We start from the raw sequence: 144,179 nt of genomic DNA on the forward strand, positions 1-144,179 counted from the left end.
CTTATTATCTATCCCTTTCTTAATGATTCCCAACATTGTTTGCTTTTGTGACTGTTGCTGCACATGGAGTGGATGTTTTCAGAGATCTATCCACAATGACTCCAAGATCTCTTCCTTGAGTGTTAACAGCTAATTCAGATGCCATCATTTTGTATGTATAGTTGAGATTGCTTTCCAATGTGCATTACTTTGCATTTATCAACATTGACTTTAATTTGTCATTTTGTTGCCCAGTCACCCAGTTTTGTGAGATCCCTTCGTAGATCTTTGCAGTCTGCCTGGGACTTAACTATCTTGAGCAATTTTGTATCATCTGCAAATTTTGCCACCTCACTGTTTACCCATTTTTCCAGATGAATATGTTGAATAGGACTGGTCCCAGTACTGACCCCTCAAGAATACCACTATTTATCTCTCTCCATTCTGAAAACTGATAATTTATTCCTACCCTTTGTTTCCCATCTTTTAACCAGTTACTGATCCATGAGAGGATCTTCCCTCTTACCCCATGATGGCTTACTTTTCAAAAGTCAATTTAAATTAAATACATTTTTTTTAATTTTTTTTTTTTTAGAAATCTAGATCTGTTATGTGTTTTGGTGTAACTTGCATTTTCCTTAGGTTAAATTTGGATTATCCTAACAAAACCTTTACTTTCTTCACATCAGTCAAGATTTTATAGACCTTTAGCATATCCCCCCTTAGTCGTCTCTTTTCTAAGCTGAAAATTCCCAGTCATTTTAATTTCTTCTCCTGTTTCATGCCCCTAATCATTTTAGTTGCCCATCTCTGTACTTTTTGCATTTCCAGTATGTCTTTTTTGGGATAGGGTAACCAGATCTGCACACAGTATTCAAGGTGTACATGTGCCATGGATTTATATAGAGGCAATATGATATTTTCTGTCTTATTATCTATCCCTTTCTTAAAAAAGCAAAGGTTTCAGAGGAGCACCCGTGTTAGTCTGTATTGCAAAAAGAACATAAGCTTTTGTGGGCTACATCCGTTGAAGTGGACTGTAGCCCACGAAAGCTTATGCTCAAATAAATTTGTTAGTCTCTAAGGTGCCACAAGTGCTCCTGTTCTTTTTAAAAAAGCAAACAGAATGTTGGGAATCACTGACTGCCGCTGCACACTGAGTGGATGTTTTCAGAGAACTATCCACAATGACTGCAAGATCTTTCTTGAGTGTTAACAGCTAATTCAGACTCCTTCATTTTGTATGTATAGTTGAGATTGTTTTCCAATGTACATTACTTTGCATTTATCAACATAAAATTTCATCTGCCATTTTTGTTGCCCAGTCACCCAGTTTTATGAGATCCCTTTGTAATTCTTCGCAGTCTGCCTGGGACTTACCTGTCTTGAATAGTTTTGTATCATCTGCAAATTTTGCCACCTCACTGTTTATCCATTTTTCCAGATCATTTATGAATATGTTGAACAGCACTGGTCCCAGTACCGACCCCTCAGGGATACCACTATTTATCTCTCTCCATTCTGAAAACTGATAATTTATTCCTACCCTTTGTTTCCCATCTTTTAACCAGTTACTGATCCATGAGAGGATCTTCCCTCTTACCCTATGATGGCTTACTTTTCAAAAGTCAATTTAAATTAAATACTTTTTTTAAATGTATTTTTTTTTAGAAATCTAGACCTGTTATGTGTTTTGGTGTAACTTGCATTATTCTTATGTTAAATTTGCATAATCCTAACAAAACATTTACTTTATTCATATCTCTTTTATATATCTCATTGGTCCTGACACCCCCCCTGTAAATTCGAACACCCCCCCTAATTTCAATTCCTGGGGAAATCACTGACTGCAGCCACATCGCCCAGCTGGAACTGGGACACGCTGCCGCCGCCGCCGCCACCACGCAGCACAGAGACTGGGTCAGGCTGGGCTCTGCAGCTGCGCTGCCCCAAAAGCTCGCAGCCCAGATGCCCAGAGCATTGCGCCGGCGGCAGAGCGAGTGAGTTGATGCTGAGGGGGAGGGGGAGGGGGAGGGGGAGGGGGATGGGCTGGGGCTAGCCTCCCAGGCCAGGAGCTCGGGGGCCGGGCAGGACAGTCCCACAGGCCATAGTTTGCCCACCCCTGAGTTAGCATATAAAGCGTAGACACTTTACTTTGACAGAATGGGCAAGAAAAATATTGGCCCAGCCAAAGCATAGAAGCAATTTGATGTAACCTCTCTTCAAGCAGGCCATTTTAACGCTTCACTTTTACATACTATCTTCAGAGGCTTTATATAAACTCCCCATCAGTAATGATTAACCTGGGAAAAGAGTAGGATAGAAAAAGCAGATGTAGATCATTCAAATAGACTGTTGCCAAGTCTGTTGGCATCTATAGGAAACCAAGAAAGTCAGCAACTCCAGTGCTGGCACCGACTCTTATCAGAAAAAAAAATCCCATTTTTAGACCCGCTCATGAGATTTTGGCTACCTAATAACTGGACCTGGAAGAAGCACACCTACTGATTTTTGGATCTGTTTTCTATTCTTAAACTTGGAGCAAATTCATATCCCACCTGTCAAAAAACACAGAAAGCGAGATACATATTTTTTTGTGGTGGTTTCTTTTCATAATTTTTAGTGTCTTTTTTCTTCATGTTCATCCCTGTGTATTTATTCAAGGCACCCATTTTTGTTTTGGGGAGGATGTTTTCTCCATTCTACTAGACACTGTTATGTTTATTGTCCTGCCACCATCATGAAAACTGTTTCACAAAGCTAGAGGTTTTATAAAATGTCAAAAACTGTTGGGCTGTCCAGTCCATAAATATTTTTTAGAAAATAACAGATCTTCCAACTAGGTCTCAATAATTATCTTCTATATTTCCCCTACTCCTACTGTTCATCTAACAATTACGGCACCACAACAAAATTCATGGCATATTTCCCACATCATTTCTCTTTCTTATCCTCTCTTTTGGTCTGTGTCAAGCTTGCCTGTACTTTTCCTTTTATGGGCAGCTTCATCTCCATGTTAGACCAAAACTGTGCTAGATAACCAGTAAGGGCCATCAACTAAACCCTCTTAATCCTAATTTCCCTTGAGGGGCTTTCTCACCTTGGGGACCTTTTTGGGTAAAAGACAAGCTCTTCTTGCCCTATATTCGTCTGACCTTCCGACAACATGGCAACCCTTCAGCATAACTCCTTTCACAAAAGAACAATTTCAGATCTAGTGGGGTGATTGTTTTCAATTACTTAACTGTGTATTCATGCTGGTGATGATCAAATGCACAGATAAATGCAGCATGTATGCAACTGACATTTGCAAAATAATACAATGTGAAACTATCTTCTATGTTGACATTTTATGACTTTCAAAAAAAACCCTAAATATGCAAGTCAGAATGCATCAATTCTCCGCATGTATAAATCTGTGTGGTATAAATCTGCTCCTTGAACATCTGTCAGATACTTCTTTGTATAATGTATGAGAACATGTAAGTGCACTGATATGACACACAGGATCACAACACAGACTGACATACAAGCAGAAGGACATAAATAGACAAGACATAGGTGCTCTAGTTGTTATCTCACACTGAGTAATACCTCTCTCTTCTAACCCTGAGTTCAATGGGACTTGCTTGTGGGGTAATGTATAGTCAACATAAGGGTGACAAAATCTGGCCCAACATGAGAACAACAGGCCAGATCCTCAGCTCATGGAATGCAGCATGGCACCATTGGCTGGCCCAATATCATTAAAAGAAAACAGATACACAAATCACTGTAACTGACTTCTACTCTGGGTTAAGAGGGTCAGAGCCAAAGCCTGATAATAAAATTCATATCTATCTATCTCTCTAGATAGATATATAGAGATAGATAGATATGGAGAGAAAAAGGGAGATCAACTCTCAGAGATCATCCAGAGCTCTCAGATGACAATAGAGAGCCCCTGAGGAAGCCAGCCCTGATTACAGAATGGGCCCCACCTGAGAGAAATTAGGTGATTTCAGGTTAACTACTGAGTGGGCCCAGCTGAGGAAGGGCTGGAGGAAAGAGAATGCAGGGAGTCAAAAGGTGCCTGCAGGGTGTTGAGTGAGCACCCAGGGGACAGATTGGGAGACCTAGAAGGGAAGGAAAGAGGTGAGGAAGGAAATGGCACAGGGAAAATTGCAATATGGGTAGAGGATTTGACTTAGCTGGGCAGTACAGAGCCCTGGGCTGTAACCTGAAAGTGAGGTTGGGACTGGATTCCCCTACCAGCCCCAAGGAAGTGGTGTACAAAGGTAGCTGAGCCCAGAAAGGGGGCTGCAGTCTGAATGTGACCTCGCTGAAGAAGAGCTGTGGAGAGGCTGGAAGCTTTTTATTTCTGTTAAGATAATTTTGAACTTTAGTATGGATAGCTGACCCTGGAAGGAACAGGCTAAAGACTGTACCCTGGCTAGAGGGGTGAGTTATCAGCCCCAGAGTGACTGTTGACAAGGGCTGCTACCCCCCAAGGACACTGTGATCCTATGCCTGGCCTTGAGGAAATGCATAGTGGTGAGTAAACCCTGTTACAATGCTTTTTCTTACATTCCCTTAACTGCAGCATGTCTGAAACAACTACACTTTTGTAGTTTTCCTTGTCCACTTTCTCTTTTCCTACACCTCATGGCAAGCACTGTATCTCAGCCCAGGTGTACAACCAGCTGATGATAGCACCTTTGGCGAACAGTAAATGACTTACTGTTCTTGGCCACTTTTATATTGTGTGACTACATGTGCTGCTAGACCCCTATCTGCAGAAGGGATTCTTTCAGCAGCAAATTAACATGAAGTGATTTACTTTGTCCACGTTGGATACAAAGTTAAGGAGGTGGGGAGACTCACTCCAGGGTGCACTTGCTTTTTATTTCCATATTCCATAGGTCCTTTGGAAGAAATTTCATACAAAATGAAATCAAAGATTGCCTACCTGGAACTTCTTTTTTGGATGGGATAAGTACTGCTGGTAAGTCATATAAATATTTGTGCTGCTAAGATTTGAATTTACTTAGCTCCTGGCCTTGCCCAAATTTGGTTATGTGTTTATTTATTTATTTTGTTTGTTTGTTCTTATTTTAGATTGTGCTGCCTTGGAATAATAAATAAACTCCAAACTAGAAAAGGCCCAATCTGTGCATTAAGGGCAGACTTCCTCTCTCCTTTACTTTCACTGAGCAGTACTTTCATTCCACGAGTCATCCCCCTGACTTCAGTGGGAAACTTTTACTAATAAGACACTAGAAGTGTGTGCTGTAGCAGAATTGATCCCTTGTTGCCACATTTTCAAGAGCTCAGTTCCCATTTGGGTGCTTTAGTGAAGTGGCCAGACTTTTAAAAGTGCTCCACACCTGCCAGCTCCCACCATTCTAGCCTTCTGAAAATCTGATGCTAAATGTTTGTCAGTACCCTAATTATGTTCTTTAAAGGCAGAAGGAATGTGGGATCTTTTATGGTAGAGTAGTTCTGAGACATTGTAGCTCAGGATAATAGAACAGACTTGATTCTGCAATTCAGCTAATTCAAATGATTGTGGTCCCTTGCTGAACTATATTTCCCAGGATTATTTCAACCTAAGATCAGAACTCTTCCTCTTCCCAGGTATGAATTGCAAGCCCTGGAAAGTCTTGATAGAGCGTCTTAAACAGCATAGTGTAGAGCCCATCCAACCAGGTATGCATGGATGTCTAAATGACTCAGTTTCATTAGCCCCGATTTAGCTTCTCCCTCCAAAAACTGTGTAACTTAAATTTTCCTGTAACTATGTTTTCTTAAATACTCCTTTTTCATCAGCTCACTACCTGTCTGAGGGCATGAACTGCATGGTTCAGGATTGCTTGTGTGTGTGTGTGTCACTCTCAAGATGCTGGACAGCAAAAAGAAGTAGGGAGGTGGGCTGAAGCAGAACATATTCATGCAGACATTAGTTCATTTGTATACATGCATGTGCCTATTCCATATGCACACAGGAACCTGAGATCACCTGACTCGTTTGTTCACTGGAATAGCAAGCAGCGATTCCCCAAACAAGAATAAAGGATCACATCCCCCGCAGTGTAATTCACAAAACAGAAGCACTAGGTAACTGTGAAGCTGGTATTATGTCCAACTGCTGCAGAGTATGTATCTACCCTAGCCAAGAGTAAAACAACCATCATCATAGTACTTTATATAGGTGGCTAAAACCATTATTAAAAAAAATTGTTCATTAATAAATAATAATAATTGGAGATATACCAATCTCCTAGAACTGGAAGGGACCTTGAAAGGTCATTGAGTCCAGCCCCCTGCCTTCACTAGCAGGACCAATTTTTGCCCCAGATCCCTAAGTAGCCTCCTCAAGGACTGAACTCACAACCCTGGGTTTAGCAGGCCAATGCTCAAACCACTGAGCTATCCCTCCCCCCTATTAATAAATATTAATATTAATATTAGAAGAAGAAGAAGAAAGATTGGGCTGATTGAGGCAGTAGAGTGGAAGGTAAAGGCGTGTATTGGTGCAGCCAGGGCTTTGTCTGAGATGGCCAGGGAGGTTGTTTCCTGCTTCTGTTGTGCATACCTGGAAATATAAAACAAAAAGCTGTTTCTTTACCAATTGTTTTCCCCTCAGTGTAACATACACATGATAACCTGTTGTAGGGAGTTAGGACAACTCACCTTGATGGTGTCCCTTCTTGGCATGCAAATATTTTATTTATAAAAGTGGATATTATTGTTACTGACCTTATTACTGAACTTCTGGGAAGGACTAATGGACAAGCAGTAGATACTGAAGAGGTGGTGCCAATATTTCAAAGTCAATGAATAAATTACCTATCTGCTTTAGAAGTAGGTTTTAATTTCCTGTCTGACTGCTAGCTAACAGATCTTTTAGGACTAAACCTCGGCATTTGCACAAAGTCTTATGGAAATCCAGAAACTACATGTAACTGACCGATTTGCCCTGCAAACAAATCTGCCTACAAATGTTGAGGAAGCCTTTAAGGATGTCTGTTAAACATTTGGCCCAGAGAGTCACACCAGAAAGGTAGAAATGTAAAAGTTGTTCCACTTATTTGTAGCAGATTGCTTCTCTAACATCCATGTCCAGCATATGTGCGTGTCCAGCATGTGTCTTTATGATGCCAGTTAAGGGACTGGGTTAATCTGCTTTAAATTGAAAAATCTGTTGGAAAGTGGGATGGTGTCCCTAGCCTCGGTTTGCCCAAAGCTGGAAATGGGCAATGGGGTGGATCACATGATGATGACCTGTTCTGTTCATTCCCTCTGAAGCACCTGGCATTGGCCACAGTTGGAAGACGGGGTACTGGGCTAGATAGACCTTTGGTCTGACCCTCTATAGGCTCCTCTGCCTCCTGCAGTCGCACCTTTCAGAGACTTAAACATGCCTGTCTCTCGCTAATCCCCCTTTGTTTTATTGCTCCCCAGTCACTTACTGCAGGATGCTCTGTCCATGGGGTGCAGTTTGATCCTGCCTCTACCACCAGTTGTCACAGACTCGCCGGGCACTGCTGTGGAACTATTCCATTTGAAGCCTGTTGGGACTCTGGAGGAGTATGCCTCCTCTCCTTGAGCATATAGTCTCCAGGGCAAGAAGCTTACACAATTTCAACTTTCCTGGGTCTGAGATGTGACGAAGTCGGACTTTATTCATCATCTTATGATGCATGTGAGTGTTACTGTCCAACAGAGGGGGGCCGCAAGGCCAGCGGGGGGCCCGGCCCGCCGCTGGCCTGTTTCATAAAGATGTGATAAATTGCTTTACTTCTAAAGGGTTAAATAGTCTCACTGCATTTCATAGGTAAAAGGAAGTGAGTGTGTATGGGGCTTGAACTTTGTAAAACTGAGGAAACGTCTCCCTTTGTCTGTCTTTCTGTCTGTTCTCCCAACTGGAGAGACAGACAGCGTAGATACCATTGGCTCGCTGACCCAGCCGGAGGTGGTGGAACCATACCCCAGACCAGAATCCATGACAGTGGTTATAGATCCAGTTCCTGGGACCCAGCCAGAACCCATGTAAGGATTGTATCAGGCGGAGCAGTCAGCATCACAGCCTGTGCTTACAACCCCACCAGAGTCAGGAGCCAGCACCAACGAGCTCCATGGAGCCTGCACCTGCAGCAGCAGCTAAACCGGTGCAAGGTCAACTGGAGCCTGAAATACCACCTAGCGCACCAGCGGAGAGCAGTTCACAGTCAATGGAGACACCCGCATCATCTGCATCGCTTCGTGTGACCCAGCCGAAGTTCACAACATAACGAGGAACTAATGTCTTATGGAGCAGTTCCAGGTAGAGCAGGAAGCGGATGAGAGCCTCAAGGGAGCTTGGACGGCAGCCCAGAGTAACCCACCACCTCTCAGCTTTTCTAATAGGTCCAGGTTTGTTGTAGAAGGAGGACTCTTACACAAGGAGACCCTTTTTGGTGGGCACAAGGAGGACTGGCATCCTCAGAGACAGTAGTTCCAACTAAGTATAGGGAAAAATTCTTGAGCTTAGCCCACGATCACCCTAGTGGCCATGCTGGGGTGAACAGGACCAAAGACCATTTGGGGAAGTCATTCCAACTGGGAGGGAATCAGCAAGGACATTTCTACCTATCTCTGGTGTCATGAGGTGTGCCAGAGAGTGGGAAAGCCCAAGACTAGGTCAAGGCCCATGATTGAGGTTCCATTTCAGCATGTAGCTGTAGATATTCTGGGTCCTTTCTCTAAGAAGACATCCAGAGGAAAGCTGTACATACTGACTTTCATGGCCACAATGCCAGGGCCGGTGCCTGAACCATCTGAACTGAGGAGTCTGCTACAACTTTGACTTAAGGGGCATGTGGCTTTCAGCTCATACAGGCAAGGCTCTTACACTAAGATTCAAATGTCCAAGGTTCAATCCTGCCCACTGAAAACTAGGGCCTGTCAGCGTTACAAGTGGGGGCTCATCCGAGATGTCAACTGGGAAGTTTTTGAAGCTCAGAATGTCCTTCAACATGTCCTCTCCCAGAAGTACACCCATAGGTGTTTTACCTCTTCCAGGGGCCGTGTAGATCAGGGGTGGCCAACCTGTGGCTCTGGACCCACATGCGGCTCTTCAGAAGTTAATATGCAGCTCCTTGTATAGGCACCGACTCCGGGGCTGGAGCTACAGGCGCCAACTTTCCAATATCTTGGGGGGTGCTCACTGCTCAACCCCTGGCTCTGCCACAGGCCTTGCTCCCACTTCACCCCTTCCTGTCCCATCCCCTGAGCCTGCCATACCCTCGATCCTCCCCCCTCTCACCCAGAGCCTCCTGCATGCCACAAAACAGCTGATTGGGAGATGAGGGGAAGGAGAGGGAGACGCTGATCAACAGGGCTGCCGGTGGGTGGGAGATGCTGGGAGCAGGGTGGGGGAGCTGATGGGAGGCTGCTGAGTATAACTGTGGCTCTTTGGCAATGTATATTGGTACACTCTGGCTCCTTCTCAGGCTCACGTTGTCCATCTTTGTGTAGATTTTAACATGCAAACACTTTGCACGGGATTCTAACATCCTAGTGCTATTTACTTAAACACACAGAAAATACACAGATTGGAACAAAAATTGTAAACCCTATATGCAATTCCCTGTCTCAGTTTCCTCAACACACCAAACCATTCTATGGGCCTGGATTAGGGTCACTTGGTGTCATCCAACATCCTTCTGTTGCAATGCATCACTTATATGCACAAAAACACAGCCTTCTCCCCCAGCTCAGATAACCTTACCTTGGCCAGTTTATCCCCTTCCTTCCTCTTCCCCAACTGTCCTGTGCGTCTTCCCGCGGTGATTTCTTTTAGAACCTTTTGTTCTCTTTGTCAGCCTTCAGTAACTTTCCACTCCTAACCCCCATTCTCCTTAACATCAACTTGGCCAAACTGCTTCCCTACTTAGCATAAGTATGTTTCCCATTGTCCTCAGCCTAGTGAGTACCTGCTGTAGGTCCTGTCCATCAGGATGGATACACATAGAAAGAGGTTTCCTATGATTAGGAAATTTCATGACAACAACTTCATAATATCAACTAGGATTCACAAGTCTTACAAACAGACCCCCCTCCCCCACCTGACATGCACACAAACAAATCAAGACATACAAATCAGGCTTCTGTACACTCAAGTCAGCAATTCTATCCCTCAGTTTTCTGACCAACTGGTGTCACCCCTCCACATCCTCCAAATCAGGCTTGTATGCTCCTTGCCACCAACAACCAATTTGGTGTACAGAATGTATTAAACTTTCAGAATTAACATAAACAATGCCTACAAATTACCTAAAGCCAACATTTAAAATGATAGTAATAAACCTGCTGGTCGCATCAGATCTAGTGAGGATCTACCTCTCTACCAAGTTTTATGCAAGTGGATAGTAATTCTGAAAATATTACTTGGCACTGAAAGGACGGGGGCAGGGAATCTAACACGACCAGAACTGAGACAGATGCAAGGCCATGCAAGTTCATAATTATATAGCCCGAAAATAACACTATGGTTTAATAATGCTTAAGGATACTCACATTTTGGATTTATAATGCTGAAAGATGTTATTCTTTATTCTTTGGCACCAAGAAATGCATTTTTCCACAGTATTTGCTCAATTCTTAACCATCTACCTGTGACGTGTGTTAAAATGACTGTTTGCCATGTAGCAACTCGCGATAGCTCCACTCTACATGAATTTCTGCTTATGTGACCTTGATGTATATTACAGTTAGGTGTCACTAGCATTGCAGCTCTTGCCGCTGGCGGGCGTGTTTCATTGTGGCTGAGTTATTGCATATCAAAATTGTGGAGTGGGTCATCTTGACTCTACCTTGCAAATTGAAAAAAAAATTCACTAAAATATTTATTTTTGCAGCAAATTAAAGATTTGACATATTAATAAATTCTCAGAAGTGTAGAGAAATGAATTGTAATTCATATTCCCTCCGTACGCACACGGGAATTGAAATAATGACATCATTATTTTATTTGTATTTTTTTCATTTTTTCATTTTTTTTTCATTTTTTTTTAAAATTTTATTTTTTTCCCTCAAATTTGGAACCCCATTTAACTTGGCATCCTAGGTGACCGCCTAGTTCGCCTATATGAACGGGCCACCCCTACTCTCTCTCTCTCATTCCTTCCTGTGATGGGGTGTTTACCCCACTGTTGCCTGGAAAGGGTTGATGCAGACTGAGAAGGGGGCTAATTAACCCAACAAGCCACAGCTGAGGAGAATCAGGTGGCCAAGTAATCCCCTGGCTGAATGAGAGAGCCCACCTGAGGAGGAACAAGCTGGACTGGGACTATAAAGACACGAGATTGGAAGCAAAAGGGACTGGTAGGAAACTCTGTAGTTAAAGCCTTGGAGAAGGGAGGTATGGTTGGGCTAGCAAACCTGGACTCAGGGGAAGCTAGGGCTCAGAAAAAGGCAATAAGGTTATAGAAGAGAGCAGACCTTGACTGTTGACTAGTGGGTCCCTGAGCTGGAACCTAGAGGAGGGTGGACCCAAGGTTTCCCTGCCAGCCACTGAGAGAGTGGCATGATGAAGCAGTGAATGGGAAGACTGCCTAGGGCTGCTGGTAAAGACAGACTTTCCCACCCCAGGAGGGGAAAATGCATACAGTGATCTGGCTGGAGGGCTGAGTCACAAAGAGGCAGTAGCAGCTTGTGGAGTGAGAGAGTTGTGTGCAACTGTGGGAAAGGGTGTTGACCTGGTGAGCTATTCCCCACCATGACCAGGAGGAAGTGCCAGTCTAGTGGTGAATAGAGCACCCTGTTACACTCCCCGCTTGGTTCCTTAGTTCACTGTTGCCTGCTGTGCTGTGAAGTCAAGACATCATCAGCGTTATGAGGCGCTAAGTCTGTATGAACCACATAAAGACGTGATTCCCTCCATAGCCCTGATACATAGGAAGGAACCTTTTATGTAGCCCCACTATTCACTAACTTCCCCACTCTACCTTTCATGGCCTGACAGATCTTCAGTCTATCCCCTATGCTTCCCAAATACCTGTTGCTGCCTGTTTTTCTTTTTTGGCTCCTCAGGGTCTCTGTACTGAGTGGAGACAGAGGGAGTCAGGCTAGCAGCATCAGAGGACAGAAGTAGCTAGTAGAACTCAAAATGTCTATTGGCTTTTCATCCCAGAGATAAAGCAGGTTATAATGAGGAAAGGGAATAAGTCTATTTGTGTTTATAGTTAACATTTTCAGAAATGGGGTGTGTGTGCGTGTGTGTTGAAATTGCTGTGGCTCTTAAGCTAGAGGAGGGGGGACATTTTGTAAGTGTAGGGGAAAAAATAAAAAAGCGTTCATTCAGAAATGTTTCCTCTGCTGAAGTTAGTAAATCTTTGAACAAAAATATTATAGAAAATTCAGTTGACCCACAAAGAGCATATATTAAATTTGGAGACTAAATTCAATTGTTAAATATAAAAAAGGCTTTAAATGCAAAATTTGAATGCAACCTCAACTCTGGAGTTACTGCTAATGCGTCCATAATAACTATAGCACTCCTGTCATAAACTTCAAAGTGCCCTGGTCCCACAGGGTAGTGTTACAAGGAAGGGGCCAGGTATTGCCTCATGGCACGTAGATCAAGTTATTATATTGAAGGTTTTATTGTATTCATTTATACTTTTTCAGTCTAGTGCAAAGGCAATCTCTTCCCTACCAGATCCATTCCTGCAGCAGTTGTTTGCTTGAGTATTCAAACCCCAATGAGAAACATGGCAAACATTACAAAATGTACCAGTATATTGAAGTCCATCCAAGTGCTCTGCTGGGGAACTCAATAGCAAGTTCACAGTAGATATGAACAACTAAGTGGCACATTTGACAAGTAACTCATGTTCTGTGCACAGATACATGTGAAAGGGAAATTACTTAACTGGTTTGATGTTTTTTCCCCTTCAAACTAACTTCACTGACAATGTTTCCACATACACATTGTGCCATTAATCTTCATCCTGTAGCTTCAGCAGAGAACCCTTTTTTCTTTCCCCTATGGCTTCCAGGCTCCAGCCCTGTAAGGGGGCACAGGTTGCAGAGAAATTCACAGAAACAGGAAATTGAGCTTCCTCAGTCAGTTTTGAAACACTAAAAACCTGTTTCCTCTTCTACAGAAACAAAACTGGCAGAGCACTGTCTGTGCAGGTTCACTCTGAGCTGCACCTCAGGAGGAGGAGAAGGCGGCTGCAGGATCCTCACACAAGGAATACATGCGAGACATCTCGTGGATCTTACTAAACAACACAGGATGAAGGAGATAATCTTCTTATTGCTTCTATCGCACTTGCAGAGTGGCAGCCTGGGATCTGCTACCACTGGCAAGCCCTGGCCCACGACTAGGGATGGTGAAACCCAACCAAGCCACGCAGACTTGACTTCACCTCCTACTGCAACGCACAGCCTCAGAAACCTAGTGGCAACCCCCGTATCCACCCCTTCTGAGATCCAAACAGCTGCAGCAAGTACATCATGGGAACATGCTGTGAAAATCACCCCTGCATTCACAGAAAAGGCTCAGGGATTGAAAACCCTGCCAGGGACCCAGGAGAAGAAAACCTCCACCCCTACAACACAGTCCAGTGGAAACAGCAATCGTGATGGTGCTAATGCTAAGCAAGGAGCCCTATCCAACAGCACGGGGAGCTTTCCACAGAGCACTCCTAGAAAGATGCCTCCCCAACAAGGGGCTGTTAAAAGCCAGCAAAGAACAGGGAACAGATCTCCCAGGCTGTCGTACTACAGCACCAGCACTAAGAAGGATGCTGACTTCAAAAAATCCAGTTTTGAAACTACCCGGGGAAAGTAAGGAAAGCTACGTATTTTATTCTTATCTTATGAACTGCTTATAAAGGCCATGGGCCATATCCTGGTCCTACTGAAATCCAAGGCAAAGTTCCCATTGATTTCAATAGGACTTGGATTTGAGAGGGGAGGGAGCGGGGGGAAGCCAGGGCCAACATCTGTAGTCCTTACTCAGTGTATCCAAGTCCATGCACCCACACCTGCAAACTCATGATTGCCAAGTTCCCATGGCCCCATACCATCATCAAAACTCCCATTGTAGTGGCTAAGTAAAGACTGCAGTGTTTAGCCTGTCATGCTTATTATTTTAAAGCCAATGTGCAAGTCCTCACTCTCATGTATAACTAGAATGGAAGATGGAATAACTTAATTATCTGTGGTCAATATTCTTCAGGGTTTTAAGGAGCTGGCCACAACACACATTTTATTGTAGATTGTCTATGCCTCCTGTTTGAGGCACTCACTGAGCAGTGTGGTGTCTAAATTCTCCCTCTTGAAAATTTTCATTTTTGTGGGTTCAAGAGATTGCACACCCACTTGTTTGGCCTTTTAAAAAATGTTTGGCTTTGTGTTCCTGAACTGCCCCTGTTAAAGGGTATGCAGTGGTGGTGAAGCTGCGCTGGTCCCAGGATAGCAGAGACAAAGTGAGTGAGGTCATATCTTCTATTGGACCAACTGCTGTTGGTGAGAGAGACAAACAGAAGTGGGTCCAATAAAAGAGATTACCTCGCCCACCTGGTCTCTTTGTTAAAGGAATCACGAACTATTAAAATACAATGATGCCTAATAAAAACATTTAATTGCAAGCCAAACCAAGTGGCCCTGCAGCACAGTTAATAGTCATGACTGGCTACTTTAGACCAACTGTCTTCAGTGAATAATCTCACCACTGGGTGGAGTAGCTTGGGTGAGTCACATACCTTGTTTGTAAAATTCCTTACACTTTAAATGGGGACAATAATCCTTACTGCCCTCAACGAGGGGTTGAGGCTTCCCTAATCGTTGATAAAAGTGTGGATATTTGGCGGAATGGTGCAACATATTGCTATTTTTCAGTAATATCTATCACTATGTGGCTATACAATAGACGTTTCCTCTTCTACAGTGCTCATTTACATCTTAATACTAAAAATGTAGACTTGTTTTTTCTCTAATTTAAGCAAAAGGTAACTGACAAACTCCTAGAAACATCTCCATGCATGGTATGCAGGGACCTGATCTAAAGCCTTTGGGTAATGAAAAGATTCCCATTGACCTTGCTGGGCTTTGGAGCAGGTTCTGTGTGCAAGTGATAACAGACACAAATGACCAAAGTCCATTTGGTCTAACCTAGGAAGAGATTACAGTGAGGAGAGCCCTTCCATAGAAGCAGTATTCCATTGAAATTCTTGAAGATGAATATAGTGTGTTATAACAAACTCCTTGTCACAGTGGTCTGGGTAAACTGAAGTCAAACTGGATCACTTTATTGGTGAGAGATCATGCAACTATCACCAATTTCATATGTGTTTGAATGAATCAATAGGTGAAAGCTTTCACACTTGATAAAACTGAAGTCCCTAGGCTTTCCCACATTGATTCAGCTTCCAACTGGTGTAACTACTGACTAGGAAATGGAATTTCTCAGCCTTTCTAAACCCCTCAAAAATAGCCATAGCCAACTCTGGCAGACCTCCCTTTGCACTATTCAACAAATTACAATTAATGTTAACAAGACCACCATGGAGTAGGTGCGTATTGTCCCTATTTTCTAGATGGAGGGCGGGGGGAGAGAAATGGATATAGAAGGCCAAATTCAGCCCTGGAGTAAGTGAGCTCACTGGAGTCAGACCCATCAGGGCTGGATGTGTCTCAGAGGTAGAAATAACCATACCTTATGTTAAATAGTGCCTTTTTCCATGAGTGCTCCCATGGAAGTTAGTGGGGTTACTTGAGGACTACGTTACTACTCAACACAAATCTAATTTTGCTCAAACCCCATATAGCAGGTTAAGTTGCAAAGCAAGAATTAGATATTGCTAACTCCTACAGTACAAGATTAGATTTGATCCTGATGGTCTTTCAGGTAGAACGGTTAATATTCTGCTTCTCATTCCAAGATACTAATTCTTTATAGTCCTATAATATAGTCATAACTATATGTGAGTATGTTTACAACAATTTAAGGAGACTTGGGTTCTATTCCTGGCTCTGTTACTGGCTTGCTGGGTGACTCTGAGCAAGTCACTGCACCTCTCTGCCTCAGTTTCCCCATCTGTAAAATCGGGGTTCTGATACTGACCACCTTTGTTAAGCACTTTGAGATCTACTGTGAGATGAAAGTGCTATTTAAGAGCTAAATATTAACTATTTTTTAATAAATGTGGGGTTTCTAACGTCCCCACAAAGTACTTAAACATGCTTACGGCTAACCCTTTTTTGCAGTATGGTGTTAAATAAAAATAGAATGGCACACTGTAAAACTTGATGTCAACACATATGGCTTTCTTTGAGTTTCCTTCATTGTGTAATGAGCATAGCACAAATACATCAATAGCTTTACAGTGCATTATCTTAAGCTATTAAAAACTGCTAACTTAGAAATCCAACTTGCCGTTTACTTTATTTTGAATGGGCACATCCATCTTTTGTTAAATTCAGTTTGAAACAGACTCTTCCAGTGACCTTGTATAAGCTATCTGACATCATACCTTTCACAGCGACCCATTGTGTTAGCATATGTACAGACACACCGATGTCAAAAGGTCCCATATACAAAGTACAATGGGAAGAGATAATAGGGGAAAAAACATAACATCACTTATTATGTGATAAATAAAGTTATTTTGTGGAGGGAGGAAATCAGCACCTTTCCCAAGATCTACAATATGTAACTTTAATTATCCAACTACTCTGCCTTTCGAAAAAGGGTCATGTGCCCTGCTGACTATTAATTACAACGGAAATTCCCTCAGTAATGCTTAACCTTAATTAGCTGAACCTAATCATTGTCCCAGAAGACATTTGGATAATAAAGTTGTTTTACATGTACATTAGAGCAGGTGAAAAATGAGCATTTTGGGGCAAACATTTTCATGAAAAATTCATTCCTTTTGGTCAATATTGAAAATTTCATCAAAAAAAGGTCAAAATCAAATTTTGGAAAAATGCCACCAGTTCATTGTGTGCTTCTGTGTTTGTGTATATGTGTGTGTGTGTGTGTGTGTGCATATGCTTAAGAAATAAAAAATATTCCTCATAAGTTTATCATAGTTTTAAATAATTTGGTACTAACTAATCATTATTAGTGATCACTTTATTTAGAGAATACTCCCACCACCAGGCCACTCCATGCTGTGCAGACATTCAAAACAATAAAATTCACTATAAAAATCCATTAAAAAATAGCAAAAGTCAAACAATGTGGCAACCCAAAAACAAGGGGATCCTACACAGAAATAGAATTCAAAACTGGATTAGCCACTTTAAAATTTTATTTTCTATCCTAATGTAGTTACATAAATATGGCAAGTGGTCCTTTAATTGGGGCATTAATTATAATATCCAATTGCAGGGTTATAGCTGTTAACTAACAGTAATGTGCTCAGCACTACATGATGCACAATGAAGATGGTGCTTGTCCCAAAGAGCTTCAACTCTAGTAGACAGAAATACCAAACATAGGCACTAACGTACTGGATCAGAGTAGTGCTCCACATAGTTCAGTATCCTGCCTCCGGCGGTGGCCAGGACCAGATACTCCAGAGGAAGATGCAAAAAATGTTGTGGTAGACAGTTATGGGATAACCTGCTTCAAAAAAGAATTTTCTCCTAGCCCCCAATAAGCGCTAATACATGAGGTGTTTTATCCCTTCATAACCTTTTTTTAAAGCAGTTTTTTTTATATTTCTGGATTTTCATGTTATCCATATAAATGTCTAAAGCACTTCTGAATCCTGCCAAGCTCTAGGCCTCAGTGAGTTCCATAGTCTAATCATACGTCATGTGAAAAAATATTTCCTTGTGTTTTTTTTGAATGGCCACCTTCACTGAATGACCCTTTGAAGATGGGACTCGCAGAGAAACTCAGAGGGGAAAAACTAATTAGAGAATTGGTTGGTTTTGTATTATGTTCAGTGTAGTTCTTTTCCTGTAGGGCATGCAGAAGCAATGAGTCTCAAAGAGGGACATAATGTATCCATTGAACAGTATTAATACTTTTCACCATCTCTCATCACTATACCAAAGGTTACCAACCACTCAAACTAGTTTGAGTGACAGAGTAGGGTTTAGTCCTTTAAGTTAGTGGGTATTCCACACCACAGGGCTGCCACAATTGAACACTAAATGAGTGCAGGGTAATCAGAGGTGAGCCTGAGCAGGTAAAAATGGAGCCTGACCTACAAAGTTGAACATTGCTCAGATTTGGGGTTCTAGGCAGAGACCCTGTCTCTGTCTCCTTGTTATCTACTAAGTTAGTTAATTAGTGAAGCACATTGCTACTGATGACTCCACCTAAGACAAATATTAGTTGACTGGACAATTGGACAACCTGGATCAAAGCTAATTTTCCAGCTCAAATTGACTTGCTGGATGATATATGTGATCATTTAGGGCACAATTCTGTTCTCAGTTAGGGTAAATTCAGAGTAACTCATTGACTTTATGTGGGCAGAGCAGCATGACTGAAGCTAAACAGCTCTTGTTATCCTTTTCCCATATCCAAACTGATCATGGCTATTCTGACTGGCCACTGGTCTCAGGAATTGGACTTAATTATGTTCCTAAAATGGAAAGTGCTATAGAAGTGCAAAGCCTTATAATTGACTTTCAGTGAGCCTTAGAGAGAGCGAGAGAGCTGCAGTTTAATATTAACAACACTTTATTGGCAACTATTACAGGGCTTTGTTATAGGACTGTAAGTGTTGTAAAAACCCAACCCTGCATTGATAGCAATTTAGTATTTTAGGACTAGTTGTCATTTAAATACTTAAAATGCCATAAGCAAGAAAGTTACAATAAAAATTAAATGAAGAGTTGTTTTGGAACTACACCATTGGGTCCAATATGACTCAAGGGTATTATCTTACAACAAAGGCTAGATTGCCGCAATATTTCACTGCAAGTGGTAGTGTAATGATTTTATTATGTTGGGGGTACAGAGGCAGTCACAGGCTAATCCATACAGCGTCTCAGAGACATCTATAAACCTATCTTTCCACCCCGAATATGCTGCTATTCATTGCTATTATTACATCCCTTAAGCAGAGAAAGATTTAATAAACCCAACAGCCATGACGGATTTGCTCAGTTGTCATAGCTGATGTGTGTGTTGCAACAATTCCTAGACATAACCAGTGCTCTGAAATTCTCAGCTGTTCCCTGTATATTTTTTGTGATGTTTTTGACATGGAGGAATGTGTAGTGAACATAGAAATAAAAGCTGATGCAGTGTTCACCGTACATTCTGTCTGCATCGATGACTGAGAACAGCTGTAAACCCGGTTTAACCTATTGGTTAAGCCACGTTTTTGCATCACCAGAGTTGCACATGGTGGTGAATCTGGCCTTTTGGAGTTTTAAATTCAGTGGAGAGAGATTCTCGAGTGGATTTCAGAAGACCTTGGATATCCCTGTATTTTAAAGACACGCCATCTTAAGCCCTGCTTTTTATCTTACCCACGGGCTGTGATTACTGCACTTTCACAATGGTCTGTATGGAGAGAGGCCTCCTGTGTAAGGTTGTTCTAGTAACTAGCAGGAAATACTTGAAGAGTGAGTGGTCCTCCACCTTCCTTCCCAAGCCTAAGTCGAGTATTTCTGCAACGTGCCATTCCTCTCCAGTACTGTAAGGAGCATGATGGTATTCCTGAACCTTACCTCTAATCCCCCAGTCTAGCAGCTTTTAATTTTCCTATCTGTGTATTCTGAGCACATTTATTACCATTATGATCCTAGTGCTCAAAGCATATTGCTAAACCAGGTACTGGCATTATTTCACCAACTCATTGCTATGTTATATACTAGGTATTAGGGTTAATAATGTACCTCCATGGCTGGTCCATGTAAGCCTCATGGCAAGGAAATGCCAATGTCCCAATAGAACTTTAACAGGGAGGACTTCAAGAATTTCACTGCTGAATGCAGAAGTGAAAGGTTTAGTATGGTTAAGTACTGATGGATCACTAAACATGCTTCTGTAAGGTGACAAGGGCAAACCTGCACACTGCATGGACTTTCATTTAGCTAGGTTGAACAGGGCTGATACAGTTCAGGGAGATGGTGGGAGACCAATTTATTTGCATCAGTACTGCAACGATGTTATGTTACGGATGATCATTCCCGTGCATGGAATGAATGGACAGGCAATGTAGTTCAGCTGTGAGATTAACATTACAAATAGCTACAATATACAGTGTTGGATCAGTCGCTTTTGGGACTTGGCACACAACGTGACAGTAAAGGCTACTTGGGGTTGTTGGAGGAGTTCTGCTCTGCAGTGTTTACAGGTGCCAACACACTAAAAACTATCACTTGTCTTTTCCCGCAACCACTCAGGAAGGAAGGAAGGCGCTGTTATGTGAGCTGCCCCTGTAATTATGAAACTTAAGTGAAAATGCTAATTGCTGAAAACAAACAATGTGGTTTAGAAAAACAGCAACATGTAAAATTCAGGTTTTCTAAGCCTCAGGCTGGTGGTTAAGATTACAAGGTATTAGAGAGGAAGGCTCTGTTTTGAAATGCAGTACTAAATACAGCACTAAAGGAATCCAGCCCATTTCTCCAAGTGGCATTTTTGCAACATGAACTAGGAATTTCTTACAGGGGAACACTCTCAGTATAGCTCTTCCCTTAGCTCCTTCAGTAAGAGGCTAAATTGGGGTACTTAGTTTCCTCTTCAGATCAGATTGCGATGAAGTGATGCTCTAAATGCCGATGGTTTTGCTTTCTAAAGTCTGCAATATTTTTAAGGTGGTAATAACTGCTCCTGCTCTCCCCGTTATACTAATTACTTTAATGTTATAGATGTTTATTTACTCTCTATATAAAGGTAACACATAAGAACATATATATTTAGTGGTTCGGTCTTAGTAACAATAAAATCGTGAGATAGGAGTAGTCAAGCTTGATTGCCTTTATTAATAAAGTCGCCTATATTATTAAGAATAACTCATCATAAGAAGAGGTGTATGATACCTAATCTTTATGGAACTGAAGCTTGCAACCACTGACACAAATGACAGGCTGGTCCCAGTACTGGCTATTGCATCAGTAACTCAAACTTAATCTTTTATAGACAGATTGTTGTCAAGCCATAACTTCCCTTTTTACACATGACACTTATGTATATCTCCTTTTCTCTGGTACATGTTGCAAACTTCCAAGTACATATTGCAATAGCCAGACTTTCCATAGCAATGTGGTTAGTACATTTTGCAGTTAAAAACACTTCTTCTGATACACAGGATATTATACGAAACATCCTACTCTTACTAAACTAAATTTTCCACTCTTAGTAAAGGTTGCACTAGTTAACATTATTATTGCAAATTATTCTTAAAGTTTGATAGGGGTTTAGTTCACTTAACAATAGGCCTTTTCTTAGCAACAGGCCCTTTGGCTTAATGGTCAACATATGCATTGTTTTACATTCCATGTGAGCAGCATGTTTCTCACATTATTGTCACTCCTTCCCATTATACAGATTAAGATTACACTAACAAATTTGCCAGTTAGTGGTAGGATTTAGTTCCAAACCATTCACACAGGTCTGACATTCAGTTCTTTGCTGTATTTCTTACCAGGTGCACCTGTAACATCTATTTAAATTTGCACAGAAAATACGAACTCTCACAGATATGAACGCAATTAACACTTTAGAAAATTAATGCACTAATGCCTAGAAATAAATGTGTCAAGAAAAAGAACAGCAGCTAGGTGTCCCCGTATGTTCTCAAAAGGTCTTTCTTCTGCCACCTGTTTCTTTTGTGCTGAAAGTGGTTTAAAAGGCAAATTTCATACTGAAAATGAAGGAAGGGAAGATTCTGCTGCCTGTGCTCCTAAGTAAGTACTAAGGGCCTGATCCAAAATCCACTGAAGTCCCTGGAAAAACTCCCATTGACTTCTATGGGTTTTGCATCAGGGCCTTATCCTGAAAGGAGTCCCACTGAAATAAATCAAACCACTTGAAGAGAAAGGTACTTCTCAGTGGCAGAATCAGCAAGTGATGGGTAAGTCAATTTACAACATTTCCTGCAACTAAATACAAAAAGTGTGTCCTTGGCTCCATGCAGTCTCACTGAACTGCTAACTAAGGATTAGTAAGGATAGCCTATTATTTTCAGATTAGAGGATGACTAAGCGGACTGTGAAAATCAGTACTGTTGAATGTCAGGTGAGATGCAATGATATAAGTAGGCAGTAAGTCAAAAGGATGATTGCATATGGTGTTATACCAATATAATAAAAACCAGAAGGATCTTATTAAGAGGGATAAGGCAAAGATGCCACATTTATTGTAAATACCATAACAAAACAAAAGACAGCAAAAGACAAAAGCAAACAACGTTGTTTTACTACTTATTTTTATCACTACTTATTCCTTATACACACACACACATATTCATTTACACAATCATTTATTCAGATTCTGTATAGATGTTATAGTTACCAGCCTAGATGTTGCTCATGCCAAGTTACTGGCCAGGTATCTTGGTCATGAGGATGGAGCCGAGTCTGTCACAGATGCATCTGATGCTCCTGGAGGCTGGCAGCAGAACCATAGACTCAAAGTCCTCAGTCTTTAGAGTCCAGTTTTATAGGAATTTATTCCTATGTCAGTTCATGAGAGTTGCTTTATTTTGCTGTTGCTAAATCAATCAGCAGGTGGCTGGCTCCATGTTGTCAGATGCTTGTTTTTCCTTCCTTTGAGAGGGTGGGGGTCATCTGGTTGATCCCACTTGACACCTTCTTCAGCCGACACTGAATTCTTCAGGCTGGTAACTCCCTAACCATTCATTCACATACATTCTCTATCTTAATTACATTTAGTTCACTGTCTCTTTACCTTTTGGGGGTGTTACCAATTTATGTGAGACTCCCTGTCTTTTAACAAGCAAAGATAAAGTGAGATGAAAACTTACAGAGGGTGGGGGTCTCTATCTATACACTATAACAGCTACTGTATTGGCTTACTTAGAGTTAATTAATGTTTAGCAAGTTTTATACAAAGTATTTCTTTGAGCTTAACAAGTTTTATACCAAGTATCTCTTTGAGCAGGCTTCACACAGACACAGCTGGTGGCTTGCAGGTTAGAGGCTAAATGTTGGGAATCACAAATTTACTTCTAACATAAACCTTAAGTTATAAAGTTTTAATTAACAATAAATCAATAAATTATTTCTCATATAAACCATGTTTAATATAAACCTTCTTTAATATCCCTACAATGGGACTTCATGCTTGTGGCTGATTAGATTATGGGAGATAATATTCAAGAAAAAGATCTCAAATTTAACTGTATCTAGGAGCATTTTAAAGACTGGCTATAGGTTGGTTTCTCAGCTGTATTTTGAGGGCTTACTTTCAAACTAGTCTAGTGGAAGTGGTTTTGAATGGTTAGTTTACACTTTGACTGCAGGAGATGTTGGTTATTTTGGCTGGGCTAAGAAAGGTCAGGTGTACCTGTCAGTTGGACTTTGAAATAGTGGAGTAAAGGTCTCAAATCCTACCCCAGTTTACTTGACATGTCAGTCACAGGATAGTCCTTATTTAATCTGAGCCAGTTTACTGACCCCTAGAAATGATGATCAGCTAATAGGTGAGTGGAAGCTGTGGATTGACACTGCAGCACTGGAAAGAAGATTTAATGGCTCATGATATTAAATCAAAATTCGCATAACACAAAGGGACTGTTCGCTGTCCAAGATTTCAACATGCTATGTGCGACAAAGGAAATGAACAATGACAGAAAAACATCTGTTTTGGAGAATGCAGGACAAAATGTCAGGGCCTTGAATCCTGAGAAAACAAATTGTACCCCTTTATTTTCCCCTATTCTTTTATATCAACAAGAGTGCGCTCTCTTTCAATAAAAACTACATATTTAAAAGACAGCCTCCATTGCATGTGATACCATTACATGCAAACTGATTTGAGCTGAGGGAATTTACTTTAAATTTGCAGATTTTTTTTTTTTGCATTCCATTTAGCATGGACAAAGAAAATAGACTAGTCAATTTCACTTTTTATAGTCAATTTCTAGCCAGGATAAGCAATTTTTTATCTTTTAATTAGGATTAATAAAATCAGAGATTTTAAGGCCAGAAGGGACTATTACAGGTATCTACTCTGATCTGCATGATACAGGCCACAGAACCTCATCCAATAATTTCCCCATCAAGTCCAAAACTTTTGCTTGAGTTACAGCATATCTTTTAACAAGATATCCAGTCTTAGCTCAGGTGGCATCTACACTTGTGAGCTAGGGGTGTGGTTCCCAGATCATGTACACATATTTCTGCTAGCTCAATGAGAGCTAGCGTGAGTGTAGGTGGGAGCCTAGCCCCAGTAGCCTAGCTGTGCTGAATACAAAGTCACCTGAACCCTGTGGAGGCATATTTGGCATAGGGAAGCCGCACCACTGCTGCCTGTGCGACTATGCTAGTGCTACTAGCTCTCATTGTGTACATCAGCTGAGAATCACATCCCTAGCTCATAGTACAGACATAGCCTCAGAGAGTGCAAGTGATCGAGAATCCATCATGTCTTTAGGTACTGAACAGGTGAAGAGCCTCTTATTTTGTCACCCACTGGGTACCAAGAAAATCATTGGCGGGGGGGGGGGAATAATTGATCCTGTTGTTTTGGGGCTCTTGAGCAGTAGCAAAACACTGTGATGTTTCTTTCTGTTCTTAGTATGCTGATTTGCATTATATAAATGTGCACTCTCAGTACAAATACTTGGCAGGCTGTTTAAATCAAGCTAAGCAATATTCTCATTGGAATCTTTTATAAAAAAATGTATGGATATATTTCTATGAATCATAGGTTTTGTAACATCTTGTTTCTACATAATCTAAATTCAAGGCCTGACTCAACCTAACAGTGTTCCTTGAATAGTACTATTTTCAGATGGGGAAAACTACTTATGAGGTTAATTTTTTTAAATAAAAGACATAATCATTGCAACCCTTACTCACATGAGCAGTCCCACTGAAGTCAGATTCTACCCTGACTTGCATCTTGATTAGCATTTATGCTACCGGAACATAATTCTTCTCTCAAAGCTTTTCTGAATTAAAACGTGCACCAGTTTAAGAAAAATTGTTTTAAAATGAAATAATTAAAGAGGTGCAAATCTAGGTATGGACTCCTTTAAATATCTAAATAACTATACATCAATCAATAAGTCAATCAATTTAAAATTAGCCACAGAAGGGTTTGCACTTTTTTAACTTTTGATTTAAAAATACATCTTTGGTTAAAGTGGGACCACTTCTAATACATGCAGAAATTCACTTATACCAGGGTGGGCGTATTACACTTACTCTATGCTTCTTTTGAACAGGTTCAAGTAACTATAAAAAGTGTAAGGCAGTAGAAAATTAGCCCAATTGATCTACCTGCATGAATGTGGAGTAGCTAAATGTGGTAAAGGCTGCAAGATGAGACACAAAGAAAGGAAAATCATCCTTTTTTTAAAAAAGTAGTATTTCTTTGCACACCATACGGCTACACAATACTATAGGACCATGCTTTAACGAAGCACTATAAGCATGCGCTTAACTTGAAGTCAATAGGAAGGTTCACATGCTTAAAGTTAACTATGTGCTTATGTCTTTTGCTGCACTGGAGCCTTAGAAAGAAAGTGAAGAATCTCATATCCAGTTTAAATTGTATGGGGAATTTACATAGATGCAATGAGGTTTCAGAAGTTGGAATATGGTAAGAATGCTGGACTCAGCACCCCTATTCCTCCATTTTACTTTATTATTCTATGAGCCTGATTCTCCACAGCTCTGTACCTTGGGGAGACGTACATGTCAGTGCACAGCACGTGTAACATGCTACCATTCCCATATGGTAGAATTTTACAACCATTTTGCACTGATGGAAATGATGACACAAAGTGCAAAGTGGGGAGAATCAGGCTCTGTATCTCCTACACTATTCCATGCAATGTATATAGTGAATATCATCTGAATCAATCACAGAGCCATGTGTTGCCTTTAATTAATGCTCCAGATCTAGGTCCTTTTTGTATTTCTTCAGCTACACAGTAATCCCATGGTTCAATGCAGTTCAACTGTGCAGATTCAATATTGCATCAGTTAAAAGCTAAGTAATCTAATTTACTTGTGGATAAAAATAAACCCCTTTTCAGCAGCAGTACAAAACGAGTAAGGGAGCAGAACTAAGTCCATGCCCTTTGGGCTTTTAGCTAACGGTAGTGTGCATTTTGCCGGGGTTTAGGAACAGTTGCAAGGATTGTTCAGAAGCATCATCTGTGTTTCTAAGCAAATGGAAGCAACTGCTCTAAGTTACATAGCTGGCAGTGGATGTTCTTATTTGCTTTGTAATGTATTTACAGTGGCGACATGATAGGAAAGTGGTTATTACAGCCTTGTAAACGTCCACTCTCCCAGTCGCCCCAGGGAAATAAACATTTTTTGATGGCTGAATAAATTACATTTCACTTTAGATTTGCATCAGTCATCCTAATCATAAGGGGCCTGATCCAAAGCCCATAGAAATACTACCTCCATTCACTTCAGTGGCCTTTGGTACAAGTCCCCAAGGAACAAGCTGATTTTGTCAGCGGGCTGGTAAATTTTCATGACAATTTTGCAAGGCTAGCCTTCTTTATAGAAAGGGGGCTGACTGAACTGCTCCAAAGCAGGATACACATGTCCCTGCTTAAAAATGCCCCTTTTTTCCTTGCAGTTGTTGGAATTAAATGGAATATTTTTGTCTTGTTTTTTTTAATTACAGTTCAGCAATCTCTATCGTTCCTACAATACTGGCTTGGTGGTGCGATGAGTATAAGATTTCTAGCCTCATTCTGCTTGCTCAAGGCAATGTATTATATTAACTGATGTGTTTAGGAGCATCCTTATGGCTATGTGTGAACTTAACACAACCATGTAGTGCAGCTAAACAATTCTGGCTCACAAGGAGACAAGATCCTCAGCTGGTTAAACTGGTGACCCTATATTTACTTCAGTGGATTTTGCTGCTCTATTCCTCTGGAGGATCTGGCACTTGGAGTGGAAAGCTATTTCTCTGAATGCCATGAACCTAACAAATATTTTTTCTAATGTGGTTTAGAATGCAAAATTGTTTTAAATTGTTTTTTAAAAAAAACAATTATTATTCATATGGGAAGCTCTCTTAGCAAAATCTAAGATTCTCATGTGCACACGCCACACTACACAGTGAGAAACAGGAGAAAAACCACAGTGGGGGGAGCAAGGTGAATCGTTCTGATGTATTTAATTGTATGGATATAGTGAGTGAAATGTTGTGTATGGTTCTTTCAGCTGCGTATGTTAGGAAAGGTTGCCACCTGCTGGCTTTTACTGTTAGTGAGTGAAATAGATATACTGAGACGGAAGATTTTAATACAGAAATTGAAAGAAATTCAGCAACCCGGAAAAGGATGGTTTCAGCACCTAGAAAAAGACACAGACATTAAACCAAAGAAATTAGAACAGACCTTCACCAATGAACCCTGTGCTTGAGCAAAGTTTATGATTTACTAGCCTTTTGCTAGCTTTTAACTGGATTTGGGGCCGTGGAAAGAACATCATTTGCTCCAACCACATTACAAAGGGGAGTTGGTATTATTGCTAAACCCCAGTTCAGCAAAGGACTTAATCATTTGCAGATCCCAGCCTGCCCAAGAATGAGCAACATACATTTGACTTTCAAGATGAACATTCTGTCCCTGCAATCTTTTTAACCCAATCATCTCTTTCTTCAACATATACAATCCATAATCCATGACAACTTCAGAAGCTCAGACAATCAGTGTATTATGTCTGCTCATTATCATGAATGTTATCACAAAATCATGAATGGTGTGGAGAAAGTAAATAAGGAAATGTTATTTACCTCTTCACATAACACAAGAGCCAGGGATCACCCAATTAAGCTAATAGGGAGAAGGTCTAAAATAAACAAAAAGAAGTACTACTTCATACAATGCACAGTCAACCCTTGTTGCAAGGGGATGTTGTAAAAGCCAAAAGGATAACTGGGCTCGAAGAAGAATTAGATAAGTTCACAGAGCACAGGTCCCTCAACAGCTATTAGCCAAGATCAGGGATGCAACTCCATGCTCTGGGTGTTCCAACTGCCAGAAGCTGGGGCTGGACAACAGGGGATGAATCATGTGTTAATTGCCCTGTTCTCTTCATTCCCTCTGAAGCATTTGGCACTGGCCATTGTTGGAAGACAGGATACTGGGCTAGATGGACCATTGGTCTGACACAGTATGACCATTCTTTTGTTCTTATCAAAGGTTAAACAAAAGTATAGTAAATAATGTGTGCAGTGATGTTAGCTATTTTTCATCTGCTAAGGCTGCACCACAGCTCAGGGTTTGTATGCTACTTGTTCTTACTCCACAAAGAGAGAGCATTTTTCTGGGGATTAGATCATTTTGAAGCTCAAAAATGTTGCTCATACTCCTGCTCCATCCATACCCTGATATCATGAGCTTATTACAATTCACTCCGAGATGGCTCAGTCCAGCTACAAATGGGAAAGCATCCCTACCCTGCAGTTAGCTTAATACTTTCTGCCTATTGAGGAGGAAAATGCATTATTAGTGAATATATGCTAGAGCATGGCAATGTGCATGGTGCATGAGAGGTGGGGACTGGACGCTTCATAGGCCTGATTAGTCCTGCTCCCAAGACCTACAACATGAGAATTATTTACATTGGCTTCTTATCTTGCATTGGCAGGAGAATTGGACCCTGAGTCTCCATAATGCTTGCATTGGTGCCGGTGGGAGTGATACTTGTTAACCTTTCCTGTATGTGCAGCATGGATTCCCTCAACAACCCCAAACTCTCCTTGCATGTACCTGCGGGGCATGGGACCAGCCCCGCCACCAGCATGGCTGCTTTTTATATTGGAGCATTGGGGAGAGAGGAGAAGGCTTCCTGCATTCTTTCATCTGCAGTGCACCATAATTTGATCCTTTATCGCTATCCAGGCAAATGTCCTTGTCACTACTTAATACAGCTCCGATTCTCAGATCTAGCCGTGAGGCACTTGGTGCAGAACTCAATGGCTGTGGAGCAAAGGTGGCTTTACACCCAAAAACTATCCTAAATTTGGCCCTGCCAAAAGGATTTTCTCTAGCAGCCAGGAACAGTGGGAGAGTAGAGGTATTCTTACCGCAGCCTCTTTCCAGCAATCACTTCCCCGTGCCACCCCCACCCCACTCCCCATGCTGGGAGCTGCAAGAGGATTGTCAAAAGCTGCTACGCAGGCTTTATGCCACCCAGGGATCTTCCACTCTTACTCCTAATGTGGTTGTTTCTGTTTTTTTAAATACGTTTCACAAATCAAATCTAAGTCAGCAGGGGTGGCTCCAGGCCCCAGCACGCCAAGCGCGTGCTTGGGGCTGCATGTGGGGAGGGGGGCGCTCTGCTGGTCGCCGGGGGCGCTCTGCCTGCGGTGGGTCCGCTGGTCCCCCGCGGTATGCCGCCGCGCTTGGGGCGGCGAAATGTCTAGAGCCGCCCCTGTAAGTCAGTGCAAAAGGAGCGCAATAGCAACTGCAGGTCGTGACAAAGCCCACAAATTTAGAAGTCAGTATTTCCAATCTGGAATAAATTATTCCGTGAAAGGTAAAGAGGATTTTCAGGTTTAAATTCCCTTTATGCAAAACAGTTGTTTTGAGTGGCTGCCTTTGCCTTTACACACCCTGTCATCATCCTTCCGTCATGCTTCGTTTTCTATTTTTAAACCTACATTTTTTTCAGACTATTTGGTTTCAAAATTATATTTACATTTTCAACATCACTTAATGAGCTCATTTCATTGGTAGCACAAATCTAATTATGAGTCTCACCAGGGGCTCTTTTACCATCCATCTTTCCTCCAATTTAGGCTGATCAAAGACTGCTAGGCTATGAGAGAAGAGAACCACTTCAGCCCTTGCCCTGATGCAGCTTGAAATCAGTTTAACCATTTTAAATACAAATACTCTTTGCAGGTAACACGAGAGTTAATTTTTTACAGAGATCAGAGATTTACGTTGACTTTTTTTTTTAAACAAAACAAGGCTTAGCCAATATTTTGGAGTGGGCTTGGCTGCTTCCTTTCCCATCCCCCATTGAACGCATCTAGCAACAACTATGTGTGCAAGTTCCACTAACTCGTCCACTCTCTATAATTATGATAATTAGTGGATTTGCACTATGAATCTTAAAAAGTAGGCTGCGTTTCTGAAAAGTAAACGCTCTCTGTGTTTCAGGCCTTTAATGTATTTTAAAATTGGTTCTTGGGGCTGCTTTTTTTTTTTCTTTTTTCCCTTTTTCCATTTTGTCCTTTGTTCAAGTGTAAAGCAATATCTAATTTTAAAAGAGTGCTACCAGGTTTATCTTAGTTAAGGTATTTCTGTGGGGAGAAGTGTGATCTAGCGGTTAGAGCACAGGTGTGGGAGCCAGGAATTCTTAAATTCTAACCTTGCCACTGGCTCCCGGTAGTTTTGAGTGAGTTATTTCAGGCCCCATTTTAAATTTTTGCCTCTAATTCTGAGTGCCTCAGTTGCTGGGTGGTCTGCTTTAGAAATTCAGAGGCATGATTTTTGTGACATTCCTGAATATCTGCAACAGTTGAAATTGAGGATACTCAGCACTACTGCAAAGCAAGCTCTCCATGTCCTAGATGAGGCACCTAAAATTATAAGCCACGCACCAAATTCAGTTTGAGCATAAACAACTGGCTTCAGTAGGAACTCCACCTCTGTATACCATGGCTCACTTTGGTCTAGTCTTGTATTCCATATCTATAAAAGGGAGAGAATACTCACCCCACATCTATGATGGGAGACTTAGTCCCTATCTTTGACACACAGTACGAAGGTGGAACTATCTCTGATCTCATTGTTATCCATGCAGAATCCTCACCTGAGCTATACCGGGTGCAAGGGTTGGGGTTCAGATGCTGGAGGGGTGCTCGCTGAGGATTGATGGTCTAAATGGGTGTAACCTGCAACACATTAGCATGTGTTGCCAACCACACCATATGCACAGGAGGGCAAGAGGCATGGCCATGAACATGCACAAAAGGCTGTGTTCCCTTAGGATTACAGAGCACTAGCAGGTGCTATAGCCAGAACGTATTCCTACTACTCAATAGCAAAAGGCTGCTAGGAGCATATCTTTTCCTACTGCTGCATAAGTGTCCTGGGGTAGAAGGGGCTACCTGTGCCTTTTCCCTCCCCTTACCTAACTCACCTGTATAACACAGGATAGGGAGTTAGCAAACGTGTCATTTTTATTCTGAATAACGATGATAATTTTTGAAGTGTCCTTGTTTCCTCACCCCATTGGTGGACTTTCATGTCCCATATGATCACGTGGTGGTTGTAAGTGATTTTATGATCTCTCCTCTATAACTATAGTGTTTGATTCTCCATTTACTTACACCAATTTTGCATGAGTGTAACTCCATACACGTCGAAAGAATTACTCCTGACTTACACCCTCTATGTGAGAGAAGAATCTGATCCTTATGTTTACTGCTGGAGGCTGCATTTATGTTTTCCAAATATTTATTGATGCAGTTTGCAAACAGACACAAAAGAATGAAGCTATGAGCCCAGCCATAGGAAAGAGAATATAAACAGAGCCTCATACAACAGCACAGAGTTTTTACACTCCCAGTTAAAAAGACATGTTTTTCCTGAGGTAATCCCCCAAGGAAACATACAATGAGTAAGAGAAACAAGATCAAAGAAAATACACAACAGCTCTTATATGGAGCACATTCTTCAATAATGATATAATATGGGCTGTGTGGGAGCGCCCCAGAATGTGGTGTACATGAGTGCTGCTGAGTGTGGAGTACCTCTCAAAATGGAGAGCAGTTTCTGTGGATGTAAAATCTCTGTAGTCCAACAGTCACAAGTGCAGCTGGGCTCAGCGGCACCCACCATATGCTTGGTGCTCATAGCACCTTTTCCTGTAAGGCTCTCAAAACACTACACAAAGTGGCTAAATATTAGGAGTGGTTAAAAATGTGAGGCATGAAAACCTATCAGTGAAATAGAAATACTGATAGATGTGTGGATGCTGAAACTCTAGAACCCACTTCTGTGAATCCTAGAGAACGAGTTTCTATGGCCTCAAAGCTAGAAAATGCCTGCTGAAGTATACTGTTAGTGTTAGTTGTTTGTGTTCCTGTAGTACCTAAAGGCCTCAACTGATATTAGGATCCCTTTATACTAGATGCTCTACAAGCATTTAGAAAACAACAGTGCATGTCCTAACATTTACAGAGGGGCAGTATAGTGGGGTGGTTACCCCGCTCCTGCCCTGAAGGGCTTAAAACAGCCCTGGGAGAGGGCTGTGGTAGGGGAAAAGCTGAGCTGATTGGGGAAGTGGCCGCAGCTGGGCTACGCCTCAATCAGGCCACAGCTGGCCTGTATAAAAAGGCTGTGAGCCAGTGGTCCAAGGGAGGTCTCTCCCCAGGCTGGGAGAGAGCAGGGCCTGCCTGCAGACTGCCTGGAAGTGAAGCAGGGCTGGGGAAAGCCAGGGAAGTAGGGGAGCTTGAGGCTGGCAACTCCCCAGGCTGCAGGGCCTGGTGCAAGGCCCATTGAGGTACTGGGTGGCAGAGGAAGGCAGCAGGTCCAAGCCCCCTTGCTATGATGAGTGGCTTTTACACTGCAGTCTGCCCCAGGGAGTGGGGGCTAGATGGTGACTGGCAGTAGCCCATGACTGAGGCAAGGTGGGGATAAAGGGTTGGGAGTTCCTCTGGGTGGGGAGACCCTGAGACTGGGGGGGGGTATTGCCAGGGGCCAGCACCTTAAAGACAAGGGGTACCAGGTCCTGGGAGGGACACAGGGGCCAGTGGTAGCATGACACTGGCCTGCTCTGGAGGCTGGAGAGCTAATTCCCTGAGATGACCAACAGGAGGTGCCACAGGGTGAGTCCTGCATTGCTACAGGCAGAAAGGAATTATTATCCCCATTTTACTGATGGATAGTTAAGGCACTGAGGGATGAAATGAGCCACCCAAGATTGCATGGAAATCTATGACAGAGCTTGATGCTGTACCCAGATCTCCTGTATCCCAGTCACCTGCCTTAATCACAAGGCCATCCTTCATCTTGAAGGCTCATGTTCCCATTATATTGGGGGAAATGTTTGGATTTTAGTTTTGATTTAAAAATCAATTCAGCTTGTTCCTTCTTTCTTATACAGGAACTGGTGTGCTTATGTCCACACCAGACTCGCACCTACTGTCGTAGTGGACAACATGGAAACCTTGACATCAGGCAAAGCAAAGCCGTGTTCCTGGGCTACTGGAGCCTGTACTGTGAGGTGCGTAATTCTTTGCAGAAATATCATTTGCATGCACTTTAATTATGAACGAGCAGGTAACCTGCTATTACTTTGAATGAAAAATAGCAATTCAATCCATCCTGCTTATAGCCCTAAGCCAAATATGGTGGGACCATATTGTATCTTGTATGATTCTTTGATCATATCAATGTAAAATTCTGAAGCAAAACATAGTAGGTAACTCGGTGCAAATTGCTATTCAGCTACTGTACCAAGGACCAAATACTGGCCCTACACTAGTCAGGGTAAACAGGTTTTGTGTTGAAGCTCTAAGAGGTCCCATGGAGGAAAGGAATCCCTGCCAGAGAATGACTGACTTGATGCAGACACTCATACTAGCAGCAGCTGAGGCACTTGCAGTCCCTCAATGTGGTGCTCCTTCTGCCAGTACAGAGCCTTCTATAGATGACTGGAAGTAGGGCTGCTGTCTGATCCCCCCTGCCTCCCCCCAGGTTTATTTGAAGAAAGGCACGTGAGAGCAGAGCTCTAAAGCACCCAGGCTATTTTGGTGCCCACAGGGCAGGGGCTGTGTGGGGCCCCAGGCCTCTGTGTTGGGGGAGGGCTGTGTGGGGCCCTGCCCCAGGCCTCCATGGGAGTGGGGGAGCTGGCCCCAGGCCTCTGAGAGGGGGGCTGGCCACTTCCTGCAGGAAGTGGAGTGACCTGGCTCCAGCCTGCTTTGCTCCCCTGGCTCCCAGGCTTGGGGGGAGGGGGAACTTGCCGGTGGCATGGCTGGGAGCCGGGGAGGGGAGCAGGATGGGGCTGGGTCTCTCTACTTGTCAGTAAATGCAGGCCCGATGGCTTCTGGAGTCCTCAGAGCAGTGGGGGCAGGAAGGGGCAGGGGCCTTGGGGAAGAGCTGGAGCAGGGGCTGAAGCAGCACACAGCTGCATGGTGCACCAGAAAATTTGATGCCCCAAATTTCCTGGTGCTGTATGCAGCTGTGTACTTTGAGTATGGGTAAGGATGGCCCTGCAAGCAGCTATGTGGTCAGAGCCTCCCACACACAGCTTCCTTTCAAGCTCCCCACACCCACAGCTTCCCCCCACACATGGTGCGGTCAGGGTGTGATCTGAAGGCAGTGGGTGTGGGGAGCTTGAAAGATTGAGCTGTAACATTGCCAGAAAACAGGTGTACGTAGGTTTAACAAAGCAGTGCTACCAGAACGGAGTTGGTATTTGGTGGATGTGCAAAACTTGTGTAACTTAAACCTGTTCTGTAGGGATCAAATTCAAATGTGAAGTGAGAAATTATAACTCCTACTGAAGGCAACAGAAGTTGCATTGTCTTACACAAGCGGGGGGAGTTGATATATGTGGCATATCGCCTTTTGAGAATCATGGTGATTGTGCACCTTTAAGGTCTGGAACATTCTATGAAAAAGCAGCAAAGAATCCTGTGGCACCTTATAGACTAACAGACGTTTTGCAACAGGATTCTTTGCTGCTTCTACAGAACCAGACTAACACGGCTACCCCTCTGATACTTGACTCTATGAAAAAGAGAATTCAAAAAAACATCTCAGTCACAGATGTTGCAACTGGAGTTGGCTGAAGACTGGAGCCCTGGGTGTAGTCTACTGATTAGGACCCAGTCACTGTACTAAGCATATTCATATTGTGTATTCCAACTGATGTGGCTGTAGCTGGATTCCCTCACTGGATTCAACAAACATTAGTTTTCAATACTCTGCTAGTAGAGCTTGGACCAGGTTGCGTGGCGGGGGGGGCTGGGATGAAATTTTTGCAAAAAAAGTTTGTGAAACATTTGTCTTTTGTTCACAATTTGATATTTTTTTTGACCAACTTTATCTTCCAGTCCCTCCTTTTGGCCTAGACTTTTTCATGCATTGTCCACTTGGTGGCAGGATTGTGTACAGAGGACAGGATTCACGTTTAGATTAGGAATAGATTGAAGTTTAGCACTGCTGTCCTTCAGCTCCTTTCCTCGTCTGTGATAACCTCCATCCAAGGCTAACTGCCTGTGCTTAAGTTTTATTTCCAGAGTCATCTGAATTTGGCCTGGGGGTGTTTTGATGGTTTCCCTAGTACACCTCCATTGTTTCTTGTAATGTGCCAAGGGAGAAATCTCCTAAGTGTCTGAGTTGTTCTAATCCAGAAGGTAGGATTTATTGGCTCTCAGTCTGTGGCTCTGACCACTAGGCTATAGCATTCTCTTGTACTGGAGTCTGCCTGTGGTTTTGCTACTGCCTACCTGTAGAGCAGGTAAACTACTCTCTGCATTTTGGGAATGCTGTAAGTGGCTGGGGAAGGCCATAACATGTGTTACTAATACACTGTGCATGAGATGAATCTTGCAGTTGTAACATTCTCTTCTAAGGTTTTTTAATTAATTCAAAATTTTCAGGATGCAAAAATCTGACTCTGTAGGAAAATAAGCTCTTTCGGCGGGTTGTGCAAGTATTGCACACAGTCTTACTCTTCTAGTCAGATCTCAGCCACTTGGGGGACAAAGGGAGAGCTTCTGGCAGCTGCAGAAAAGTAGATGATATAAGACTATCCCTTGTGAGATGGTGTTGAGATTAACTGTAGAGTAAAACAAAATAGCATTTTAGAGTTCACTGGGAGGATGTTTTCTGACACAAACCTGGTGGATTTAATCTCCAAGTTTGCCCTCTTCCAGCAGCCCTTTAGATTGGGATTGTGCTGCTATAAAAGGACTGAAGAATTCTGTGGCAGCATCTTCAGAGCTGCTGAACTTTGTCCCTGTCATTGGGGACAGTGTCTAGTAGCCAGTAGCATTTTTATCACTGCTTGTATTTGGGGTTTATATTTAGAAAGTTAAAAGGGGCAGAGGAGATTTTTATATATATATATAATAAACATACACATAAGCTTCCAGACTAGACTCATTCTTGTATGAAATTAAGGGAGAAAGAAACAAGAGAGACCAAATGCCCAAGAGCAATTGTGGCATGTATGTGCTGTCTCTCCGATGGGCCAAGCAACTTTAAGAACAAAATGGCTACTTTCTCTGCACTCAGGTGAAGTTCTTCATTATAAAGGTGCAGTACATTGCAAATGGAGGCAGCAGTTACACAGCTATATTTACCTTCATTTGACTTTCCAATTGGCTCTTGGGTTCTCACTTCCCATCCTCCCTCAGTTGTTCACCAAGAGCCCTCTGAAGTGTCGGTCTGTGCCCCACTCCACAAGGTTTTCCACCTTAAGTCAATTCCTTGAGGGACCAGAGCTCACCTCCCTATTAAAATCTTGTACAATCTCCACTGGAAAATAAACTGAGATACTCCACCTAGGAGAAGGCACTAAGAACATGAGATCTGGATGGAGCACCAGTGGGGAGTAGAATAGACTCTCAGCTGTTTTGCTGTTAACAACATCCTGCCCCATAGTTTCATGTTGTAGGAGGAGAAAGATGTTTTAGGATATACAGGGAAGAGAGAGGAATCTAGAAGTCAAGTTGCAAGGTGATCACTGGAGCCTGAAAGAGCCATGTGTGGCTACAACCTAATGAGGATCCTGGGAATCCGAGGACAGGAAGTGGATGGCTATGAATATTTGGAACCAGAATTAATGTTCCAAACTCCACATTTGATTATTCATAGTCACAGCCATCTTTTAGGACTATGCATAATTTTACCTCTTAAAGATGAGTCCTTACTCAATTTGCACTCTGCCCTCATGCACAACAGCAGCTGGCTTTTGCATGCAGGAAGAGGGACCATGCAAACACCAGCTCTTTACTGTGGTGCAATTGCATCAGTAGAGTGGCTTTTTTCAATGCACTGAAATGCCCTCATGAAACTTTTTTTTCTGAACAGGAGAGAAGGCTTAAGCTTTTAGTGGTGGTTTTCACTATGTCTGAGAGAGAGCATTTATTTATGAAATTCAGAGAAATGTTACCATCAGTACAAAGTCTGGTTCAAGATAACACTGGACCTAATTCTGAAGTTCTTAGTCAATTTATACACTTTCTCTATCATAGGTTTGCATGAACAAGGACTGAATAAAGACTTTGGGTGAAATCCCAATCCAGTTGAAGTCAACAGCAAAACTCCCACTGACTTCAATGAGGCCAGGAATTCACCCTTCAGATTTTCTTGCTATATACAACAGAGCATACACTATGACCCAGGGCCTTCCAATGCCACTAGATATTTTGGATTCCTGAATGTTTAGGTGCCCAATCTAAGATACCATAAAGGGGCCTGATTTTTTTTTCTTTTTAAGAAAGCACTGAGTTAATCATCTGAAAATCAGGCCCCTTTAAGATGTCTGAAGTTGGGCACCCAGAATCAGTAGTTAGTATTGAAAATATATGAAGGGGTTTTTTGGTTTTCCTTTTTGTTGGAATGAAAGGAATTAAAATCCCAAAGTAGTTGTAAAAAAAAATTCATAGGTGAAATGTGCAGTGTAATGTGCTGATTACAGATTTATCTATTTATTTATGATGATCAATCTTCTGAGACAGACTCATAACATTTGATTTCCAACATCTTCTTCATCTCCAGATCCCAGATGATGACCCGCCAAGCCTACAGAATCAAACATAAAATTGTGACATCACTGGAGTGGAAGTGCTGCCCTGGGTACAGTGGAGAAAAGTGTCAACCCAAAGGTGTGTGAGAGTTGTATTGATATGAATCCAATTCTTTTTAAAGAAAGAAAAGGCAATCTGATTCAAGAGCAAAAGTCTCAGATGAAAATCAGTCTAGTTCAGATCTTTTCCTCACAAAATGAAATCCATTAAAATCAGAAAAGTGCAGATTGGCCCAAAAATATTGGCAACATTTATTTACTGTCCCTGCCTTCAGTTTTTACTGTTCATGCCACATTATGCAGAGAGAAATTGCCCCCCGCACCTCATCCGTGTTGATTGGGCAACAAAATGGCAAATGAAATTTAATGTGGATAAATGTAAAGTAATGCACATTGGAAAAAATAACCCCAACTATACATACAACATGATGGGGGCTAATTTAGCTACAACGAGTCAGGAAAAAGATCTTGGCGTCATCGTGGATAGTTCTCTGAAGATGTCCACGCAGTGTGCAGAGGCGGTCAAAAAAGCAAACAGGATGTTAGGAATCATTAAAAAGGGGATAGAGAATAAGACTGAGAATATATTATTCCCCTTATATAAATCCATGGTACGCCCACATCTCAAATACTGTGTACAGATGTGGTCTCCTCACCTCAAAAAAGATATTCTAGCACTAGAAAAGGTTCAGAAAAGGGCAACTAAAATGATTAGGGGTTTAGAGAGGGTCCCATACGAGGAAAGATTAAAGAGGCTAGGACTCTTCAGCTTGGAAAAGAGAAGACTAAGGGGGGACATGATAGAGGTATATAAAATCATGAGTGATGTTGAGAAAGTGGATAAGGAAAAGTTATTTACTTATTCCCATAATACAAGAACTAGGGGTCACCAAATGAAATTAATAGGCAGCAGGTTTAAAACAAATAAAAGGAAGTTCTTCACGCAGCGCGCAGTCAACTTGTGGAACTCCTTACCTGAGGAGGTTGTGAAGGCTAGGACTATAACAATGTTTAAAAGGGGACTGGATAAATTCATGGTGGCTAAGTCCATAAATGGCTATTAGCCAGGATGGGTAAGAATGGTGTCCCTAGCCTCTGTTGGTCAGAGGATGGAGATGGATGGCAGGAGAGAGATCACTTGATCATTGCCTGTTAGGTTCACTCCCTCTGGGGCACCTGGCATTGGCCACTGTCGGTAGACAGATACTGGGCTAGATGGACCTTTGGTCTGACCCGGTACGGCCTTTCTTATGTTCTTATCCCTAAATAAACAAAACTCATGAACTCTTAATTCTGATTCTATTGTGCAGAATCTGTATTAAATGTTTCACTACTCCTGTCTGACCTTTTTGGGGGGCAGAGAGGGTGTACAGAATTGCAGTCCTGGGGATATTAAATCAAGGTCTTCCACTGAGTACCTACTGTAAAATTAATCGACCTATAGTAGGCTGACCCTTTTGCCTTTTCAGATTCAGCCACTTGGAATATATTTCAGCCAGTAGATAAGATAATGTGCCTGATCCATTTTACCACTGAAGTCAATAGAAAAATTGTTGTTGATTTCAGTGGTAGCAGGATTGGACCTGCTGACTTTTTTACAAAAAGCCACACCGGATATTATACATGGCCTACGTATAACTGTGCCTTTTTAATACAAAGCATGTAGCGTTTACCATTGCCCTGGTGATCAAACACATGGCAATGTGCTGTCATTTAACATCTGTATAACTGCTGCTACTTTGCTCCTGGCCTTAAACTGCTCTTGAAAAATAAGATGTGGCATTAGCATACATATTTTAAATGAATGACTATTAAGAGAGGCTATTAGATGTGGTAGGGAATTCCATCAACAGTGGTAAAATAGAGGCTGCGATTAAAAATTAATGTAGAGGAATGTAAAGAAGCCACAGCCATTCCCACTTAGGAGAGGGAAATATTGAAGAGTTAAGACCCCAGCAGTCAGGGAAGTCTCTTACCGTATTGAAAGCTAGTGAGCATTGGATCAGGCTCTAATGTGGCACGATCTGTCACCATGATTTATATCCAAAACCCTGTTTGACATTTCCAGGGTTGACTTTAAAAAAAAAAAATTACAAACAGATTTTAAAAAATCAAGGCTTAAGGAGGCAAAGTAACTGGTCCAGCATCAAGGAAATATGGGAAATGAGGTTTATACCCCAAGTTATTATATATTCGTGTAGAAAAATAGAAAGGGGAGTTGTCCAGTTACAACTGGTGACCTAGAGTCAGAAATCCTGGCTTCTACTCTCAAATCTTCTAACTCACTCTGACCTGGGAAAGTCACTTAACCACTCCATGTCTCAGTTTGCCCAGCTAGAAAAATGGGATGAGACATCTCACCAAGGCATAGAGAAGCTTAATGAATGAATGCTTGTAAAGCACCTGAAGGGCTGGCCTTGGATTAAGTGTTCTGTAAGGACAAAGTGTTCCTCTTTTCTGTCTCCAGAATCCTGCCCAACCACTCCAAAGCCACTGACACCCACCTCACAAGCAGGGCTTTCAGCAAGTGAATCTGCAGAGTGGTGAGCCAGTGGCCATGTCCCCAGGCCTCCCTTTCACACAGCTGCAGAGAGAACCAGTATGTACACACTGTTCTGTCTCACACAGAGCTGAGTGGTCTGTGGCCTCTCCTGACCTTGCCCTCTCTACACAGTAGAACTGTGGCTGCCTGATGCATTTATGGGACTCCCGTGACTGAGTGCATCATGGGAGATGCAGTCCAGTCACAGAGCCTGACCCATAAGGAAGAATGAACGAGGTCATAAGGTTTTGGAATTATAACTCTAATGAAGCAATGTAGCACTGTAGGAAAGCTTAGTTTCATTTCAAGTCAATTCAGCATTAAACATTTTGGGTCAGTTCAAAAGAATGTTTTGGTAGGGGAATATTAAAGTTTTTTCATCAAGAATGCCAAAACACGTTTCACCATGTCCAAATCAAAATGTTTTGTAACGTTTTGTTCTGTTAAATAAAATAAAATTGGGACATTTTTGTCCCAATATGTGATGAAAACAAATGCTGAAATATTGGAATTTCTTCACAGGATAGAAGTTCTGACTCTTGCTCTGCTCTGCTTGCATAGAGTGCATTATGCACCATCATTTTTGCACCCTCATGAATCTAGGTCAGGGTGCATCCAAATGCAGTATTGCAAGGAAAGGCAGTAAGTTGATTTTAAGTGCATGGATTCAATTCTCTCTTCTCCCCCACCCCCCAATTATTTCATCTATGCTGGCTGCGGCTTAGAGCACACAATATTCTCAGAATTGGGGAGAGTACAATAACTCTAAATATGGCTGCAGTAATACACTTTTTCCAGCAGATGGTTCTAAAATGTTCTGAACAGAAGCAAGCCACAGCATAGTGTAAAAGACACAAAGAAATTTAAGCACAGAACTGTCAGAAGGATTATAATAGGGATGGGGAGAATTCTTGTAATGAAACTCAAACTCCCCACAGTGATTCCCCTTTAGCTGCTCCTGCTGCATCAAAAATATATTCAGAGAAAAAGATCTAATTTCCATATTTTAATATTTCCTGAAAATCATTTCATGCATATATGTATTTAAAAATACATGGGGCAATATATTACATATCCAGCCCAAGATTTGCAAAGACAAGAGTCTGATGTTGGGCTCCTGAATAAGTGACCTAATTTTTCAGAAGTGCTGAGTGCCCAACAGGTGCTGCTGGTTGCTCAGCCCTTTTAAATAATGTGCAGTTTAATTTATTATGCCTAAGAGTTGACTTAATAGGGTGACCAGATGTCCTGATTTTATAGGGACAGTCCTGATTTTTGGAGGCTTTTTCTTATATAGACATCTATCACAACCCCACCCCCTGTCCTGACTTTTTTTACACTTGCTGTCCGGTCACCCTAGGGTTTAAGAACCTAACTTCAGTCTTGTACTTTTTTGAAAATCTTGGCCTAAATTTAACATTGTGGGTGACACTTTTAAAAGGCAGTCTCAAATTCCATATGTGCAATTTCTTCATTTAGATCTCTACACTTCCTGTGCACAAAATTAAAGGCCAGACTGGCTGAGAAATCTAGCCTTAGACTTGTGGCCAATTCTCCCAATTACATGGGAAGCAAAAGAGGTGGGTAGAAAGCAAAAGTTTTTGCCATTTGGTGATTGTTTGCTGACCTATGGGGAAACAAATTTAATGATGTCAGTCCAGTGCTCACATTACAACTGGCACTACGGATATCCTTGTGTCCAATGAATAGATAAGCATAGGGATTCAACTACCATCTTATCCCTCCAGATGGTTCTTCCAGAACAGGACTGAGGCATGTTAGGGGGATGCGGGGAGACAAGTCGCGTTGCTGCTGGCTGTTTAGGACCTGTTTTGTGGATAAAGGATCTGAATTTCTAAAATTGTCCATCACGTACCTTTCCCATATGGCCAGGTTATTCTATAACTGGTCACTCAGAGGAAAGCACAAGAAAACCCAGAAGCAGTTGGTCCTGGCTACAGTAAGAGACAGGATAGGGGACTAGAGGGGCCACTAGTCTGATGCAGTATGGCAGTTCCCATTCTCATAGACATTAACTAGACAATTTAAAATGCTGGTGAAATAAACATGAAAGGAGAAATATAATTCCCTCAAAATATAAAAGTGAATAGAAAGGATAAGGATCAGAAATGTGCAACCTGTCTGAAGCAGTGAACAAGCTGCTTGATTTGCATTTTTTTTGAGTGGGGGAGATGAAAGATAAGATTGATTGGAAAAATCTGGTGTCTTTAGCAGTAAGGGTGCTGGTAAATACATTTGGAAAGACAGAAAAATTGGTTAATGAAAGAATAAAAGGATGTGGATCAGCTGGGCCTTTATCACAGGCAAGTAACTGACTCCATCTCATAGCTGATATCACATCCCCACCTGATAAACACTATATAAAGAATTGGGATGAATGTAAGAGTTTAACTGCTATCAACAACCATGGTCAGAAGAAGAAAACAGAAGCTCTTGAAGTCATAAACAGACCTTTCAATGTCTTACCCAGCATGACTGCAGTTCCAATGGGTTACAGGGAACAGTCCAGGTGATAATTTGATGGCATCCTGTTCAGTAGCTAATTGATATTTCCCATATTCACTTACCCCATAATCAGCTCCTTGTATCTTTCTTAAATGTCATTGATTACCATAACTATTATTATGAGGTTGATGGAATGTAGGGAAATTTATTTATATATATACTTCATTCCATTCAATTACCTTGGAAAGTCAGGTTAGGACCAAATTAGATGTTAGTTCTTAACTAAAAATAGTCTCCCTAAATGTAGCCTTTTCAATGTGTACTGTATTGGGGGTCAGAAATCCTGTCAACCAAATTATCACTCTTGCTCCTGTCCATAACCTTCCAACTAGAGCCAAGTTCTTTATGAAATATTTTGCACATTTACTAACTCTGTAGTGTCTATTTTGGCCACCCCTACTCAGTGTAAGTAGTACTTTACACTGCAAACCGTCCTATTGATTTCAATAGTAAGATGGGCATAAGAGACAACCTTGTCTAGTGGTTAGAGCAGAGGCCTGGGTGGGAGGAAACGTTGGTTGCAGTCTTGACTCTGCCAGTGGCTCCCTGTTTGACACAGGCAAGACAATTACCTTTTCTGAGACTTTATTTCCCATCCTGTAAAATGAGAATAATACAGTTTGCCTACTTGTGTAAAATGCTTTGAGAGCCTCATGTGAAAAGTGCCACAAACGTGCATAAACGGATGGAGTTCCCACCCAGCTGCCAATATAGATGGTGGATGTTTTCCAAACTTACAACCTTTCTTGGATTTGCCTTTATTGTTAATTTAAATACCAATCAATATCAACTTTGGTCTAAGCTTCCTCCTCTGCATGGCTGTTCTGAGTTTTTCCTTGCAGAACCTCACTGTCCCTACCACTAGTTCTCTTTACATTACAGACACACTCAAATACCTTAATAGTCTAAGTTTGGAACTTATAGGACCCATCTGGTCTGGTTGCCAAAGAGAGTCACCAGGATAGCTCTGCATCTTCATGAAAGTCCATACAGGACACCTTGTTATGAAGTGCAAAGCATGTATCAATTATATGAATAATGGACAGGCTTCAAAAGGTTCAGACAGTTCCTACAAAATTTGGATATTTGAATTTATCTGAACCTTTTCAGGTCTCCGTCTCTGCTCTTTTCCATCTTGCCTTTGCCTTTCTTCTCACTCCAAATAGATCCTTCTCCCTTTCCCTGTCCTCACCTTCCCTTTAGCCTGACTCTCAACTCCTCCTCCCTGAGCCAAAGGAGTTTGAATGCTATTCTAGGGTGTAGAGATCTCTAGTCTAAATATTCCTTTGCATTCTGGCCAAATACTACCCTCATATAGAGCAATCTCCATGTCTTGCCTGAGTCAGATGAGCCCCTGAATGAATTGGGCTAGATTCATCCTTATTCAGTTTGGGTTCACAGCTGAGGAGATTAGAGTGTGTTTGCTTTGGCAAGTTGCATTAGGGGTTCCAGAGGCAGAGAGGAGCTTTAAATGACAGTTGGGGTCATTAGGAATTGTACCAGCAAATGTTGCCCATTGTATGTGCTGAATCAGCACATTCTAAGATCATTCTCCTCCACCCCAGTAGTGCTTCACACTTTGAATTTCCATTGGTGATAGGGCCCTCTGCCAGAGGGAGAGTTGCAGGTATCTTGCACTGCTGTGACCCCTCATTATTAGACTTCCTGCTGCTAAGGGCACCTGCTTCTCAGGTTTCTCTTACCCATCCTGTGGCCCTCAAGAAGTCTCATAGCCCCAGAGATCTAAAGAAAGCAGCCAGCCCAACAGATATACTGATACAAAGAGAAGAAAAACAGGGGGAGGGAACTACTTATCTGAATCTTTTCTTAATCTTAAAGTTTCTGTTTTAGTTTCCATTCACTTGAAGATTTGAGTGACCCTAGACATTGGAAAATCCTACCATAAATACTGCTTGTTCTAAGGAAGCTACTATAACAGCAACTGTGTCTTAAATACATGATTACATAACTGTTTTCCTTCTTTTAGAAAATATCCTCTTTATATAGATAGGAAGTTATTCTTTTATTAAATGTTGTGGTTGATTTATAGAAAAATGCCCTGCAATACTTTAATATCGCCATTCTCTTCACACACAAAAGTTGTTTCCATTTAGAGAGGAGCTGCAGTACATAAAAGCCCTCATCTCAAATCTCCCTCCTCTTGTCCTGCTGTTGAGGGAAAGTTCAGATCCAAACATGAATCTTTACTTTGCAGCTCAGGCAAATCTCTTATATCTATTGTAGCTTAACTCTTGGTAAAAGTGTATCCAATTAGCTCTGTTGTTAACTGACAGGCATTATTATTAATTATAAGTGATGTGGCACTTTTTAATCTGCTGCTCTCAAAATACTTGTAATGGTAAAGCACAGATAACCCCCAATTGTATCTAGGGAAACTGAGGCACAGAGCAGCCACTTGAAGGTCACCGAGCAAGTCAGATGTGAGAACCGAATCCCTATCACTAAACTATGCTGCTTTCAGTATTCAATTAAGGTGACTTTCATTACCTTTCTGTACTTGGTTTGATGCTCAGCTCACAACATGTATTGTTTATACAGTTCTGGTTTTTTAATGTTTGATTTTCAATAAGCAAAAAGCCATTCTCTAGTCTTTGTTAGACACCAGCTGAAAATGTTGTTAGTTAGCCATCAGGCAAAGACATAAGATATTTTTATGTATTAGTTTTGTTTTATATCTGTCTTTAAGCCTCTACTCTAAATTTAATCCAGATTTCTGAATCTTCCTAATTATAGGGGAGGTTTAAACTTGTATTAGCACCAACTTCTACAAATCACAATAAATTGCAACATCATTGAGACATTTATAATCTTCTCGGTTCAGAATTAAATCCGGTCAGTGTTTTCACCAATGGTCCACATGCGTTACAGATGGGCTAAGCTGCTAACTCAGGAATCACCACAGACAATTAGGTTTTGGAAGAGAGAGAATGGAGAAATGAAGAGCAGTACCAGTATTGCCGAGTACTGGATAAAGTAGTCATGCTGAATGTTTTGCTTACCTCCTTCCCCCCCCCCCTTCTTAGATCAACATCAATTGCTTATACATAGCAACCAAGCTGAGAGCAACACCGCTGTCAATGCAGAGACATGGGGAAACCAGCAGGACCCCAATGATCCAGGTCAGTAGTTGTGATTACTGTCATCTCTAACACAATCATTGTCAACACTATTTACTAAGTCTACTACAAAAGACTTTCCCAGCTGCCAAAAAACTCTGGGATGAAGCATCAGATTCTCTTGCAGACCCGTTCCACTGGTGGTGCTACTCTGAGAAGGGTGAGGGGAGAGAACTGAATCTGCTGGATCAGTAAAAAGAACAGGAGTACTTGTGGCACCTTAAAGCAGGGCCGCCCAGAGGATTCTGGGGGCCCGGGGTCTTCGGCGGCGGGGGGCCCTTCCGTTCTGGGACCCGCCGCCGAAGTGCCCCGAAGACCCGCGGCGGGGACCCCCCACCGCCGAATTACCGCCGAAGCGGGACCCGCGCGGTAATTCGGCGGCGGGGGGCTCCCGCCGCGGGTCTTCGGGGCACTTCAGCAGTGGGTCCCGGAACGGAAGGGCCCCCCGCCGCCGAATTACCGCCGAAGACCGAGCTGAACTTCGGCGGCGGGTCCCGCTCCGTCTTCGGCGGTAATTCGCCGGCGGGGGGTCCTTCCGCCCCGGAGCGGAAGAACCCCCCACTGGCAAAGACCGGGAGCGGCAGAAGCTCCTGCGGCCGGCCCCGCAAGAGTTTCCCGGGCCCCCTGGAGCGAGTGAGGGACCCCGCTCCAGGGGCCCCGAAAAACTCTAATGGGGGCCCCTGTGGGGCTCGGGGCCTGGGGCAAATTGCCCCTCTTGCCCCCCCCTCTGGGCAGCCCTGCCTTAAAAACTAACAAATTTATTTTAGCATGAGCTTTTGTGAGCTGCAGCTCACTTCTTCGGATGCATAGAATGGAACACACAGACAGGAGATATTTATACATACAGAGAACATGGATCAGTGAGTCTCAGAGCATGCAACTAAGAGAGTCAGCCTCCAAAATAAAAACACAACCCACTGTGTTACTGGCCACAATGCCTCTGTTTAAAAAGATACATATCTAGTCCAGATCCACAGGCAGCATAGCTTAGCACTGCATTGCAGAAGAAAGGAGAGTTATGCTGATTTACACCAGCTGAGGATTTAACCCTCTGTTGCGTATATTCTTATTGGACTGATGTTTTTATTCTAAACCAGTTCAGTAGCGTTTCTGCCAGAGTGCTCAATGTTTGGCGAGAGGAGTTTGGTGTAACTTGAATGTCATCGTCCCAAATGGAATCAAAAGCAAGCTATCCGATAATACTTTACAGCTCTGTTCTGAATAGTGTGATATGACCCCAGCTTATTGTGCTAATCATAATTGTCTCTCTGTTACTCTGTTCTTCCCTTCTCCTAGTTGCAACCACCTGTTGATCACTTCATAGTTAGATTGTGAGGACTTTGGGGCAGGGATTGGCTCTTTTATTATGCACATTTAGGCAGAGTTTAGCCAAGTCAGACCCCAACCAGTAACACAAGTAATTTTATTCAATCAGTAAGCTAAAGTCAGAGAGGACCTAATATTGGTAAAGCTAGATACCGTAAGAGAGGCCCCCTCACATATTGTATTCTCTTACAGTGTTGAATGCATATGCTTTGGCCATGCTCACTTCCCTTTTGTATTCATTTTCCACTACTATTTCATGTTGGAGTTTTATTAGCGTAAATGTTCCAGACAATGGATTCTATTGTAGCCTGTGGTGACAAAGTCAGTCTGGGCAGCTGCAAGAATGTGAGGGAAGGCAGGTATGTTTACCCTGGCCTACAATGATAAAGGCCCCTTTTCCTATACACTGAGAAGGGTTACCTCAGGTCAGTTAGGGACACCTGAGTCCAATTAGGCTGTCTGAGACCTTTTAAAAGCCCCCTCCTCTGCTTAGCCAGGGGAAGGAGAGATGAGTGGCTACAGGGCTAGTGGCAGCAGAGAGGCAGGCTTCTCTAAGGTGAGCAGCTGCAATCCTCCCTATGGTGGGAACTCCCAAAGCCAAGTGCCTGTTCAGGAGAAGGATTGACACCCTGGGGCCTGCAGCAGGACAACCCCCCCTGAAAGGGGTGGGGGGAAAAGGGGTTTCCCTTTTGTTTTATGTTTGTAAAATGATTTATTTTTGCTTGCTGGAGGAACCCTCCTTGGGCCTTTCCTGATCGGGCCTACCTTGAAAGTATTGATAAGAGAATACAGAGGGGGAAGACTTAACCCAGGCCTTGCCACTGGCAGAGGGGGAAGTGCAAAATCGGGTGAGACAGAGAAGGTACCTTGCCACACTGTACAAATAGTCAAGGAAACCAAATTTTATTCATGCCAGTGAGTGAATTACAAACACATCCAATAAAATGTGACTTATCAGACCTCTCCAATTAGCCAACAGTTTATATATCGGATACTCACAGAGAACTACTCATGATCAGTGCACGATGTGTTTTAAAAAATCACAAAATAAATATGCTGAATACTTTAAACGAAGAATGTTTGAAGAAATTGTTTGTTTACTTGTGATATATTTATTCCTAAGAATGCCGCAAGACACCATTTGCCAGATAGTTTGCTGTAAATAATTTTTGTTCCTCTCTAAATGGTGCTGTTACCCACACGTTGGCAGTCAGTGTGGGCAGCAGTGAACTGGTATAACTTACATGAATCATAGAATATCAGGGTTGGAAGGGACCTCAGGAGGTCATCTAGTCCAACCCCCTGCTCAAAGCAGGACCAATTCCCAACTAAATCATCCCAGCCAGGGCTTTGTCAAGCCTGACCTTAAAAACCTCTAAGGAAGGAGATTCTACCACCTCCCCAGGTAACCCATTCCAGTGCTTCACCACTCTCTGAGTGGAAAAAGTGTTTCCTAATATCCACCTGTAAACGGGGTGGTACTCACCCCTGCCGCGCCTCCTGCTGGTCGGTCCCGGAATGTCCCTCGGTCCGGCCCTGGAGCGCCCCCGGCAGGCTGGTGACCCGCCCGTTCTCTGGCCCCGGCGTCCCTCCCTGGACCCGGTGCCCGCTATCTATAATTGGGTCTCCCCCTCCCAGGGGAACCCCGCGCTACTATCCCCGCCTTGCCTCAGTAGTGGCTACTGACAGTCATGGTCTAGCCCCACACCCTGGGGCAGACTGCAGTATCAGCCCACTCATCACAGGCAATAGGGGTTTGGACCTACTGCTTTGTCCTACCCCTGGGTTGTCCCTTGCAACCCCCAGTACCTTTGGCCCTATAGCTAGGCTGCAGCCTGGGGCTTTCCAGGCTAGAGCTTCCCTGGCTCCTTAGCCTATCCCCCAGCTCTGCTTCCCTCAGGTATCTAGCCTCCAGCTAAGCAGCCAGGCCCATCCCTCTCTGCAGGCAGAGAGAGACTCTGTCTGGGGTCTGGCTTTCCTGCCTCTTATAATCCCCAGGGCTTCAGTTTGGGGCGTGGCCCCAGCTGCAGCCACTTCCCCAATCAGCTCAGCTCTGTCAGGCCACAGTTTAAACCCCTTAAAACCCCGGAGCAGGGTCCACCCTGCTACACCACCCTAACATGGTGAGGTGCCAGAAAAGGAATCCATAGTGTGTGAAAGAAAGTGTAAGATATAAAGATAGATTACACCCTTTTCTACACTCTATTAGTTGCTTTTTCCTGTTGGTGTTTGACTTACACATGCCTGCATTAGCTCATGGTGTAGCAAGTACCCTGTAACTTACCTCTCCATTTACATCACCTCTGCATTTGGCTTTGTATCCCAATACACTTTACCAGGTCAAATAATAGTTATAGGTAAAATTCAGATCCTTATGTTTTATTTCTCAGCATGCCACTCACCCTTTGGGAGATCCTTGCACCTAGGGAGAGCAGAATGTCAAAATTCAGACCTGCTGTGCTGCTTGAGCAGGAGAATATTCTCCGTCCCCCTTAAATACCAAGAGTAAGAGAGAAAATAAAAGGAATAAGCAGCAGAGGAAAGATATTGGCTGCTGGATAGACATACAGGAAGGGTGTTTCAAGTTGGCACTACAGAGGAGAAGGCTCTCATACCAACAACGGTGGTGAGACGGTGTGAAAAGTCAAAGAAGAGCTCACTTGCAGACCATAAAATAGCAGTAAAAATAAACAGGCAAATGAATTCACACCACTTCTTTATTTTATTTCACTCCTAAATTCTTACAGTGCAAGTCTACCCTGAGAAGTGACTCTATAAAGATAGTATCTTAGAATTTCATGTGTATTGTCACTCAATGATTTTTAGATCAGATTTACTCAGTTGACCAGTAAAAAGATGTCTCCTCTGGCTGCCAGCCCTGCAAACACATCCTGGGACAAGACACTCAAATCTTCCTGCCTCATGCTTCGTTACCAGTTACACCGATTCTGCGTGCCAAATTCTGTTCTCATTTATACCTGTTCTCATTTATACCATTTTCTGCAGACCATTGCCTTGTTATGCTTATCCAGTTCTCCTCTCTACAATAGGCAGCGACGGGGAGGATCTGCAGATGTAGTATAGTTAACAGTTCTCTCAATTATGCATGAGCCAAAATTGAATTCAACTTGCCTTCCCATTGCTGAAGTGTAAACAGGAGTGAAAAGTAGTCAAAAGCTCTTATTAATGTCACCAAGGCCCGTAGCTGATGAACGACACATCTACACTGCAATCAGGGTGTAACTGTAGCACACAGACATACCCAAGCTATCTTATTCTAGTTAGCTCAGGTAGTAATAGCAGTACAGGCTTCAGAGCAGGCTAGTCACCTGAGTAAATCCAGGGCCTGTGCAGGCTTGTAGGGCCTCTACTAAAACCCATGCTGGTGCAGCCTCATGTCCATGCATACTGTAGACATACCCCTGACACGAATATCCTAAGATTACCCACAGGAAGAACTACCACTGTTAAATAGTCACTTTTCAGCATAGACCCACACTTTAAACTAGATGGTGTAAATGCCAAGTCTGCTAACTAGAAGTTTGAAGAATCATCGTTCCATTACACTACTGCACAGTTGAAAGAAAATTCCCCTTTGCAGGCTACTTCTTTTGTGTGATCTTTATACTTCCACCCTTTCACAGTATTTGTGACTATTGCCATTTGCTGCCATGGAAAAAGACACTGAGTCCATAATGAGAAATGAGACAAGATCAATGCTGTTACTATGGATCTCCACTAATAAATATTTGTATGGATCCATTGCAAGGTGATTTATTAAGTCAAAATATGGTTTGGTCCATTTGGGGTAGTACAAACATATCTGTATTTATCTATCTATATCCGGGTGGCCAACCTGAGCCTGAGAAGGAGCCAGCAATTACCAATGTACATTGCCAAAGAGCCACAGTAATATGTCAGCAGCCCCCCATCAGTTCCCCGCACTCCTCCCAGTGCCTCCCGTTTCCTCCCTGCACCTCCTGATCAGCTGTTTCATGGTGTGCAGGAGGCTCGGAGGGGGAGAGGGAGGAGTGGGGGCATGGCAGGCTCGGGGAGGGGGCGGGGCCTGTGGCAGAGCCAGGGGTTGAGCAGTGAGCTCCCCCCGGCACATTGAAAAGTTGGTGCCTATAGCTCCAGCCTCGGAGTCAGTGCCTATACAAGGGGCCATAATCATTTAGGTGGGATTTTCAAATGAGTCTAAGGGAGTTGGGCACAGCAACTCCCTCATATTTTGAGTGCTTAACTCTCTCAGGCTCTTGAAAATCTCAATCTTAAAACCCACTCCTGCAAGACGTTCAAGGCAGGCATATGCGTGAAGCCCCAATAATGCAGGATCAGGGCCTTACTTCTCTACTGGCTAATTTAAAAGCTGGGAACCAGACATCCACTAATCTCAATAGACCACGACCACAAGGAGGGACAATTTGGATTGATATTGTAATAACTGAACTTCCCACACTGGGCAATTTACTCTTTTTCAAATGATAGTGTCAGAACTATAATGGTTCTAGCCTGTATTTTTATTTTTTTATTTTTCTGGTGCTCATTCTTGTAGGATCTGGCTGCCCTGTTCAGAGGGTCCTTCTTTCTATCCTATCACTCATAAATGGATGTATCTTCTTTAGACTGAAGCATTGAAACTACACCTGTTCATTGATTTGTAAATGATAAGTGAAAATAAATATCTTGGTGATGCTATTAAGGGACAAAGAATTAATGAGAGAGTGGTAACTGAATCCTCCACCGGGTAGTAGGTGGGAGAAGACTGGGATTATGCTGATTAAGATAGGTTAACCATTCAAAGAGCTCTTCTAGAATTATAAATACTTGATAATGGATATGAGCTGCTTCAGTAATTAGTTACTGCTGTGCTGCTGAATGTCACTGATATGTGATATATGACAAAAATTAAGATGACTCACTCACAAATTGTAACTCAGAAACTTTGCATTCTACTTTCAGCTAATGTTTCTCAAAAAAAATCCACTTTCTTTCCCCTGTGATTTAATAAAGCTTCTTTTTTGCTCTATTCTTCCACCAAGCAGTTACACAAAAAATGAATGAGCAGATTAGCAGCCAGGAGATGAAACTGACTTTTCTACAGAAGAAGGTTGACAACATTTCTGCTACCATGAGTGATGTGAGCAAGACACTCTCCTCTCTGGAAGGCAAAATCAATGAAGATAAGGGCAGAGACTTCCAGTCTTTCCTAAAAGGTAAAAGAAAGAAAGAAATTAATGCAATCACTCACCCCGTTAAAGGTGCCAGGAAAAATGTTCTTATGCTGACCTCTATTATTATTCCGTATTTGTAGAGGGAACTCTTTCTTTGTTTCTTCTGAGAGTACAATTTTTAAAAGGCCTTTATTTTGGTCTCTTTAATAATAACAAATAATCAATACACTATGTTGTGTACTCTCCAAGGTAAGTTAAACCAAGTCACTATTAGGGCATATGAGTTTATCTACAACTTCCTTTCCTTTACACTTTCTCTGTTTTGCTAGCTGTTGGAGAGGTGGGATTAGCTCTGTTTCTGAGAAGTCTGAATTATACAGTATGTGTGCAATACATGTTTCACGCAAGTTTGGGGCAAACCTTTGAGGAGGTTTGTTGCTGTTTGGTTTACAATCCAGCATTCACTCTGTTGAAAAATTTGCCTTTGTGATAGAGTAAAATTTTCCAAATGATAAGTGAGGGTTTAGCCATATCTCTGAGGAGGATAGCTATGCTTTAGTTACCCTGAGGTAGAAAAACGCCTTTTTTTTTTTAAGCAGTGAAGACAAGCCCTGATGTTAGAAAGCCGGGTTTAATTCCCAGATTTGCCACATACTACTTGTATGACTTTTGCAAGTCATTTTGGCCCCAGTTCATCAAAGCGCTTAAGACTGTGCTTAAATCTCTCCTTTAGTGCTTAAGTCCCATTGGCTTCAAATCAAGCATCTGCTTAAGTGTTTGACTGAATCAATGTACCTTAACATACCTGTTCCTCTGATCACCATCTGGGGATAATACTTCTCTGGTCTATCTTGTCTTGTTAGATTGTAGAGAGACAAGGTGGGTGAAGTAATATCTTTTACTGGACCAACTTCTGTTGGGGAGAGAGACAAGCCATCAGGCGTATACAGAGCTTTTCTTCTAGGAAATGTACTCAGAGGACATGGCTACACTGCAATTAAAAACCTGCAGCTGGCCTGTGCCAGCTGACTCAGGCTCACGGGGCTTGGTCTATATGGCTGTTTAATTGTGATATAGATGTTGGGCTTGCCCAGGCTCTGGGACCCTGCAAAGGGGGAGGATCCCAGAATCAGGGCTCCAGCCGAAGCCCAAATATCTACACTGCAATTAAATAGCTCTGTAGCCCTGAGTCCCATAAGCCCAGGTCTGCTGACATGGGCCAGCCGCAGATGCTTAATTGCAATGTAGACATATCCAGAGTGACACAGCTAGATACAAAGTGCACCAGATTGCTTAACATAAGAAGTTAACATATTTCAAGGGAGCATTCAAGTTGAAGTGAACCATTAACACCTTTCCAGTCATGGGAGGGAAGGAAAAAACAAAAGCTGGGGGCAGAGTTTAAATGGGTCATAGATTATTGTAATAAGCTATAAACGCAGTGTCTGTTGCAGTCTGTGATTTTGAGTATCTAGCAAAGTTATGAATTTAAGCTCCCAGGCTTATCTTTTCAAGGTTTGCACAGGTTTCCTTTGAGGATGAGGACTGCTAGGTCAGATATAGAGTGATTGCTTTGTGAAAAGTGTTTACCCACAGGTGATGTGGTGTTTTTGTCTTTTATTATTTTCCTGTGTGAGTTCATTTGAGAGCACAGTGATTGTCTGGTTTCACCCACATAGTTGTTATTGGGGTGTTTAGTGCACTGGATGAGGTACACCACACGTTGTAATAGGCATGTGTAGGACCCATGAATCTTGAAAGGTGTGTTGTGGGGAGTGTCAATCGTTGTAGCAGTGGAGATATGTCTGCAGGTTTTGCATCTGTTGTTCTAGCAGGATCTGGTGCTGCTTTGAGTTGATGAGTCCTGGTCTCTAGGCAGCTTGTTTCTGATAATGAGCTTGGAGTAGCTGGGGTTGTTTGAAGGTCAGACAAGGGGGTTGAGGAAAGATTTCTTTCAGGATATTGTCCACATTGGGTATGTGTTGTGTTGTTTGATACCCCATACAGGTTCCAGTGTAGGGTGGTAGGTGACAACTAGGGGTGTGCGGATGAAGGGAGTTTTATTTCTGTATTGAACCAGCTTCTCTGGGTGGTCCTTGTTTGGTGAAGGGGGGTTTAAGTTTGTTAAAGTGTATGTCCTGGACTTTCTCCTTGGAGCATATTCTGTGGTATCTGAGTGCCTGGCTATAGATAACAGATTTCTTGGTGTGTTAGGGGTATATAGTTTATAAGCATTTGGGGTTGGGACTGTCCCTTACTCTATATTCATACAGCATCCACCACACAGGGGTGTCTAGGCCCTACTGTAGTATAAATAATAAATGATGAGCACAATTCTCTTTGGCAGCAATAGCATTGTAAGGTAAAATTTCTTTATACTACTATGAAAATTTCCACCTAAGTGACACTTAATTGGCTCTGCACATTATTCTGAAGGGAAAATCATGTAAGGATCGAAGGTAAATCTGTTTTATACAGTAGTAAACTTAGCACTGATGTGACACTTTTTTTTTAAAGTCCAGTTCATCAGGACTCTATGAATCTCACATTATCCCAACTCACGCATCCTAAAACATGACGGTTTTCTCTGGAAATAAAAGAGAGGCACCTTCGGGAATGTGAATTCAAGGGATGCCTTTCCCCCCAGTAATCCTGATGGATGCCAGAGGGAGGAGAGATGTCCTAAGAGAAAGGAGCTTTCACAGTGGAAGAATTTAGGACTGCTAATACAACTGAAAGAAACAGGATAAATATTGCCAATGTGGTGCTCAGATGCCCCAGTGATAAGTGCAGTATGGACAAGTTTAGCCAGAGGGAAAAAACGAAGGAAAGATTAGATTAAACATAAAGGGTGGAATCCTGGCCTCATTTAAGTCAGTCCCAAAAGTCCCACTGATTTCAGTACAGCCAGGATTTCACGCATAGAAATAATTCTTCATGACCCCAAAAAGCAAGTGGATCCAATTCACAGAGGAAAAACTCAAAGCGATATTTATTAGACATGATCTCCCTTTTATGAAACCTTGTTTATGTATCTGTAGTTAAGTCAAGCTCTTTCTTGACTTCTCTGTTTTTTTTAAAAAGATGACACGAACCCCGACCCCTAAAGTAGGTAAGAAAATAGCAAATAGCTATTTTGGGAAGGTGGTAAGAGCATGGCCAATGGGTCAGTGTGGATCCACCTGTAGAAAAGAAGGAGGAGCAATGACACACATTTGACTACTCCCTTGCATACCCCGTAGTAATAGCTATGGTCCAGCTGCACAGATACCTCAGCTGATCAGGGCTGAAAATTCCTTCCCTCAGAACTGCAACATTTTGCTCACTTTCCTAGGATTTGCCCCCAACTACTTACTTTGGTTTTTTTATCTGTTGGCTAAGAATAATTTTAGGAAACTGGTACTGTAGGCGTAAACAACATGCCTTTGCTTCTCTAAATCTATAAATGTAATTCGCAGTTCCAATCCTTCTGTCTCCAGAGTTGTATACTCCACATACTGTGTGTGGCTCTCCTTTACCCTGGATCACATTTATACTGTCTCTACCATTCATATTGGCCTGCTTTCACTTCTACGTTTACTGACTCTTGGGCATACATTTAATTTGTCTTCAAACATTTCCCATTTCCCCTCTGCATCTTTTCTATCCATTTCTTTATTCCTTTCTGCATTAGCCATCATTTCCACATTCTTCCAAGATGTGCATTGCTGAAATCCCATGCCCATGCTTTCCACCTCTATTTTGGAATCATTATAAACCTAATTATGAATGTACATTATAAGAATAGCAGTTTTTATACTATGCCAGTCTACAAATGGTTTTTGAGCCTTTATTGCCTTTACCTATCAGTCCCATGTTTTACCTGGCTAGATGAAATCTCCCATTACTAGTTCTGTGTTAGATTACCAACATAAATCAATCTCCCAATCAAGTTGCTCTGATGAAAGTGCTGCCATCAACTGCATTTAATAGCTCTAATTGTAAACCTCAGGCCCGGGTTGTTGCTGATTTTTGTGCACTGTGGGGAAACAGGAAACTAGGATCACATCCCCCCTGGTGCTGTCTTCATGAGGGCTAGGAATAATTGCAGTTCCCGCGCTCTGGGGTATACAAGTACTGCTCCCTCCATATTCCCCCAGAGCAAACAGCAAACCAGATTGGGGTGAGGTGGAGAAGGGCCATGTCCTCAGACCACTTCCACACTGACCGGAGGAGCAGGACAGATGCACAGTGGATAGGACGCTGCACCCCATGAAAAGGTGTATACTATATATAAACTCTGCTTTTTTGTGGGGGTGAAAAGTAAAAAAATAGGGGGCAGCCCAATTTTCTTCCTTTGCTCTATTATTCTATGTATAAAAATCACCCAAACATCTGTGACCCTAGAGCACAATAAATAAGTGTGTGAATTGCCAAGAGAACACACTTATCTTGTCTGTTGCTCTGCTTGGGACTAGGCAAATAAATGTTTGATTCTGAGCCTATTGAAATCATCAGTAAAGCTCCATTTCACTTCACTGAGAACAGTATCAGGTCCTCAAACATCAACAATTACTAGCATATTAAATTAAATTTATAAGTAAGCAGATCATAATGAGACAACCATTACATTTCAGTTCCTTACAACACACTGTGTGTACTCATTAAATGAAAGAATGTTGGATGTCTGTAAACAAAAGACTATTTAGTTATTGTTTTTTGCCCCCTTTTTTTTTTAGGTCTCAAGTCTAAAAATATCAATGAACTAGTCAAAGACCTTATCAAAGAGCAGTTTAAAGTCTACCAAAGCGACATACAAGAGACAGTGGCCCAAATTTTCAAGACTGTGTCGAGTTTATCAGAGGATCTTGAGAGCACAAAAGAATTAGTCAAACAGCTGAATGAGACCCAACAAAAGTATGCCCAGGAGAAAGAAGACAGGCCAACAAAGAATGAAATCCTGGAGCTGAAGAATGATCTGGTGCAGATGAAAGAGGAGATGGGCCTTGCTTATGACAAGCCCATCAAAGAACTAGAGGCAAAGCAGAAATCCTTGGAAACTGACTTGGAGCATGAGCAGACAAGAAGCACCATTTACTATGCATCTCTGAATAAGACTCTTACAGAAATGAAAGAGGTCTATGAACAACTGTTATCAGCTGAACGGATGTCAGACCAAAATGTCCCTCCAATAGATAAAGCAGTGGATGATAATATTACAGAATATATTCTCACTCTACATGAGAAAGTGAAGAAACATGGCCTAATGGTGCTGCAGCTGCATGACGACTTAAGAGAACAAGATATCAAGATCAACAATCTTACTGTTACATTAGAGATTCAGAGAGATTCTGTTCATACAGTATGTGAAGACATCTTGTCAAAGTGCAGGAATGATTTCCAGACAAAGCTAAAGGGCACAGAAGAGAACGTGCATTTCTTAAACAAAACCCTAGCTGCTGTCGTCTTTCCATTGGACAATAAAATGGACAAAATGAATGAGCAAATTAATGATTTGTGTTATGATATGGAGATCCTCCAACCCTTGATTGAGCAGGGGCCACCGTTTAGTCTGACAGCAGAGTATGAACAGCAAATTGAAGTGGAAGCAATCAGCAGGACATTGGAAAACCTAACCACTGTTGTTAATAGTCTGAGTTCCACCGTCCAAGAACTTGTCAAAAGCCAGGAGAGGCTTAAAAGCGAGGCTCAAACTCGAGATGAAGTCTTTGAGAGTCGTATTAATGAATGCCTCATGGACCTAGAAGATGGCTTAAATAAGACCATGACAGTTTTAAACAACGCTGTTGATTCCATTCAGGATAACTACGTTCTGAAAGATACTCTAAATGTCCTGCAAAATAGGACCGAGGCCTGCTGTGGTGGTGCTGAGAAGATGGAGAGCATATTGGCATTTATTCCCCAGTTCCAACTGTTGAATGAGTCCCTTCAGACACTGGTCAATGACAAGCAAAGGCACCAATATGCTTCAAAAGTAATTCAGGACCTTTCCGATTTTCCATATGAAGAGCATGAGAAAATAAGCCTCCCTGACCTCAGAAAAGTTTACCACATTTTAAATGAAACATCATCCAAAATGGCTGAGCACCAACAAGACATCAGTCACCTAGAAGAAATGCTGTTACGCTCTACAGAGGTATCAAAAGATCAAGAAGTTCGCCTGCAGAGCATCGAGTCGAATATAACCAAGCTTTTGGTGAATAATTGTGTTTCACTAAAAAAAGGCAAAGTTGTTTCAACAGAGCAAGAACAAATGGTCTCTTCCAAGCTTCAGACACTGAGTTCCAGAGTCAAGGCACTGGAAGCAAAGTCTGTCCGTTTCTCAGTTAATATCCCCCGTTTAAACAAGACTGCTTATGAGGCTTGGGGGCTGTGTCAGGATGCCTCAGCCAGCATTCGAAAAGTGAATGCTAGTGTACCCCAGTTAATTAAACTTGCTCAACCTGATATCCCACTGCTGCAGAGAGGCCTAAAAGAGCTCATAGAGTCTGTGTTGGAAATAAAAACAGGGACTATCCTGTCTAATTTAACCTGGTATGTGGACAAATCCATGGCTGACGCTCTGAGCAATATTACCAAACTCCAGAAACAGATGAAACAGGCTGTAAAGAAACCAGCTATGGCGAAAAAAGGGACAGTGAATACCACCACAAGTCTGGCAGGCCGAAGTCAGAGAAACACAGACAACGCTATAGAACCAGGTAATGCATTTTACAGACACTAACTGCTGGGGTCTTTAATGTTATAATAAAGGCTTATGGAATCAATGTAATTAACCAAATCAATTAGCAGTCTCAACAGAGTTGGCAGGAGAACTTGACTGAAAATGAATAGGAGTAAATAATGCAGCAGATCACTCTCAACATATATGTGACTATGGGTGTCTGAATAATGCAATTAAAATCCTTCAGTGGGCCCATGCCAGCTGACTTGGGCTCATGGGGCTCGGGCTGCAGGATTGTTTAATTACAGCATAGATGTTTAAGTATAGGTGGCAGCCCAGGCTCTAGGACCGTGTGAGGTGCGAGCGTCCCAGAGCTTGGTCTGCAGCCCAAGCCTGAACATCTACACAACAGTTAAATAGCCTCTTAGCCCAAGTCAGCTGGCACAGGCCAGCTGCAGGTGCCTAACTGCAGTATAGACATACTCTTAAAAGTGTATTTGTCCTCTGGAAATGGACTTTTTACAAAAGACCTCCTGAGGTCCCATGGTTTTTTCCCTCAGTGAAGCCACATCTGCTCAGTTTAGGATGTAAAAGTAACAGTGGGTTAGTTTTTAAATACCAGCCCAGCCTTTCAAATTCAACTGAGAGTCTGAAAATCAAGTGGCAGTCCAGCTAATGCATTAGCTATAAAGATTCTGCAGTTGGATGTCAGAATAAAGATGTGGAAACCAGAACAGGAATCCAGTTTGCTCTTCAAGAGTTGCATCAGCTTTCCTCAGGCCCACCGATGGCGGGGGGCAAAGAGGACAATTGTCCAGGGGCCCAGGCAATTTAAAAGGGCCCAGGCTGCCCCTGCACCCCCTCCCGCACCCAAACTCCCTCCCAGAGCCTATACCCCGCACTCCCTCCCTCCCGCACCCCAACCCCCTGCCCCAGCCTGGTGAAAGTGAGTGAGGGTGGGGGAGAGCAAGCGATGGAGGATGGAGTGAGCCAGGGGTGGAGCCTCAGAGAATGGTCAGGACAGGGGCGTGGTCTCAGGGAAAGGATGGGGCCAGGCGGGGCGGGGTAAGGATCTTTGGGTTTGTGCGATTAGACAGTTGGCAACCCAACCGGGCGGGCATGTGAAAGCCCCGGGCCTGCCAGAAGAGCGCACCCAGCAGCGCAGCCGGCAGCTCACTGGGCACCAGCCAGCGCAGGCGCAGTTCTGCCCAAATGTCAGGAGGACTGCGTCTGCATGGGCATGGCTTGTGTGTGCCTGGGGGCCCATTAACTGTTCTGCCCTGGGGCCTGGGGCTGCTGTCGGCAGGCTCTTTTTTTAACAGGAGTAAAAAATAAAATAAAAATAAAAATGTAATATAGGCCCCAAGCCTGCAAACACGTAGGCACATGTTTCACTTTGAGTATGTGAGCAGTCCCACTGATTTTATGGGACTACTGCTAGCTACTTCAAAGCTTCATTAAGACTACCAGTGTACTTAAAGTTAAACATCTGCCCAAGTATTTGCGAGATCAGGGCTTTACTCAGTAAAATGGGCGTGACTAAGTATACCTAAAAAGCAAGTAAGATGATGTCATTTTTACAAAGGCACTTTTCAGAGAAGAACCACATGTGAATGGTTTCCTAACTTCATGTCAGAGGTCTAATAGCAAAAAATAAAAATATAAAATTTGAGGTACAATATTAGGCATCAGCTCTGACTGAAATTCTACAATACAAGCAAATACTTAGTTTGTGTCACTTCTGTGAAAGTGAAATAAAACGAGAAAAAAATAAGATGCTGGGTAAAATTTTCAAAAATGGTTTAGTGACTTAGGAGCATAAGTCACTTTTGTAACTGGGACTCGGGCTCCTAAGTCACTAGGGCACTTTTTAAAAAATGTATTCATGGGCTATGCAGGATAGGTAATGGAAAGGGAAATAAAAATTTCCATGTTACACTTACCTGTTTATAGGTGCTCAAGTGTTGGCAAATCTCTTTGTATCACTCATCCACCTTTTCTATCCCATTTTCTCCCAGGTTCTTTACTAGGTTTAACTGGAATCTGCATTATGTGCAGGAACCTAACCAGTTTTTTCCCCATCTGTGGTCAGTTTCCAATTTCCACACATCCATTACTAAAGCTAAGCCAATAGTGCAAAAAAAATTATTCCTAAATATCCATTTGATTTTAAAAAGCCAACTTCAGTTTCACTCTGTTTGAGACCCTTTCGTGGTAGCTTGCAAGTGCTTGAGCTTTATTGGAATGAACACTGACTAAGGTCTCAGTTCAAGTATTTAAGCGTGTGTTTAAGTCCAACTATTCAGCAGAGTATTTAAGCCCATGCTTCAGTTTAAACACACATTAACCCCATGAACACAAAGATCAAAGAATTGGGCCCAAAGTTGTCTTATCCTTAGGAGGATACGTCAATCTTTTATCTGGCAACTGAAAGATGCTTAAAAATGTACTGACCTCTGCAAAACCCTTTCCATACAATAAAAGCAAATTTCAATTATTTATCATTAGTACAGCCACTCCTTCTGAGCCATCTCTGTTTTCTGCCTGCCTCTGTCATTGCACAAAAGATGGAAATTCAAAAAACCTTGATCCTAATTAAAACTAAAGGGAGAGAAAATTGATGTCACTCTGATCCCTCCTGGATCTTTCACTTTGTTGGAAACTGTCAAAAGGGCCACTGCCTGGAGCACAGGAAGCTGCCAGCTGCTTATTTTTAAACGTTAATGAATAAGTGTCATTCCTATTTATTATTTATATGACTCTGAATTTTCACATATAGCTTTCTTGATAACTTTTGATGTGCTTGTAGAAAGCAGGGATCTTTGCAGATAATAGCAAACACAATTTTTAAAGTAATTTTTCTATACAGCTTGAAAGTAAGGTTTCTATAGGATTTTCTAAAGCTATTGAGGCTTTTGAATGCACTGTTGATAACCCTTCAGCACTGTCACTAGTTTATTACTGTACAGTTCTACAAATAGTCTAAACATTATCCCTCTTACACCTCTGGTCCGCTCTGTCCTATTCCTTGTGGGATGGATTTTTCTCATCCAGAAAGGCTCCTCCTGTCCATGTTTTAAGAAACCATACACAACACAAGTAATATGTGTCAGCTCCATAAGAGTCTCCAAATACAAATGATCAGCATCACCACTGAGTTACAAGTCTCTAATTACAGATTTTAATAGGACTTAGATGTTTGTTTTTCTGGGCTTTTCTTCACTACCAGAGTAAGTTGACCTAAGTTAAGCTACTCCAGCTATGTAAATAACATAGCTGGAGTCGACATAGCTTAGGTCGACCTACCCCAGTGTCTTCACTGCGCTGCATTGGCAGGAGATGCTCCCTGGTTGACATCCCTTACTCTTTTCGGAAAGGTGGAGTACCGGCGTTGACCAGAGAATTATCTGCCGTCAATTTAGCGAGCCTTCGCTAGACCCACAAAATCGACACCCGCTGCATCAATTGCAACGCCGTCGATCTCCCCGTAGTGACGATGAGCCCTTTGTTTAGTTTTGTGACAGCTTGAGGAGCCTAATCCTGCAGCCCATATGCAAGTAGAGCCAAATCTTGGTCCCATTGACGTCAATGGTAGAATTTCCATTGACTTCCGTGTGATCAGGATTTGGCCCTACTTAATTGAATGGGAATTTTGTGACTGACGTTAATGGGGTCCCATTGAAATCAGTGAGACTGCAGTTCTGAAGCCAGTTGTGGTTATAGGTGTACACAAGGAATGCAGAGTCAATTCAAGCCCTTTCATCCTATCTTGTGTTGAATATAATGGGAATTTGGGGTGAATGCAAAGTAATATCTAAGTAATGGCTCCACCAAGTAATCGACTTCAGTGGGATGACAGTCTTTAAGCAGGTGATGTATTTTGTGCCTGTGTGTGAGAGAGCGAGAAACCAGGAAAGGGGAGATAAGCATAAAGATTATTTTCATTTTTGTTCTCATCTCCTGTATCTTATTTTCATTCCTTTCATCTCGGTACACTCACATGGACCTGACTAAAGTCAACCGTTCACAGTTCATCAGAGAATCAAGCATCCCAGAAGTTATAGTTTATTAAGGTTTCAATAATATTTCCACTTTATTTCCTATCTTCCTCCTTATTGTTTCTGGCCCAGACTCCCAGAAGCATGGTATGTGTAATAATGGATAACAACAGAACAGACTGAACGTTTTTGTCTTTCAATAAGCTATATCAGATCATTTAATTTGAATGCACACTTCCCATTTGTTCCATTGGGGGTGGGACACTCATAATGAGGGTTAAGTTAGAGTTCTGCAGTCTGTAGATGTGGAATTAGAGATCTATTCTGGGTCACATTTTACTGATACATGTAAATTCTGACTCTTCCTGACAGAAATGTTAAGCTTTCATTGTTGCTTTATCATTCAAGCCTGCAGTAAAATAAGCCCATTTGTATTTTGCATTAAGTGTTTTAATTGCAAGAGACTGATCATTATTCTAATTCAATTTGACTCTTCATACTTCAGTTGTGCATATTTAGTTTGATAGAATAATAGGCAGATGAAAGGCGATGGTGATGGGTTTTTTTTTAATTTAGTGCTCACAAAAGGCATTGCAATGGAAGTCCTGGAGACTCACATTCTCTGTTTTAAAAAAAGAACCAGTTAGGATAGAGCTACTGCAGTCCAAGCTACCTCCCCAGTGCAAGGCCAATGTGCTACTAGTGAGGCGACAGCGTAATTCCATGCTTTGGCCTCTCTGCTGAGATTGCCTACAGAGGAGTCAATCAATCTGTGCCTTTTGTGCCATGGACATCTAGCCACTGGACTGAGACCAGGAATTCATTTCGCCTGTGCCACTGAACAGCCATTACTTTTATCGCTGTCGGACTGGGACTACACTGTCAGACTACTGACCTAATTGCAACTACGTTGTGGTGTGACAGCCTTTGGGCGTGTTAGAAATCAATTTGGCTCAGGATAATCCCAAACTCTGCACATCTTTTAATGGTTGCAGGTAGTTAGAGAGTCACAGTTACTGAAAACCAAGCATTGGGAAATGACTTCCAAATGCCTTCCTCTTAAGCCATTCCCAAATTAAATAATTGGACTCATGCCTCTCAATAAGCAGGCCAGCTGCAATCATCGGTTCCCTTAGATTATTAAAAATCTGATTTCGTTCTAAATAGCACCACAGTGGATACTGACAGAGTTTCATTACTTCTTTGAAGATTTGTTTGTATCACAATCAGTAGAATATTCCCTAAAGAGAGACTGTGGCTGTGTGCCTTTACTAAGAGTAGCAGAACTCTGCTTTAATATTACATCTGTCCTCCGTCCCACTGAATTGCATGGAACTAGTACCTCATTTATCTTATCCTCTGCTGTTATTTCTCTCATTTAAACCTTTCATTGAACTAACCTGGCCAAGTCTCTCCTTCACTTACCTGTCCTAGTGACTTGTGAAGGCTTAAATAAAACGAGATGAAATGCTGTGCTCAGAGACATTTCCCTAAGTGAAGTCTGTTTGCAACTTTTCCTGCGTTCAGAAGGTGTGTGCAGTATGGCAGTTGTGTTCAGGGATGTCATGTAGTGCTGAATGGTGCAAAGAAAAGGATAATATTTGGTGGCTTGACAGGGTCATAGTGTGCTACAAGTGCAGCACAGAGACTACAGTGCTTCAGCAGACAGCTAGAGGATGAGCTGCTCCTGGGAAATTCCTCACTTTTTATGGATGATTTAATAACTTTGGCTTGGTCCTCTCTAGGAATTGGAGGGCCAGATGCTCAGCTGCTGTAAATTGGTGTAACTCCATTGACTTATGCCAATTTATATAATCTGAGGGTCTCTCTTGATGAGTTTAACTTCACCATCCACAGTACACATGTTTCTCCCTTTGCAGCCCTTTAACCAACCTTCTCCTCCCCAATGCAGATTGCTTCACTGGCCTCTCCTGGCTGCTTCATGGATGTATTTGTTCCTTTTTGGTTGTCCCCGGCAGCTAGGCACAAACACAGGCCAGTTAACAGACTGAGATGCATTCAGCATCCCATGCACACTGGGCTGTCCACCCAGAGGAGCTGGTGCTTTTGAACTATGGCACAATCAGCCACTGTCCATCCTTCCTTACATACAACAAAAGCAGTTGTGAGCGTCTGAGAAATGTGAGTCAAGAGTCACTTCAATTAAATCTAGAGCAAAGCGATTATCCAGGCAGGAGCAAACAGGTGCTTCATCTTCAGCTGCCTGTGTTGTGACTTTTGACACTGCAATCTTACATTGCTTTATTTCAACTACTATTGTGATGGATGATACTCACTGTAGGAAAAAATTACGTGAGATACACAAGAACCTTTTTGGTATTTCAGTCCATAAGTCTGATCAGTCTAAACTCGAGACATTGCACAAAGAGAAAAAAGCTTTAACATTCTGTTCAGTGAAATAAAATTCATCATATAAATAATGTGACTAAATGCAGTAGCACCTGAAATGGTTATGCTGGAAACTAAAGATACCTCATTTGCAACCATGGAGTTATCTGTGGAAAGAGACAATACAACACTTCCCCTGGCAATCAGAGCTTATTTGAAAGGACCTTTCGTCTCTCAACTACCCCTTTAAATTTACCATCCTATTCTTAGGGCTAGTCTACACTTACGAGCTGGGTCGACGCGGTGAGTTCGACTTCTTGGAGTTCGAACTATCGCGTCTAATCTGGTCGCGATAGTTCGAACTCCAGAAGCGCCGCGGTTGACTCCGGTACTCCACCACTGCAAAAGGCGGTGGCAGAGTCGACCTTGGAGCCGCGGACTTCGATTCCGCGGCGTCTGGACGGGTGAGTAGTTCGAACTAGGGTACTTCGAATTCAGCTACGCTATTCACTTAGCTGAATTTGCGTACCCTAGTTCGACCCCGCTTCTTAGTGTGGACCAGCCCTTACACACCTAGAAGTTGTCCAACTTGCTGTCTTTTCATAGGACTAAGTACAATTTCAATTGCTGGACTCTACTCTTAAGACCTGAGTCTGTTGTATAGTATGGCTGAGACGAGTGCACCGCAAATTATAGCAAAGAAAAATGTTCTCTACGGTTTTTGGCTTTGATTGACCAATATAACAGGAGAAGAAAAGTTTGCAAGCTTCCCTGCTCAGAAAAGTGCCTAAGTGTGCGAGTGGTTTGGGAGCTCTTAATCTTCATCACCTTCCATTGAACAGTATGAACCTTGTACAGTCTTTAATTTCCGGGACAAACTTTCAAAACAACCTCTGTGGTAGCATGCCCAAAATTGCAGGGGCAAGGTTTGAAGTGAACAAATCATGGTGTTCCAGAGCTCAGATATTATGTCTTAGGGATTGCCTCTGTCCTTGTGCCACACCGCCACGACTTCAGGAGAATCCAAGCTGAATCCTGTTGACTTTATAAGAGAGGGGCAGCTGGCAGAGCTCCAAGACATGGGAACTTGATGCCCTTCTTGGTCCAGAATAACCCAGACTTGGTGACCTTTCCCAGTTCTGCTGCCACCAAATGGAGTGATGGGCAATGAACGCCATCCCTGAGACAGCTTGCAGTGGGTTGGTGGACACTGATTCAGGGCCAGCAATTGACATGGCCCAATTGCAAATTTGTTAGATGACCCAGGGCCATCCACCCACAGTAGGTAACATCTTCCATCTTATCTCATCTAGCCAACCTTGACAAGACATGTAGAGGGGTGTGTGTGTCTGTGTGTGTGTGTGTGTGAGAGAGAGAGAGAGAATGCTCCTGGAACTGACTGCCTGGAATGAAGATGTGCAGGTAGAACTGACTGACTGACTGATAGGGAAGGTCCTGCTCTGACTGAACCCTCTCTGAGGTTGACTTTCACACACAAATTCAGAAGGGGAATTTCACCTGATTTCAGGTATGGATAAAAAAGTTTTGCATGACCCCAGTCAAGACCCAGTGGGCATCATTGTAATTAATGTTTGTGAATATAGCGACCATGACAATTCAGGTTTTGGTTTTTTTCCCTTTAAAACAGGTGAGTATTTGGGCTGCACTACCTCCCCCTGCCAGAACGGAGGAACCTGCATCAATGAAAAGCAGAGTTTTATTTGTGCTTGTCGCCACCCCTTTGGAGGAGTCAACTGCAGTATGAAGTTGGTAGATGAAAATTCTGTGACTGTAGGTAAGTACAGTATTTAGCAAGGTAGCATACTAATGCATATGAGCATTTTGCATCATGCAGTAATCAGCCAGCATTTGCTAACATAATACACTGGCTAAATATCTTGTGACCCCCTCTAGAGACTGGTTCACAGAGGATAAGGGCCTATTGTTGCTGATACCACTTAAAGTTACTCCTTTTGCTCAAGTAGAAGAGTCCTGTGCTTTAGCATTGGAGGACTTAATCCCTGTTGATGACCCATAATCCCCTATTTTAGTGTGGCCCACATCACAAGGTTTAATTGGTCTGGATCACAGAGCCAGCCACAAACCCAGAGAGCTCTGTGGTGGGTTGAGTAGACAGGTTACTGGGGAAGGTGTTAGAAACGTATTTGAACAAGCTGAGATGGAATTTTATTACACAATAGTGAAATCCCTTCACTGGGAAATGATGGTCCCAGCACCTCTTGGGGTGTGCTGTAAATCCCATTAGCTACTACTGAGCCTGGGGCCAGATCCTCAGCCAGTCAATCAAATCAGAGGAATTACTACGCCACCTAATGATCTGTACCCTGAAAGCCACATAAATGCTACTGGTAACAGGGAAAGCAGAAAATATACTTGTTCAGCCAAGCTTAAAAATAAATAAATACACATTTTACAGCCAAGCCACATGAAATGTGATTTGAATGCTACTTGCAGCAGCTGTTTGGCTGCTTCTCATTCATGACTACATATGAATAGTGAGTAAAATCATTTGTACAGTCGCAGGGATATTAGCATGTATGCTCAGCCGGAATGGGAAAAAAAACCCATACATTTTTATTTCCCCCATTTGTTGTCAGGAGTGCTAAATCTCTCCCATATTTGTCTAGGGCCTATGAGCACAATTCCTGGCTTCAGAACACCCATACACGCTGTGTAAATTTTGTGATACCGGGAAAGAAAGAGATCCTGCAGTTGGGGAAGAGGGAAAATAAAAGCTTTTCTTAATAATAATGCAGTACAGTCAACAATGAAGTTCCCTTGCTGTTTCTGACATATAGCTTTTGTAGGTGCACTTGGCACTAATTGTGGAGGAAAATGCATTTTCTGCAGTGCATAGGGATTCATTTTGTTTCTATTCTAGCTGTTGAAGCTACTTGACGAGACGCCTTAAATGTTTCTACACTGTGTCTGTTTCAATTCCTACTTGAAACTCTGACATACAGTATGGGTCCTCTTTAATTATGCAACGGAGGGGGAGGGGAAGACCAAGAAACATATCTCAGAAATACTCTTTACTCTTTGCAGATTTTTCCAAAGGATCTTACAGATATGCACCTATGGTGGCTTTCTTTGCCTCTCACACCTATGGGATGACGACTCCTGGCCCCATCAGATTTAATAATCTGGATGTCAACTATGGATCTTCCTATGTCCCAGCAAGTGGAAGGTTCCGTGTTCCATATCTCGGGGTGTATGTTTTCGAGTACACCATTGCATCATTCAGTCCTCGCGTCTCTGGCTATTTAGTGGTTGACGGAATAGACAAGCTCGCTTTCCAGTCTGAAAATGTCAACGGTAACAAGTACATTGACAGGGTAATAACTGGGCATGCTTTACTGGAGTTAAACTACGGTCAAGAAGTCTGGCTGAGATTGGCAAGTGGCTCCATCCCAGCCAAGTATCCACCTGTCACTACATTTACTGGTTACTTGTTGTATCGTACATAAGTCAGCCATAAATGCAAAATACCACCTTTGAATGAAGCCGCCTACAGAGTTATTTATCTGTACCTTGAATTTTCTCCTCTCCTGCAAGGTAAATTCCATTGCATAACACAGAGTTTCTCTAAGAAAGATACTCCCATCCTGCAGGACAGGTGAAATTTCAGGAGTCCAGGGGCCTGATTCTCCACAACTTTGTTCCTTGTATAACCATTTACAGCTGTGACAAGAGAGTCCACAGGGACTGTAATAGGAAAAAAATCACCATCATAAGTGAGTGGAAAATTCTGATCTGGTCATGTTTTGTGCTCACCTTGAACAGGTAAGGGTGCTTTTACAGGGCAGTGGAGAATCAGCCACCAGGTCTGGATATGGTGGGTTAAATTTTGACCTTATTTTCCCGGTGCAACCCGCTTTACTCCAGAGGTGTTGCATAGATTTTGCAGCTCAGAATTTGGGCTCCGCTTTCGCTTATAGCATCAAGTGAAAACTATATATCTTTCCTTTTTTGCTTTATATGATTTGTGAATATCTTTGTATTTTAAGGATATATTTACTTCATAATTTTGTATATGGTCTTGTATGTAAACAACATGGTAGCCAATAGCTCTTTACTAGAAAAAGGTGTAACAAGATCTAATAGTTGGAAACTGATGCTAGATAAATTCAGACAAGAAATAAGGTGCAGCATTTTAACAGTGAGGGTAATTGACTATCGGAAGAACTTAACTAGGGAATTGGTAGACTTTCCATCACTGAGCCTTTAAATCAGGACTGGATACCTTTTAAAAATATATTCTATATTGTATTATATATGCTCAGACAAATTATGGGTTTGATACAGAAATTATTGCATAAGGTTCTTTGTCCTGAGTTATGCAGGAGGTCAGACTAGAATTATCATAATGGTCCCTTCTGGCCTTGAAGTCTATGAATCTATGAATGATTCCCCACTGCCTGACACCATTTATAGTCACCTACACCAGTGCAAAGTAGGTGTAAAATGCTATCAATGACACGAATGAGCAGAGAACTCTGTTCTGGTAGCATTTCCTCCCAATTGCCTTTCAGTTTTCTCAGATGTAAATGACTACACAGGGTACAAGGCACTGCGTATCAGACTTCTAGCTGGACTTGTTTAAATACATTTTTTCACTGCGGACCAGATCCTCAATTGCTATAAATCAGCACTGCTTCATTGAAGTATACAGTATACAGCAGCCGAAAATCTGCTCCAACATGTTTTGGGTGCTCTCTAAATTATATTGCATTCATTTGCTAGGAAATTATTTCTAAGAAAGTCACAAAACACCAGGTTTACTCTTAGTACTCATTAATAGATATATCTGAATCTTAAATAAGAAAGAAAGATATACACTGAAGTAAGGAGAATAATTTCAGAGTCCCATAATCCGAAAGTATAGCTTAAAGCTAGGCATACTAGTCATAACTTGCTTTTTTTTTAGGAATTCAAGGTATTTGAACACCGCCCCAATTCAGGACTTGTGATTTTAATGAAGATCAGTGGTTTTCTCTGTAAGGTGTTGGACAGGCACTTGTCCTTCCAAAAGACTCTGACTCCCACACTTAGCAGGAACAAACATTATAGGCCAAATTTGCACAAGGTCTGCTCTACCTTATGTCCTAACTGACCCTGATAGGGATTCTTCCCACAGAAAATCCTCCCTTAAGAGTGTCAGTCAGATAGTCCACCCTAAACGTGGGCGGTTATGTTCCTGTGCAGTCTGGTGTTTACTTTAGATTAAGGAAAACAACACAACCAGAAAGAACAAAAATAAAGTCTCCATGAGAGAGGGCGGTGCATGTCTCCTCTGAAATATGCTGCATTAATCCTGCCTCATAAAATGGCAGCTTCCCCTGCAGAGAGGAGCATTCTGTAGAAAGTTAAAGGTGCCATGCCCAGAAAGCAAAATAAGGAGAGATGGCTACATTCACCACAAGCAGGGTGGAGGCGTTCTTAGGGTGGTTAGGAGCTGAGTTGATTCATCATATCCCCTGGCAGCATATGCCAGCAGGAGATTCCATGGAGCCTACAATGAAAATGGAGGCTGCTCTTAACTGATGAAAACCCCAAGGGAGAGCAGACAGTGATATCACCATCTGTTCTAACCTTGGGTTCATCACCAGTGGGGAACAGTAGGCTTGTTTGGGACTGAAAAAATGCATCTTACCTAACACAGACCAGTATGACCTACTGCATTTGTTTTTCCTCTGAATCCCATGTGATCTGAAAGCAAGAAAGCCCCTTCCTTTTTCTTTCCCCGTATCAGTCGGATCGTTAACAAGTGAGGCGCACATGCTTTGCTCTGAAAAGCCTAGATTTAAAAATCTGAATTTCAAGGAGGAAAAAACCCCTCAATAACAGTGCATTTATTGTAGGCCTAAATCCACTAATTATTTGCTAATGGATCTCACAATGCATAAGTTGTCAGAAAGAGATCCTGCAGCTCGTTGACCTACACACCCAAATGAGCAGAGTCACCAGTGTTGGGAACAATTGCAAACCACGCTAGTGTAGTGGTTTTGTAATCCTCTCTTCTGCTTATATGGGACTAATCCTCAACACACCATGAACCTTGAATGTGTGTTTCAGCCCCTTCCTCTCCAGTGTACCGTATCTTTCTGTGAACACTTGAAATCCCCGATTTGACACTAACTCATCCTACTCTCTCACTGAATTTCATCAAACATACTGCCCACATACCCAAATCCCCCCCTTGTATGACTTTGTCATTTTAATAACATATTTAGTCCTCTTTATTCCTGCTGTGGAGATGGCTAAATGGCGTGGAAATTACCCTGCAGATGAAATTCAAATGACCCACCAGAGATTGCATCTCTTTTTAATGTGACTTTCTTTGCCCTTGCTGCCCTTGCCACAAAATCCTTCAAGCTCGGTCTCCAGCTTCATAGGCACTAATTATATTCTCACAGCAGCCAGATTCTTGATAGGTCATCATGTTTTTTTAATTTTTCTGCCACAAAAACTCCAAGTTCATTAGCTATGGACCAAGAACTCTGATTAGTATCCAGGTCTTGAGTAGCAATAAATTGGAAATCATCTTCCCCAGTAGCATTGTTGCTATTCCTATTGCACCAATAAAGGGGGGAAATAACTGGGGTTTTTTTAAATACACACCAAGCTGCATCTCCCTGCAAGTATATATTGTGCATTAACTCACGATGATCTTTTCAGTCATAAAACAAAGTAGAATTGCCTGTGTGTAACTGTTAAAAACCTAAATGCAGATTCTACAGCGTGTGTATGTTTCTGCCTCAGCCTTTAAAACTCATTTCTGGGCATGTGATTAAGTATATAAGCCACTTGATCTAATAAAGCACATGATACTGAACATAACCGAGGATCAATAAAATCAGTAAGACTGGCCATTATGCAGAAAAGATAGTGATAAATCAGTCAATCTAGATTCTCACGAGACCCTAGTAGAAATCGTCCCAAATGATGGCTCCAACAGCATTTTGACATCCCTTCCCCTTCCTTTTAACTCTTTGATTTGTTTTCCCTGATGATACAGAGATACCCAGCTGCACATCTGAACATTAGTATCTACCGAAAACCCTTATAAAGGATCACAAAGACTATCCCAAACCTTTATACGGTATAGCGAACATTTGTCTCTTTATCTGGGTGACTCAATAACCATGGCAACATTATCTGGGTTTGGCTTTGACAAGCCCATCCAATTTACTCTGGCACTCACATTATCATTTCCTCACCTACACAAACCTAGTTATCACTGAATGCATTTCCCCCTCATATTTTTTTATCATTTATGCTGAAATATGCAGTTTTTTTCTAGCAAATTGTGTATACCTTCTTCTCTAGCAGAACAAGCAGCGTTTCCCCAAGTCCCTTCCACCTCACTCCTCTAAAGAATTAGCACCTGAATCACTGTCATGAATTGTAGATAGAAGAGTGATTGACTTCCTTGCACTCCCGTCCTTTTCCTTTTGTTTATTTTTTGGCTGTGAAAACTCTTCCATGGAGGCCTGCATGCTTTTGAAACTCCTATTACAGCCTTATCTGAATCTTTAGGATTCAACTACATAAGCAGGAGAGATACATACTCTTGAAAGCCAAAAAGACAATTTTAGACTATTTCCAAAGGAACGTCACCCACAACAGTCTTTAGCAAGGCCACGAAGTTGCAAGCATTATGTTATCCTTATTAATTAAGTGCTGATAATGAGCTTCGCATTGTACAAGACACAGATAAAGACATGGACCCTGCCATGCTGAGCTTTATAATGTAAAATCAAACTCTCATTGACTGATCATATCCTGAGTGCATTCCACAGTGACTGAGTAACTTCTAAGACTTGATCAACCTTTTCAGGGGTGTCAGATATACTGAAGCTAGGATACTTGAGTCCATATTTTTCATCTAATCCTTAATGGATCAACTTCACACTTCTTCACCCATTCAGCCTATTCTTACAATGCACAGGCCCTTTCACTGAACCAGCTGAAATCATTACCATTCTGGAGATCTATGAAGTAGGTGGAAAAGGAGAATCTTCTTGTTTTGTTTGGGGGGAAGCCTTTGTATTTTCTGAACCACATTAATCCAAGTCACTGTTTCAATAATGTTCAATGAGAAAAACTATGAATTTAACATTGCTGTATATTTAATGTGTGCAGTGAAATCTTTTTTTTTCCATTTTCTGTGTGAAAAATTGACACTCATTCTTGAACTATAGCAATAATGTGTATTGTAAATGCCATTTTTCCTTCATGAGTAAGATCTAGTAAACCTTTGCCTTTAAATAGGGTTTCATCCTGTAAATGTTTAAGCAAGAAAATTCAATCTGATATCTTGGTAATAAAATTGCTAAGAAATATATTATCGGCAGCATGTTCACTTTAAATGTACTTCAGTGCCCCACTACCCAATACTTAGACTTTTGGGATGGTTGCCTAACAGAAACGCCAACTGTACAGTCACCTATTTCGTATACCTAAGTAAAAATGCTTATGAAAATCTTCTTGATGGCAGGTTGCTACATCGTTATAAAGGATTCTTATCTTAGAAAACGCAACATACAAACAAAGCACAACCAAGGATATGACTGTTTACAAATAGCAGACAAGGCTTCCAGAAAGCTTGCTATTCAAATCTGTGGGATTTGTACAAGTGTTATCTCTGCAATGAACAAAAGTTCTTTGTAAATACCATACGTTTTTTGAAAGCTGTGTGAACACATTATTGAAAATCAGTACAATTCATATCGATGAAGATTTAGCATGGCAGGTGTCTGACACTGAATATCTGTTAGAGTATTCCATCTTGTTATCTTGTTGCAAAGCCAGGAACGACTGCAATTAAAAATGGCAAAAATGATACACATGTTTAGAGGGAGAATTATCCTTGGCTCTATCTGAACAATCTGACCCCTCTGCAAATTGCCTTACCGGGGGGGGGGGGGGGGGGGGGGGGGGGCGGAGCGGAAAATGAGTTCAGTACTGGTCTACTTATTGATTTTTATCATGAAAGGTAAAAACATACATGTGCATTTGTTGTTTATGATTAGTGTCTGTCAAAGAATGTGCCATTACCTGCTTATACTTACAAAAGACAGCATTAAGCCTCAGAACACAAGGGTGTATTCTCAGTGGGTCGAGTGCTGCAAGGATCCCATTGACTTCCAGGATTTAGGCCAAAATGTTTAATCTGTTTAATCACCCCCGTTAACACTATATGCCCCAGAGACCTAAACAATAGTGTAGTTTGTGCACAGATACCCACTGACATATACAGAAAACACAGGAAAAACATAAAATATGTTTGGCTGAAAATTAAAGAGTAAATTTCCATGTTGTGGACACAGCTTTTTCCATCAAAAAAATCATTTCAGTAGAAAATTCCCAACCAACTCTAGTCATCAGCGTTATTATGAAAAGACTTTTGTCATTAGTACTATTAGATACCGTACTAATCCGAAACACTGCCCAATCTTCTCCCAATCCAACTACATGCAATCCTACTCTACCCACTATCCTTATCCTTTCCCCCAAACTCCCCTGACATGATCCTCATCTTTAATTTCCTTCCTGGGTTTGAGTACAATCAGCTTTGGTACCTTCCCGTGCTTATTTCCTCTTCCAGCTCTTACCTCTCTTTCCTTGATTGCTAGATGCCCTTAACTTGAATAATATAATTTTGGGATGACTGTCGGTCTCTGCTGAGCAGGGGTTGGATATTCTATTGAAATATGCACACCAGGGTATTTCCCTAAGATCAGAACTGCTACTTCCCTCATGAAAATACACTGGAATACTGCGGCATGTGACAGAGGGGAACTCCATTCAACAAATCAGCCTGCCTGGGGGTGGCAGACTCACTTTAAACCTGCTGAATGCTTTGATGCCAATATCACCTAGGAAAAGACCTGTCTGTGAGAGACTAGATACTTTCTTGAACTGATCAGAATCTGAAGTGCTCCAGATTCAGATTGTGGAGGCTGTTTTTAAAGAATCAATTTATTCACTTCTGTGCCTAAGTTTTTAGAACCACAAAATAGTCAACAGTTTCCATCTCATAATATGGATTCAGCTATGTTAACTGCAATGACTGTAGGGATCAACTCTGCTCCCATTGTAATCAATAGCAAAACTCTGAGCAGCTTTCATGGGAGACAGGTTGGACACACAATTTTCTAATCTGTGTTGAGACATATATTCATACACAAATATTTAGCCTCTTTTACTACTTCTGTTATGCTTGTTTTCGTCCATTTCTCAGGCACAAGTGGGAAGACCTGGTGACAATTACTTTTTTCAATCATCTGATTGATTTACATTTCTCTGGTTGGAAGCAGATGGAGTTCCTGGCCTATTCTGAATAGAAGCTGCCTTGAATAGAAGCTACCTTGTCTTGCACTAGGTACAGTCAGCTCCATTTGTGTAAAGTGAGTGCAAAGCAAGTCTATGAGAACACCATTATGATTTGTTAGTGTGTTTTACTCCACTTTGCACAGGTGACTTTCTGAAATGACTCTCAGTGACTGTTGCTGAGAACATGCTGACGCAGCAAAGACTGAAATTTTCTTTGGGTAGGAAAATATTAGACATAGTATACAAATATTTTGGTGAGATCCTTACAGATTTCAAGACATGCTACTAGATTGCCTATGGGTGACCAATAACAGAATGGAGGTGACAGGAAATAAAGTGGAGGGTGATGTTGGAGTATCAGTGGCAGAATGAGTCAGTTGGAAATGAGGTTGAAAGAAGGAAATAGACTAAATTCTTTACCTATGATTTTTTTTTATTCAGCATTAATTGGAAATCTAGCATTTATCACATCATTTGTCCATAATCTAAATTGAGTTTTTCCACTTGCCCAGACAGATGGTTGAGGAGATGAATGAACAACAGGATCTACTAGTCTGGACTATCATTGGGGAGACGAGAATTTGAGGAGGAAAGGGTTACAATTATTTCAACAAACCCAAATCAGGCATTTTTTTGGAGAGCAGACATGTGAGGAATATAGTTTCCCACTGCTGCATAAAAGATATATAGAGTTAACTGCTATTACTGCTACTGCGATTTAAGTGAATAAATCTCTGGTGTGCTAGTTAGCACAAAGATCTCCTATTTACCGAAGACAGATTTTGAATGAGAAGAAAATTGATTTATAAAGTATGGACTTAGAAGCTTTAATAAAATATAAAAGGGAGACCGTTTTGCCACCTGTCTATAAAAAAAATTAATCTCAGAATGAAGAATTAAGTAGGTTTATGAAACTTGTTGCGGAGAATACTGAAGGGAATAGAGGAAGAGTAGAGCTGGATGGGGAGTAATATGTGACTTCCACTGTTCCTGAAAAGATCCCCAGATGACTAAGCATTCACAGCAGAAGTGTCCAAGCTATGGAACCCTCTCCCTCTAAAGGCACATCAGTCTCATTTAGCAGTGTGCAGGGCATAGGACAAGCTATGGCCTCGAATCTGCAAGAACTTATGTACATGTGTAACTTTAATATGGTTAATAGCCCCACTTAGGCTCATGTGTAAGAATCAGGACAGATTCCAGGCACCAGCGGAGGAAGCACGTGCTTGGGGCAGCACATGCTAAGGGGCGGCATCCTGTCCATTCTTGGGGCAGCACGGTCTGGGCGTTTTTTTTTGTTTTTTGGGGGTTTTTTTGCTTGGGGCGGCAAAAATGGTAGAGCCAGTCTTGGTAAGAATTTACATAGTTGGGGCCTGTGTCATTCCTTTCCCTGATTATTGGTGCTGCTGGTAGCCAGGAATAGAGCTGATCAAATCATGCGCACATACAAACACACACACAAAACAAACTGTGAAAAAGTCAAAATTGTGTTTATTCCACAGGATTTGAAAATTACTCATTTTGTGGGAACTGTTTTGCAATAATTTCAACTGAAAATGTTATTGACTTGTTTATCAAAATGGTTTTTGAATTTGTTTCCATACAGAAAAATGGATTTCAGTCACAATTTCAAAATGATTTATTTATGCAAAACAGTTCTTACATATGAAGAATTCTATTTTAATAAAAATATAGTCATTTTAATCATTTAGATCTCAAAAATAGCATGAAAATTAATTGAAAGCAAAACAATGTTGACAATTTTTCACTAAAAATGTTGGAGGGGGGTTCAAATGCCTTTTTTTTGTTTACCAACAACAGCAAAAATGTTCAAAAATTTTCAACCAGCTATAGTCAGGAGGAAGGATGTTTTATTCTGCCTGCCCACTATATACAGGTGTCTTTTTAAAAAAATATTTCAGAACCAGGGTAATATGGTGACAGGTACCAATGAACATTTATGAATAAATATAAAATGTATGTGAACAGCTATATGTTCCGTATGTAGGAGATCTATGCAGAATTACTATAATGTCTTATGTCAAGAGTACTTTAGCTTAGTGATGCTGAAAAGACTGCCCTGTGTGTACAGATTTAAAACAAAGCTCTGGAAAGGCTATGGTGGAAGAAGAAACTAATGTATTACAGACACACACACAGGGTGTGAATATCTGCAAATTTAAAAATGTGGGGAAATCACATTGTACATAGATTCCATAGAATATGCATGAAATCCTGACCCCTTTGAAGTCAATGGGAGTTTTGCCACTTTCTTCAATGTGGGGAAAATTTCACACTTATGCCTTCAGCACTGGACTTCTCTACTCATTGTGCCACTTCACTCTGAAGCCCTACACGAAGGGTGTCATAGAATCGTGAGTTCCTCATCTACAGTCAGTTTGAGCGTGGCTGAATAGAGAAAGGATGCTGAATCAGAGCCTCAATTTCACCAGCTGTAAAATGTGGATAATAATATTTATCTACATCCCTGGAGTATTATCAGAATTATTTAATTAAATCACTTTTGAGGTGAATAGTACTAGATTGGCATTGAGCAGTACTCTGTCCTGATGGCAATGTTGTATGTAACTCTTTGTTTGCTTTCACCTTTTTAAACTGGCTAATTTTTATTTCCTAGGCACTGAGGAAAAATCAAAGGAAAGGTTCAGGGTGGGGAAGACTGATGATTCAGGGTAATTTTTTTACCAACTGCCAAATTGCTACTTTTCTGAGGAAGATTATTTAAAAAAGCACTGACAATGACAACAAAATTACGAAGTTGCTTCCCAGCTAACAACCTTAATGAGAAATTTCTGTCTGGGTTTTGATCTTCCCACAGCATGATTACCGCTCTTTGCAGAGAGCTGCATTACCAGTCATGTGCTCATGTATGCTGATAATAGCATGCTGCCATGCCTTACGTTGCTCAATCTGTCTGTTGAGTGTGATGGAACTGATCGTGGGCGCTCATCTCTCCAGGGGCCTTGATATTGCCTGTTAGTAGTTTTAGTCTCTTAGTTAGTGCATCATACACAGTTTCTTGCTTGTAAGATGCTTTTTTCTGCCAGTTCAGTACAAAGGTGCTATGAAGTCCCACAAGGCTCCATCCTTAAACCAACACTGTTCTGAGTCCACAGCTTTCTCTCAGTAGTTTTAGTCTGGGATGTCTGAAAATCTCCTGAAGTTCAAGTGTGAGGAGTGTCTTTCTCCACCAACTAAATACTGTTTTGCATTTCTTTTCAACAGTCCGGGGGCCATTTTGAGTGGTGAAGGTTAGTTTCATCTCAAAAACACCACTGAGATGTTATACACCAGCATATAACAAAAGGTTTTGTCTCAAGAAGCTAAATGGTTCACTCATAATGTGTGGATTTTTTTTTCACCAAGGCTATATCTGGACTCCTTCCTCTTCATTCCTGCCAAAAATGAGATGCTGAACTCCTTCTCACAGGTGCTGATCGCCCTTAACTCTTCTCAGACCAGACTGTGCTCTCAGTTACAATGACCTAAATCCACCCAGATTTAGACCAGCGTAATTGAAAACAGAGTCTACCCAACTGATTTCAAAGGGAATTGAGGGCGCTCAACAGCTAGGAGACAACAATTGCACCCCATAGGATCAGTCCACAAACACACAATACATGTCAAGCGAGAGTGTCCAAAGAGAATATGATGGGCCACATTCTCTGCAGATGTAAAATAACTTCAATACAGCCATGCTGCCCCATACCAATGGAGAATCTGGCCCTGTGTTCCTTCCTGGCTAAAAGTATTTTTTGAGAAATAATCTATCCAAGAAGGTTCTATTTATTTATGATGGAAAAGCAGACACTGAAATACAGTTAAACAATTACGTTTCTCTCTCTCTCGGGGTTCTTTCTTCCAGGGTGAGACATTATCTTTCATTGGCACGGAGTCCTTTCACTTTTTGGAATTGAAAAAGAGAGGGCTCAACACTATGGACCAAATTCTGCAATATTTATTTGATGAAAATTCTCATTACATTTAGTGAAGATTTGCTGTAATAAAGATTGCAGAATTTGGCTCAGACTCAGTAAGGGCTTATCACTGCAAAAGAAAAGGAACCAGCTAATGTCAGAAGCACAAATGAGCCATTTCTGAAACATTCTATTACTGATGGATTACTTGATGATTACCTGTTCTGTTCATTCCCTCTGGGGCACCTGGCATTGGCCACTGTTGGAAGACAGGATACTGGGCTAGATGGACCTTTGGTCTGACCCAGTATGGCTGTTCTTATGCAAAATATTCACAAATGAAATAAAATTAAAAAAAACTTGTTGAAGTAAGAGACTTTACATTTCCTCATGAATTCAGAAAAACAAACTGAATTAATTAAACCTTTCAAAATGTCAAGGCATTTTTGCTCAAAATTTCAGTTGTACAACGATTAATGTTCAGCCATTTCCAAGAAAATTCCACAAAACGTTATTTTCATGCCCATTCACCAGTATGAAGGCTCCTAAACTCTGCCAAATCTGTCTGTAACTATTTAGAACATGATGCAGAAGGTCTAGTTGAAAAATTTTAAACCAACTGACTAGTTTAATCCACACTAATTCTAATTGAAAGCATGAAATGAAATCCATTTTGAAAATTTACACCTACTTGTGAAATTCTGTCATTTTCTTTATGAATATGATGAAATCTTGCTTTTGTGACTTTACTTTAATTGACCTGCATATGGCCACCAGTTTTACCATCAACAGTTAGCTAAAAAAATACTGGGGGGGGGAGGGAAACAATCATTATGATCAACTCCACAAATTCTTACAAAAACAACATTTTCATACATGAACACAATCCTCAAAATCCTTATGCCCAATTATATTTTACTTTATTTGTCAATGTTTTTTGCCAAATATTTGTTGTCTGACTGCATGGAATGCAATACGACAAGTCTTAAAAAGAAAAACCTAATGTAAACGTTAAAAAGGGGCGGGGGTTGCTTTACATTGTGGTTGTGTTCTTCCCTCATTCTAGTGCCACTGAAACCACATTCTCTGGCTACAATTAAAACAAGTAACTTGACCCTTAAATATAATATTTAGATTATAATAAGCCTGATACTCTGGAAAGTATCATTACATTGCAACCGAGTTCACTTCTTTGTTTCTCCAATGTTCATACAGTTCGCTGTCTCCAACTTCCTGCTTCTATCTCTTACAGAATCTCTGTCTTAGATTGTTGCAACATTGCTATCACTCTAGTATGTTTCTGTTCATGCAGTGATCAGTTACACACCACCTGCCAACCCATCGTAACTGATCGCCAAGTAGACGAATTTGACAGGCCATTCCCCAGAGATTCCTATGCTCTGCTTTGTAACAGGCGGCTGCACAGCAGGATCAGAGCCTAGGAATGTAAACCTGAAAATGCAAGATGGAGAGAGAGACAGACAGACAAACTAGATTCAGGACAAAAAGCTTTAGCAAGCAAAAAAAAATTAAAAGCACTAAGTGAGAGATGCATCCTGCCAATAATGATGAAAAGTACTACATAACAGCAGTGAGCGAGGGGGGGCGGAGAACAGATGTGGGGGGAAGGCAGCCATAAAATGGAAAGGAAAGAAATTGCAATGTAACCTGAACATTGCAAAGCCAACAGATTATAATATGCAAAACTGGAAAACAGGAAGTAACAAAGGAAAAGCAATACTTGGCAGGCAATGCTGAATCAGATGAGCAAAGGGAGAAGACTGTGGAACAATGCAGGAACAAGAAGCAAAACAGGAAACACAAAAGAAAGATGACTGATTCATTAGCTTGCACTCAGAGGGCTGAAGCTTACCTAGAGGTGCATTTCATAATGCATACAAGTCTCAGGAAACAATGGGGAATGATTACAATTGCTTAGCAAACTAGAACAGAGGAATACAGTGGCAGAAACAAATAAAATAGAAAATGATCTCATCCTTCAGCTATCTCTGTAGGGAACTTAGTCTTTCTTAAGCACTATATTGCCCCCATTACTGTGCCTCATAATCATTAATACATTTTACCTCACCACATCCCAGTGAGATAGGACAATGCAATTGTAACCCACACATCTCCTGGGTGTGGTGGTCTGTCCCATCTAGTGGCACTGAGACCACCCAAAGAGAGAGACAGAGCCTTAGCTATAAGCCAGTTGGCTTTTAGCTTATGCTGTAGAAGCTCATGCACCAAGCTCCAGAGGTCCCCAATTCAATCCTACCCAACAACAGGGGTCATGTCAGTGTTACACAATCATCCCCATATTACATAGAGGAACTGAGGTACAAAGAGGATGAGTCATTTGCCCAAGGTCACACGGAAAGTCTGTGGTGCAGCAGGGACTTAAACCAAGTTTCCTAAGACCTAGTCTGTTGCCCTAACCACTTGACCATCCTTCCTCTCTTAATAGTTTAGCCTTAATAACTTAAATACTTCTGCTTGGTTTTTATTTATTGTCCAGCTACCACTGGTGCCTCCAGCTCATTTCTCTTTCCCACAGAATGATGGGTAGATGTTCCCTGTCCTCAGTTAATCTGGCAGTCCATTTGTGTTGACAAAAGGTGATATGCTGTGACCCAACTAGTCAATCTGAGGTGTTCGTTTAGCACATTTTTCCTGATTACATGGAAAATGAGCAGCAAATAAGGAAGTGGGAATTGCTGAATTAATTTGTGAGTATTAGTGGTATGATTTTAGTGCACTGTTCAAACACTAAGGGCCTGATCCCACAAACACTTGTGGAAGTAGTGCCACTGAATTCAGTAGGACTACTCAGATGAACAAAGTCATTTGCCAAATGTTTGCAGCATCAAGACATCACTATGCATAATTGAAAGATTTTAGAGGAAGAGGGGGAACAAATTTTTCCCACTCTCCATTTATTTATTTTAAAGCCAAATCACTTCCTTTTTTCAGCTGGTGTTTTTTCATCTCCTCAAAAATACAATATAACTCCTTACTACACAGTGCCTTTCCTACAAATCGTACCCCACCGTGATTTAAATAATACAAAATAGAGAGAAGTGAGATGGATCTCATATCATAGACAAAGGGAAAAACAATGTTTTCAACTGAAATTTGAAGAGAGGAGAGACAGTGAGGTGAAGAGGCATGGGACAGCTGTTCCAAAGGACAGAAGGTGCAGAGGAGAAGGCTCCCCATCCAGGACTGGTGCAATTCTGTAGAAGGCATGAGAGGAGACCATTAGTAAGTGGGCAAATTAACCAGTCTCTTCCCTTTGCCAGCGTTGCCAACTCTCCTGATTTCCTTGCAAGTTATATGGCTTTGGCCCCTGCTGAAACCAGTCTCAGGATAACAAGACTCCCCAGCCCTTGCGGGAATTTCAGCCTCGTTTGGCTGAAAGCCTCCCCTCTGACTGGCTGCTTCCCTGCTTCTTGGGGAAGAGTAGCCTATTAGCTCTGCTGCAGCAGGCAGCCAGAGCTCTCCCATCTCCCCTCAGGAGCCAGAGGAGTGTGGGGGGAGAAGAGAGGAAAGGGAGTAGCATGCTGTTCTCACAGGAGGGAAGGGGAGAGCAGAAGGAGCCCAACCCCTACCCTCCTGTGAACAATGGGGCAGTCTGCCCCTCCCCATACCTACAACACCAGGCCTGGGATGAGGGGGTGCAGAACCCCTGGAGCTGGGCCCTGCTGCAGCTGCCCTCTGCCAGGCCTGACTGAGGAGGAGTGAAGAAATCCAGGAGCTGGGAAGGGGACGAAGAAGACCTCTCTGCAGCCGCTCCCCCGCTTCAGGAGAAGCGCAGGTACACTGAGGGGCAAGGCTTAGATGTGTGGCTGGGGGCACAGAATTAATTAAGTAGAATTTGGGGTTTGGAAAGAAGCTGGGAGCTCTGCACCATCAGGCCGTTAGTAACAGCTCCTGTAGCAGGGGGTAGGGGGAGTCTAAAATCATTTTACTGTACAAATGGGGGAGAGCTGGTGAGACTGTAACGGGAGATGGGCAGGGAGAGTTCAGAAATCACAAGAGAAGCCAAAAGCACCATTTCACCTTTTTTTTTAAAAAAATCTCATGATTTGGGGGTCTGGCTCATGGTTTTTGAGCTTTTGGGGTTGGGAAGCCTGTAATCATGAAGCACATACTAAGCTTTCTCTGGAGTCTTCTTTTCCTGTAATGCCAGAATCCTGAGCTGGTCTGCATCAGCCTAGCTCCACTGGCTTCTAATGAGCTAAACTGGAACCAGCTGAGAACCTGGCCTGTTGTCTTTTATCTGAAAGTCACAAGACCAAAGTTAATAGCAATACCTGCATTTCTAGTCTTACTTCTCACTGCCTGTGCTGTTGTAACAAGGTACCTAGTAGGAAAGCTTTCCATTTTCTCATCTCCAGCGACAGGACTGGGGGATGATGATGTATTTGCTTTTGGAACAGTCTGTACAGCAGGGCCTGTCACATGGTGAGGCTTTACCAATTCCTTGAGCTCCCAAGCGAAGCTGATCACCCAGCTAGCAATGTACACTTGGGATGGCTCTAGAGAAGTCCCTGGGCTTCTACTTGGTAGTGCCTTAGTGTAAATTGGGATTAAAGATTAAAGCAAAGAGAAAATGTTCATTGATTTGCCTGGCTGTGGTGGTGGAAGCTCATTATAAAGGGCATAGGCTGCAGCAAGCGTGGGCCCTGAGTATAATGCATACACCAGAGAGAGTGCAGGGACACAGGCTCTCTGTTGACACTGCTGTTCAAGCCATCTGTCAGGCTAGGAAAGAGTTAGAGGAAGGAGCCAGGAACTGATCCTAGGCTAAAGGGGGCCTGCAAAAGATTTCCCTTGGGAAAGCAACCTAGTTAAAGCCAGCGAGGTGTTCCTGCACTGTTTATTTATTATTGCTCATGGGATTTGATCACAATCACAAGCATTCAAGAGTCATCAGTGAGAGCTCAAAATTTATAAGATTTTAAAAAACATTTTGGATTCTTTTGATTTGCCTTCTGGGTTTTGAACCTTTCAGGTTCGAGTTTCCAGGTGTTCCTCCTCAACCTTGCGTGCTACACACTGATTGACTGATTGATTGTCAATGAAATCTGAGCTTCTCAGATAAAATGATTCTAAGGACTCAGGGGTGTAAGAAAAACCCCAAACAGCATGGGACTTGTAATAAAATCATGAGACTTGGCAACAGTTGTGTTCACTGGTACTGGATGTGAGGTAAATGCACCAGGTCTGTAGCTTTTGGAAAGTTTTATGCCCTGCCTGATAATCTGAGATTTCTGAAACCATCATCTCTGGAGAATGTTGGTCTCTCTCTCTCTCTCTCTCTCACACACACACACACACTCACTCTCTCCCTGAGCAGACACCTTCTTGAACAATTCAATATAGCTACACCAAAACATTATTTTTTATGAAGGGTTAGTTGTGGAATTGTTATTACAGATATATGGTAATAGTAAAATGAAAGTGGGGTGGTGGTGGTGATGGTGATTTTGCCACTGGAGCTTAAATATCAGAAGCCCAAACTGTATCCTGTATCACTATGGCCCTACCAAATTCATGGTCCATTTTGGTCAATTTCACAGTCATGGGATTTTAAAAATCATAAAATTTTCATGATTTCAGTTATTTAAATCTGAAATTTCACGGTGTTGTAATTGTAGGGGTCTTGACTCAAAAAGGATATGCGGGGGGGGGTCGCAAGGTTATGATAGAGGACTTGCGGTACTGCTACCCTTACTTCTGCGCTGCTGCCGATGACCACTCTGCCTTCAGAGCTGAGCAGCTGGAGAGTGGCAGCTGCTGGCCAGGAGCCCAGCTCTGAACACAGAGCCACCGCCAGCAGCATCACAGAAGTAAGGATGGCATGGTATGGTATTGCCACCCTTACTTCTGTGCTGCTGCCTGAAGAGTTGGGCCCTCAGTCAGAAGCCGCCACTCTTTGGCCGCCCAGCTCTGAAGGCAGCAGTGCGAAGTAAGGATGCCATGGTATGGTATTGCCACCCTTACTTCTGCACTGCTGCTGGCAGGGCGCTGCCTTCAGAGCTGGGCACCTGGCCAACAGTCACAGTTTTCTGGCTGCCCAGCTCTGAAGGCAGCGCAGAAGTAAAGGTGGCAATACTGCAACCCCCTAAAATAACCTTCCGACCCCCCCCCCCCCCCGCAACTCCCTTTTGGGTCAGGACCCCCAATTTGAGAAACGCTGGTCTCTCCCCGGTGAAATCACTATAGTATAGGGTAAAATCACACAAAAGACCAGATTTCACAGGGGAGACCAGCTTTCATGGTCCATGGTGCGTTTTTCATGGCCATGAATTTGGTAGGGCCCTACGTATAACCGACAGTTCTCATTTAAGTGTAACTCACAGTAAATGACAGATGTTGAAATAAATAGACAAAAAGAGGAAAAATTAAAAGGTATTAGCTGTATACAGTCATTTATCTTCTGATACTGCAAGCAAAGCTCAAGTCAGATACAATTAAATGGATTGAAGCTTTAACAGTGCCTTTTGAACTGCTTGAATTAACAAAATCAATCCTCATAAATTAAACTATCATTGATCTATGATACAATTAAGTTCCATAATCAAAAAAACGTTATCAGTGCATGCAGTGTCACCGTGCTAGTCCCAACACTGAATTTTAACCACTGCTGGCTAACTGCTGCTGCCGTTTTGTGTAAACCTCCCATCTGGTACATGAGACACTAACATTATGATACAGTATTTCTTTTCCATTTCTCAATTTAGGCTGACATCTGCTGGTCTAAGCAAATGGTAGGCAGCACTGCTGAATGTAAACCAATTTCAGAGCCAGCTATTTCAGTTTTCCCTTTGTAGGCCTTTGGAACGGCAACCAAACCATTTAATTACGTAGGAAATTCACACAGAATAATAATTTGTGGGGTGGGGGAGAGGAGAGGAAAGAACAATACTGGGTAAAATCAAATGACTTTGACATGATAAATTATATGCATACACGTTCAGTGTGCTGTGCATTTACTAAAAGGAGTCAATAGAAACTACTTCATATTGGCCAATTACACCTGCACACAAAGGGTGCCATTTAAGGGCACCACACTGTGGATCATAATGGGAAGTCTGAAGATATAAAAGTTCCTTCATTTACCCTATCAGTAGGGCTAAATAGAGCGGGCCCGGTACCATGATGGGCAGTCAGCAAGAGATGTTTGAACAGACATAAGGTAATTTTCACAAAGCGTTTTCCTTTCTTTAGGGGGCAAGGGGTATTTCCATTAGTTAGTGGCAGTACTCAGTGGCAGTCCAGATGGAGAACGAGTGTACGCTTGTCCGGAACTAGCAGAAAAAATGACAGGCTGGCTCCACTACTGTTACTAAATAAAAATCAAAACAGGCAACTCCACATTCTCAGTTTATTGTAGGTTCTGGTCCTCTAACTACACAGGCACAGAAAAAATCATGCAATATGTATATTAGCACCTTTTGACTTCCCTATCATTCCTTGCTCAGTTTAGCCATTTAGAACACACTTCCAGGATGTCTGAAATCCAACAGTGTGGAACCGGAGCTATATCTCTTCAGCTGTGTCTTATTGGCTTTTGGAATGGCACACAAGAAGTATTTCAGAACAGGAGCATGCATGCTCTCATCTTCCCCACTGCAGCTTGGTGGTGATAAATGAGCCTGGAAGCAAAGGGTATTGGTATGGAGGTATATCATTTTAACACATGTGGCTTATTTGGATGCTGAAAAGGCGTGAGTCAACACTTGTGGATAGACCACTCTGGGGACAGAAAGATTCTGTTTATTCATATAGCAGTTTTGCCTGATCGATTGATTGATTGATTGATTACTTAAGAATTCCCATTTAACACTCTGAGGTTTGGTAGGTTCTAGTCCCGAGACCAGGCCCAGTGTTATTAGACTTGTTAAGTTGGGAATCCCGATGTGTATAGGTGCAACACTCACACTTTGGCAGAACCTTCTATATTTGCAACAGTGTCACACTCCAACTCAGCCAGGTGGATAGAGATGATACAGAATGAGTGTCTGAGCATTCATATACTCACACAATCCCTTGCAGAAAAACCTGAAGTGTATCATCATTCTCATCTTCATCCCTACCAGTGGTCATCATCCTGGCATCTCATAAGGCACTCAGGCCAGGGAACAGCTGTCGGAATGAGTTATGCTGACACCACTAGGCCAAATGCATATTGGGTAGGGGTTTCAGCCCCTTTTCCTTATTTGAACATCCACACCTGATGCATGTTGGGGTGCCCTTCTCCCTGGGTTATTAGGCCTTTTATCTCCAATTTATTAGCAGATACGTCAATTAGCTGCCTTGGCATTCTTGTGGTCAGACAATTGCTGATGTTCCTATCTTAAAAATATCTAAAGTTGATATCAGTCGGCATCTTGCGGTTACCTGGCAGCTGTTGAGCCATTACAGCGCTCTGTCTTGTGGTATCATGTGATCTAAGATTACTGCTGGTTAGCTGCTAAGGCTTTTGAGCCTTATGCCTTGTTTAGCTAAGCTATTGTCTTACAAGCCTTTTGTTCAATTTCGTTGCGTTACTTCCTTTGCTTATATCTATGCCTTACCTAGCAATTATCTATACTTATACGCTGCAGCAGACACAATATGGTCAGCCACAATGCAAGCGTCCCCAGTGCTATCCAGCCGGTAGGCCTCAGCCCTGTCCTAGGGAGACCACTGAACTGCCCTTAGTCCCTTTGCCTCTGCTGGATCAGTGATGTAGGAGTGCAAATAGCTTGTATGCCATAACACCGGCGCTCTCCACTCCACTCATACGGACTGAGGGCTAGATCCTAAGCTGTAGCTGTGGAGCGCTCAGCACAACTAAGAATGGGGTTGGCAGACATGATTTTAAGCCACCTTTAACTTCCCTGATCTTTGGCCTATGGTGGTCCCTAGCTCAAAGTAGAACAGTCTTCAACTGCCAACATCTGCCCAAAGGGCCAACCAGCAACTGGGGATGTCTACATGTTCTGGCCACATAGTTAATTCTCCAGCCAGGCCCCTGGGCTTGGAAGGGGAGCTGGGCAGCGGGCAGTGTCAGAGGTTCAGCACCAACCAAGGAGTCTCCTAGACAGTGAGACTCGTCCTCTGGCTGGCTAAGCTGCCTTTTAGGTTGCTTTGTCCCCTCCAGAGCAATGCAAAGCTGCCCTGGCGCATGCAAGAACGAGCACCAACGTGTATTCAGTTTACATGTAAAAGTATAATTTTAGCTCAGTGCCAGCACTCCAAACCCAGCTTGGAATCTGAAAGTCAAGCTGTGTTCTTTCTGGCTCAAATGTAATGATTGTTGTTAAGCATTATTAATCATTATTATTTGTTAAGCCCTGACAGACACAAAAGACGACACACTGCCTTCTGCATGGACCTTATAGCCCAAATAACTCATCGTTCATTCCCAATGGACCCTTATTACAGGCATCGATAAGGTGCAATTGAAGTGTAGGGTAGCACTAGGCAAAGATTTTACAGATAAAACCTAGCATTGCTTGTGGTGATGTGTGAGACAGAATAGAATTCTTCTCGCTCTGATATAGCTGACATTGCTCAGCAGTTCTAAAAGGCGCAAAATGCAGAAAAAAATATTTTTGGTCCAGAAAGTCCATAGGCAAGTCTCTGAATGTATCCTTGGGACAGATTTGTTGAGTAATAAGGTTTCACATTACTACCCTTCTGATCATAGCAGTTAGCGTCCATAAAAATTAAATATAAAACTTCAGTATTGATGATTGTAGTTCATTAATAAAAACATCTCCATTGACCAGACAAGGATATCTAATATTTTTCTGCACTTAAAATCAGGTTTAGAGCTTTGGCTAGATCCTTAATAAAAAAATGATTTTAATAGAAAACTTAACAAGCTGCAAGACAAATGGCCAGGTACAAACTAACCAACAGTAAACGTAAGTATGAAGGAAATTCTTAAATTATCTTAAACCTTTAAAAAAATTTCTCCTGTGTCAGAGAAAATGCCTGGTACAGTCTATAATGTATATCTGGTTTTATGATTCATAGGTGAGTTTCTTCAGCTTAAAGCCCTCTGGATGCTCCCTATCTCATCTCTGGAATTAGTGTTCAGATCGCTGTCTAGGGTCACTTCCAAATGAAAATGAATGTGTTTACCACTGAGTTCTCATCTTATTGTTGGTATACGTTTTTATTTTTCTCAGAAACACTACAGATGTCTTGTTACTGTCAGACACTTAACACTAATGTACTGACAGACATGCCGGAGACTAACACAGTTACCAGACCCGATAGGAAAAAGTGCTGAGACCTACACTTGAAGAATGAAGCTATTTTAGAGGATTGGACTTCCAGCTGGGCTAGATTTTTGTCCCCCAAGCACTTCTGCTCTTTGACAGGGACAATAACCAAATTCTCTTAAACTTATCGCATTGCTTATCATGATATCATAGATTAATGAACTGCCAACCAAAACCATGGGGCTTGATGTAAATCTGAGTGGTGTCCTCAGTTTCCAATAACCTAATACAATAGAAAAGGGAAGTATGTTAGAAGTCAGAAGTGGTAAAAAGAAAAAGATTGTAAACCTAAGTGTCTTGCTTACCTTAGCCTCAGTCCTCTCCTCAGGTTGGGGGAAGAGAGTCAGCCAAAACCTCTTTGGCTCTTTGTACACAAGGACATTTTAGGAAAAATTACCACTGGTACTAGTCCCCAGTTCAACTGAATTAAAATTCATTAATGGTCAGAAAAATATAGGCCTAGTTCACACCAGGTATAACTCCATTACGGTTCATAGGAGCTGCTAGTGCGCTACACTTTGGAAAGTGAGACCGCTTTGGTATTTAACTTTAGACCACATTTTAAAAACACTTGGTCTTGATATCCGAGATGTGAGAGCCTTAGCCATACTGTGTAATACATGATGGCTGCACTCAGTCTTGTGAACATTGGATGGAGTAAGTTCAAAAGGCTGAAGACAGTATGATGCTTGCTTTAGTTCCAGGAGGCAATGTCAGCACTAGTAGATACTGTCTGTATCATCCAGCTTCAACGATTTCTCTTCCAGAATTGTGTTACCCTTAGCAGCAATTGTGTCAGCACTGTTGTCAGCATCATCTTAAATGTGCAAGGGAGTTCTTCATGTACTCCATCCTCTAGTGAAAAGCACCATTCCATTAAAGGAAACAATTTTAGATTTCTGTTTGACTATCACTTGCTAATGAACAAGACTTGCTGATTTTAGCATTCCTGAAGCCATAGGAAGGATAGGAGGCTCCTAGTAGTGGCAGCTCCTCTATTCCCTTTTCTGAACTGATCCTGCCTTTCCTCACCTCCCCTGGAGAACCTCCCAAGATCATCCCCTAACCCCCACATTCCTGCAGCAGAACTGCAGCAGTTCCATGGCATACAGGCCCTTCCCAGCCATGAAGGTGGAGGCTGGGTTCATCCCTATGTTCTCTCAGTTTTCCTGGCATTTGTAATGGGACCATTCTAGTCACTCGATTGTTTGGAGGCTTGGGCACCTTCTTTATTTTTGCTGCATGAGCTTTCGTGGGTGAATACCCACTTCTTCGGATGCAAGCAGAAGATGCTTGCATCCGAAGAAGTGGGTATTCACCCACGAAAGCTCATGCTGCAAAACTTCTGTTAGTCTATAAGGTGCCACAGGATTCTTTGCTGCTTCTACAGAACCAGACTAACACGGCTACCCCTCTGATACTTTATTTTTGCTGAAATACACAAGCTAAACACACCAAAAGAACTCCCCCTCCCACAATCTAAGCCTTGAAGTCTTTTCAAAGAGAGGAGAATCTAGACTCTTTAGTCTCTGAACATGAGAAAGAAGAGACAGATGGAAATTGCAGTCTTTATGACCTCGGTGACCTTTTAACAAAGTCAAGCTGTATAAATCTCTCCCAGCAATCTAACAAAAAACCAACAGTGTATATGTCGCAGCCATATCATTAATACAATAAGATTCAAGGCTATGATGTGATTCCCATGAAATACAACTTCCTTCCAAAGCCTCATTTTTTATAAATAAAGCATCCTGCTGGCAACTGGTATCAACCTGTTGGCGCTATTAAAGATTCTGGCCTAATTCTCTAGTGACTTGATCGTGTGGCATCATTCACAACTGTGCAAAGAGGGGGTAAATCATTGCCACATCAGAAATGTAGTGTTTTATGCCTAATTTGCGTGGATGTAAATCACTACACAAGAAGCAGAACACCGGAGAATCAAGCACAATGTACCCAGCACAATAAGGCCACTTTGAGTCTCTCCGGTAGAGCTAAGGACTGGCACCAACAAGCCATATGTGGATTTTCCTTGCATAGAAGAACCTCTGGATAGCACGGGGCCACTTAAGCTGGCCCCAGCATACGTGATGTATTATATGTATGTATTGGGGGCATTGTCAGAGGTAGAGTACGGTGCTGGTGTGCCGCTATGCTCCAATGATCTCCCTTGGTGAGCCACTGGGTACGCTGGTGGGAGCAATTGCATCTGGGCATAACTTAGAGCAGTGCAGAGGCTACTCTAAATCATGCTGTGGGTTGACCTGAACCCCAGTAGTCCGAAGAATTGGGGGGGGTACAAAGATGGTATAAAGCTACCTTTGCTCCTCCCCTCCCTGTACAGAGCTTTGGCACATCTGAGAATTTGGCCCCAGGGCTTGAGTGTTGGCTGCTAACTGTATGTCAGCACTCAGTGCCTATTAGTCTCATTCAAGTATCTTTAAGCACTTAAACTATTAATCTACGAATTACATCCCTCATAGGCAATAACCCTTTCTGTGCCTTTACATCTTTGTCCCCCTACAGCATAGTGTGAATAGGGTAACATTTAGATTAAATTGACCAAGAATAAGTCATTTTTGTTTATACTCTTAATGTAACCCCCTCCCCCACCCCGCAGTTCCTATCATAGACTCAGGTGGATTTGAGACTGTTTTTACTGCCCATCTATCAGGTGCCTCTGAGTACCAGCTCTTCAAGGTCTGGTGAGAGAGAGGGAGATTTGGCTAAAAATGTCATGGTCCCTGCAGCCTTTGCTTGACATCAGTAGGAGTTTGGCTTGAATAAGGACTTGGCCCTGAATAGATGGATTAAAGGGCTTGACTTTGAAAACCATACCAGGCATAAAATGGCCAGGCACTCACAAAGAAATCTGTTGTCTCAGGATGCGTACTCTGACCTCTGCATTAGCGCTCCATCTGTTGCAAGCAACTGGGGTTGAAAGAATGCACTTGAGTTCCACAGCAGCAGGTAACAGTAGGAAAATAACCTGAGATAAGGAAGAAAGGAGCAAAATTTCCAATTAAAAGCTCAATTTTGCAACAGCTGCCCTCCTTTCCCTAGCTTCACAGGAGTGAGAGAAACAGTGGGGATTTCCTCTCACAGTTACTAAGCTTACCCAGTTCCCTCAGCATCACAGCATTTACAGATTCTGTTCTTTTTTTATAGATGGCATCTTTAACAATTAGAAAAGCTTAAGAGCAGGTAGAGCTTTTATTCTATAAATATCAATGCAGTTTTCTCTGAGACGTGTTATTATGGGAATGTATCTCCCCTCCCCCCACTCCTAACCACCCCATACTTCTCATTTAATTGTTAGTGGAAAAGGAACTGCCTGTTTCCCAAGACTATGTGGCTTTTAGGCATGTCCTCCCCCCCCCCATCCCCATGATTCATACAAAAACGTTTAATTTACAGAACTGACACATTAACTCCAATGGCCTAAGAGAATAAATGAATAATACTATATATTCATTTGCTAAACAACAGGCATATTTTCTCAAAGATTGTTTTTTTTAATTGAAACCATTTATCATCTTGAATGTGGAATATATTCATTAGAAAGCTATACCTCAGAGGGAAAAGGATAGCTCAGGAGATTAGTAATAGGCTACAAAGCCTTTTGCTTCTAGATCACCAGTTCCAAATCTGTCCAGGTCATTATTGATCAGAAGAAGTCATTACCATCTGATAGCTGTTTGGTAGCCTACATAAAAGTGACCTTGTGGGATTAGTCCAGTTCTTTGTGGAGAGGTATGTCCATATCACAGAAACCACTGTCACCCTTAGCACACTTCGTAGTAGTGTCGTCTCATACAGAGAGACTGAACTAGTTTTTTCACTCCAGATCAGAATTGAGGCATATTGGTCCACAAAAGAGCTGGCTGAAAAAATGGGAAAATAACTTCATGAAACACTTTGAAATTTCAAAGTTGTTTCTGTTTTGCAGGGTTTGAAATGGACCCATTTCCTGCTTTTGACACACAATTTTCCACATTTTATAGTAATATTTTAATTAGTTTTCAAAATTGTTAAAAATTGCCATTTACCAAAACAATATATTTCCTTACTGAAAAATGGGCCAGGGGTAACTGAGGAAAAACAACCATAAGCACCTCATGCATGTGTATTTTCTCTCAGTGATTTCCAAGGCACAGATTGTTCCTCTTAGATTCATGTGTAATCTACTGGTGAGTGGGTGTTAAAGGGCCATCACTGTGACTGATTGGCAGAGGAGGTATGGGTCTGTTACCACCTCAGCTAGAATGCTTTAGCTGAAATTTGTAGTAGGTCATGTGCTTAGCTCGGGAGGCCCTGATTCAATCCTCATTGTGGGCTAAGATGGTGGCCATCACGTAAGTACAGAGGATATCCTTCTGTTGAGAACAGTGGACTCAGGTATCTCTATGGCACCATTCTCCTCTTCCAGACCCTAGAGAGGACAGTTCCTGGGTGAGGGGTTCTAGGGAGGGAAAGACCAGAGTGAGCTACCCCTTCAGAAGATTCTTTAGAGAAGATAATTCAGCTTGGGTCTGAGTTATCATTCCTCAGCTCTTTCCTGGGAATGACTGCAACCATGGGGAGTATCTTGCAGCATAGCTCCAGTGGAGCTGAGCTGCCATGAGGGAACAGAGCTGGTAGGGATACATAGGGCCTCTATGCAGAAAGCTCTGGTAACCACCAGGTTTGGAGGTGGACTCTGTGGCCTTTTATGGGGTGAGGTTGTCAACAAACCCCACATGCCCAATGTGGTCAACTCTCCATGGGGAACCTCACAGAGATGTCCTCCTCTTTTTTCTTTTTTATCCTGGGAGGGATTGATCTATCCCTAACCTGGCTCAGTTTGCAAATGAAAAAAAAAAGGGTTGGGTTGGGTTTTTTAAATTGCTTGTGCTGTAAACTTGAGCCTGGAATAGGCGAGTCAAGCTGAAAGTCTCAGCTTCTTACATTGTCACCAAGTAATAACTATCCTGCATTCAGAGTTCAGCTAACAGTTTTGCTGGTGGTGCATAAAGCAGAACCGATTCCAGAGCTGCATTGGCTCTGTAGTGCTAACAGTAGGCAAAAGGGGGCCTTTGTCGATGAGGCCTAGAGTATGTACTGTCACTTTTCTGACTAATTGCTAAATTCTGCACAAGGATGGGTGTTTAGGGCTCTAGAACTTCTCTTTTGAGCTAAATTAACCCCAGTGCCTTTTGCATTCTGCAAGCCCCATGCAGCTCCTCCCCTATGGGGCTTATGAGGTACAGGGGGCACTGCGGTGAATTGCCCTGGCACAGTAGCGCCCTGGCACACCTTGCTGAGTTCTTGAAGCAATTACAGCCTATATCTTTGGATCCTTTTTTGTCAAGAATACTTGCTGTAAAATGCCTCCAGGATATGGCGGTGTGTGGCAAGGCTTCAGTGCGTCTCAAAGCGTGGTTAAGATGGTGAGAATATAAGAGCAATCATATCACCTGCTTAAAGGTGGAAATTCAACCCACTGCAGAGCACATGGCCCTGTGCACCACTTAAGTTCTGTGCATAGAGATAAACTACTTGATTGTATTGAAGTTCTACATGTAATGCACCGTGTCAGTGACTAGCAAAGATCCATTAACCCATGAGTCTTTTACGCAAACAGTTAAACACAAGACTGATGAGCTACTGTGATGCTTCCCGTCAATGCATATTATTAGGGACCTCTTAACCTGTATAATAACTGCTTCTGCAAGACATGAGTATTTAACCAATACTGAGTCTGTAGATAGAAGTATTTTAATATTTTAGCAGGTGTATTTTAGTATTTGACCTGCCTCCCTGCAATGTTTCAGGCATAATTAACGAATGATTGCCAAGTGCTTTGAGACCTATATGAATGCATATTATTTGTATTACAGTAGCACCTAGAGGCCCTGACAAAGTGTGAGGCCCACTTGTTCTCGGCACTGTGCGAGCACACACGGAAAGACAGTACCTGCCTTTGGCAGAGCAAACAAAGGCGGGACAGGAAAATAGAGAGATGGAGTGACTTGCTCAAGTCACTCCGCAGCTCAATAGCAGAGCCAGCACTTGATTTTCTGAGTTCCATTCCTGCACCCCACCCATTAGATCACCAAGCCTGCCCAGATTCTGGGAAGGCAACTTAATCGGCTACATGGGCATCACTCTGTCCTAGAGAAATCTCTGGAAGGTGTAGTAGTGTTACCCCAGGATTAGACTACAAAGGTGGCATAAAGCCACTTTTGTCCTACGCAGAGTGATATTGCAGTGCTAAGGAGCTAGCCCCCTAGTTACTACTATTTATTGTTACTCTCACTTCTACAGTTTTTATGTAAGTGAAAACACTCTAAAATTTAAAAGTAACATAGATAATGATACAACTAGAAACATGCTCCTGTGAATTTCATGGATCTTTCATACAAAGGGGGAGAAAGGCTGATGTTTCAGCCTCCTTTCATCAGGTAGGCAACGTTAACAAGCAGCTCAAAATAATAGTCCTCCTACCAGGGAATATTTCCCGATGAAGCTTGTGTACATATTTCAGTGCCATGCACAGGGCTGTAACTACATTAGACGAGCTATCTTTGACTTAGACTTCAGTTAATTGGACATTTACTGCAGTGCCTCAAATGCGGATAAAAAGCCAGTTCAGGGAGCTTTATTAAAATGAAAACCCATTCAAGCACTGCATGTTAAACCCTGCCTCTGAAAACACACCGAATAGATGGTCCTTGAGGAGGAAACAAAGAACAAAAGTCAGAAGGGAAAGGTATTTCTTGTGACTATGTTTAAATGGGAAGCATTAAGGAGTTTATGAAGGTGGATTCATTTGCCTTTCTGTGAGCATTCAGACAGTGTACAAAGCCAGTTAAAAGGCCAACAAAGAAACAACACTACAGAGCTTTACAGTAAGGTTGAGGAAGTGAGACAATTACATTCCGTGGTAAAGACTTCCCTTCAGAGTTTGGGTTCACTTTTGGTTCTTCCTTGCATGGGGAAAAACACAGAAATCTGTTAAGCTGGAACATTAAAGGCTCAGAAATGAGGACATGATTTGTACCAGACCAAAATGGGGAACTCTGAAGCAAGAGTGAGAAAATAAAATTAGTTTTTAAGTATAAAAAGAACATCAGTAGTGGAGAAAACGAGCGCAAGAGTTTAATAGGCTAAAGCATAAAAATTAAACTGGTACGAATTTTACCAATGAGATACCATTTTTAACCAAGCAGACGGGGTGGGGGAAAAAGGCAATGACTGTAAATAAAAATGAAAGCATGCACATCAGAGAAGATATAAGGAATTATTGTTCATGTATAGAAAAAGAAATGTGAAGAAAAGCTTATGAAGCAAAGTTATTAAAGCAAAGATAATTCATGGAACAATTACAGCTAGTTGCTACACTGCAGGATATACTGAGATATGGAAGGTAAAACTCAGCTTCGATGACCAAACAGCCTTTTCCCCTAAAATGTCTTGTGCTTTTATCTACTGGGTGGCTTCATTTGCATTTCTCATTTGCTTCCCATCAGGTTTCCTGTAGCGATCAATACAAACACTACATGTCAAAAGTGAAAGCACTGAATTTTATCTTCTTTGCATCTTTGTAAAGCCTGTCTAGAAAGGGTGATAGGATAATTCTGTAGAAAATTCTTTGTGGCTTGAGTTGTGATTTCCTAAAATGACTAGGCTCTGATCTTTCAGTGTGGCCAAGTTATTCTTCACCGAGGAACCGTGGGGAGGGGCAAAGGAGGGCTCTGATCTGATCCCCCTATTGGGTTGCCCAGTGCTGTCCTAACTTACCCCACTGTAACTGCCCCCAAGGGACTATTAGGCCAAATGGGGATTCCCAGAGTTCAGCATCTCTCTAGCCATCAGGCTGATCCCTACCCCACCCCTTGGAAGAGTAACATAGAACCAGTAACGTCTGCGCGGGATTCCTCCACAGTGCATAGGCTTATGGGCTCTCCTGAATGTGGGTACTTTCCTGAACCCTGGTCATAAAGAGCTCATCATATTATTTTCCTCAGTAATGTCCCAAGGTTAGAATGCCTATTGGTAAGATTAAGTGCTGTCCTGAATAGGGACATACATAGAATCATAGAATCATAGAATCTCAGGGTTGGAAGGGACCTCAGGAGGTCATCTAGTCCAACCCCCTGCTCAAAGCAGGACCAAACCCAACTAAATCATCCCAGCCAGGGCTTTGTCAAGCCTGACCTTAAAAACCTCTAAGGAAGGAGATTCCACTACCTCCCTAGGTAACCCATTCCAGTTCTTCACCACCCTACTAGTGAAAAAGTTTTTCCTAATATCCAACCTAAACCTCCCCCTCTGCAACTTGAGACCATTACTCCTTGTTCTGTCATCTTCTACCACTGAGAACAGTCTAGATCCATCCTCTTTGGAACCCCTTTCAGGTAGTTGAAAGCAGCTATCAAATCCCCCCTCATTCTTCTCTTCTGCAGACTAAACAATCCCAGTTCCCTCAGCCTCTCCTCATAAGTCATGTGCTCCAGCCCCCTAATCATTTTTGTTGCCCTCCGCTGGACTCTCTCCAATTTATCCACATCCTTGTAGTGTGGGGCCCAAAACTGGACACAGTACTCCAAATGAGGCCTCACCAGTGCTGAGTAGAGGGGGATGATCACATCCCTTGATCTGCTGGAAATGCCCCTACTTATACAACCCAAAATGCCATTAGCCTTCTTGGCAACAAGGGCACACTGTTGACTCATATTCAGCTTTTCGTCCACCGTAACCCCTAGGTCCTTTTCTGCAGAACTGCTACCCAGCCATTCGGTCCCTAGTCTGTAGCAGTGCATGGGATTCTTCCGTCCTAAGTGCAGGACTTTGCACTTGTCCTTGTTGAACCTCATCATATTTCTTTTGGCCCAATCCTCTAATTTGTCTAGGTCCCTCTGTATCCTATCCCTACCCTCCAGCGTATCAACCACTCCTCCCAGTTTAGTGTCATCTGCAAACTTGCTAAGGGTGCAGTCCACACCATCCTCCAGATCGTTAATGAAGATATTGAACAAAACCGGCCCCAGCACCGACATACATGAATAATAACAGTAGTTACACTAGCTAGGAAAAAATGTATAAGGGATGTCAGCCCTCCTGCTAGAGGATATCAGCCAGCTACTAATTGTCTGGGATTAGGACAAAAGTTCTCCTTTTATCATTATCCAGTATGGCTCTCTCTATAGTGATATAATTAATTTTAGTCTTAATTCTGACCTCTGCTGTTCTTTGATACTGACAATGTTCTTGTACGGTTTTTTACCTTTAAATAATTGATATGTGCGCTTGAATTTAACATCAGATTAACAACGTTTTTGTCTAAAATCTAAGTGGAAGTGCCATCCTTTGTATAACCTTGTTACTTTCTTAAAGGCTGATGTTTTAAGTTTGAGTGGAAACTGTTGTAAAAGCCTTATTATAGGCAAAGAAAATTATACGTACATTTTTCCCCCTATAATAAAACTGCTACAGTTCCTCCTTGGGATACAGTATGCATCTCACTGCTCCTTCCTGCTGATGATACAGTGGTAAGTATCTGAGCAACTGTGATAGCATAGTTTTATTCACTTTTTAAAATTTTGCAACATTTGGTAAAGCAGTATAATTGGTTTAACACACACAGTCTGAGAAACAACATCTGTTAGAGATTGAAAATTGTGCTTGTAGCTTTGGTCCTGCAAAGTGCTGAGCATTCTGGCCCCAATCCATAGCACTTAAGCCCATGCCTAACTTTAAGCACATATCATCCCTACTGACTTCAGTGAGATGAGTCGTATGCGTAAGTGCTTTGCTGGATTTGAGCCTGGCAGGATGGAACCATATGAGAGATGTTTTACAGAATATCCAGGGTTGTAATAGTGATATTTCTTGACATAATCAAAACTCTTAAGATTCCCTTAATGCTTTCTAGGGTGTCTTATGGAGAGTCTGAAGGAGAGTTTGTTAACTTCACCTACCTATCCCCAGACCAACCAATCACAAACCCTATCCTTAAGTCCTCACTCAGACAACACCCATATGAACTAGAGTCTGCTCTCATTTAGGGTTTGGTCCACACAGCCAGTTAAAATCAATTGATTCCAATTGATTTGCATTGATTCCAGTGGGCTTTGGGGTAAGACCTGAGTTCATCTACTGAAGTCAGTAAAGTTATTCAACATTAATTTAGTGTAACACAGAGCACAGTTTATCTATCGTCATGACAGTTTTGCTTGAATAAGGACAGAGTTAGGCTTCAAAAGTAGAAAAAGTTAATTCAGAGTTGCCCTCCTCCTACAAGGAAATGTGATTAAAAGTCTGCCATTTCCAGCTTAAAAGAGGGTATTTGCTGATGTTCTAATAATAGATGTATTTGCCTGAAGTCCATGAAGATTTGAAACATGCTTCCTACTGCTAAACAAATGTATATAATATTTTTGTCATCAAGTAGTTTAGGGTTATTTTCCCATGGTCCCTAAAGCAGAAATGGAGAGGGACAGGCAGAGGAAAAGGGAAATCTCCTATTGGCATTAGTTCTTTTTTATATTACCAGGGCACTATACAAATACTCCATTTTTTAAAATAAGTCTGGCTAGGTGAGAAAAATCAGACCACTCCTTCCTCTAATCAAAGTCAGTTTAATGCTAGTTTAAAAATTAACCAATTCTATGTTTATTTTTGTGGATTATGAAGTCTCAAGGGAAAGACAAACATATTCCGCAAAATAAGAGGCTCTAGTTCAACAAAAATATTTCTTCAGGATCCTCTGGGGCAATAAGATTTCCAAGCAGGGACTAAGCAGTGGTGCCAATGAGACTTAGAAGGGCTGGAAATTGTTTCTCAGGATCCAGTTCACTGTCTGCAGAGAGTTACTGTAGATATTCCCCATACGGTAATTGCCATTAAAACCTTTATACGTTGACTCTCCAAGTAGACAATGTTATGGTGGTATTCCTGTCACGCCCTAGATTTAGTACAGAGAATACCACATATACTACTTGTAAAGGTAATTGGAAAGATTTTGACCCTGATCTTTGGCTACAGACAAGGAATTTACAGTGCGTCAGGAGGAGGTTGCAAAGGTGGCTGGTTCACAGATTGAACCCAGATCTGTTGAGTCTCTGCTTTAACAAGAGAACAATCTGCGTCTGCCAATATGTATATCAAGTGGGTCTTGGGTACGATGCCATTCTCAGTTGCATGTGTCACAAGGCATCTCCATTTTACTCTGTGTCGTGCACCTCTAAAGTTGAGATGCAGATTTGCTGATATCCTCTGGTGGAAGGCCCAGGAGGGAGGAAAGTAAGCAATGGAATCAAAAAGAATGTATTCTTGGTGACAGCAGCTAGAGTGGGAGACACAAGCATGAACCAAAGATCTTATTAGTGAGAGAGCGAAAAGGTAATCAGGCCACCATGCGTGCTAAGTCTAAGGGAAAAGAGAGTGACACGTTGGTTCTGAGGAGGACATAATAGAACCAGTCAAGTTGTATTTCTGATATTGCAATATTAGTCTATCTGGCAGCACCCATAACATGTAGAGTGGTTGGAAACAAACTTACCACCCTATTCCTTAATGTGATTCAGAACATTGTAGTGCTCAGAGGTTGCAATGATAGGGTTTGCACCCTATCTTCTTAACCAGCTAAACCCATCTCTGTTCTAATAGTGACTCAAAAAATGGTGATGACTAGAGCTGGTCAGAAAAACTTTGACGGAGCCATTTTCTGTCTGAAAGCACAGTTCCATCAAAACTGAAACATGTCAGACAACCGTATCAAATTCTCAAAAAAATCATTTTGGAGAAAAACTAAAACAAGTTCCTACAATGTTGAAACAACTCATTGCAACATTTTTGGACTGAAATGTTTTGATTTTTTTTTAAATTGATTTTTACGTAGTTGTTATGTTTATACCGATTATGACTTTTAATATAAGATGGAAAGTTTCACTTTTGTCAAAATGAAATGTTTTAATCCAAAACATTTTAAAAAAAATTATATGCAGAACATTTCAAAAATTTTGAGTTTTCTTGCCATTCAAAATGAAGCCAAATTTCAAATTGTTTTGTGAAACGGAATTGTTGTCCTCTGTTTTAAGTCATTTTGCCATAGTTTCAGTATAGCAGACCTTCTTGTATTATTTTCATACACCACATCACAGGCAGGCAACATTTGTAATCAGTGTATTTTCCCCCCCCCTCCAAATTTAACTCAATTCTTAAAATTCTTATTCTTAAAATGCAAACATTTCCTACTACTACTACAAGATGACCCACGTAGGGCCTTCTCCTTCACCACTGAAATCAATGGAAGTTTTGCAATGGATTGGAAGCAAGATAATGGCCTTACTTTCTCTACTTTTAAATAGCAGTGATTCCACTCTTCTTAAATATGTCTTTTCTCGGCAACTTCTAGATTTCTCCTTACTGGTATATATACCTGATATCAGGCTCCCCCCACTTCCATGTTTATTGTCTCTCTTTTAAACAATCACTCTCAGTATTTAACTCCTGTTAAAGTTTTTAGCTCCACCATTTTGGTGATTTTCTACAATAGTCTTTAAGTGAACATTTTACATACATTATCTTTTTCAGGTGTCCTCTCAGTGCCCTTGCCTCTCTACTCACTGCTGCTGTGCAGTGAGCCTTCTCCAAAATACTTGGGAATGGTTAAATCCCCATGCCAAGGTTTTCAAAACTGAGTGCCTCCAATTAGGCACCTAAATCATATTTAGGCACCTAAATAAGAGACTTTGTTATCAAAATGTCTGAGCAAGAGAGATAGCTAGCTATAATATACTGGGCATATTCTGTGTTCGTTAATCGAGGTGCATGGTCTCTCTCTGTAGGAAACACTGAAAAACTTGGTATGTGAAGTCATCATAAAGCTCCAAAAGATGAGGATTCAAGATGTTTGAAAATGAGGCCACTAATTAAGGCTTTGACTGGGAGATTTTCAAAAGCACAAATGGGAGTTAGGTGCTCAACTCCTATTGACTTTCAGTGGAATTTGTGTGCCAAAGTGCCTTGAAAATCTTCACCTAGGAGCCAACCTTAGGCAATCACCTCTGAAAATCTGGAGCCCCCACCTTTTATCAAACGTTTTGAGTGCACATACCAAGTTTTGCATTGCTTCCTACTGCTCAGACAAAAAGAAAGGCCATAAACTTGAAGTAATGTCTTCTCAATGAATGTACACAGAGCTCTCTCTCCTTCCTGTCAATAGAGTATCTGAGCTCCTTCTCTCACACTCCATCACATTACCTGACATATATTTACTGGTATAGTAAGTCAGACAAGGGTTACGTTGCACAAGAGGAGAAAGAAAATAAAAATGTTTAAGTAGAAACATATATTGGACTTAGATAGGTTTGCATGCCTTAGAAAAGACTGCCCATTGGTGAGAGAGAGTTCAGAAAAAAACAGCAATAACAGAGACCTATGGATTAGGTATTCTATACCCTGTTAGGATCACAAAGTTTGTTCTTAACAATGTCTACTGTGACCGTGTGCTTTCAGGTCATATGAGAATAACAACCTGCCTCAGTCAAGGTCCTGCTGGGCTTGGAGTCTCAACTTTTCACTCCATCCCCTTTGATTCTTAAACACACAATATGAGGGAAACAGTGAGTTTTAGTTTTTTTGTAGTAAGGAAAATAATTTCATTTCAAAAGTCTCTATGGAGGCATTTCTAACTGATGACAAAACAGACAATGCATGTAGTTAAATTGTATTTGTATTTCATATGGGGAAATAATCTAATTCTCTATGTTTTCAAGGAATCTCTTGTTATACATTCTTGCGTCAGGCTGGTGGGAGTGGATACTATATGCTTTTGTTCCTTTGAAATCCAGTTAGTTCTTTGAAATGCCAGTTAAATGAACCATAGAGACTAACACATTTATTTGAGCATAAGCTTTCGTGGGCTACAGCCCACTTCATCAGCTGCATAGAATAGAACATACAGTAAGAAGATATATATACATACAGAGAACATGGAAAAAAGTGGAACTAGCCAGACCAACTGTAAGAGTCTAATTAATTAAGATGAGCTATTATCATCAGGAGAAAAAAAACTTTTGTAGTGATAATCAAGATGGCCCATTTTAGACAGTTGACAAGAAGGTGTGAGGATACTTAACATGGGGAAATAGATTCAATATGTGTAATGACCCAGCCACTCCCAGTCTCTATTCAAACCCAAGTTAATGGCATCTAGTTTGCATATTAATTCAAGCTCAGCAGTTTCTCGTTGGAGTCTGTTTTTGAAGCTTTTCTGTTGCAAAATTGCCACCTTTAAGTCTGTTACTGAGTGACCAGAGAGGTTGAAGTGTTCTCCTACTGGTTTTAGAATGTTATGATTCCTGATGTCAGATTTGTGTCCATTTATTCTTTTGTGTAGAAATGGTTTGGTTTGGCCAATGTACGTGGCAGAGGGGCATTGCTGACACATGATGGCATATATCACATTGGTAGATGTGCAGGTGAACGAGCCCCTGATGGCATGGCTAATGTGATTAGGTCCTATGATAGTGTCATCTGAATAAATATGTGGACAGAGTTGGCATTGGGCTTTGTTGCAAGGATAGGTTCCTGGGTTAGTGTTTTTGGTGTGTGGTGTGTGGTTGCTGGTGAGTATTTTCTTCAGGTTGGGGGGCTGTTTATAAGCAAGGACTGGCCTGTCTCCCAAGATCTGTGAGAGTGAGGGATCATCTTTCAGGATAGGTTGTAGATCTTTGATGATGCGCTGGAGAGGTTTTAGTTGGGGGCTGAAGGTGATGGCTAGTGGCATTCTGTTATTTTCTTTGTTGGGCCTGTCCTGTAGTAGGTGACTTCTGGGTACTCTTCGAAAGCTTATGCTCAAATAAATTAGTTAATCTCTAAGGTGCCACAAGTACTCCGGTTCTTTTTGCGGATACAGACTAACACGTCTGCTACTCTGAAACCTTAAATGAACCAGTTTTTCTTCCTTGTTTAATTATCCAAATCTTCTTTGTCTGCACTTACCTGTTTTTATTTTTAAGAATCTATGTGGAAAACAAAACCATTTAAGAAATTGTCCTGTACCAAATTCTAGCTGCTTTCTTCTGTTGCTGGACAATAGCAAGTGATATCACAGTCTTCTATTAACTAACATTAGCTCAGGAAGAGACTGCGTCTGTTTCTACTAATAAAGAGGGGTGCAGGGCACAGAGGCGAACTAGACTGAAGTTTGACTTCTGAATGGGCTGCTTGATGCTTCCTGCTTTTCAGTGTGGACTCCACGAAATAGGTAAAATGCTTTTCCACTCCACATGTTAAATCTGGACTTAAAGATTCATCTGAACGTAGAGAACCAGTAGAAGGTCTGTGCACCACTTAAGTCCTTGAAAAAGTAGTGCTGAGTCTGCTGGTCCCCTGGACAGGTTCAGTGAAGCTGGGAGTGGGACTGGAGAAAGAAAGAGAGGGCAAGAAGCTGTAGATGAGCTGGCTGAACTGATAGCCTCACCACGCAGAATTGCCATGTGTCTAGTGCCCTACCACTGAAAAGACAGAGAAAAGGATGGACAGCAGCAGGAAAGAGGACCTAACAGGCAGAGATGCAGTCAGAGAATGCCAGGCCCCGATAAGTACATGATGTATTTCAGACAAACTTGGCAGGCTGAAGACCACAGAGTGCAGGATGAGCAACCTTGTAGAAAAGAGGTGTATGCCCATCTGAGAGAGCATGAAGGGTGAAGGAGAGGGCCCACTGACTGCCAGCAGAGAGCACAAGAAGCTGCAGTGCACCACGTTCCCTTCACAATTGGATACATCAGGTTATAGGGAGATCAGTCTACAGCCCTTCTATTAGCTACTTTGCCAAAACGTGCATGCACGCACACAAATATTAAACAGGAAAGACTATAAGATGGACAATTTAAATTCTCTCTCACCTAAAACTGAATGTTTGACTACCTTATTTTTTAATACTATTCATTTAAAAGAAGACTATGCAAACTATTTTTCAAGCAATGTATAGAATTAAGCATATGTAGTCAATTTAAATTTTGAGTTGCTTAGAAAAGGAGATTGCTTATTTTTAATCTGATACATAAAACGGTTAATTATTTGATACTCACATTTTGGTGGGTGAATAAGTGGAACCTGTTCTGAACCAGGGAATTGTCCTTTTCCTAATTATAAATCACAATTCTGACTGTCAATTGCATATATAAAATAAGCATTGTGCTGGAGAACAGCCTTGCAGTTCCTATTCTTTCCAGTTTCTTGAATTTTTAATTTCAACACAGAAATCTTTTGTGTGAAAATGACTAAAAACAGCAACAGAATATTTCATATCTTAATTCAGGGGATATAAAATCTATGCCCCCAGAAGCAGAAATGGCTGTGTTCAGTTATGATATGTGTCCAGAATTGCTGCTACTCCATCGTATATTACTAAAAGGACCAATTACATGTCACCGACTTATTTATTTCTACAGTTTACCTTGATCAGAAACTGATGACTTGCCTACCATGGATATGAGAAAAAGGAATTGCATGAACTCTAATTAAAAAGAATAATTGATTTCTTCTCTAATGACAATCCATTTATGGTTTTAGTTCATTCCCTCCCTTTGTGGAAATATAGTGAATGGTCCAGCAACACAGGATTAGGTACCAGTAACTATAGAATCTTGAAATTTTTAGATGTAAAAACGGTATTCACTAAGGGCACAGCCTTACAAAATATAGAGCAATCCTGACCCTAATCTAGCAAATCATTTAAGCACGTGCTTAACTTTAAGCAAATGAGTAGTCACAGGCTTAAAATATAGCACTTGCTTAAGTGCTTTTCTGGATATGAGCCAGGGAGCTCCACACCTTGCGGGATTCACCCCTTACCCAGTCTATTCATCCACTTAAACCTGATCAAAAGCCCATTGAAGTAAATGGAAAAAAATCCTAATGTCTTCCATGTGCTTTGGATCAAGCGCTCCTAGTGCAAGATTGTTCCCTAGCTTTCCTGACTGTTTCCTAAATTAAGTTTGAATGACCGGAGAGATGGAGATTCCAACACACCCTTTTATTCCATAGTCTGGTTGCTCTTAATTTAGGACATTTCTCCAGATGCCCCCCAACAAATGTTCTTGGTACCATTTCATTACTTTAATCAGCTATTTCCATCAAGGTCTTCACTAATGCATAATTGCCCATATGCCTTTTTCTTCTTCTCAATGACTGGTATAAAAGAGCAGTTCATCAACCCTACACTTATAAAATTCTTGTTGATTTGAGTACCCCCTCGTTTATCGATGGACCTACTTTTCTCTAGTATTTCTTTTATTTATTTGATAAAGGCAGTTATTGTTACTGTTAGCCCTGTTAGCTAGCAATAATTCATTTTCCACCCTTCTCTCTCGTATAAACTTTTACTCTCTCTATATTTTTCATTCTTTCTCTTATTTTCCATTTCTAGTATAGTTTGTCCTTTGCTTTCAGCTGTGAAGCAATGACACATATGTATCATTTTAAGTCAGCCATCCATGATAAGGAGATTCTTTACTTTTCTCACCACAGCCTCAGAAATATGTGTAGAAAAATAATTTCTCAATATACAACAGACCTATTTCACAACTACCACTGGCCTCACTAGCACATAAAAATCGTCAGACCAGAGGTCTACCTAACCTCATATACTGTCTTTCAGTTAGTCAGAGGTTGGCTTATGCCCTGAAGCATTACAGTTAGTGGGTAACATTTTCAGAAATGTCTAAGGCCCAGATCGTCAAAAGAATTTAGGTGCCTAACTCCCAGTGATTTTCAGGATCTGGAACTAAGTGATTTAGGAGCTTTTGCAAAATTTACACTATATCTCTTCTTTTATACCCCCTACTACTGTTTGGGCAGCGATATTGGGGAGTGTTCATTCTGCTGCCTGGAAGTTGTAGTGGTAGAGGAATCTCATGGGGATGGGATGCCCAAAAACCCTGTCCTTGAAAGATTTCCAGCCCAGTTTTACAGACTCAAGGGTTTAAGAATCAGAATTTTGTGGATGTTGTTCTGACCCAACCCCAAATTTCAGATGCTTTGAAGTTTGCACAGTACTGTTTAGAACAGGAGCAGCCATATCGAGCAAGAAGCAGAATAAAAAGGAAAGTCAATACAACCCTCTGATTCAAGGAAAAAACAAGAATAATTTTATAGGATAAAGGAAACAAGATAAAGAAAACCAAAAAGTAAACGAATCAGCACAGGATTATTACACATACATTAATCTGATGACCCTGCCATCTCCCTACTATGTAACTCATGTTAGTCCCAAAAATCACTTGTGGGGTTCCCTCACTTTCATTACTGAAAACTGTTTACACCAGAAACAAAGAATCACAAAGCGGAGGGTATAGAAAGACTCTTTTACACAATGTTTTAAATTTCCTTCATGATTAATTTTTCTGTGTCCCTCATTCTGGAGACTTGTCAAACGTTCTGCCCCATATTCCCCTTTGAGGGTATGTCTACACTGCAACAGAAGACCCACAGCTGGCTGGGTCAGCTGACTCAGGCTTGCAGGTCTTGGGCAGTGGGGCTATATAACTGCAGTGCAGCTATCTAAGCCCGAGCGTCTTAACTGGAGTTTTATAGCCCTACAACCTGAGCCCTGTGAGCTGGAGTCAGCTGCCCCAGGCCAGCTGCAGCTGTGCTGCGGCTCTTCTTTCGCAATTTACACATACATCCTGAGAGGTATGGGCCCTACAGTCCTTACTCAGGTAAAACTTCCATTACTGCATCTACAAAAAGCCTCGCTAGATTTTGTTCTGACTGAGCCACAGTAGCAAGCAGGCGTATACTACTCCTTCACTTGTGCTGTTATACTGACAATTAGGTACACAATAGTCAGTCTCGTGGGTCTCCCTTTTTTTCCCTAGACAATCTCACTTCTGATGGCCCTTTCAGTAAATACATGGCTGAGCCTTTCTCTATCTAATCTAATCTGTCTAGTGTGTGTGTATGTGTGTGTGTATGTATATAATATATATACATACACACACACATACACACACACACAGAGAAAACTGATGGTAGGTGTCATATAATTGCACTAGATACAGAATTGCTGCTGCTGCTAAATCCTCCCCTAGGAATGCTTTCTTCACTGTTGCTAATTCTTTCTGTTACCCTGAGTGATCAGACTGAAATCCGGAAAGAAGACTAGCTTAGATTCCTCAAAGAAAACCTTCTTTATCCTCTCCTGATCACCTGCACCTGAAAGATTTACAGCCAAGGTGATGCCTTTGTCATCAGTCCATATTGTAGAGAGGAGGGGAAAATCAGTAGTATGATCACTTTTGTTTTCTTCCTAGTAATCTCTACTTATTCAACCAAAACAATAAGATTAAAATTAAAAAAAGACACATTCCCAACAGTAATGGCATAAGAAATTCCACTTCTGTGTTTCCCTAAATCTCTCATCATGTGTTAACCTCACAATCACCCAGGTTGGTGGTTAGAAAAAGACAAATCACAAAAGTAAGGTAAAAACCTGCAACTAAGTAGAAGGAAAAGAAAAGAGGAAACCACAAACATTCAGTTTATAGCAACAGAAATCGTGTCAGCGGGTTCTATTATAGAATTATAGTCTTACATTGGCACAAAATTCCTGAGCATTATGCTTTATGAGAGCCTTATTAGGAAAGTTGTCAATAAAAAAACACAACAGAAGCCAAATAGGCAAGTTATCCTGCTGTTTTATTGAACTTTCATGCAGAAGGTGACCTTTTCCCTTCCAAAGCTTTTGTGCTTCCTCTCTCTATGCTTTCCTAATTTTTTTTCTTATTATTCTTGTAGTGCAACAAACACCCCGACAACCAAATCATCGTACAACACGCTGTACAAGCACATTTGGGAAGTCATCATCCCGGCCCCAGAAACCTTACAGTCTCAGGCCCCAGTTCTGCAAACTCCTCTATGCAGACAGGCCCATTTCAACTGCACAAAGTCCCATTGCTTTAAATGGGGCTCTGCACAGGAGTCCACAGCCTTCATGGAGGAGTTTGGAGGACTGGGGACTAATTTGAGAAAAGACACAAGTGAATGTGACCAAAAAAGAGGAAACTGGGGATGGAGGATGAGGTAATCAATAATAAACATACATAGTTGTACAGGTTAATGAAGTGATGCTGATTTACACCAGATGAGGATCTAATCTACTGAGTCCAGATTTTTTAAAAAGGCTGGGGTGGCAATTGTATATCTGTCTGTTCTCACATGCAGAAGGGATCCTTCCCTGAAGACCAAATTACTGTATTTGAATGCATGTGGCTGATGTGAGAGTTCAGAGAGAGAACTAGTGTGGGAATTCTCATAGTACTTTGGAAACCGATCACCTCTGCAGGCTTCACAGAAGATTTTATAGAGCAGGCCTTGAGGCTGGAAACTCCAAAATCCATCAATCCACCATCCTGGGATGTTCTGATATGTATGGTTGACGTTTATGGCCCAGTGTCCCAAGAAGTAACCTCAACGGTGGTGACTATAGGATTCTCCAAGGGATCTCGGCCCAACCAACACAACTGGACATAACCCTGCACTTCATATTTAACTGAGGATTAAACATCACAAAGTGGGTAGGCAGCTCCTTAAAGTGATAGAATCATCTCCTTTCAAGCAGAGGTTATAGTCTTCCCAGCTGGATATAGACTAAACAGAATGTTTCACTCTTGAAGGTTCTTCAACTCAAGAAGATTCCATAGCACTTTGATGGAACACCTCCCAGCCATCTCCCCGAATGCAAGTTCAATACAAAGAAAAAGCTGACCACATAAGAGCAGTAATAGAATATAAGCCACTTCCCCCAAGAGCTGAGGATATAATCTGTGTAGGGGGAGGCTGCTTTTAAAATACTTATATCCAGCACCTAGAAAGTGTAATAATTAGCAAAACATAAATAAGTGTACAGATAGATAACTGATGCATAGAAATAAGTGTTGCGGGAAGTGACCCAGATATGGAGCAAGCCCATGCTCCTAGGAAGTATGGCCTAGTTCTGATATGTCCATTGAGAACAGGCGGTGGATTTGTTTTCTGAAGTCTTACCCACGAGGCCCATAACTCAGTCCACTACATGGAGCTCAGTTTACAGCATCTGCCCCAGAGAGACAAAGCTGATGAGAACCTGCCCGTACACAAATCTGTGGCTGAAGGGAATCTTGATAGTTGAGACACCTAACCCAGCACTGCCAGGCTTAGTTGTTAGTTTCCTTTTACAGTCATGTTTTGCTCTCTTGATTATTATTATTATTTATTTATTTATTTTTTAAAGAGCACCTAAAACACCACATAGATGCACCTGTTTTTCTAATGGGATCCTTCTTTGCTTAATCTCCTCACTGAATTTTCTCCCCCTATTTCCATTTTATTAAACCTTTTGCATTGCTAGCTGGGACACTGAACTTGACAAGAGATGCCACTGTTTGCTAATAGGGGATTTCTTCTGAGCCCTATCGTTAACAACTCCCACATCTTATTTTTATTACTTTGTTTCTCTAACACGGGTCTTAGCCTTAAATAAGTCACTATATTTTGCCAGTGCAGATGGGTAATAAGCTTGCCTGACCTAGATTTTTCAGAGTTATACATTGCCTCTAAACAGATGTGACAAGATAATGGTCAATCACTGTAGCATTCTTGACATCCACTGAGTTAAATGCCTCAAAAATTCCACTCATATCAGAAGTGGATGATTGAAAAAAGTGTATTTGCCTTTTTCTTAGTGTGATGAGAAAACATATGCAGATATGCAGCTGCTTTTTCCATTACTCCTTTGCAGACAGCCTGTGGTATTCATCACTGAGCAAAGTAATGCACAGAAATAAATAAGAAGAAGGACTTGTCTAATTAAGATAATTTGTTTCGAACTAGGGAATTTATTACCTTCCACCATACCTATTGTTCATTTGAACCATATTTGCCTCCCCACAGCTCAAAATAAGCTTATATTTTTTTAATCGGCGGACACCAGCAATTGTATTCACTTGGAGTTTATTATATTGCATTCTTCGGTGTTCTTCATCAGACAATGCTGGCATATTATTGGGCTTCTAAGAAGCAAAATCTGTAACAGGGATGGGGGTGGGGAAGGGAAATTAACTTTTTCAACCCATGTCCACGCAGCCATATCTACAATTGTGGGATAACTGCAATAAATCCCATCTTATTATCCCACAGATGAAATGTAACTAGGCTAATGACCATATGGAGCAGATTAATGTGAGCAGAATTTAATTTAGTGAAGACATGAAAAAATTGCAGTTTCTTACTTAATTATCTAGTAGAGATGTACAGTAGCAGACAGTGTAACAGGAGACACGTATTTAAGGGACTTCCCATCATATGTTCTAATAGCATAAAGGTGCTGAGGCAGACATGGAGATGGCTGGCACTATTTGTGTGCCTTGACTCATGACATAGTTTGGCAATTTAAAAGGACTGAGGCGATTTTGGATACTTTGCTTTTTGGCTGCCTAACTTTAAACACCTTAAAAAGGCCTGATTTTCAGAAAGGGTTTGCTCAGTATTTTCTGAAAATCAGGCCCCTGTACTATACTTCAAGTTGCATGCTTAAAAATGGAGAGACCCAGGATCTTGCATATGAAAATCTTGGCTGTATCTTTGCTCCTAAAGAGCGACAAACTTTTACAAACAGCATACGCACAAATATAAAGTATAAGCCGGTGTGCTTTCCTCAGTCAAAGGTTCCTGAATTTTCATAACAGAAAATGGCAAAGATAACTGCACAGTGAGGAAAGTTACATCCTGCACAAACATTGCTGTCAATATTTGTAGGAAGTATTTTAATTAATTCTCCTGGGTTGAGTTTTATACCCCTTTTGCGTCCAATTCCTGGAAATTTTCTAGGGCAGGGGTCTGCAACCTTTCAGAAGTGGTGTGCCGAGTCTTCATTTATTTACTCTAATTTAAGATTTCACATGCCAGTAATACATGTTAGCGTTTTTAGAAGGTCTTATTCTATAAGTCTATAATATATAACTAAACTATTGTTGTATGTAAAGTAAATAAGGTTTTTTAAATGTTTAAGAAGCTTCATTTAAAATTAAATTAAAATGCAGAGCCCCCCGGACTGGTGGCCAGGACCCGGGCAGTGTGAGTGCCACTGAAAATCAGCTCACATGCCGCCTTCGGCATGCGTGACAAAGGTTGTCTACCCCTGTTCTAGGGGATACGTTTACTGGCAGAAACCATTAATTTCAAGGGCTCTGTCATGCCATTTAGGCATGTGGCTATGTGGCTGCATTTGGAGAGCTCCAGTAAGCGCTCTGCTTCAAGGGAGTGTGTGGGAGGCTACACACCTTTGGGGATGCAGAATAATCCCCTTGCTCACCCAGCCAGGAAGCAGTGGGCCTGCAATTGTGCTCATCTGCCGGACGGCGGCTCAATAGGGCAGGGGGTCTCTTTGCCATCTCCCAGCTCTTGCATATCCATAGCTCAGCCAGTCACATTATGGCCCTAAGCTAATGTTGGAGCATATTTGCAGGAGGTCCATTTTAAATGCCCACTGGAAATCCGATTCTAAGAGTTATGCTCCTCCAGTCAGGGAATAGAAACATACCATCTAGCTGACCAACTTGCTTTCACTTATATTTTCGAAGAATGAATAGGTGCAACAAAAGGCTCACAAGCTTCAGAGCAGGATTTTTTTGCAGGAATTATTTAGCAAATTATTCAGCCAATAATTCAGAATTGATTCATGAGTAATTTCGAACCCGAGACAGTGCCAGTCTGTGCACTGACAATTTATCAACTAAAGAAAGGGGCACAATTCAATTCAGATCAATTATTTATAAAGAAGTATTTGCCCAGCTCTAGTATGACATTGGATCCTACCAATGTCTAGTATGACATTGGTCCTAATAATACTAGAGAGTCTAGAAAAGGAGCTAGATAGATAGAAACAAAGGAGGGCAAAAGAAAGGTAAAGACACAAATAAAATCCAAACAAAGCAACATCCTGGATGTTCCTGTTGATCCCAAATCCTACACAAATGGCCACCAGGAGCATATGGGATGGGGAAGCTGATAAGGCAAACCCAGATGGCATTAATTCACAGTAAAACTCCAGAAACAGTTTCCATATGAGAGAGTGGGATTTGCATTATATTAGTACATGTAACACAGTTTTCTGACATCTCGCTCTGTCTGGAGGGCAATAGTCCATAAATCAATGTATGGTACAGTTTTTGTTTCCCAAGTTGATCGATACAAATCCTTTGGCTGCTATTGCTGCCTCAGAAGCCACCTCTGTTCCCATAAATCCAAAGTAGGTAGAGAGCTTGATTTTTCGAGTACCAGGATTCAGCATTAGACACTGTGGAGCTTGGTTTTCCTTTTATTATTTTTATTTGCAGTACAACAGCACATAAAGACCCCTGACAAGTATTGGTTCCATCGTGCTGGGCTCTGTACAAACGCATAGCAAGAAACCGTCTCTGTCCTGAAGAATTTAAACAAGCAAGACAGATAACAGGGGAGAGAAAGTAAATAACGTTCTAAACTAATTTTGATGCTTTCTAAATGCAAACTACATGCATACGGTTGGAGTCTGGGTCCATGCTTTATATTTTTGTGATTTAATATAATTTTCCACTGACAAGCTAGTCTAGAATTCCAAACAAATCATAGGTAAAGCTCCTTTTTTTTTGTTCTCGTTGTAAAATCCATCTAGAATCTTCTAGAATGCAGGAAAACACCCCTGGTATTTTCACACTTCCCAAGAGACACCTGGAGTCTCCATTCAGATTTTTTTTCTTCTCTGCAGCCTTTATTCTGCCTAGCTACGAGCTTGATTGTATAATATTTTTAAGTTGGATTGTCACATCTGCAACAATGAATGACTTATGCTTATTGTGTAGCAAAATGTAATTAAACATATGCATTCCACAGGAGAGGTAGAATCACCAGGGAAAAGGAGATTTGCCTGACCAGAAATGAGGATTAAGCCAGAGGGAGGTTTGCACAGACTAGAATACATCCATTTTCATAACAGCTGATACAGCAACGCAGAAACTTCTTTTTTCTGTGCTGAAGTTAGTACGTCCCCTGATCAGGGACCAAGAAGTTCCTGTGATGGACTGGATCTGAGACTATTTTGTAGGCGGGTCAAAGCACCCAGAATGTCTGCTTCCTTATCACAGATCCTAGATGGAAGCCAATAGCATGTAGCCAGGGATCAGGGTGATTAGGTGATGAAGAAAGAAGCATATTTGCCATTTGTCCTTTTGGATTTTGGTTAAGAATAGGAAGAAATTGTCAATAGTTATTTTTCTGAGCAGATATTGGGACCAATATCTAGTCATGTGGTGGATTTCAGCAGCCTGGTAAAGTTCTATCAACAAGGCAAGAAGATAGAAATGCAGCCGCTGGCATTATCTCTGACTTTGGCCAATTCTTTTTAAAGCTTAAGCCATCTTCAGTGGTTCTGCCCGGAGCAGAAACCTCAGGGCTTGGTATACTAAGAAGGATGTCATTTGCAAAGACCCCTGTTTTCTGGGGCACTCTGATAGCCTTGGCGCTTTGGGTCTGCACATTCTCTTGCATATTTTCTGGGGCATTTTTGCACTTCTGTGGATTTATTATGTATGTGAAAGCATTTGCGCAATAGAAGAGTGAGTAATCTAGTAAAGATATGCTAGTAGTATAATAGCACTACCATTCTAAAGAAAGCAATGGCAATATATTAGAGAAATAAACACAACAAACACCATAGTAACTTCGAATTTGTGTATCCACACTAAGGACACTAATTCGAATTTGTGAGTCCACACTAACGGGGCAAGCGTCGACATTGGAAGCGGTGCATTCTGGGCAGCTATCCCACAGTTCCCGCAGTCCCCGCTTCCCATTGGAATGCTGGGTAGAGCCCCCAATGCCTTCTGGGGGAAAAATGTGTCGAGGGTGGTTTTGGGTAACTGTCATCATTCAACCGTCACTCCCGCCCTCTCTCCTTGAAAGTGCCGGCGGGAACTCTGTTCGCGCACTTTTCTGGTCAGTGACAGCGCGGACGCCACAGCACTGCGAGCATGGAGCCCGCTGCGATCATCGCTGCACTTATGGCCGTTGTCAACTCCTCGCACCTTATCGAACACCTCTTCCACAGCCAGCTGCTGAGAAATCGGGCGAGGAGGCTCCGGCAGCGCGGTGAGGACGTGAAGTGTCAGAGTGGCAGAGACCTCTCACAAAGCACGGTACGCCGCGCCGTGGAGATCATGGTGGCAATGGGTCACGTTCATGCTATGGGACGGCGATTCTGGGCCCGGGAAACAAGCACGGACTGGTGGGACCGCATAGTGCTGCAGGTCTGGGATGAATCACAGTGGCTGCGAAACTTCAGGATGCGTAAGGGCACTTTCCTTGAACTGTGTGACTTGCTGGCCCCTGCCCTGAAGCGCCAGGACACCCGGATGCGAGCAGCCCTGAGTGTGCAGAAGCGAGTGGCCATAGCCCTCTGGAAACTTGCCACGCCAGACAGCTACCGGTCAGTAGCGAACCACTTTGGCGTGGGCAAATCTACCGTGGGGGTTGCTGTGATGCAAGTAGCCCACGCAATCGTTGACCTACTGCTCTCAAAGGTGGTGACCCTGGGAAACGTCCAGGTCATCATAGATGGCTTCGCCGCGATGGGATTCCCAAACTGCAGTGGGGCTATAGATGGCACTCACATCCCTATCCTGGGACCGGCCCACCAGGCCAGCCAGTATATTAACCGAAAGGGCTACTTTTCAATGGTGCTGCAAGCACTGGTGGACCATAAGAAACATGACGGAAACAGTAATGAACAGCAAACTATTTTTAATACTCAACTACACAGTTGGGGGATGAAACTGGGATTTGGGAATGGGTGAGCCAGGAAGGCAAGCAATTCTCATACTTTAGGGAATGAGAGCTGTTTGGTACATGAGCACTCTGCTGGGGTGGAGTGACAGTTTTCACGGCCCCTAGCGCCCCTCCTTCTTGTGATTTTGGGTGAGGGGGGGACAGGACTTTGTGGCGGGGGAGGGCGGTTGCAGATACAGTTCAGGGGGGCTCTCTGCTCCTGCCTGCGGTCCTGCAGAACATCCACAAGGCGCCGGAGCGTGTCCGTTTGCTCCCTCATTAGTCCAAGCAGCGTTTGAGTTGCCTGCTGGTCTTCCTGCCGCCACCTGTCCTCCCGTTCGCTGTGTGAGCGCTGCTGCTGAGAGAGGGTCTCCCTCCACTGGCTCTGCTGTGCCGCCTCGGCTCTGGAGATGGTCATCAGTTCAGAGAACATCTCGTCCCGAGTCTTTTTCTTTCGCCGCCTAATCTGCGCCAGCCTCTGTGAGGGGGATGCCGGGGCAGTTCGGGAAATAGTCGCAGCTGTGTGATGGGAAAAAGGAAGTGATTTCCTTCCAAAGATGCATGTTTGCGAACACTGAACACAGTCTACTCAGTTTCTGTGAACAAGACCATACAGGGCACCTAATCTCATGTGCTCTCAGGACAAGTTCGAATTTTCGGCATTCGCTTTCATTGCCTGGGGTCTTGCACTGGAGATCGGCCAAGCGGGGCAGGACAGCAGAATCTGTGTAGCAGCCAGGCCTGGTAAGCCGGAAACTTTAGGCTGCTTAACAGTTAATGGATAGCAGGGCCCTCCTGCTGCAGGCAATCTGGAAAGCATAAAGTCTGATGCTGTTCCAGCCCCTCGCGGCTGTCCCCGGGAAAGATCCCTGTATGCTTTTCCTCTGCAGCCTACAACACGTGGCTGTTAAATGACGGTCATTGTTATGCAAAGGAAAAGTCAAGCATTCACAATAGTAATATTAAAGTAATTCCCCTAATTAGATGCAGCAGTCGCCGAGCGAGATCACCCTGAGGCGGGTCTCCAGGACAAACAGAGAGCGAATGCTGCGTGAATCCCTGCACAGACCAGGGCCCTATGCTGCCATGCTGGTCGAGGCGATGCTCCCATTATACCTCCTGATGGCCTGGCGCGGAAGAGTGTGCTTCCACGGAGCACCCAACAAGGCACCTCTCCCCAGGAACCTCCTAAGGAGGCTTTTCGAGTACCTCTCAGAGAGCTTCGTTGAACTGTCCCAAGAGGATTTTTGTTCGATACCTATATGCATTGACCTTCTTTTTATATAGTTTTTATTCCTGTTTTGTTAAGAAATAAATGTTTACATGTTTATAGCACTTACCGACTGATCCTTCCCCTGATTCGGAGTCCGGGTTAACGGCCGGTGAGGGTTGGTAGGGGATCTCTGTGAGGGAGATGAAGAGATCCTGGCTGTCGGGGAAAGCAGTATTGTAACCGCTGTCGCCTGCCTCGTCCTCCACAAACCTTTCCTCATCTTCCCCATCGGCGAACATCGCCGAGAAACTGCCCCTCGACACTATCCCATCCTCAGAGTCCACGGTCACTGGTGGGGCAGTGGTGGCAGACCCACCGAGAATGGCATGCAGTGCCTAGTAGAATCGGCATGTCTGGGGCTGGGCTCCGGAGCGTCCGTTTGCCGCTTTGATTTTTTGGTAGCCTTGTCTCAGGTCCTTGATTTTCACGCGGCACTGTGTTGCATCCCGGCTGTATCCTCTGAGTGCCATGGCTTTGGAGACCTTCTCGTAGGTCTTTGCATTCCGTTTTTTGGAGCGCAGCTCCGAAAGCACAGACTCATCGCCCCACACAGCGATCAGATCCAAGACTTCCCGGTCAGTCCATGCTGGGGCCCTCTTTCTACTCTGAGATTGCATGGACTCCTCTGCTGGAGAGCTCTGCATCGCTGCCAGTGCTGCTGAGCTCGCCACGACGTCCACACAGGAAATGAGATTCAAACTGGCCAGACAGGAAAAGGAATTCAAATTTTCCCGGGGCTTTTCCTGTATGGCTGATCAGAACATCTGAGCTCGGACTGCTGTCCAGAGCGTCAACACAGTGGTGCACTGTGGGATAGCTCCCGGAGCTAGTAAGTTCGATTTGCATCCACACCTAGCCTAATTCGACATAGCCATGTCGAATTTAGCGCTACTCCCCTCGTCGGGGTGGAGTACCGAATTCGAACTAAAGAGCCCTCTAGGTCGAATTAAATGGCTTCCTGGTGTGGACGGGTGCACGGTTAATTCGAATTAACGCTGCTAAATTCGAATTAAAGTCCTAGTGTGGACCAGGCCTTGCTGAAGTGTGTTATTAATCACAAATGTATGTTGGAAAAAATTTCTCGTAGGTGGGATCAAGGAAACAGACCCTCAGCTGGTGTAAATCAGTGTAGCCTCACTGAAGTCAATGAAGCTACACTGGGTTACACCAGTACATGATGCAGCTGAACTTCAATACACTGTACTTATGGCCAGATTCTGCTACCCTTGCTTGCCCTAAACAGTACATTGCTCTGCTTGCTGAATAAGGCAATGTCTTTTGTACAGACATATGTCTGAATCTGTTCCCAAACTGGAAGAAACATCTCCCAGGGAAATGATTTAAACCCAATGATATTTAAGGGCACTAATTCCTATTTAATAGGGATGATCATTCTGCTTAAGGGAGACACTGTCAGGTGACTCAGTGGTGTTTAAGATGGGCCTTTCTGGCTCTCAATCTTGTGCTGATTCTGGTCTGCTTTCTCCTTTACCAACAACTTTCAGGCTCTTCTTAGCAGTGATTGAAAGCTCGGTGGGGCAGCAGCTGTGTTTTTTCTATGAGTTAAAGCATATCTTTAGGCACTGCTCCGAGCCAATGGAGTGCATAAGCTGCACCACTCCAACAGTAGGCCCGGGAGGCATTGCCCCTCATATACACCCTCTCAGGCACAATCTCTCCCCTGCTTCTTCCTTGCTCTGGGAGAGAGGTGGTAATGCGCTGCTAGCGAATACCAGCAGCAGATTACAAAACCTCTGCACTGGCTCGACTATAATGGCTGTTGCATTAGGAGCAGAACCAAAGTTCTACCCATCCCTGCCCACTAACCAGCCACCTGCTGTAGGGGAATCTTATACTTTTGTGTGCCCGGCCCCCAGGTCCATATAGTCCACAATGGGATATAAGAGAGACTCTTCCTCAGCCTCTCTCTGCTACATGGGTGTGTATTACAAATACAATCTAGCCTATACTTGTGGCAGGGAGGAACCCTAGTGCATTTCCCTCTGCGGGTGGAAAGATAATACCTTCCCATTTGACAAAAAGAAAAAGAGCCTTTCCATTTTCACTTCCAATTAGAAGCAAATCTGTGAGATGTTCAGTGTTTTCATGAAACTGCAGAAATGTGATTAATTTTTCACCAGTTTTGCCAGCGGGCACTAATTCATTTTCATTCAGTCTGAACAATAGGAAATTTTCCTTTTGCTCTCCCAAACTCTGTCAGTGCCAATGCTCTTCACAGAGACATAGCCCTTCCTCTCAACCCAAGCTGATATTTCTAAACCCCGTGGCACTCTCTTGAAGAGGTGATTCTTTCCAAAGACTTTCACTCCTTAGCTGCCCATGGACTTCCACTTGCTGCTTTTTCTCCAGCTGCTTTTCCCTTCCATTGTGATGTGAATCCTGTGTGGTGGATATATAATTTCCTGCCTGTCACACACAATAATCTGCAGGATTTGGTCATATGTTTGTAAATATATCTCTACATAAGTGTCACAACATGTAATGGTGGTGGTACCAAAACGTGTTATCCTAGATGTATTTTCTACACAGTGTAAATCCATGTAGGGATTTTAGAGGAATCCATATGATGCAGCTTGCTTTTCATTGTCACGCTGAAATTTATTTGTACAGCTCAAGGGAAAAATAAGTGCAGCCAGCCTGAAGTTCAATGAAACTTTGCATTTTGTCTTGTCTACTGTGCATGCATAAATAATTTCCTTCTGAATACAGATTACGGCTTTTTTGAATTTAGGGATTAACTGAGGACTGAGATTTCCTTCAACACAGTGTTTGTTGAGAGGGTCAGAGCAATTCCCTCTGAACTTTAAGCTCCACAATAAACCTACACAGACTCGCTTCATCAGCTACTCGAAAGAGAACCGGTTTTACAGAGCAGGTGACTTCTCTTTAGTGCTCTGTTTTGGCTATTAAGCCTTAATGTGCAGTGGGAGTGTTGGGATAATGCACTGAGAATACTCTAGAAGCATGATGGCTAACTTGGCTAGGGCTGCTGGGGAAGATCCACCACCCTACAAAGTTAATCCCCTCCCCGCCCAGCTTTGTCTCTGCTCTGTTAGCTGGTGGCTCCATCACAGCCCCATTGCTGCCCTTTGGGGAGTCTAGAAGCCCTGCCCACTCTAGTCCTTGTGCACTGGAAGCTGAATGGCCAGGACTGCATCCGACTCTTGCACATGGACAAAAAATGGAGGGAACGGTTCCTTGAGCAGATTTTTAAAGGTATTTAGGTGCCTATCTGCACCTTTTAAGAGCTTAATTCCATTAAAAATCTGGCCCCTTGTGCCTTGTACCTCCTGGCCTTGGTTTGGCAGATAGGAGAGAAGCAAGTCTTACCAGAAAAGCAAAGTTACAATCCAAATTCAGGATTAGGTCTGAATGGCGTATTAACTCCAAAGGAAACTGTGACAACTAGAAGCAAACAAATAATCACCATGATGTACAAAGTGTAGTCACATAACTCCCATTAACACTGTGGTAATAGGAGTTATTTGGTTACATTTTCTGTATGATACATAGAGATTTATCTCAATGCATGTGATGGGTGTAAGTGGGTTTGCGTATGTATGGATTTCAATCGGTGTTGAGCACCTAACTTCTTTGGGTCCCTTTGAAAGTTTTAAACAGATTCACCAGCTGCCACAACACCGCCACAGACCCTGGTGGCAGATCTTTGGCAACCTTGAAGATGCTGATGACTGCATCGCAGCAGATCCCTGTTGTAGCTTAGAGGTACACAAAGCATACACTATGGCATCAATGCATATGGCATCAATGATTTAGATAATTTAGATAATCGCATAGAGAGTACACTTATAAAGTTTGTTGATGATACCAAGTTGGGAGGGGTTGCAAGTCTTTGGAAGATAGGATTAAAATTCAAAATGATATGGACAAACTGGAGAAATGGTCTGAAGTAAATAAGATGAAATTCAAGAAGAACAAATGCAAAGTACTCCTCTTAGGAAGGAACAATCAGTTGCACACATACAAAATGGGAAATGACTGCTTAGGAGAGAGTACTTCAGAAAGGGATCTGGGGGTCATAGTGGATCACAAGCTAAATATGAGTAAACAGTGTAAAACTTGCAAAAAAAGCAAACATCATTCTGGGATGTATTAGCAGGAGTATTTGAAACAAGACACAAGTAATTCTTTCGCTCTACTCTGCACTGATTAGGCCTCAACTGGGGTATTGTGTCCAGTTCTGAGCGCCACATTTCAGGAAAGATGTGGACAACTTGGAGAAAGTCCAGAGAAGAGCAACAAAATTGATTAAAGGTCTAGAAAACATGACCTATGGGGGAAAATTGATAAAATTGGGTTTGTTTACTCTGGAGAAGAGAAGACTGAGAGGGGACATGATAATAGTTTTCAAGTACATAAACGATTGTTACAAGGAGGAGAGAGAAAAATTGTTCTTCTTAACCTCTGAGGATAGGAGAAGAAGCAATGGGCTTAAATTGCAGCAAGGGCAGTTTCGGTTGGATGTTAGGAAAAACTTCCTAACTGTCAGGGTGGTTAAGCACTGAAATAAATTGCCTAGGGAGGTTGTGGACTCTCCATCACTGGAGATTTTTACGTCTACACTACGGGACTATTCCGAATTTGCATAAACCGGTTTTGTAAAACAGATTTTATAAAATCGAGTGCGCGCGGCCACACTAAACACATTAAATCGGTGGTGTGCGTCCATGGTCCGAGGCTAGCGTCGATTTCTGGAGCGTTGCACTGTGGGTAGCTATTCCCTAGCTATCCCATAGTTCCCGCAGCCTCCCCCGCCCCTTGGAACTTCCGGGTTGAGATCCCAGTGCCTGATGGGGCAAAAATCATTGTCGCGGGTGGTTCTGGGTAAATGTCGTCAGTCACTCCTTCGTCTGGGAAAGCAACGGCAGACAAGCATTTCGCGCCTTTTTCCCCTGGATTGCCCTGGCAGATGCCATAGCATGGCAATCATGGAGCTTTTTTTGCCGTTTGTGACTCTCACCGTATGTGTACTAGATGCCGCTCACACAGGCGATTCAGCAGCGCTACACAGAAGCATGCTTTTGGCTTTTGCATGACAGCAGAGATGGTTACTAGCCATATTGCACCATCCAAATCCTTCCATAAATTGGAACTGAGGATGATCATGGCTACCAGTCCTTTTGTACCATTTGCTGCTAGTGCCCCTGGTCAATCAGCCAGGGGCGCAAAAGCCAAGAGTGGTTACTAGCCATATTGTACCTTCCATCGTTTTGTACCATTGGCTGCTGTCATAAGTGCCCCTGGCCGATCAGCCCAGGGGCGCAAAAGCAAAAATTGGGAATGACTCCCTGAGTCAATCCCTCCTTTTTGGTATCTAAAAATAGAATCAGTGCTGCCTAATATAGGCAAGTGTGCTAGAGAACCACCTGCTCTGTGTCAGAGCCCGCAGAAATTATTATCTGTATGCTATTCACAGGGGGTGCTCCTGTAACAACCCCACCTGTTGATTCCGTTCTTCCCCCAGCCTTTCTTGGCTACCGTAGCATTGTCCCCCCACTTGTGTGATGAATTAATAAAGAATGCAGGAATAAGACACACTGACTTGTTAGTGAGAAAATGAGTGGAAGGCAGCCTCCAGCTGCTATGATAGTCCAGACAGGACATTAAGCAGTGTGTAGGAGAGAAGCCCAGCATCCCACTGCTAGTCCAGGGGCAACTGAATCTTTTCTTTACACATGAAGGGTGGGGGCTGATGAGCTCAGCCCCTGTTGCTATGATGAGGATGGTTACCAGCCATATTGCACCATCCATCCACCAGAAAAAATTAGGGCCAATAGGCTGATGACGAGGACGGTTACCAGTCCTTTTGTACCATCAGCTGAGGCTGATGATGAGGATGGATTTCCATCTTTTTGCACAATCAGCTTATGCTGATGATGAGGATGGATTTCCATCATTTTGTACCATCAGCCGCCCATGACGGGGGGGAGCAAGGATGTTGGGTGTTGAGTGCTGCACTATCGCGTCTATCTGCAGCATTCAGTAAAGATAGGGAGACAAGTAAAAGAGTCAGAGGATTGTTAAACCTTTCGCTTCTGGGGGTGGGTGGGGGGAGGGTTAGTAGAGTGCCAAGCTATGCCCTGACCCGCGGGCACTGTGTTTGACCCTAGAAGCATTTGGAGCTCAGCCAAGAATGCAAATAATTTTAGGAGGCTGCAGGAACTGTGGGATAGCTTCAGTCCTCCAGTCCATGCGCATCCATTTGATTCTTTGGCTTTCCGTTACGCTTGTCACGCTGAAGTGCGCTGAGTCCCTGCTACGGCGTCTGTCTGGAGATTTTTTAAAAAAGGATTCTGAATTTCATCTTCTGTAACGGAGCGCATGATAGAACGGATAGAACGGATTTGCCTGCCCTTACAGCGATCACATCCGCATGGTCCATGCGGGAGCTCTTTTTTTTTTTTATTTTGATTTCGGACTGCATCGCCACCCGGGCTGATCGGAGCTCCACGCTGGGCAAACAGGAAATATTCAAAAGTTCGCGGGGCTTTTCCTGTTTACCTGACCACTGCATCCGAGTTCAGATTGCGGTCCAGAGCGGTCACTGGTGCACTGTGGGATAGCTCCCGGAGGCCAATACCGTCGATCAGCGTCCACACTAACCCTAATCCGATATGTTAATACCGATACTAGCGTTACTCCTCTCGTTAGGGAGGAGTATAGAAACCGGTTTAAAGAGCCATTAAAATCGATATAAGGTGCCTCCTAGTGTGGACGGTTTTGGCGTTAAATCGGTTTTACGCTCCTAAAACCGATTTAAACGCCTAGTGTAGACCAGGCCTAAGAGCAGGTTAGACAAACACCTGTCAGGGTGGTTAAGCACTGGAATAAATTGCCTAGGGAGGTTGTAGAAGCTCCATCATTGGGGATTTTTAAGAGCAGGTTAGACAAACATCTGTCAGGGACGGTCTAGATAATACTTGGTCCTGCCTTGAGTGCAGGGGACTGGACTAGATCCCCTCTCGAGGTCCCTTCCAGTTCTATGATTCTATGTTAGTCGCTTTAATAAAAAGATGAAAGGCTTCATCCTGCGAAATGCAAAACTGGAGATGAGCCCCAGCAACAGTGTTTGGATGGATTCTGACCCATAACCAAATTTCCCTAAAGTTCCCTAAACATCTGGTGTTTCTTTGCATTACAAATGCCAGGCTTATGTCACCTTATTCAGGCACTTGGTAGTCAATCAATAGTCTTTAGTGCCAAAGATATTGAACAACAGATAGGAGAGCTATATATGCTAAATGATTAATAGTCACATGGCCCATCTCAGCCTGCCAGTCAGACTGTGGTTGAACATCAAATATTGCAACATAAATTTAATGTTCTCCAGAAAATTCCACAACCTCACAGAGTTTCTTTACAACACAATCTAAACCTCTACCCCGATATAACGCTGTCCTCAGGAGCCAAAAAATCTTTCTGCGTTATAGGTGAAACCACAATATATCGAACTTGCTTTGATCCGCCGGAGTGCACAGCCCCCACCTCCTCGGAGCACTGCTTTACTGCGTTATATCTGAATTCATGTTATATCGGGTCGCGTTATATCAGGGTAGAGGTGTATTTTGTACAGCAAAAATGCAACATACTGATGTCTTTTAAGTGGTAAGGAATAAATTAATTCCCCGCCAAAGGCCCTTTGCAGCACAATTGAAAAGGTTCTACTGCACAGTGGTGGAATGTGATTATTGGGTTGTTTTGGAAGGAGTGTACACACTTTGCATGGGCTAGATGATTGCTCTGCAGTAGCCTGCAGCAGGCTGTGAAGGAGCAGGGCGTGCACAGTGCGGAGGAAAGGTGAGGGCAGGGAATTGACTGTTGTATGCATCTTCCTATTTTGGTCCCCCTCTGGTGGGAAGACTGTATGAGGGCCTGGCGTATGTTATTCCAAGCTTTAATCCTTTCCCCGCTTCCACTTGACACACCTCCCCAGCACACAATCGGGCTATTCAGGCTGGTCACTGGGGCTTGGAGTTTAGCCTACATTATATATATTTTTAACAACATTCATGTATTGTGCCCTACAACACTCAATGTCATTTCACTGTACTGAACAGCCTGTGTATCTTGATGGCTCGTGAGATCTTTACTTCTAGCTCTTCAGAACAATTACGCTATCAGTGACCTTGACTAAGAAGGTCAGATTCTTTTCACTCATCTCCCAGTCAAGTGTTATCATTTTCATGCAGCTTACTGTGGCACTCAAGCAATCCGCCCAATGTAATTAGCAGGGAATGGCTGTGAGTTTTAGGTCCAAAGTGCGGGTGGGAAGGGGGAAAAAATGGTGAGATTTCTCTAATACATACTTGACTGTTCGCTAATTAATTCGTAGTGCATTATCAACACCAGAGAGAGATTTCAGCGAACATATCCTGGACGATCTCAGAAGCGAAGTACTCAGGACGCCCTGTTGTTCTGAAGAATCAATTCCAATATGGACTAGTTTATTTCCACAACTTTGTCTCTCTCTACTAATGTAATGTGTTGTCTATTCTAAGTGCTCCCTATACACAGATAATTAGAGAGTCCGTATCTATGGGCAGTCTCTTGCAGTTGCTAAGATGACAGTTAAAGCTGTGTGTTAATAACTGTGTAGGTATATATTGTATTTCTGGTTTGAGAATGTTATATACTCCCTACAGAGAGGAGTTGATCCGGACAGACGTATTGTAATTGGCTTCCCCTCCTTCATTAGCTTGGTTGCAGCAGGGTGTGGATTGACAGAGGCCAGGGGAAATAGTAAGTGAAATAAAATGTTGTTTTGGCAATGTCACCACTACCCCAATCCATAGGCTGATGTAGCGGCTGTTGTATTCTGTGCCCTTTATATAGAAGTTTGAGCTTCGGGGCCACCCCTAAACTTCTGCTATTCTTAGCCAATGCAGAGCTCTTCCCTACAGGCTGCTTGTGAGTCCATGCGCTCAAGTCATTTAGTCGCATAAAATGTTATGTACATAAAGTGTAAGGTGCTGAACTATTTTCAGTGCCCAAAGATGGTGGCAAAACATTTTATGCAATGAAAAGACTTCAGCCCTTAAAAACGTCTCTACGTAAGACAAAATGAATGGGATAAAGGGTGCCTGTCCCTCCCACGTTTCTCTTCTTCCCAACTCCCAGTCAAAAACTCGGGTCCATGCTCACACCAAATTCAGCATAGACAGGCACGTGGCTTGGAGGTATGCATGGTTTATGTGGCCTGAGATTCTAAATTTTGTGACTCTTCCCAAAGAGCCTCGGTGCCTCACATGGAGTGGATTTGTTGGGAGGGAATGCAGACCCGGAACCTCAGGCTTCTTTTCTCTAGGGAGATAACGAGCAACATGGACCAAGGGGAGAAGTGAGACCATTCAGAGCATCGCCAACTTTTTTTCCCCCTAAGGTTCACAATTTGCAGGGATCTGTGCACCTAGGAAGTTTCCCTATCCTAATCCTCTCATCCGGAAACTTTTAAAGGACAAATTCTTGATGATGATGATAATACTATACATTGGCTTCGGTGATACGGAATCTGTCAGTCATGACAGACAATGCTAATAGCTCTTATATATCCTTCTCTGATCTCAGTATTCCTCTGCCCCTCAAAATTGTCCCCTTCTTCTCCACCGTCTTCCTCACCAGCTCCCAGTCCCATACTCCTCTCCTAATTCACACCCTTCTCCTTGCCTACCCAGTCTGTTCCCAGTCCCAGTTTCTCACCAGACCCTTTGTTCTAGTCTATTCTTTTCCCTTTCCCAAGTCTGATGCTGTTCTCCTGTGCGTTAGTCAGGTGGTTTCCTCCATCATACTGCCTGGGTATGTCAGGAGGCCAACTGCACTTCAGGAAGGATCAGGGCCTAACTGGCCCACGGTGACCTTTGTAGGAAATACCTGGAAGCAGACAGGTGCTCCAGCTGGTGCCCCTTTAGCTAATTAGAATGGAGCAGTTGAGTTAGGAGGAGCCTGCTAGAACCGTATAAAAAGGAAGTTACACTACTAGGGGAGTTCTCTCTAGAGAAGTCCTGGGGGTGTTTCCAGGCAGAGGAACGCACAGGAGATAGACTAGGTCTCCAAAACAAGAGCTGACGGTAAGATTCCTAAGAGAACTGTCAGACGGCCTGGGGAAGGGAGAGAGTGGGCAGGGAGGAAGAGGGTTGGTGGCCGCCTCTAAAGCAGAGAGGTCTACAGTTTGAGTCTGCTTCCTGGGAAGTGAATAGGAAGATGGAGTGTGTTGACAGGGAGACCCCACAGAGAGAGCAAGTAAAGACTGAACCCCAGCATGGGCTGGGAGGGCAGTAGGGGCTGCGGGTGACTTACTGATGACAGAAGGCAAGAAGAAGGATAAGATTCCACAAAGGAGAAAACAGAAGCCAGAGACTATTTCTTTATGTTAGCTGTTGGTTATTAATTAGTACGGGATTCTTGAAGGCAAAGCCTAGGTGGGGACTGATTTATATAGCTAAAAGGGGAAACCAAGGCACAGCACTTGGGCCTGTGGCAGGGTGCCAACAAGTGGGGTCATTGAGATGACAAGGAAAACAAGCTACCTGTTCTGGTGTCCATCCTGCAGTAGCCAGGAGATACAGCCCTGGGCTGGAGGATGCTCATTTGTTCTCTGGGATTGGCACACATGCTGTCTGGTCACAAGGCGGAGCTGTGAGGGAGTGGAACATGCTCAGTGAAGATGGGCTCTTCAGAGATTTTAGCTGTTAAACTCAAGTCTCCATCTCATGGGCGAACTGATTTTTTTTTCTTTCAAAGGGTTATAACTTGGCCAAATTTTGGTGAACTTTCGCAGGAACAGCAAAAAGCACATCCCTGGTACAAAGGTCATCCCACTCCTGCTAAATTTCAAGCAAATTGCAAGTCCTTACTCCAAAGTATGGGAATCTAAAGCTTTTCAAATAAAAGGTTGCCAGATATTTTTTAAAGTCAAAGCAATGTATTTTTTCCCCTAGCCTTGCTGGCTGAACTGTTTGGCTGAAAATTTCCAGAAGAATTCCATCCGAGACAAACAGCCTGTGTGGAAAAATTCAGACCAAACAGTTCAAGTTTGGCAAAATTATAATTAACTGATCATAGAGTATTATAAGGGGAAGTCTCAGGCACCCTTAATAAGAGACAGAACTGATAGCACCACCTAGCATGTATATTTTAAATCTAACATAAACTTGAGTTTTCATATATATTTCAGTTTAAAGTGTAGAATTAAACTGCAAGAACACTTTAATAAAAGGTTCCCATGTAGCTCCAATAACTTAAAAAAGTTTGCTCAGTTTATTTCCAACTTTCCAGTATTTTTACAAGTGGCTGAAAATAGTAACCAAGTTCCGAGACCAAAATTGTTTTTCTATGTAAATCTAAAGGAGCTGTGAAAATAGGGCTTGCGCAGTAGAACTCTCAGTGTAATCTTTACTGTGAACAGACAACTGCATAGGCTTTTTTTTTTCTATTTAGAAATGTCTTTTAAGGCCACTTGTTCCCATGCATCTTCATAGGAGAGCAGGCTCCCAACTCCCCTGTGCAGCACCATAACACCAGCTGCCATTGCAGCCGGGCATGGGGATGAAGGTAGAGGTTGTGTGCATGATAATGCGTTCTGCAAGCAAGCAAGCAAGCATGGAGAGGGTGCACTGCAGAGGTGGCTAAGTAGATAGTTTCCTACAGCAGCATGCAGCAGCAGTTGCTGGGAGAGGCCTGCTCAGCTCCTCCCGCCCTGAGCTGGAGCAGCTCAATAGTAAACACAGCGTATATAGTACAAAGAGAGGGGTTGGCGTGTGGAGGGGTAGAATGCCCTGTTCTCTAAAAAGAGCTGTTGCAAGAAGGTAGCCCTCATGAGGCTTTTCCTAGGGAGGCACAGTTGAGTTCTGTCTCTTGGATAGTGCGTATCCTAAAGGCTTAGGCTGGCACAAAACAATTTTATCAAATAGTTACATTTCCTAAAGAAGACACTTAGTATCCATTTTACCGCCCTTGTAAAATTGCTCCTCATTTCAAAGGGTTTTGCTGTTTCCATACCATTCAGTGCTTGCGTTTAGCATAATTTCCAAATTAGTACACTGGGGAGATTTGGAGCTTTATCGCCGTAGTCTCATCTTGATCCATCAAATCCTAGTTATTACAAGAAGAGTTAATTAGGAGGATATGAAATTAAAATACATGCTTTACTAGGGGACTGCATAGAGACTATGGGAGAAAAGAAAAAGGAAACAGATGAATATCGAAAGATGCCACAACCCACCAATGTATCCCTTAGTACTGATTTAGAGGTAGAACAGATAGTTCTATAGATCAGGAGGGTTAGGCGGAAAGTTAGCTTAGAAAGTGGACAGGCACTGAGTGGTGCTGAATCTCATGTGTTTTTTAAAAAAACGTATAGTCTTTCCTCTGAAGTGAATTGTATTAGGTTACATATCTCGGACCTTGGCTGGAAAGAATTTGGAGAAATCAGCACCTTTATCCACAGGTGGTGAGTAGCAAATGCTACTCAAATGACAGTTCCACTGTATATGTAGGTAGTAACTTAAGTCAGGATGGACTTTAAAAAAACAGACCTTAACAAACTCAGAGAACTACTAGGTAAGATCCCCTGGGAAGAAAATTTAAAGGAAAAAGAAGTTCAGGAAAGATGGCAATTTCTCAGACAATATTAAAGTCACAAGAGCAAACTATCCCAATGCAATGGAAAGATTAGGAAGAGGCCAACATGACACCATCAGAAGCTCTTTAGTGACCAGAAAATGAGAGAGGAATCCTACAAAGCAGTGGAAACATGGACAGATTGCTAAGGAGGAGTACAAAAGAACAGCACAAGCATGTAGGGATAAAATCAAAAAGGCTAAGGCACAAAATGAGTTACATCTAGGAAGGGGTATAAGGCAATGAGAAGGGGTTCTTTAAATACAGTCGGAGTAGGAGTAGGGTGACCAGATATCCCAATTTTATAGGGTCAGTCCCAATTTTGGGGTCTTTTTCTTATATAGGCTCCTATTACCCTCCACCCCCTGTCCCATTTTTCACATTTACTGTCTGGTCACCCTAAGCAGGAGAAAGATGAAGGGAAGCGTAGGTCCTCTACTTGGCAGGGAAGAAGAGCTAATAACTCATGAAGTCAAGAAGCCAGAAGTATTTAATGCCTATTTTGCTGCAATCTTCACTAAATAGATTAATGGTGGCCAGATACTCAACACAATTAACAACAAGGGGGAAGGAACACAAACCAAAATGGGGAAAGAATAGTTTAAAGAATAATTAGAAATTAGAAGAATTCACGTCATTGGGGCCTGATGAAATTCATCCTATTGGTACTTAAGGAACTAACTGAAGCAATCTCAGAACCATTAGCAATGATCTTTGAGAACTTCTGGAGCCCAGGTGAGAGCCCAAAGAAATGGAGAAAGGTTTTGCAGTCCATAATTTCCTGTCCTCTTTGTTCTTCTTTTAAAGAGAGGTAATATATTACCTAACTTCAAAACTTAGGGAGACACTGGAACAAATTATTAAACAATTACCTATAAAGGCACTTGGAGAGCTTGGGAGAGCAAAAGGCAATTACCTATAAAGATTGCTGAATTAGAGAAGATGAGTCTTATATCAATTTCACTTGAAGCCTATTGTCCTATGGTCAGAGGGGAAAAGAATCTGGTGGATCAGAAGAGAGAAGGAAATACACCTCCACTGAATGGTTACCTCTTTCCACAAGGGCTTCACAAGGTTTGGGACCTGCTGTGTGAGATAGGGCAAACTGGAGGTGCGAGTGGGATCACACTCAAGTCGCCTGACCCACTGGAAAGCCATGGGACTTTTGCAGGTAAGTGAATGATGAAGCTATCAGCATGCACATGCCTGCTTTCCTCTCACTTCTGTTCTGGGAAGGTCTGGGAACAAGTGGCTGAGGAAATTGCCTGGCAGTACAGCTGCTTCAGGAGAGCTGTGGGAGAGCGAACAGCCAGCCAGGAAGCAAGGGCTTTCACACAGGTGGCCCTGACCTCTGAAGATCTTGGGGAATCTGCTCCAAATGGCAAACCATTCCTCAGAAGAGTTCACGTGAAACTCGGTGTGGAAACACACAGAGTTTCCTCTGTCCTGTGCAAGGTAGCTCATGTCAGGAACATTAACGCCTTTGGGTTTTATTTTTGATACCCTGGTCTGCTCTTGCTAGAGTTTTGTTGCTATTTTTAAAATGGTGTTACTGTTGTATATTGAATAATCAATACGTACTTCAAACAGTGACTTGGTCCCAGATGAATGTGTGGTGATAGCACGGAAGCATGTGAGCAAACACATGAAATGTATTGTTTAAAAATATTTAGCCAGTGAACTGTGAAAGGCTGCTAAGGGTTGGAGAATGAAATCCATCTTCCACTCGCCACTGATCATAGCGAATTCCCATACAGTTCTGTGCAAGAAGCGATAAAGCAGTTTTCCCCTTCACCACCCCACTTGCCTCCTATACTGGGGAGGTAACTGTTATTTTCAGATTCTCAACTTACACAGTTCTCAGATTTTAAAGTGACATATGGCATAATTATATTATGTTAGTTTTGGAATGTGGATTACTGTTCAGTAGCATATGAGCTAAAACCAACAGAGTCATGTCTCTCAAGACTTAATTTGGATTTGCAGTGTCTTGGAAATGAACATCCAATGCTTGGCATATAATTATTATTCTATATTAAATGTGGAAATGTTCAGGAATTTAAATATAGAACATGCACTAGAAGGGAATTTAAAAGGTTTTCATGAAGATGTCATTTTGTAAAATACCTAATTATGGCAAAAAATTCTCTTAAGCTTTCTTAAGCTCCACCCAATATTCAGACACTCTGCTGAGTGCAATTTAAAAATTTGGATAGATACTGTAGAGAGATTGTTACACTTTAAAAATAGAGACTGGATCATCGGCTCATATAAATGGGTATACCACTATTGACTTCTGTGGAGCTTTGTAGATTGGCACCAGCTGAGCATCTATAAATCCCTGGTACGCCCACACTTTGAATACGGTGTGCACTTCTGGTTGCCCCACCTCAAAAAAAGATATGCTAGAATTGGAAAAGGTACAGAGAAGGGCAACAAAAATGAGTAATGGTATGGAACGGCTTCCATATGAGGAGAGATTAAAAAGAATGGGACTTTTCAGCTTGGAAAAGAGACAACTAAGAGGGGATATGACAGAGGTCTATTAAATCATGAATGGTGTGGAGGAAGTATTTACTCCTTCACAAGAATCAGTGGTCACACAATGCAATTAATAGGCAGCAGGTTTAAAACAAACAAGAGGAAACACTTCACACAACACACAGTCAACCTGTGGAACTCATAGCCAGGGGATATTGTGAAGACTAAAACTATAATGGGGTTCAAAAAAGAATTAGACAAGTTCATGGAGGATAGGTCCATCAATGGCTATTAGTCAAACAATCAGGGATGCAACCCAATGCTCTGGGTATCCCTAGCCTCTGACTGCCAGAAGCTGGGAGTAGATGACAGGGGATGGAGCACTCGATGATTGCCCTGTTCTGTTCATTCCCTCTGAAGCACCTGGCATTGGCCACTGTCATAAAACAGGATACTGGGCTAGATGGATCATTGGTCTGACCCAGTAGGGCTGTTCTTATGTTCAGGGGACCAGACTGGAGGACATAGGACCAGAGGAGCATGAAGTGGCATAGCCTTCTTTACATGTACCCTTTGCCCCAAAGTTGAAGAGTGTATTCCAATGCCAAGGGCCAAGGTCTTTGGGTTTTATGCACATCTTCTATTTGTAATTTGTAATACTCAACCCTGTTGAGCACCAAGGAGCATTTTCCAGATTGCAATCTGATGTCATGTAGAAGCTTCTGGATAACTCTGGTGTATTCATCTGTTAACTGATTGGTTACAGATAATTTCTGAATGTTTCAGAGTGTATTGGGAAAGAACAAAATATTCCAAAACATGTAAGTGAATATTCGATAAGAGCTGGACAAAGCAGCCTGGGAAGGAGTAAACTACATGAAGTCTGTACCTGTGCAGGTGGGATGTAGCAGCTCTGCCACGCCTGCTTCCCCTCCCACACTGCTACCTGTGATGCAGGTGGCCAGCAAAACCGAGTAAGGGGGTACCCTTTCAGGCCTCCCATTACTGCCTTGTGCCTCCGAGCAAGCCAGGCTACCATTTGATCTTAAATATATAACCAGCATTAATTAAGAAAATACATAAATCTTTTTAATAAACAGCACACGTCAGTTGTGGATATAAGGCTGAATGCCCTAAATCTGCTCTGCCCTGCCTTCTGCTTTAATGCAAACCTGATTGTCTTAAAAGTAAGGAAACACATTGTACTCTGCTGCAGCTGGCCATTCATTCCATTGGGTTTCTGAGGCTCTAAAAAGGAAGAATTAGAATGGATAGCTTAAAAAAAATAGTTTTATAAAACAGGTTACAAGAAGCCTTGTTTTTATCACATTTTGAAGAGAAGAAAATTGAACAGGCGTCTGTCCAGAAGATAAAGAGCTCTGTTTTCTTAGTGATGTGTCTGTGTATAGTAATGCCTATTAACACTAAGAGGAGTTACGAATCATGGGCTGTTTATCAAGATGAGAACCACACTCAAAGGACAGCCAAGAAGAATGGTGATGTACACAAAACCCATTCTCACAGCCATCCTGAGGCTTATTTATACCAAAGTGTTTTATTGCTGCCAGCGCTGTTACAAAGAACTGCAATGCTGGTAATAACCATTATGTCAACACTCATCAAAAGGGCTTGCAACGGTGCACATGTAACCCACACATCTCCTGGGTGTGGTGTTCTGTCCTATCTAGTGGCACAGAGGAGGGAGGGAGAGAGAGAGAGAGAGAGAGAGAGAGAGGAGAGAGAGAGAGAGAGAGTATATGAATGAGTCTGCTCTACAACTTTAGCTAATAGCCATATGGCTTTTAGCTCATGCAGGAGAAAGAGACTCATGCACTAAACTCCAGAGGCTTCAGGTTTGATCCCACCTGCCAACGACTGGGGTCTGTTGGTGTTATGCACAGGCATTGCCAACATCATTGCAATGGCACTTGCCCTAAGCTAGGCATGCATCAGTTTCAGCCTTCATCAGGCCACTCTGCATCATTACATTGTCTGTGTGAACAGAAGGCTCAGAAGCACTGACATTTTGGATCCACTGATCCAGTTGGGTTCTCCTGTTACAGTTCCACAATGTCCCTGACATGTCCCCAGCAACCATTCTGGTCAAGGCCCTACCAATATGGTATTTCCCATATGATGTTTATATTTCATATGTACACTTTTTATACCTGCAGAGCCACATTCTCAGCTAATGCAACATATTGACGCTAGGAGAGGATCTGGCTCATAAATGTGAAATGGTTATACATTACAAATAGGAATCTGGACAGTGCAGTAGATGGGCATTTTTGCAGAGAACTGTAAGACAGGTATCCACGAAACAGTCCTATTGCAGTGCTACAATATGTGGACATGGTGAACCCAAAACAGGATGACTACTGTGGACGGTCTCTTCACTGCAGCTTACACCTATTCATTCACACCAATGCAGGTGCAATGGTGAAGTTTTCTAGTGTAGACAAGGCTATAGCTGGAGGCAAGGTAGTCTATTAGATAAAGCAAGGTATTAGGAAATGGAACAACTTGGTTCTATTCCAGGATCTACCACTGACTTAATTTACCCTTAAGAAAGTTGTGTCATCTGTTTGGTCCTTAGTTCATATCTCAGCGAATAATGCCACATTATTAGCCAGGATGGGCAGGAGTGGTGTCCCTAGCCTCTGTTTGCCAGAAGGTGGGATTGGGTGACATGGCATGGATCACTTGATGATAACCTGTCTGTTCATTCCCTTTGGGGCACCTGCCATTGACCACTGTCAGAGGACAGGATACTGGGCTCGATGGACCTTTGGTCTGACCATTCTTATGTTGTTGTTTTCCCCGCTGTCACTTGTTTGTGCCATGTTTCTAAAAGACTTTTTCCTGATTAGCGACACTAAAGTTCGGTTTGCATTTCACATGTGCACTAATGCTTCACATCTGTATGTCTGGCTCAGAATCAGTTAGCCAAAAGAGGTAAGCCCTGTTTATATCAGAGGGGAGTTTGAGCATTTGTATGCGAGAGTCACAGACCACACGGTACCTGACATAAGGATTTAAAGTGATTGTGAGCAAGTAAAATTCTCATCCTGCTTAGAACAGAACCTAAGTATACTATATATAACCACCTTACGCAGGAGAAATAGTCTAAATCAGGTATAGACAGACATGACCAAGGGGGTTCCATGGTGAAGGGGAAACGTGTAAGCCCGATTGACTTTCAGAGTCCGTCAGGTTCCCAGATTGCTCCTGGTTAGGGTTAGGCAATGCATTACTCCTTGTTCGGGGCTCATGGCAAAGGAAATGTAAAATGTAGCCCCAAGCTTTATTACTTCAATCATAAAGTCTTCCTCAAATGCCATAATTGTTCTCTGTCATTCCTTCTTTTTGGTTAGCCCTTCACTAACTGGCCTTGCAGAAGGAGTAGAAGAAAGGGAGTTGAGGTCAGATTTACAGGTTTATCAACTTTTAGTTTTCATGTTTATGAATCAGCTAAATCCAGCAGAAAACGTAGCCATTCATAGGTAATGTTAACAGCCTACATGTACCATGGCAACTTGTTTTGTTAATACTTGTTTTGAAAATACTCTGTAGCTTGCAATGACGAAATATGTCTTATGTGGGAAAATAATAGACCAAAATGTAAATTACTGTCCAAGTCTGAAAAGGAAAGTTAAACTCAGTTAGATCCAGATTGTGATGCACTTGCACAAGTTAGATACAACCGTATTCCAGTCCCTTTAAAGCCACTAGGACCATTTGAGTAAGTTATCACCCTGCGTGAGTAAGGGAATTGCAATCTGGCCTGTAGCTGTATTTCTCTTGCATTGTATTCCCATCAATAGTAGATAAGCTACAATGATCAGCAGTTTTACATAACTATTCAGTGTTGATTTTCAATTATTTTTTTCTAGGGGAACAGATGGGAAGGCAAAAAAATATAGGCTAAATGTGTCTATGGTCTAACTCCACTGGAATCAACGGAGGTTGACCAGGGATGAATTTTACCCAATCAGCACAAAATTAGGCCTTCCCAGTAACAATGATGATATTTTAAACATATACACTACCTTTCATTTGAGGTAGAAGAACGGTGGAAGACTCACAAAGAGAATCCAATACCCCTGACCTGCAGATGCCTTCCCTAGCCCTAGATCATGTTGCATTCCTTTGTGAGCTTCCAAAGCAATTCTAGAGACATCAACCTGAACAGCAAACAGAGATTAAGCAATATTAATAATAATTAACTTGTTGACACACATTCTAGGGATAAATTCTCTACAATTTACAAGCTTTCCTTTACTGACTTGATTGGCGATCTGTTGCCCCATGGATACCCCATTTTACTGATAAACTGAAATAGATGAACCTAGTCGAAAGCTCAGCTGTCTGATTTACATTTATACAGTATAGGAATGAAGACACATTTTTAAGAAACGTGAGGCAGTGAATATATCAGATTCTGAGGGTATGCATATATTTGTTTCATGACTGCAATGTTTAAATTATAAATGAAGTATGACAATTTAAGTATCCCCTGTGAATTAATCTGATATTGCTTTGAAACAGAGCTAATCATTATGATCTCATTTAGTGCTTATATGGACACTGGCTGTATTTCCATTTGTGCAGCATAATCATTTAGTGGCATTCATCATTGAACGCTTAAAATAGTTGACCATGAATTCACACATAATGCAAATAGATTACCTAATAAATAAATGGGCTTTAAAATAACCCATGTGCATCTTCAGTTTCACAAAACATATCTGCTGCTTCTTGTTCGTTTAAATTCAGCACACTGTTGAGGTCTCATCTACAGTACTCTCATTAAAGTTCCATAATTTGTTTTAATTATAACCTACCTGATATTTAGTTGTCTATGTACTTCAGACCTTTATAGTAAATGGATATGTATATTGCTCTGAGATAAAAATTGGGATTTGAGATTCTGTCTGAATAAATGAGTGGACTAGTGAAATAAACAGGGTTTTTTGTATTATTCTATAATATCAAATAGTTGTGTGTAGCACATGACAGAAATTACAGTACACACCGCAAAAAAGGAAAATCCTGGCCCAAAGAGCATGCACTTTAAAAGCTCAGTCTTGTTCTTGTTGATCAAGCTCAGACTTGTTCTTGTTAATCACTGGGAGATTAGCGGTGAGTGGACCAAAATGGGAGCAGGATTGGTCCCAATGTGGGTAAAACAATACAGCAGAGTAATACAGAAGCTGTAGGAAAAGGAGATACATGTGATCATTGGTAGAGCATATGGGCTCTGAAATAAGTGGGTGTTCAGGTGTAGTTTGAAGGAGGACAGGGAATAAGCTTGGCTAATGTTGATGGGGAGGTTGTTCCAAGTGTAGAGGGTGACATTTTAGACAGAATTGAGTTGGGGTGCATGATGGAAACAAAGGGGGAAACTAGGAGAGCAGCCTGGGTAGAGTCATAACACTCGTCAGCTAGAATCTATATCCACAAACTACTTTTGTGCAAGAACTAGCTGGAATCCCAGGGCTGTCTTTTCCATCACCCTGTCCCTTTAAGGTTTGGAACTGTGCTGAAGAGGTTGAAGAGACATAGCAGAATTTGATGTTCCAGAGAAACTCCCCAGCAGTGGGGTTTGTACAAGCTGTGCATATGTTGTTTGATTTATGGCAAATGTTTTAATAATGTGCTCCAGTCTGAAACAGTACTTTGCTCTGGGAGTGTAACAGAGTGCAGGAAGAAATGGGGGTCGGAGCTGCGGGTGGGAATAGAGGTGTCCCTCGCCTTGTATGTGAGAACAAAAGGCTTGAACAGGATATGGAAGAAGAGGGGCAATAACATGCGAGTGGCTATATTTACTGCCCTTAGCACTGCAACAAAATCCAGTGTGTGTCTTTAATAGTGATGTATGTTCCTTTTTGGCTGCCAGTACAAAGCATGTAATTTTGGACTGGCTTGTGGTACCCAGATGATGTAATTCAGCTTTAGATAACAACAGAAGTTACAGAAGTGAACCCAGAACCTATTTGGCCCATGGTATAACATTTAAGAGTTCCAGGTAATGGGCCAGATCCTCAGCTCCTTCTAAATCCCCATTGTGCAGTTGGATTTAAAGCTGCCTTGATGCAGCACTGGAGGTTTCCCTCTTATGGGAGAATCCTGAGCTTGCATAAGACTGATCTAGTCACCCTACTGCAGCTGCTCCTGCTCTTTCCAGCCATAGAGGGGTGCTTCAGAGGGAATGGGGTCATATCAGGAGTGGGAGGAGACAGGACCAGAGTGAATTGTGCTCCTTGCTATTGAAGTCCCTGGGAGCCATTGTCCTCTGGTGCAAATTAGAGTGGCAGTTGTGTCAGGGGCTGGCTTAGCTCAGCAGCCTCCAGGATCAGGACAGGCAGAAAGATGATGGAAAGCTTCACTTCTCTTCCTGTGTATCGAGAGCTCTGACACACCTGGGAATTGGGCCTAATATGTCTCTTACCCAAGATAGTGCTAGTAATTGATCCATTCATCTACACTGAAGCAACGTTTGTGCAGAGACAGGAAGCATATGTACCATCTGATCAGGTCTATTTTCATGCACCAGCTTTGATTAAATGAGATGTAGAGTATATCAGGTTGAACACCAGCATCCTTACAAGATTTTTGATATGACTTCTGCCTCTCCCAAAAAATTTCAGTATCTTTCTCTGAAATAGCATTATTTGACTGAGCCTCCTGAGGAAGCCCCCAGTGTAGTAATGAATTTTGATCGCACTGCACGTGTTTTCTCCTGGGGTGGATGTTGTAAAATGGTACAATGTATTTCTCACACCCTTACAAACTGAACCCTCTTTTCCACTGATATTTTTACCACCGCATTAAGAAAATTAACAGTCATCTACACTGAACAGTGACTTACTAGAGAACAATTTGCATGCAGCGCTGGGAAAAAGAATCTGCCAACCAGGCGGTCTGGGCTATGAAAGTCATTGTACTCTGACCCTCCCCCCAAAAAAACCACACACACACAAAAACCTACCAGATCCAGGAAACACTTGTCACGTTCCACAATGTATTCTGAACAGAAGAAAATTTCACATATTTACCATGTGACTGTGATTATATCTCTCTTCAGCCAATCTGGAAAGAAATCATGCCAATGATGCAACGATGCCCATCGTGGCAGATCTTTGCACTGTATTCACTAGAATTTTTCAAGAATGAATCTCTTTCTCTCTTTCATTTCTGTTGTTTGCAATTAGAATTTAACTACTGGTGAGCAGTGATTCATTATACGGCAGTAGCAACCTACAGGAGAAAGAACTGGAGCATGTATGTGTCTTTTCCTTGGTGGGAGGTATTTCTGATTTCTCCATAAGCTAGGAAGAATGTAGACGTATTTCCATATTAGTCACGATGCTAGGCAGTTTTAAAGCTTACTTTCTAGTCAGTTCTCCTACATGGTGAGGTGAAGTGATCCATATTAAAGAGGGGTTTTCTCAGCAAATAGCAAAGAAGCCACCTCTCCATTGTTGACAATTATTTTCCTTGGTAAAATGTCATCCCATTAGTATATTTTAATGTATTGCATCTGAACTCCTGAATGATGTTGAAAAGTTGGCTATGTGGATTATGATAAAAGATTTGATTTAATGAACATTGGCAGAAAATAATTCAATGACTAATATGTAGGAAATGTTTGTTGAAGTGTTTTTCAGTTTATGTAAGTGCCAGCCCACGGATATAGCTAGAATTTCACTCTCTTCATATTATGATGAGCAGAAGACAGGATACGTTTTAAAGTAATAATGCATATTTGTTGTTATTATGCATTATTTATAAATATGCATATGCATCCGCACGAACGACTGATGTACTGTTTATTAGCTGTGCCTCCATTCATTTAAACAGACAGTGTTTTATTTCACAAAGGATATTTTATTTATAAGTGGGATGCCACTGTATATTATGCATGTAATTTTAGAAGAAAGGAGGCGCTATTTGAAAGCTCCTGTGTAAATATAAAGCTTACACCTGCGTTACCATTCCTTCTGGCTAGGGTTTGACTTCATTAGTAACTCAAATAGCAATAACTGAACACCAGCTTCAGCATAAGCTTTCTGCCCTAGCCTAGCTGTTCATAGGGTTTCCTGAAGGACCTTCATGTCCTTTCTCCCTGCTTCCACTGCCCATAGGGTCACTTCCACTTGTCTCTCATCCAGCTGCCATTAACAAACTGCACTTGCCAGGATGAGTCAGTGGAGTTCACTCAATAGCAGCTGTATGCAGCGTCTAACTCCTGAAAACAGGCAGGTCAACAAAAGTCTTGCCGTCCTGTTATTCCAGGACATAGAGGCTAGATGTACAGATGGGATCAGTTATGAAGGGTTCCTATCCCATGAGTTCCCTTTTTTCATACAGTAGAGGGAAACGGAGACGCACAAAACTCGCAAAGCTCACATAACATTTCTCTAGCCTACACAAAGCTATTCTCGTACCAGCTTGTGACAGGGTGTATACCCCACACCAGCAGAGAGAAAATTAACCGGCTCCAGAGCAATTAGTGCACCTGGTTGCACTTGGAGGATGAGTCAAACCAGTTTGGTTTTAGGCTTAGTTGGGGAGGAGGTGGGTGGCTGAATTAAGGATGAGTCCCAGCTGAGAGATGTGAGGTGACTAATAAAGGAAGGACTTCTAGGCAGTAGAAGGGAAGCAGAAGGTAGGTTTTGGGAGCCTCTACTAAGGTGAGTGCTCTGGCACAGGGCCAGGACATACACTGGGATGGGAATCTACAAGGGTGGAGCAGGCACCTATAGGAAACCTTAACAAAAGAGAAAAATCCTAAGGAGGCAGCCTGGAGGTTGGGTTTCTGGAGGAAAGAGACGTACACACGCAGCCTCGGGAGAGGCAGGCAGGATCCATGCCTCAAGGGAGAAAGCTCTGGAAGGTGTCATTCAATACAGGACTTGGAAAGAACTGTGCAGAGCCCAGGAAGGGATGAGGAGTCTGCAGAGGAAGGAGCCCAGGAAGGGGGTAGGGAAAAGGGCCTTGGGATAGGCTGAGCTAGGAAGTGGTTAGTGAGGTATCAGGGAGTGTGAGGAAGCATGCTGCTTGCTGCAGGCTCCTGGGACTGGAACCCAGAGTAGAAGGAGGCCCTGGATTCCCCTACCAGCCATGAAGGAAGATGATATGAAAGCCCTGTGTGATAAGTGGTGTAAGGATCACTGAGCCCAGAGTTAGGCAAAAGACCTGGCATGCGATCATTGGGGGACTCTGTGTTATCCTGGAAGAGGTGAGACTGCATGTGACCTGGCTAAAGGGCTGAGTCACATGAAGAAGCAGACTATCCAGAGCCAGAGCAGCTGCCAGTAGGGGGCATCACAGGAGGATAGCCCGCAACTTCATGCTCAGCCAAATGGGGGGGGCGGTGCTGAGTGGGCATCACTCTTCTGCTTGCCTAATTACTGTGAGTAACGGCCTGTTACTGTGAGTCACTTCCACTTGTCTCTCATACAGCTGCCATTAATACAGTAACGGGCCATTTACATACAGATGCGACCCACAGATACAGGTCTGCTTTCTTTATCTGTTCAGACACACAAATTAGAAACTGTTTGCAAATGGCCAACAGCGAATTCTCCTGGTGTAGATGAATTCTCTGGTGGAATGGATGTGCCAAACCTGCATCCTGTACCAGCTGTCCCAGCCTCCTCCTGGATAGGGGGCATGTTGTGGGGCCAGAAGAAGTTCATTAGGCAGGAGGATGGAACTCTGCTACACCAATCCCATGTCAGTGATGTATCTTAGAGCAGCCCTACCAGCAGTTCTAAAGCGGTGCAGAGGCTGGAGCCAGCCCTAAGGTTCAAGGAGTCACTTATGGCTCCCTGACACCCCCACACCACCTCTCTTCTGCCCAATGAAGCTCAGGGACAGGGGACAAACTGGTCAAAAGTTTTCAAGGCAGAAATCTAACTCCAGTGTCTGCTGGGTTTTCCATGACTCTTTCAGTGCGTAGCCAAACAGGACCACAATGTACTGAAGTGTTCAATTAAACACCAAAAGGATATTTATCCCTAATATAATGCCAAAGGATGTTCTAGGAGCTGTGAATTGCCAGAATGCAGCTGCATTCCAGCCATCCCTCTCCCTCCTGCCGTGCCCTCTATAGCTCCAAAGTGTCAGTAGTTGGGCACTCAAAAAATGACACCCAAAATTGTAGGTGATGTTTGAAGTGTAGTCTATTAGTCTTCAGACCTGCTTTCCATGCCGACTAGTTTCCAACACATTTGTATTAGCCACCAATTCAAAATTCCCCAAATATTATTGAATCTTTGGTATGTTTGCAATATGGACCATACACTCAGCCATTTACATCAACTCTCCAGCTGGGACAACTGAGGAACAAGAAGGGCAAGTGACTCATCTAAAGTCAGACAGTAAATCAGTGGCTCAGCTCGGATTAGAACTGCAGCTGCTTCCAGTTTTAGCTGTAACTGACAGACTGCACCACCGCCGCCTTAGCTAAATCCTAAGTGCGGATGGCAATCTCACTGGTGCTTGGTCTTCATGATTAAAAAAAGATGTTAACGGACTGTGCATAGCTGAAGGGTAAGAAACTTTTTATCCCCTAATCCTAATCCCTTGAAAAAATATTGCAAACAGCATGCTGGTTGCGCTAATGTTAACAGGATTTTCCATGTATGTTTTCTCACACCTATCTCATTAGAAGTTTTGACAACTTGTGCAGAAGGAGGGCTAATTCCTTCCAGGCCTTCCTCCTCCCTAACCCCGTAATGGATCCAAA

General features: G+C 42.4%; 1 protein-coding gene across 1 annotated transcript; it reads left to right on the forward strand.

The window, feature by feature from the left end:
- The first annotated feature begins 4,419 nt into the window (after window positions 1-4,419).
- Window positions 4,420-72,988, forward strand: MMRN1 (multimerin 1). The gene is made up of 11 exons (XM_045019874.1): window positions 4,420-4,512; window positions 4,881-4,963; window positions 5,596-5,667; window positions 13,110-13,797; window positions 33,223-33,342; window positions 37,851-37,957; window positions 45,991-46,086; window positions 52,452-52,625; window positions 57,302-59,284; window positions 67,243-67,389; window positions 68,661-72,988. Exons 3-11 carry the CDS (start codon window positions 5,598-5,600, stop codon window positions 69,080-69,082), a joined length of 3,807 nt encoding a protein of 1,268 aa, XP_044875809.1. The 5' UTR covers window positions 4,420-4,512; window positions 4,881-4,963; window positions 5,596-5,597; the 3' UTR covers window positions 69,083-72,988.
- Window positions 72,989-144,179: the final 71,191 nt, after the last annotated feature.

This window comes from Mauremys mutica, chromosome 5, assembly GCF_020497125.1.
Source record: "Mauremys mutica isolate MM-2020 ecotype Southern chromosome 5, ASM2049712v1, whole genome shotgun sequence".
Lineage (NCBI taxonomy): Eukaryota > Metazoa > Chordata > Testudines > Geoemydidae > Mauremys > Mauremys mutica.

Bases quoted from the DNA above. Each gene is read 5' to 3' on its own strand.
- MMRN1 (XM_045019874.1), top strand. From the start codon at position 5,598: ATGAATTGCAAGCCCTGGAAAGTCTTGATAGAGCGTCTTAAACAGCAT. The intron at 5,668-13,109 runs GTATGCATGGAT...CCTCTTCTACAG, and splicing joins TGTAGAGCCCATCCAACCAG to AAACAAAACTGGCAGAGCAC. The intron at 52,626-57,301 runs GTAAAAGAAAGA...TTTTTTTTTTAG, and splicing joins CTTCCAGTCTTTCCTAAAAG to GTCTCAAGTCTAAAAATATC.